Source organism: Emydura macquarii, unplaced genomic scaffold, assembly GCF_026122565.2.
Source record: "Emydura macquarii macquarii isolate MOO-44397 ecotype Brisbane River unplaced genomic scaffold, CSIRO-AGI_Emac_v2 contig_3231, whole genome shotgun sequence".
Lineage (NCBI taxonomy): Eukaryota > Metazoa > Chordata > Testudines > Chelidae > Emydura > Emydura macquarii.
In genome coordinates this window covers 434,326-542,857 of record NW_027133368.1, presented here as the reverse complement: position 1 = coordinate 542,857, position 108,532 = coordinate 434,326, and the positions used below count along the sequence as shown (strand labels likewise).

Sequence of the window (108,532 nt, the reverse complement as noted above, 5' to 3'; positions counted from 1 at the left end):
AGAACTGTGATATACTCACCAGAGTCAGTGACACTGGGTTTGTCGTGGCTAGTGAAATTTCTAAGTCTCCGAAGCTGCTTGTGTGAGTGTGTGTTAAAACGCCATATGGTGAGGGTTTCATTGTGGTCAGCTGTGACAAACTGCAGTCACAGCAACTGTGTGCCTCTACCGCGCCCAATATACCAGCAGCCAGTCCTTAGGGAAAGCCCTTGAAACTCCTTCCATTTGCTGCCTGGAATATCGTGTTGATGCGGTTAAGAGGTTAGTCCCTCTTTTGTTACATAGCCATGGTCTGGTTGTGAAGAAGGAAATGTTCAGCATGGAACATCCCTCAGCTGTTGAGAGTGATTCAAAAAACCTTTAAGTAGCAAAGCTCCTTCTGCTCTGAGTGAAGAGCAAACAGAGCGACAAGCGGCAGGTCTTATTTAGACACAAACGTTGTGCAATATCCAAACAACGAAAAGGATGGGAAAAGCCTGGCAAAAATCTCTGTCAGCCTTGTCTGATGTTTGCCAGTGATAACAGGGTCTGGACAGCTGACACCATGTCTACAGTGGGAGCAGTTTGCTGATGTAGCTATCCCAGTACACTCTACTGGCAAAGCACTCCTGCTAGGCAAGCCATTTATACTGGTAAAACTGCTTTTTTTTAGTAGAGCTAATTCTAGCCCCGCAGGTGAAACGAACTCTATCTGTCTATCTATCTATCTTGCTGGTATAGCTGGTATAGCTATAGAACTATAGACTTCTGCCTGCACAGCTCAGTTGCTCAGGGATCACGCCTCTTCATACCTCTGACCAACACAGCAGAAGTCTATAGTGTAGACCTAGCCTGAGGTCTTTTCATCCTCCCCAGGGTCTGGTCTGTTAGATGACACTTGTAGAGCACACATGGGGAGTTTTCATGTGTCTCTTTTGCCACCCTGTGATGCAGGCAGGCCAGATGCCATCTCTTGCCAGAGCTCCAGGCCAATTCACTTGTGTATTAGTATAGATCAAAGTGGCTGTTAAATGTGTAAGAGTGTATTTGGTTTTTAGAGTTCACAAAACTAGTGGGATGTTCCTTGAGTTGTTTTCACTTAGCTGTATCCCATTATAAAGCAGCAGCAAACATTTACATTGTGTATTTCCCCTGTAACTCGATACCCTATCAAATGAGAAAGAAGCCTTGTGGAATGCTAATGAGGGATTTTATTTCCAAGCAAATGGCCATTGTGTGTAATGACCTGAGGTCAAAGACTCAAAGTGCATTCCTCACTAACCACCATCAACAGAAAAGCCCATGTGGGTAGAGACACTGTCAGCTCGTTTTCTGTGAGAAGGAGTTACAAATATGGATTCAAAGAAAGATCCTGAATCTCTGGACTGTTTGGACTCTTACAGGGTAATGTACCAGATGCAAAGCGGAGATCCCGAGACTATCTGGGTACCCTGAAAAGACTTTTGGTAAGCTGGCAGTTTATTATGTCACTGCCACCATTTGCAGTTACAAACTCTGACTCACTGGTGCATAAATTTTACCAGCTTTCATCGCTCAGAAACTCGCATTTCCTTTTCTGAGCTAATAAACTTTTAGTTAGTCTACTAGAGATTTGGCTACCCATGTTGTCTTTGGTGTCAGATCTAGAATACCAGTTGATCTGGGGTAATTGATCTGGTGACTGGTGACCAATTGATTTGGTGACTGGTCTCTTGGGCTGGGAGCAACCTGATATGGTGTGATTTTTGGTTTAAGTGACCTTTTAGCACAGTGCAGTTTGTCTGCATGGCAAGTAGATGGGTGTTGAAGGGGGCTGTCTGTGACTCCATGGTGAGTCTGGTATAGCGACCCAAGAGTTCACCTTTGGCACTGGCTTGGTGAAATCTATAGAACATGCCACCAGTTTGGGGCATCTGCCCTGTTTTCTGACATTCTGCCCTGAGTTCGGCACTCACAGTTGTGATTCACTCCGGACAGTGTGACAATGTGAAGGGGCAGTGAACTTATAGATCAGTTTAAGAAAGAGAGTCCCATGAGTAAGGGGCAGGCTGGGGGAGGAGGGACAGGGAGTGTGGAGACAGGTGTAGGAGAAGGAGATAAATGGATGAGTGAGCATAGCAGGACTGGCAGACAGAGCCGAATTAACCCATAGGCTAATAAGACTATAGCTTTAGGCCTTCCTATTTTTAGGCCCAACTGTAGGCCCACCATTTCATACTGAGGTAACAGCTAAGCAACGGTGGCAGGGCCGTCAACATTTTTTTGTCTCATTAGATATTACTTTGTACAAATTAATCCATCAAGATTGTGAATTCAACTTATGGTGGTTGTGATTTTGTCTTTGTGGGCTAAGTAAGTGTTTGTGGGCCCAACCAATATTGAACTTTGCACACAGTAGGCCTACACTGGACAATAGAAACCATGTTCAAGAAAGGAGGATGGCAGAAGTTGTAGGAGGCTAAAGAAAGACGTCGAAGACAAGCGATAGTGCTGAAAGTTACTCCTTTTCTCCTAACATATTTTCCTCCTACTCAAGGAAGGTCTACATGTCCGGCAAAATTCGGCGGCAGTCAACAGGAGTTACGCAAGCTACTCTGTATATGGCTGTGTTTGTCACTAATGATCACTAACTGTAGCGGAGAACACGCCTCTCTTCTAACAAGGGTCAAAAATGTTCTCCGATCCACCATGATTCAAGAACATCTCAGTGCTCTCTCCCTCTTGAACATTGAGAAAGAAATCGTCAGCTCTTTGAAATACGGTGACAACATTCATGACTTTGCCACAGCTAAAGCTAGGGGAAAAAATTGTTTAGAGAATTGAATAGAATAAACTTGATGGTTTTACGTAAATAAATAATATGTAAATATGTATGTAAATAAATATTTGATTATTTCATAATTTGTTTTTGTAATATGTAATTCATACTTAGACCTTTCCTTCCCATTAGCCTTAGGTCTCTCATAACCTTAATCTGGTCCTGCTCACAGAGCAGTGTGAGTGTAGATAATGTGAAGAGATACAGAGCAGGTATGTAGGCATGGCCGAGGTGGTGAAAGGCTCCAAAGGTGGAGACAAGAACTTGAAACTTGATGTGGAGGAAGAGAAGGCGACCATGGGCCAGTGGAGGAATCTGAAGATGAGAGGTTGACGTTAGCCAAACAGTGGGAAGGAAAGGTAGTTTAGCCAAGGACAAGAGGGATGAAGAAACCAGGCAGCAGAGCTGGTAAAAAAAACAACCAAAAACAAATAAACAAACGACCTAGAAAACGTGTTTCACAATAAATTTGTAAAAATCTACATTTTTCAATGAAAAAAATGTAGAAATGATTTTTATTATTCTTTTCAAAAAATGTTGAAAAGTTTTGATAGGAAAAAGACATCTTTGTTGGGTCTTTTTAAACTCAAATGGATGAACAAAAAAATCCAAACAACATTTTTTTGTTTGATTTGCTTTGGTCAAAAATTGATTTTTCATTGAAAACATTTGTCACATTGAATAATTTCAACTGGCTCTACCAGATAGATTCAGCAGTGTGGAAAACTGAATCAAACTGATGTGGGATTGAGAGTAATAAATGCTGTGAGGGGAAGGTTTCATGTTGGGTTTTTGGTTGAAACAGGGAGGAAGAGAGAGAAGAAGAACATAAGATCGGCCATACTGAGTCATACCAATGGTCCATCCAGCCCAGTATCCTGTCTTCCAACAGTGGCCAATCCCGGGTGCTTCAGAGGGAATGAACAGAACAGGGCAATTATTGAGTGATCCATCCCCTTCTGTCCAGTCCCAACCTCTGACAGTCAGAGGTTTATGGATGCCAAGAGCATGGGATTGCACTCCTGGCTAATGGTCACTGATGGGCCTATCTTCTATGAACTTTCTAATTCTTTTTTGAATCCCGTTATCACTTTAGCCTTCACCAAATCTCCTGGCAATGAGTTCCACAAATTGACGGTGCATTGTGTGAAGAAATACTTTCTCCACATCATTCATGATGTTGTAGACCTTTATCACATCCCTCCAACCACCACTGTTACTATCCCAGTGTCCAAACAAGACTAATTTTTCAGAAAGATAGATTGGTTTCATTTAGTTCCAGGTGGTGGTGTGTAGATCATTTTTCCATCCATTCTTATGGTGCAACTGGAGTCTGTCTTGGGACCAGGGAATCACTGACTGGAGTGTTTCTTAAACCTTGGGACCAACTCCACGCCCTTCACATTAGGACGCACAATGCTGTAGGCCTCCGCCACTTTCATGGTTGCAAACCTGTCAGACAAAAAGGGAAGGAACCATTTCTCACTTCTTTGTTTACTTACTTTTGTGAACTTTGAGTTAGTTTCCTTCATACCCAGCTCTGCCCTTTAGTTTCCCGGCCTACCAGGCACCCAGAGGGGCCAAGTCGATCCAATATCACACATGGACCAAACCACTTTGCCTTTGGGAAAGGGTGGTCGGGAGCTTGATCCTGGATTATGACTTCAGATCCCACTTGATGCTCAGTGAGGACTTCCGCCTCATCTAGGGTGACCATGTTTACCAAAGTAAAAATGGGACATTGCATGAGTTGCCTGGCACCATCTGTCACCCGGGGCTGACCATCTGAGCCCCTCGCTGCATGGGACTGGAGCTGACCACCCATGCCACCCTGTGTGGACTGCCTGAGCCCCGCACCACCTGGGACTGGGGATGGAGTTGACCACCCGAGTCCCACACCACCCTGGGCTGACTGTCGAAGCCCTGCACCACCCAGCACGAGCTCCGCCACCCAGCGCCTCATGTCACCATTTGCCCCCACTCCCCCCGAATGTTCCTCCATGCCCCCTTAGGGCGGGTGCAACTCACTTTTTTGGCAAAACCGAGCATTTGTTCCATTTGCTCTTGCCAACTGATGGTCAGAGCAAATGGGACAAATACCTATTTTTGCCAAAAAATAAAAGTCGAGACATCCGGGACAGGGCTTAAAAAGGGGACTGTCCTGGCCAAAACGGGACATAAGGTCACCCTAGCCTCATCAGCTGACACACTCTCCTTTCCATGTTCTTGTTACAAGTGTTTCCCCAACCCCCTAATCTGAACCAGGTGAGTCACACCAGTAAATTCCCTAAATTTTCCTTTCTTTTGTCCTTCTGACAAAAGCCCTGTCATAGTTATGGCTGCCCTTCTGTCTAGTCACATTTCCTTTACCCCCACCCCTCACAATGGATTTTGCCAGAGGGCATTCCCAGTCCTCCTGTGCAGCGGTCTGGAAGCCCCATTGGGAATTTACCAGGTGAGGTTTCTCACTGGGCTTCCCCCTCCCCCCCAACCCTTCCTCAGACTCGAAGGCTTTTAATCTCTTCACTTTCTCTTTCTCAAGCTGTCACATCTCATTGCACACATCTCATTGCACCCCAGATTTTTTGATTGGTTTGTTTACTTTGCAGGAACCAATCCCTGGTGCAACGTGCGCGGGCCATGACTTGATTTGCTCTTCACCTTATTTTTTACATTCTTTGTCCCTTGTTATCTTGTTCCCAGTAAATTGTTCCTTCAGTGGTGTCCCTCTTATCTTAGTTGGCTCAGACATTCTCTCTTAGCTTATTGATCTATTTACTTATCTTATTTAGCACAAACCTTCTGTTTTCAACCTAATCATTTATTTCCTTCCTCAATCCTATCTTCCAAAAAATGAAGCCTCCCTCCTTCCATGTGTTAATTACTCAGCTACACCTATTAGGAGCTGGCCCGTCAATTCCCCTTCTTATAACGCACAGCTGCTCCCCGCTAACTGTTCACAGAGACCCACAGGCACAGAGGGGCACGCTCCAGTCCTCTGCCGCAGGACTACAGGAGGAAGATATGGGCATAATAGAAGACACCTAAAACCTGACCATATGATGCCAACAACACACACCACAGAGCATCAAATCAGGAGCATCACATGAGCAGCAAGTGGTACCTGAACTAGACAAGGACCACTCAGAATGGACACCAACATCTCCCAAGATACGGGTGGCATCAGAAGGCAAAGTCACGTGAAGTGGACAGCAGGGGCGCATGCCGGCGTGAGACCTGCCTGAGAACTGTCTACATCAGCTCCAGGCAGAGGCAGAGTGAGCCAATGGTAAAGACGGAGCTCCAACCCGTGAAGTGTGAACCAGCCCTGACCCGCCCGGAGACAGATTTACCAGCAAGTAATAGGCAGGGCTGTCATAGGTTACCCGGGCCTCAGGCCTGGTGTTGTTGAGGTCAGTGTGTGTTTGAGATGTTATTGACTGGGAGGGGATTTGAGGAATGAAGAAAAGGAGATGTGCTGCACTGTGGGCCTGTCTGTCTAAAACGAGTCACATGTACTCACCATGGGGCCCTCTCCCCCACCTCTCATTGAGGAGCCTTTGTCCTACCAATCTCCATTCCAGATGAGGACCATCCCCATGCCATCCGAGGGGACTGCAGGTTCAGAGCTGCAGTGACATCCACGTGGCCAGGCACTCAGAAACCCATCGGTGTCAGAGGGGCCATCAGCCCTCCAGCCACTGCCTGATCTGCAGACCCAGTGCAAATGGGTGCAAAGGGGTTGTGACCCGTCCGTGCCTAGTGTAGCCACCTGCAAAAGCCAAGGTCAAGGCAGGCTGTAAAAGGAGAGCAGATTCCCCCAGCACTGGTGGGTGACACTGACGTCAGACTTCCCAACCAGCCACAAACAGTGCTTCTGATTCCCCACACTGGTCATCAAGAAGCCAAAATTAAAACATACACAGCCCCCTTTACTGCATTTCACTCTCCGGCTCCCAATCAGCCACTAGGTCCAGTAAAAAGACCAGTTATTTAAACTCTATGCTCTTTACCAAAAAGGTTTCTCCTGACCCCAAAGGGTCAACCACATCACCAGATCAGTATAAGTTCAGATCTTACCCAAAATATCACACTGCCAGCCAATCCTTTAGTAACTAAAACTAAAGATTTATTATAAAAGGAAAGAAACAAACTATAAGAGAAATGTTAAAGGATTAAATGAATCAGACACATACAAATGATTTGAAAGTCCATATATATAAGGTTTCCAGTAGAATTGTGGAGTTTGCAGGCTTGTATAGTCCCTCTGGTGTACATCCAGTACCTGGATGGGTCTCAGTCCTTTGTTTCACAGCTTCAGTTGTAGATGAGTTGATCCAGAGATAGGCTGGAGACTGAAGACAGAAGATAGACTAAAGACAAAATGGATCTCATGCAGCTGCCTTTTATGTCCTTTGGTCTTGGCCTTGCTGCTTGTGGAATTTTACAGGAATAAACTGGAGTCCAGAGTCACATGAGTAAGTCCTGGTGACTCATCAGGTATATTCCTGGCTTCTCCCCCTGGGCCCATTCTATTTGTGAATTTCTTAATGGGCCATTAAGTAGGCTATTGTTCTGCAGCCATCCTGTCTGGGGTGTGACCCAGACACAGCACAATTTGAAATACAGATATAGCAACCACATCCATAACTTCCATTAAACGTGTAAGACATGAACATAAACATCATCATCTTACTGAGCACATTATAGCCTTTCTAACAGACCTGACACAGCATATTTCATATGAATTACTATGATTTTGCCATACTGATGTCAAACAATATACTAAATCCAGCCAGCGTGACAGGGGTCCCTATGTGTATGTCTACACTGCATTCTGAAACCGGATTTCTGGGACTCAGGCTTGTGGCGTCAATTATTCCAAGCCTGTGCAAAGTGTCCACACTGCATTATAAACCTGGGTTTCCACTTGCTGGATCCAGGTCAAAGCCATGCTAACACGTCCATACTACACTACCCAGACCTTCTGATTTGGGTCTGCGGCTTAAGCTGGGTCCACGCTGCAAAATGACATGGCTTGGACCCAAGTCACAGTGGATTGATGGCTCTGACCCACCCACCTAGCAGGATCCTAGCACCCAGATCCTGAGTGCTGGCTGACCTGAGTCAGAATGAGTTGTGTGTGGACAGAAGGGGGGCTTGGGATTAAAGGTGAGTCAGAGCCTGGACTTAGTGTGCAGTGGGGGAGAGGAGCTTCCATCGGGCCACAGCAGCTTGGAGTGATCATTGAACAGCTTTGCACAGGGATTCCTTTGTGCCATGACTAGTCACTTTCATCCACGAGCCAAACCCACCAGCTGGGCAAATTGGCTTGTCAATGGAAAAGCCGATGTATAGCAGCTGGGATCTGGGATAGAGTAGCTGACCACCCAAAAGAAGAGCTAATTTAATTGAAGATCCAGAAACAGTTGATTGCCCGAGAGAAGCCTGCCAGAAAATCAATCCGTGCATAGTTTCTCATATTGCTCATTTTTTGTACTGATCTGATGAATCTTTAGTGCACTTTGCACTGTAAGGGCTGGATTTCCCCAAAGTGATGCAGCTCTAAACTGCGGTGGTGGTTTGCATTAAAGGAAAACAGGAACAATCAGAAATGGCACCCACAGAGTATTTTCAATGCTGCCTGTCTCAGGAAGAGTGTGCCCAGAAATAAACTCAGCATGGAGATTTCAAAGGGGCTTCCCCAGTTCTTGCAGTGCCTGAGATGATACCAACCACAGCCTCTCTCATATGGTACCTATCACCGCCTCCCTCCAACGGTACCAATTACAGCCTCTCTCCAAAAGTACCCATCACAGCCTCCTTCTGATGGTACCCATCACAGCCTCTCAAGATGGCCATCTTGAACCTGGACCCTGCATCCACTCATTGGCCCAGCAGTAGACGCACGCAGACCAGCCATCACTAGGGAGCAGTCTGTACCTGGCTGGACATGGCACCTGAAACACCCCCTAAGCTCACATTTGGCCCACCCCCATGGCCAGACAGCGTGCAGGGGGTGGGGGGTGCCCCACTGGACCATGTTTAGAGCACAGTCTGGGGCTGGGTTAAAACTTTCGATTGAAACTTTTTTGTTTTGATGGGAAATGGCTTTTCTTAAAACTTTTCTTAAAACTTGCAGCTCACACTCTTTGTAGCTTCCATAGGCCAAGCGTCACTGCAGCGCTGAGCCTGCAGCCCCCCTCAGACGGCACCGGAGCAGTCTTCATCTGGGATGGAGAGTGGGGAGGGCAAAGGCAGCTCTGCACAGACAGGCAGTGACCGAGATCAGGGCCCCGTCGCGCTGGGTGCTGCACGCGGTGACCGAGATCAGGGCGCCGGGCGCTGCACAAACACACAGTGACTGAGATCAGGGCCCCGTCACGCTGCGCGCTGCCCAGACACATGGTGACTGAGATCAGGCATGCCAAGCGCTGCAGAGACACACAATAACCTCGGAGCATTCACACTGTAAGGGAGAATGGTAGCCTCTGACTCAGCCAGCAGGCACTTGAGACTCGGTTACTCCATTGTGCCTTCAGACTGACAGCGGTGGGTTCTTCAGCTCCAAAGCGCCAGCACCCAGCCCTGAACTGAAGGAACACTTTTTTTTTTTTTTCCTTGCTGTTTATTTTATTTGATTTGCTCTTTAGCTTTCTCTGCTGCAACAAAAGGGAGAAGGACTGGAGTCTGTCTGCTCAGCTTCCTGTCTGCTCACAGGAACCCCAAGATCTGCCCCCTTTGGAAGGGGTCTTTGTCAGCAGCTGGTTACAGGGCAAGAGGGGCTGTAATTTCAAATGCTACAGTTGAGATATAAACATTCAGCCGTTCGGGTACGTCACTCATACAAAAGAAATACTGAGGCCGGTTAGTGGAAAGCAAGTATAACTGCGAGTGTTGATTGCCCCTCATTGAACGCTAAATTCAGGATAGTCCTTCAGCAAATCTGATCCACAAAACAAAGGTCTTTCTGCATCACTTTTCCATTGTGCTCTGCGGGTTGCATCACCTCAAGCAAAGACAAATCTCTCTCCCACCACCCGTATCCTCCACAGCCAAGTATTCTCTGTCAACCTCCTGAAACACGCACACAAATCAGTTAGCCAGGCTCGGTTTTTATTTACCAAGCACGTTTCTTACGGGAGCACTTAAGAGCCAACCCAGATTGAGGCCTCACTGTGCTAGATGCTGTACAAAGATAGAGCAGTCACCGGTCCCCTCTCTTGCTGGTTGAGCGTCTCCTGCCGCTGCTCATTTAGATAGTTTTGTTATGTCGATGGAGAGCTCTGAGTTCAGAGTACCCTGAAATACAAAGTGAACACGCTGCAGATATAGCATAAGCTCTTCTAGCACAGCAGACATGACATAAGCTCACCTAACCTTTCTACAAACAATAACAGAGCCCCTCTTCTTGTGCCTAGCAAAGCATCAGCAACCTCCTGAAATGTTCTAGTCCAAATACCAATTATTCAGGACCATCGGTGTCATTAAGGATCGTGCTGAGTACTGCACAAAGAGAGAGGAAGGACATTGCAGTGGTTAGGGCAGTAGTCTAGGACTTGTACGATCTAGGTTCAAATCATTGCTCAGTCACTTAGCCTCTCTCTGCCTCAGTTTCCCCGTCAGTACAACAGGAATAATTACACTGCCCTTCCCCACAGAGGTGTTGTAAAGATAAATCCATTTAAAGTTGTGATGTGCTCTAGGGTATTATGGACCCATATAAGTAACTAAGATAGCCAGTCTCAGTTCTATGGTTTTGACCCTGCGAAGATTTTGAGTTCAGAGGGACTGCTTATATTTTGATGAGCCTAACTCAAAATGCCTTCCAGCTCCTGATCGCACAACGGCACTTGTCCCCTGGTGTTCCAACATGCTTGAGAGCTATAACAGCAACAGGATTTGCTGCTCTTCAACTTTACAACGTTGTGACAAGTCAGCATGAGACAAGCAGCAGAGAACCTCCCGGCAGAACGCACCAGCTCCTGATATAAAGCGGGTATAAATCGGTGTTGCGCCCGTGACTTCAGACGAACTGTGTTGATTCACACCAGCTGGGAATCTGGCCCATTGATATATTTGCTTTTACTTCCATTTCTTTATTTAGATTTAGATGAACCATAAAAAGGCACCTATCTAGCCAGTGCCTTTGATTTACATTAAGTAAGGCACAGGGGAGGCAGTGTGGCCTAATGGATAGAGGACAGGATTTAGGAGATTCTATTCCCAGCTCTGTTGCTAGCCTGGTGGGTGACCCTGGGCCAGTCACATCCCCTCCCTGTGCTTCAGTTTCCGCATCTGTAAAATGGGGATAATGATCCTGCCCTCCTACGTAAAGTGAGTTGAGATCCGCTGATACAATGTGCTATCGAAGAGGGAGGTTTTATTGTTATTAAAAATATCAACTGACAAAGACAGCAGCTTCCCCAAACCAGACCCAGGGAGATAAATATACCACACGCCCTGCCTGTGCTCTCAGAACAGCCATCCCTCAGCACAACCTTCCCATCCCAAAAGATGAGAAAAAAGAGCTGGGATCTGCAGCATGGCGGGTAAAAGGACAGGTCTTTTGGGAAGCCTGGGTAATCTGCCCTGGCCGAGGCCATGATCATTAAGATATTCAGCTAGAGCCCTTTCTAACCAAATGCCACCAAATATGAACACGATCAAATTTCCCCGAAGTTTCCAGGGTTTTTAGAAAAGTCCAAATGTTAGTCATATGGGGAATTCTTGGGTCTCACAAGACTGACACCCCCAGTTGAGTTCTTATGTTAGAGCCAGATGGGACCTTTCTGACCCAGTAGTCTGAGCTCCTGCATCACACCAACCGGAGAATTTCACCTTGAGCGTCCTTCATTAAGTGCAATAACTTGTGGTGCTGGAGTGTACATTTTAGAGAGAGACACCCAACCTCAATGGAAAGCCTCCAAGGTCACGGAGAATCCAGCCCATCCCTTGGTGACTTGTGCTCACGGGGGTTAATTCTCCTCACTGTGAAAAATGTGCACCTTAGTTTGAATTTCTCTAACTTCTCCCCGCCCCGGCATTATGCCCTGCTCGATTAAAGAGCCCCCTGCTATCAGAAATCTTTCCCCCACCCACGTAGACACCTACAGCCTGTGGTCAAGTCACCTTTTAACCTTCTCTTCAATAAGCTAAATGAGTGGTTTTCAAACTGTGGTCCGGGGGAGCCGCAGACCAGGTCTAAGATTTCCAAAGGGTCCCGCACCTCCGTTTGCAACTTTTTAGGGGTCCGCAAAGGAAGAAAGGTGGAGAATCACTGAGCTAACCAGACTGAGCTGCTGAAGTCTCTGGGAGTGAGGATGGTTCTCCAGGCCCCCAATCCTTCGGGTAGCGCTTTTCTGAACCCTGACCCATTTGGCCAACATCCTCCGCTCTTGGAAGTGAAGTTTTTCACACTTGCTACACTTGTGGTGCCCCGGTCTCTGGTTCTGTCCTGTGACCAGGGCAAAGAGTGCCAGGGAAGGCTGGGGGGGGGGGCTTTGGTATTGTAGGAGGAACCATGTTGGCCCCCAAAGCGTCTCTCTCCACCTCCCTGTAGAGCTCTGCCTACAGCCTCCCACAGCCCCTTGCTGCTACACTTCGAAAGGGACGTTTTCGTGCCCAATTTCTTCGGGGGGGGGGGGGGGGGATGGTGCGATTTCATCGGCTGTTACCACCAGAGGGCTCTGGATGTGGCCGCGGTAGGGGAAGCTGCTTCTCTGCCTCTCTCTCTGCTCATTGCATCCGGGGTTGCACTTCCCAGGTCGTATGGTGGGTGCTTTGCTGCATCCATAGTGACCCGGGAGCCCCGGCCGAGCTGCTGCTCCCCACCCAGCGGGCTCTGTGCCGGGGAGAGACTAGCCCAGGGCGGACTTTCTCCGGCGCCTGGAACCAGCCCCGGCTCTGCCGACCCCAGCTCCCGAGCCGGAGGCTGCAGGTGAGGGGAGCCCCGGGGAACGTGCCGGGGCCGGGCAGGAAAGTGACTCTGCCCCCACGGCCCCTCCTCGCCCCATCTCTGCTCCTGGGGCTCTGCGGGTCACGGAGCTCCTGCCCCCCCCCGGACACAGCCGGGCTTTGCTGCCCTTAGCGCCGGCAGGGGCTGATCCAGCCCCGGGAAGGGGCCAGGGAGCGAGTCTCCCGGCCGGAGGGGAGGAGGGGGCAGGAGGAGGCTGGCAGGGGCAGAGGGGCGATGAGCGGGGAGGGAGGTTCCCGGCTCCCGGCCCTGCCCAGCCCCAGTCACTGCAGCCCCGGGGCAGATTGACTGTCCGGGCCCAGGTGAGGAGCGGAGCGAGGAGAAGCCGGTTCCTGCCCCTGCCTGGTCCCGGCGCTGCTGGGAACGTGCTGCCCCGGGGCAGTGCCGGGGGATCCCGCAGAGCCGCCCCGGGATTCTGCCCTGGGGTCAGGGACTGACGGGGCGTTAACCTCTCGGGAGTTTAGTCCTGGTGGGAGGGGCCGGGGCTGTGCTGGAATAAAGTGACCCAGGGGTTTTCCCAGCATCTAGTGCCTCTGTCTGCAGGGAAAGGAGCTGGGGGAATCGGGGTGTGAAATGGACCAAAACCCCTCCCGAAATCATCCCCATTACCCAGCTCCCCCAGGCTTCAGTGGAGGGGTGCCAGAATCCCAGCTTGCACCCAGATCTGAACTGCAGTGAATCTGGGGCTGGGGGGTTCAGATTTGTTGCTTCTGTATGGAGCCAATTTTCTGCCTCCCCAGGACTGGCTTTACATGGCAGCCATTGCCTCTTAGGAGCCTCCCCTTTCTCCTGCAGTTCTAGCTGCCTACCTCCACAGCCTCCTGCTGCATCCCAAGTGCCAGCCCTCGGCCCTGCCATATGCACCAGTGCCTGAGCTGCTGCCACGGATCCACGGGATCAGCGCTGTGCCCCAGCGTCTGAACAGCATCCCCTTCAGTGGGCCCGACCCCCAAGGGGTCCCATTCTTCTGCAAGGGGAGCCCACGTGGCCTTACCGCTCCTGGAGGGAGACCCTGGGCTCCAGCCCTCCTGCTTCACCCCGTGTGCTCTGCCTGGCGAGTCCAATGGGGCAGAGACCCACCTGCCCTGCAAGGACCAGTGCAGCTGAGCCAGGAGTTACAGCGACACCCAGCACCTTGCAGAGCAGAGCAGAGTTTATTCATCAGCTGGGACCCAGTTTGGTGAAGCCCTGAGATTAGCAGGGAGAAGCAAAGGTTACGGCATCATCTGTCCCAGTCAAACCAGAGCAATCCACCAGCCAGGCTGTGCTGAATCCCATTTTCAGGCTCTGCCTCTCTCTGGCTTCCATAGTCAATCTCAGCAGAGAGCTTCTCCCAGCGCCCACACTCAATGCCCTGCTGGTCACCTCCGAGTCCTGTGTTCTCCAGGCAGGGCCATGCTGTGCGGCTGGGGAAAGCACCTTCCCCTGGGTGGCTGGTTGCGGGGGTGTCAGTGTGCTGTCCACTGGGGTTTTTCCGTTGTCGTCTGACATTTTCCATTGCTGTGGTCGGTCTTTTAATGACTCCTTCTGTCCACGCAGACAGCTCAGTGACATACCCACGCGCACCTGAGTCTTGTGGTCCACCCTGAGAGGAAACTTAATTCCCTCCCCGCCACTGGGCAGCAATGCAAAGTGCAGAGGGAAACCGAGTCGCAAACATCTTACAGAAAATCCCCACTTGGTCACAGTCAGTGTGTGCATTCCCCCATTGCCACATCCCAGCATAGCAGCTGGGGCTGATTTGCCCCCGTGTGAGACAAACGCTGCGCAAAGGATCAGACGAGGGGAAGCGGAGGAGGCAGCAGTTTGGCAGAGAGGGGTTGGTGTGGTTGTGAGGATCGCTCCTCGCAGAGGGGAGCTGTGATTGAGCTGGGCGGGGGATCGTGGCTGGGGCAGCACGTTCTGACTGGGGGTCTCTGGCTGTTTCAGGAGCCAGTGACCTGTGAAGGAGGTGGCTGAGTGTTTCACCCAGGGGCAGATTTCATCACAGGGCCCACTGCAGCGACACCATGCAGGAGAACTATGAAAACGTCATCTCGCTGGGTAAGGATCCCTCCCTCACTGCTTTCCAGGAGGTATGGGAAGTGCCTGAGTCGGCTTCTGCTCAGGCTCCTGGGACGTCAGGGGGATCCGCCCCATTGTCCCCAGAATCTGGGTGGGAGAGACGCTCCGCATGTCCCTCCCCGTGAGGACCGGAAACAAAGGAAAGGGTAGAGCAGCCATAGCCCGTACGGCAACAACCAAATAGCGGTGCATTTGTGCGGATATTGGTGGCTGAGAACGTTCGAGCATCGCGTGAGCCTGGCTTTCCTCTCCCACCCCCTGGTTTAACTGCACTTGACATCATAGAATCATAAAACCATAGAGTTAGACGGGACCCCAAGGGTCATCTAGCCTAACCCCCTGCCAAGATGAGGGATTTGTTGTGTCTAAACCCTCCAGGACAGGGGGCTATCCAGCCTCCTTTCGAACACCTCCAGTGAGGGAGCATCCACAGCCTCCCTACACAGCCTGTGGCGTTGTCCTACTGTTCTTACAGTTGGGAAGTTTTTCCTGAGATTTAATCTAAATCTGCTGTGCTGGAGTTTGACCCCATTGCCTCTTGTCCTGCCGTCTGTGGCAAGAGAGAAGAACTTTTCTCTCTCTCATTTTTATAGCAGCCTTTCAACTATTTGAAGACTGTTATCATGTCCCCCCACATCCATGACTGCTGTCCTATCACAGGGTCTGATCTGTGCCCCCAGCTTCTCACCAGTCCCCTAGGGGTGACCCAGTTAGTGGTGACCTGAACAAGGGCAGGGCTATGGCCTCCAACGCTCCCAGGTTGAGCCGTCGGCACCAGCGATTCCTGTCTCTCTCTGGCTTCCTGCAGGGAATCCCACTGAGCCACGCTCCTTCAGGAGGCCTGTCCTTTGCCCTGCTCCCAGGGAGTATTTACAGCAGCCTTTGCAAGCCAAGGGAACCATTAGTCCCCTGGCTACCAAATCTGGATGTCCTTAGGGCTGTAGAGAGAGCTGTGTGCATCCTGACCAAATCCAGTGTCATAATGAGCCAGCCAAGCTGTGATAGACCCCATCCCTGGCTTCTGTTGGTTGGTCAGTGGTTGGGGCATCTCTCTGTCTTGCTGGACCCTCTGTTGATTTGTCCCGCTCTTTACTGACTGTACTCATTCCCCCCAGCCAGGGAGGTGATACGCACACGCCTGCTGCGCCGTTCCTGGAGTACTATTAACCCTTTTGCACCCAGTGGGTAGTGATGCGACGTACAGTGGGAAATTGAGGCAGGCCTAGTCTTGATAAAAAATATTACAGAAAATTCCCACTTGGGCAGCTTCCTCTCTCGCTCACCCTTGGGGAAATCAGGAGTAAGCCCACTGAAGCCAGGTCCTCCTCTGATGTAAATCAGCATCGTACCTGGCGCTTCAGTGGAGCTGTTGTGAGTCACACCAGCTGGGCGTCTGAAGTTGCATCTGTGTAGCCCCAGACCTGCCTAGGAGCAGCACGACACTTGTCCTGGAGAGGCTGTGATGTAGGCCAAGAACTCCTGTCATCCCTGTGCAGAGGAGCTGACGCACAAAATGGCGGCTGCCCTGGCTCAGGCCTCTAACTGGCCCAGCTGCTTTTCATTAAACCTTCCTTCTCGACAGGGGCTGAGAGCCAGGGGCCTCCTGGAAGACTGTGGCTGTCTGTGACCTTACCCCGGATGCCAACAGTCCCTTTCTCAGCTGCAGATTTTAAACTGTCCAGGTTTAGCAGCTGGAATTTTATGCCGGTGTGAGCAGGCGGAGGGGCTCATTTCAAATACTGCCCAGGGCTTTTTGTACCTACCGCATTATGTTTTATACTACAGAGGCTCAAAATCAGGGCCCTGTCATGGCAGGTGATGCACAGACACACAGAGAGAGGTAGTCTCCTTCCTGAAAAGCTAAATAGACAATTATCATGTGGGGAAACTGAAGCACCAAGCAACAAGGCAGTTTACAGAAGGGGTCAGATGCAGAGCTGGAAATGAGACTCTGCTTTCCTGAATGCCAGGCAAACGCCTTTAAACGTAAGGCTAGCTTGCCTCTCCTCGTCTGCCTTATAAAATCAGGTACTATTTAAAAAAAAAAAAAAAACCACGGGGTTGTTCAATCAGAAGGGGTAGTGGATAGGATTCGGGTGGTATCCCTTGAGATCACAGAGTTTAGGGCTAAATGGGACCATCAAATCACCTCCTCTGATCTCCCCTATATCACAGGTTGCCAAAACCACCCGGCACCCCCACACTAAACCCAGTAACTGAAATGAGACCAGAGTCAATAAGACCATTGATTATTTTTGACAATAATTCCCAAGGATGGATTTCTTTGCTGTTCTCTCCAAGCAGTCCGGCTCTGCTCCCGTGATGTTGCCTGGGCCATCCAATTAAGTGACCTCTTCTCCATGTGTGCAGGGAAGGAGGGAGGTGCAGACAGCCTCAGAGACATATTTCCCCGGCTCCCTGCTGTATGATCTCTCAGCTGCCTCACTTACCAGCCTACAATTTTCATTCCCCCCCCTCACCCTTCCGTGGCTGCAAGAAGGACTCCAGCTCTGTTTCCCTTACTGTACCCCAATTCACTGTCCCTTGCTGTGAAAACTGGAGAGCAAGAGGCAGCTGCTGACAGGTCCTGGCAGGGGAGGGAAGCGGAAAACAGTATCCAGCTGCAGCCAGATGCTGAACTCCAAGCCATCTTGGCAAAAATACCATATTCACGGCCACAGAATCCAGGAGTCCAGATGGCCCCGATTCAGATGCGTGAAGTAACTGAGAGCTCATTTGCTTCCGTCTCTCTGCAAATTCCGAGGGCAACGCTACATCGGTCTGCACTGTCGCGTTTCCGAGGTGCTCTCGCAACTATAAGAAACTAAACACTTATTTTTTATTTCAATGAACGCTGAGATTCTGGAAGCCCAATTCTATGGTAAGGGGGTAAAGTAAAAACTACATCCTGATGAATTTAAGGTTGATAGCACATATCAATAATTTAGGATAAGATACATTACAAGGTTGTTATCCCAAAAACAAGCATTATAAATCCAGGAATTTCAGTTAAGGTTAAACTTAAAAGAAATCCTGCACATGCTTTGAGGTATGGAAATGCAAAGCTAAATCACCCAAACAACCTTAACTCTGCCCTTTTGCAACACCATGAAATACCCACATGCTTATGATGACTCCAGTTTAGTGTTTGTAAGCACTCACAAGTTATTTAAAGGGATACTGCTCAGTTCCTGTGCCCTACAGAAGAAGGGATAAGTAAAGGCAGCTAGCGAATGAAGGCCATTTTAGCAAACTGATGAACAGACTGAGTGGATCCGGTTCTGAGACTGTTTATTTTGGGAATGATGTTAGCCTGACATTACATTTTAGTAGTTGGAGATAGGAAGTAAAACCCTACCTCTTTAAAATCACTGGGTTAAAATTTAAGTTCCTAAATCACTTTTTAAACACCAAAATAAGGCCCGGATTCAGCCAGGTATTTAAGCCTGTGTCTGGTTCTCAGAACGTGAGTAGTTCCATTGCACTCTACTTGTGCTTAAAGTTCGGCACCTACTTAAGTGCTTTGCTGACCTGGGTCCTAAAAGCTGGAACCGGTTTGTTCGGCTGAACTGAGGGCTCACAGCTCTGGGGTCGCCCATTGAAGTCAGGCACTGCGGGGCTGTCGTTGATTATTTTGATAGCTGTGGTTGCTGAGGGGGGTGGACCATTTAGTTGAACAGATCAGGAGCTGGATTAAATAAGGAAAAGGGGTGTCTATCGCTGTGTCCGGGGCCAAGATGCCCACGCTGCACTGCTCTTAAGTACGGCCACTTAACCTGATCCAGTGACTTTTCAGCATCCTGTAGATTTTTGCATGTTGAGCTATCTAGTTCTCGCCAGGCTGAGATCCTACCACACTGAGCTACCAAATCAGTTGTCTATAGCTTCCCCTATTTCCATGATACAGAAAGTTCAGAGTCTCACTTGATCACTGTTGATAAATACCTACCTGAGAAGGAGAATTCTGATAGCAGAGGGCTCCTTAAACCAGCAGACAAAGGCAGGAGGCGATCTAGTGGCTGGAAGCTGAGAACAGATAAGTCCAAATGGAAAATAAGGGACATGTTTTCAGCAGCGAGGGGAATTAACCATTGCAACCAGTGACATAGGGACTGTAGTAGAGTCCCTACTTCTTGGACTCTGTAAATGAAGCATGGCTGTCTGTTAATGGGGACTCTGAAGACTCATATTCAGTTCCCTGCTCTCCTATAGATTTTTCCTAGGGATTTATTCTCTCTCTGCCTTAGTTTCCCATTTGTACAATGGGGATAATAGCAGGGTGTTATCTCACAGGAGTGTTGGGAGGATAAAAGCAGTAAAGCCTGAGGGGTGCTCAGATATTCTGATAATGGGCTATGTAATTACCTTGGCTCTTTCAAAATAAAATGTCTAGCTCAACCACAAGATATGGGCTGGATGCAGGAATCACTGGGAGAGGTTCTCTAGCCTGTGTGATGCAGGAGTCAGATTAAATGAGCATAATGGTCTCTTCTGGCCTTAAAATCATTGATTTTTAAAAAAAAATTAATCTGTCTAATCTAATCACCTGTCTCTATCTCCTCTGCTTATGTCATCTATTTACCTGGGTTTGGGTTTTCACTGTGGTATCTAAGCACGTCTGATGTCTGACTGTGCGTCTGACACCTGTCCAATCCGTGTTTCCCTTAGCGGAGGAGATTGCGATCAGCTGGCCCCGGATAACCGCTTTCGCCGAGTCACACAGGAGGAGAGGATTGGTCTCTGGTAAGCCACTGTGGGTGGGGCAGAAACCCGCCAGTGCATTCTTCACACCACAGAAATGCTCATCAGGGTAAATCGGGGGCGGTCCATGGAGATCACGCCTCATTCACACACCGGGAATCAGCATCAATGAGCCCAGTGGGTTACTCCTGATTTATACACAGACCCCTATAGGCTACCTTCACTTTCCTTCTCCTCAGCGGAGTTTGCTGATGCCCCGGCTCCCTTTCAGGTATAGAGATGGAGTCGGAGCAGGGCCAGCTGGAACCAGCTCAGGTCCAGAACTCCACCGTGGCTGGCCCCAGCGAAGGAGGGATGACCCCCGACCTGCGTCGGCAGCTGGGCCTCATCCTGCAAACCGCCGGACGGAGCCAGGTGGAGAAGATGCTGCGGGAGCTGGTCAGGGAGCAGAGCCAGGAGGGCAAGCGCAAGGCCCGCAAGAAAGCCACAAGGAATGCCAAGGACGGAGGTGAGTGTCACAGGGGAGGGCGGGAGGGAGGTGTCTGGGGTGTGGGGAGCAGCAAGGCTGTGTGTGGGGGCGTTTGTATGTAATGTGTTTTTACGCTCTAGTGGCTGGGCCGACAGAGAAAATAAGGGATCTACTACTACTATAGCTGGGGGAGCTCCCCTTTAGCTCATTTGCACAAGGCCCGTGTTTGTGGAACAGACGGACCTGGGTTCCCAACTCTGTTCCTCCAGCATTGAGATGTGTGTGATTATTAAGTGCTGTAGCCAAGTCCCTGTTTTAAGGACAGATCACGAGCCTGAGTGCTTTGGTGTAGCTCCCTTGACTTCAGTGGATCTGTGCTGATTTAAACCCGCTGAAGATCTGGCCAGAGTTTTGTCTCTGTCTGTAAAATCTCCGTCCTAATCAAGTCAGATGAGCTTGAACATTGGTAGGTGAGTGGGGAAAATTTGAAGGCAATTGATCAAGGGATTTCTGAGATATGGTGCTCTCAAATGAGCCCACGTGGCAAAAAATTAAGCTGTGTCCAAACAGAAAAGTGGCACTGGCGAACTTAAATCGGTTTTCAAACTGGTTTAATTAAACCGATGTGAACTCCTATGCCAATGCTCTTTGGGCTTGTGTGTAAATGGCGTTGTTCTGGAATAGCTTTAAATTCACAGCATCCAAGGCCAGAAGGGACGTGTCATGACCAGGACCAGGGTGGTCCAGCCTCGTGGTGGGAACAATAGTCAGGCTGAGTCAGGTACTGGGAGGTCAGAATCTGAGACGGACCAAACAGCAAACTGAAAGTCAGGCATAAGGCATCAGGCCAGGTCGGGTTACCAGGAAATTGGGGTCAGGCACCAGGTTACAGATAGCAATCGAGTAATGAAGTCAAGGATAAACTGGGGTCAGAAGCCACAATCTAAATCTAAGGACTGTTGCAAGCAGGGTCTGGAGCAGAGAAGGGCAGGCAATCTGTTGTCGCTCAGACAGCTCTCCTCCATGGCTTCCTGGTTTGAGTACTGGTATCGGCCAGTCAGGAGGCTGTGAGGGGCCACCACTCCCATTCTGCTGGGCAGTACTTCCTGCCATGCCCAGCCTCACGAGGTCCTCCGGGAGCCCAGCCTAAGCCTCCCATGTGATTCGGAGGCATCAGCATCCCAAAATCTTCACAGTCCTTTTTCCAGCCCTAGGTTATAACGGGACCACTGTGGTCATCTAGTCTGACCTTCTGTGTAACACAGGCTGGAGAGCTTCCCCAAAACAATTCCCAGAGCGGATTTTTTAGACAAACATCCGGCCAAATTGTCAGTGGTGGAGAACCCATCACGACATTTGATGAATTGGTCCAATGGTTAATTACCGTCCCTATTAAAAATTGACACCTGATTTGTAGTCTGAATAGTCCAGCTTCATTTCCCAGTCTTTGGATCGCATTCTGCCTTTCTCTGCTAGACTGGAGAGTCCGTTCTCAAATATTTGTTCCCCGTGTTGGTAGATCACATCCCACCTTAACCCAAATTAATTTTCAAGAGTAGACAAGCCCTTATTTTCATTTCAGAGTGGCTTATTGGGGTTTAATTTAAACTGATTGTGAATCAAATAAAGATTAACTGGTCTGCCCAGAGGTTTGCACCGGCTTAACTAAATTGGTTTAAATTTACACCTTAAGTTAAATCAGTGGAACTCTCTCATCCCTAGTATGTGGTGGTGGCAAGCTATAAACTAAGGTGAGTCAGGAAGGTGATTGTGAGAGATTTTGGGGGGATGAGGGGAGGGGCAGAGAAGCAAGGGGGGGATTTGGGGAATGAGGAGATTTGGGGGCATGTTATTTAAGGAGACTTGGGGAGTTGTGAGGGGAGGGACAGGGGAACAAGGGGGATTTGTGACCATTTGGGGGGTATGAGGGGCGGGGCAGGGGAACAACAGGAGATTTGGGGTGGATGGGGTAGGGGCACAAAAGGGGGTTTGAGGAGAGTTGAGCAGGGGAGACCAGAGGGAGTGGGGGGGGGGAGGGTTGAGAGGTTACTGACGTGAGGGGGGAATTATTTTATTGGTAGAATTTACATATTTGAGAAGGAGCTGGGAAGAAATGGACGTTTGAGCGGAAGGAGAAGGAAGAAGCTGGTGGCTTTGATGGTGACAGGATTCTAGTACGTTAATCGAATATGCAGATCAGTTCATGACATAGTTTGCATGATGTCTCCCGCTGTCCCGACTGACAGGCTGGCTGCGGGCGGGCCAGGCAGCACGCAGGACTGGGGGTCAGGATTCCTGGATTCTGGCAGAGGGAGGGAAGTGTGGAGGAAGAGGTGTGGGTATAGAGAGAATAGACCAGCACATAGGTTTGGCGTAGCCTCTCTAAAAGGCTGTGTGACAGGGGCGCGAATTGCAGAGGGCACCAAAATACTGCGCTCTGACTGCTCTGGGCTCATGTGAACTAACTGGTACCTAGTCTGCGGTAACGTTGTCCTTTCTGAAACATCAATGCACGGGAGGCGCCTTCTGGTTTGCACCAGGAGAGCCAACCTGGGGCAGTTGGAACGCCTCGCTTTGATGCGCTCTGCCATTCACATCCCTGGAGTCTGCACTGCGGTGCTGTGTAGACAAGCCCTGAGTCCAGGGTGTGTGGAGTAAGACACCCAGGTTCTATTCCCAGCTCTGCTTGAAGTGATCTTGTGCAGACTCAGTTTTTCTAGCTGTAAAATGGGGGGAATGATTGTTACCTCCCCTGGGGTTAAGGTTGCCCTTGGTCAATAAGAGCTCTGAAGCAAGCAGAAATATTAACAGCAGTCAATGACTGACCTCCTAGCCCAGGACCTCTCCCCATAGTTTACAGGCTCCCCTTTAAAGTCGCTTCTCTCTCTCTAGTGGGTCATTCACACCTCCAGTAATCATGGCTCAGAGCTTTGTAGCAGGATTTGGGGGGCTTGTTCTTTGTGCCGCGCTTCTCTTTTGTCTCCACCTCTGCGCAAAGAAGCGTGATGTGAAAGGTGACATTTGACAAACAGGTGGTTGTGGGGGAGCGCTGTCTCTCACGGACCCCTTGGCCAAGTGACTCCAAATTTGTCACAGACTCTGCCCCTGCCCCTGAGCTGGCGTGCCAGTTTTCACGCTGACCGCAGCGTCCATCTGGATTTTAGAGCGGTCTGAAAATTCGTTTTGAATCGAAACCTTGTTGCAGCCATCTTTCACTGTCACCGGAGCATCCAAGTGCCTTTTCTCACCGTCACTCCAAAGCCACTTAGCCTGGAAACTCCACATTTGTGTCAAACCCTTCTGAAAGATGGAAGGTTTGGTTCTCTGGGTGGTCTTGACTAGGGCAATGGGTGGTATGAAGCGAGATGGGGGCAGGGGCTGGGTTTAGGCGGTCCTGAAGGTCAGGAGAAGGCGAGGGGATCAGCGGCGGGCGGGCGCCGTCACAGCTCAAGGCAAGACGAGATGGGAACGAACAGGCTGCGGTAGTCTGACGTGCAGAATAAATGAAGGCAGAACGGGTGATTCTCCCATCAACCCGCCCAGTTGTGTCTTCATCTCACCCAGGTCAGGCTTGTCCCCAACCACTGTTGTATCATCCTGGCAGACGTCACTCACAAGTTCCCACCCACCCTAACTGACCCCCAGCAGTAGCCCCCTCCCCCTGAGAATTCGGATGGATGCTGGAGGCAGATTCGGTCCCCTCTTCTCTCTCCACTGGGGAAGGGCTTAGGGGGAGTCAGCTCCTGATTTTTCAATCTCCCCGACAGCTCCCCGGGCGAATTCCCCCTTGGCTGATCTCCCTTCCCCTCCGTGCAGGCAATGACTTGTGTCTGGATTCTCCAGCAGGTGACGGGGCAGTGAGTGAGAACGAGGAAGACCACCCCCCGCAGGAAGGCTCTGAGAAGGCGGAGTCACCCGAGGCGTTACCAGGGAAAGCCGAGGGCCCGGATCAGGGTAAAGCCAGCGGGAGCCAGTGCCGGTCGGAAGAGCAGCAACAGCAGCAGAAGAGCCCCGCGACGGGCAAGCAAGAGGGCAAAGCCGCTCGCCGGGCCGGCCTCAAGAAGGGGAAAGAGTCCACGTCGTCGCAGCCGCCTCCGCCGCAGCGGGGGCCGGGCGTCTGCACCGAGTGCGGGAAGGGCTGCGGCCGCTTAGCGCAGCGGGTCCAGACGCCGGAGAAGCCGCACCAGTGCGGGGAGTGCGGGCGCTGCTTCCGCCAGCGCTCCGTCCTGGCCAAGCACCAGAAGATCCACACGGGCGAGAAGCCCTACCGCTGCGGCGACTGCGGCAAGTGCTTCAGCCGCGGCTCCAACCTGACGCAGCACCAGCGCATCCACACCGGCGAGCGCCCCTTCCACTGCGCCGACTGCAGCAAGAGCTTCATCCAGAAGTCGGACCTGGAGCGGCACCAGCGCGTCCACACCGGCGAGCGCCCCTACCAGTGCGGCCAATGCGGGAAGTGCTTCAGCGTCAGCTCCCACCTGGACCGGCACCGGCGCACCCACCTGGGGGAGCAGCGCCGCCCCCACAGCTGCGGAGGAGGCAAGGCCTGCGGAGGAGGCAAGGGCTGCGGCGGCGGCGGCCTGGCGGCCCGGCACCGGGCCTGCCAGGCCGAGGAGGACGAGGCAGAGGCGGCGGCGGCGGCGGCGGCCGCCCACCAGTGTCCCGAGTGCGGGAAGTGCTTTGCCCAGCGGGCCTCGCTGTCCAAGCACCGCAAGACCCACAGCGGGGAGCGGCCCTACCAGTGCGGCGACTGTGGCAAGCGCTTCAGCCGCAGCTCCAACCTGACGCAGCACCAGCGCATCCACACCGGCGAGCGCCCCTTCCAGTGCGCCGACTGCGGCAAGAGCTTCATCCAGCGCTCCGACCTGGAGCGGCACCAGCGCGTCCACACCGGCGAGCGCCCCTACACCTGCCCCGACTGCGGCAAGAGCTTCAGCGTCAGCTCCCACCTGGACCGGCACCAGAAGATCCACGCGGCCGAGCAGGCCTCCTACCGCTGCCCCGAGCACCTCAAGGGCTTCCTGGCCGCCCACCAGCACGGCAAACTCTTCAAGTGCTCCGACTGCGGGCGCTGCTTCGGCCAGAGCGCAGCGCTGATCAAGCACCAGCGGGTCCACGCCGGCGAGAGGCCCCACCAGTGCACGGACTGCGGGAAGAGCTACATGGCCTGCGGCACCGGCTCTAAAGCCCAGGCGGCGGCCGGGGGGAAGCCGCACAAATGCACCGACTGCGGGAAGAGCCTGGGCAGCATCTCGTCCCCGGTGCTGCACCCCCGGCTGCGCGCCCAGCAGTGCATGGACTGCGGGAAGAGCCTGGTGGCGGGCAAGCCCCCCCCGCCGCCGGCCGAGAAGCCGTTCAAGTGCACGGACTGCGGGAAGGGCTTCGGGCAGCGCTCGGCGCTGGTGAAGCACCAGCGCATCCACACGGGCGAGAAGCCCTACGCCTGCTCCGACTGCGGCAAGAGCTTCATCCAGAAGTCGGACCTGACCATCCACCGGCGCATGCACACCGGGGAGAAGCCCTACCGCTGCCCCGAGTGCGGGAAGTGCTTCAGCGTCAGCTCCAACCTCATCACGCACCAGCGCACCCACCTGGGCGAGAAGCCCTACCAGTGCTCCGAGTGCGGCAAGAGCTTCATCCAGCGCTCGGAGCTCACCATCCACCAGCGCGTCCACACCGGCGAGAAGCCCTACAAGTGCCCCGAGTGCGGGAAGTGCTTCAGCCGCAGCTCCCACCTCAACCGGCACCAGCGCACCCACGCCGGCGACAAGCCCTCGCTGCTCTCCGCCGCCAAGGCCCCCGCCGCTGCTACCGGCAACCCCCTCCAGGCCTCTTCCGCCTTCTCCTCTGCCTCCTTCTCCTCCCCGCTGGGCGCCTCCTCCGCCCCCATCCCCGCCCTGCCCTCCTTCCCCTCCTCCCCCTCGCCCATCTCCATCCCCTCCCTCTCCAACAACCCACTGGATCTGCCCTGGGCCCTGTCCTTCCCGTCCCGCGCCTTCCCCCACCCTTCTTTCCCCGCCCCTGCTCCGTCTGGGGCCCCGGCCTCATCACTGATAAACTAACTGCCCCTCACAGCCTCTCTGTTCCCCCTCGCACCTCCTAATTCTCGCCTATCTCCCGCCTCACTCCCTATGAATCTTGCCTCTTCCCCCGCTATTCCCCCCAACGACCTCCTAGCACCCCATAACCTCAACTCCCTCTTCTGGTACTCCATGAATCTCGCCTTTCTCTCCAACTCCCCCGTTGTCCCCACTTCCCCCATCACCCAGTGTTGCCAACGCTCTTGCAGTTTCATCATGAGTCTTGTGATATTTGGCATTTTCCCTAAAGCCCCAGCTCCTGGAGTCAGGGGATTTTCATGAGACTCTCAGCTTTCCAATTTCTAATCCTTGTAGTTGCAGAGAAAAGTGAAAAATGTGACCCCTAGAGGCTCAATACCAGAAGATGAATAATCAGAATGCTGAATTTAGTATTTTTAAGCCAACCTCCTGATGGCATTGGGTCCCAGCTCCTGCTTTTTGAAGATCTGGGGCTGGTGATACTGTGATGGGGATGGGGCTATGAAGCTGGTCTGGTCTTTCTCCTTTCCCCAGTCCCCCTCTCCTTTGGCGTTCCCACAATCCACTTCCTCTCTCCGTACCATCCCTTTGGCCTTTCCCTGGACTCTTCTGGCTCCTCCCCTTTCCCCTTCCATGTCCCCTTCTGTGACCCCAATATCTGTACCGGTGGCCCTTCCGGTTCAGCCACACCACATCCTCATTCAGCCGTGCGGCACTGGATCAAATCCCCCTCCCTGGCTCATCACCAGCTTTGACCCCTGTCTTGACAAGGTGTTTGGTGAGCATTCCCCATCTCTGACCCTCTCGGTCTTCGCCCTCTGTGATCCCCACAGAGTCCAACGGCTACAGATCATGGTGCTGTTATAAAAGGAATCTTAGGAAACACAGGCTGGAATGGAAAGGCAGCTAGGCTGAGACTGGATGCATCCTGTGCTGAGAGCAGAAGCAAAGTCCCATGCTCTTCTGGTGAGTGGAATGAACAAATAAATCCCTGCCCTGCAGGGGTTCAGGTGTCCAGAGACACAATGGCCCATCAAGCTGAGTTTTTGATTGTGTGGGCTACTGATGGGCTGGCATCTCCGGACCTGTAGGCCAAGCAGAGATGTGAAGGAAGGTTAGAGTTAGAGCTGGTCAAAATTTGTCACGTTCTGATGAAAAATGATGTTGGCATTTGGAATTTTGATGAAAAAGAAAAGAGAAGAAATTAATTTGCCAACATTCATGGTGAATTTCCCCCTTTTTGGACATCTCTAGAGCATGACAAACATTGTCTTGAATTTCAAAAATTCTGGGCACGTTTTTGAAACGTTTCCTCCCCTTCCACCCTGTTTTTTGAGAGGCTTTAGTTAGGATCATCACTGGGAAGTTAGGGAACAGTTCTCACTCACCCTAATTTCAGGTGGCTAATCCCATATTTCTGCTTCCATCTTGGATCAATTACTGTCTCTGACGGCTCTTGCGACTTTCTTTCCAAGTCTGTTTCGACTGACCTTTTAAAAAAATTTTTTTTGTAACCTTGTAAATAGCCCGGTGATAGTTTTAGACTCTGTAAATATTTTTTTAAGATCTATTTTCCTGTTACTCGTAGAGGAGAATGCTGTGTTTTAAACACCTGCTGTACTATAATGAAAAGAGAGGGGGGCTGGGAAGATCGATCTTGACTTGGCCACCCTCCCAACACACTACCTGATACCCAAAGAGAGATTTCCCCTTCGGCCCTGGACTATTTAAGATACTAACGAGTCAGTTTGGTAGCAGCAGATACTTGAGGCTACTTAAATCCCTATTTAGGCTGGCATAGCCAAAGGCCTGATTCCCACTGAAATGGCCAAGTGTCCAGTGTCTCCCAAAGCACCCACGCATTTGGCAACCCCTCTCATGTATTCCCCCATCCCAGCTGGAATTTCATGCACCCCCCACAAGTGTTTGTCTTCAGCTCTTTTTTTCTGCCACGTGGGAGCAGGCCAGGTATCTCCCTTGGACTGGGTCCCAGCGGGGAAGGAACGCATGGGAAAAGCAGAAGGCAGCAGCAGTGAGCCTGGCTGGTAGGGATGGAACATGAGGGGGTTCCCTACGAGCCCCATGATCTCCAGACCGCAGCCCTGACACTCTAGCATCCATTCCTCCCGGCGCCCACCCAGTCACCCCAGCAATCCCGGCACCTTTCAGACAGGACCGAGACACTCTCTCCAGCACTCAACAGCCCACCCATCTGCCTGCAGCTGCCATGACTTGTGCAGCCCCACATCCTGCCCCATCATTGCTGGGGGGCACAGTGGTGCTGGCCAGGAGCTGCAGTTTTTGATGACATGCAAAATGTTTGCAAGCATGCAAATTAACTCATTAGCGAGCCAAGGTGGGCGAGGTAATATCTTTTAGGGGACTAATTTCTGTTGGTGAGAGAGACAAGCTGTCAAGCTACATTGAGCTTTTCTTCAGGTCTGGGAAACTTAGCCCTGGTCTACACTACAGAATTACTTTGATATAACTATGTCACTCAGGGATAATCCACACCCCGGAGCAACATAATTATACCGACCAGACAAACTCTATGCTCTCGAACTCACACAGGAAAATGATAAAAGACAAAAACTCTCTGTCATCTATGGGTGAACATTTTTCACAAAGCAGTCGCTCCATAGCTGATCTCGGTCTTTGTCCTCAAAGGAAACCTGCACAACACTTTCAAAAGAAATTTTAAATTCATAACTTTGCTAGACACTAAAAATCATGGTCTTAATAAAGACACTGGGTTTTTATTTTATTTCAACAATCTGTAATCTACAAACCCCCTTTTTTGTCCTGTGACTATGGGGGTGTTAACAGGCTACTTCCCCTTCAATGTTCTCTTAAAATAAGTGCTAACTACTTATGCCGAACTGTCTGTTCCATCTTGTGTTTACGCTGAGCCCTGCTCCACACTACAGAATTACTTAGGCATAACTATGGCGTTCAGGGACGTGAATAATCCACACCCCTGAGCGACATAGTTCTATTGACCTGAGCGCCAGTGTAGACATTGCTGTGTTGGTGGAGAGCTCTCGCAGAGGTGGATTAGCTATGCTGGCGAGCTCTCTTCTGTCAGCCTAGAGCGTCTTCATCAAATCGCAACAGTGGCTCTGATGCAGAATTTTAAATGCAGACTTTCCCCGAGTACCTTTCCCAGACCTGAAGAAGAGCTCCGTGTGACTCGAAAGCTTGTCTCTTCCACCGACAGATGTTTGTCCAATAAAAGATATTCCCTCACCCACCTTGTCTTTCTAACATCCTGGGATCAACACAGCTACACCAATCACTGCATTCATCATTCAATCTTTTGAAAACTCCAACCTAAACGGGTGCCCTAATTTTTCAGAGGTGCTGTGTGCCTGGTCCATGACTGGGGCCTCAAACATTACACCCATACAGATGATAGTAAGTAATAATAATAATACTGCTGTTTCTCCTTGACACTGATAGTCTTTATGGCTGCCCAGTGCTCCTGAGAATCAGGCAGCTTTCATTTAGATGCCTTCATATGGATTTAGGGACCATATCTCCAACTGGTGTACACGAGTGTCGTATCATTGACCTGAAGGCAGTGAAAAACTCCAGCTGAAAATTCTGTTTTATTATAGAGGTTTTTATACCACTCTCATCACCACAGCATCTGAGTGCCTTCCAGTAGTGCATTAAACATCTGTCTAACCTCTGACTGACAGTTTAGGCATGGAGGTCTAACAATTTGGGCCTAAATCTATGGTTTTTAACCCTCCCATAAAAAGATTCAGAAAACTGTGCTATGTGGCTGACTAGAGAACCAGGCTTTGGTTAGAATCTTGTGTTGTTTTGAGATGATCCTAGCTTTTTTTTTTTGTGGGTCATGAAAGAGAAGGAAAATGAAATTTGGAATTCCCAAGCACTTACCAATTTGGGTTTTGGCTTGCAGCGTCTGTTTCTGTTCCCTGACAAAATGGGACTAGGCGCTTCAATGTACAAACACCCCACAGCCCAATAAAAAAACAACCCTCCCATGAAGTGTATGAATGGGTTTGCATCATCAGCATGGGAAACTTGGAATGAGAATGCAAGTGTCAGCTGTTCTGAAGTTCTGTTAGAATATTCAGAGCTACTTGGTTCAGAAAGTTCCTTGTTCTTATAGAAACAGACACTTGAAGTGACAGAAGAAATTTTGTATTGTTTTTGGTTTGAAGTTTGATTTCAGGCATAGAGTCAGGAATCACACAGTCAATTAAGCTAATTAAATGACAAAAACTAAACATAGATGTTAAATTATTTGCAGCCTTTAATTTTGTACTAGTATCTTAGGTGCCATGATGATTGGATGCTTTGAAGACAGACTCTTAGACCTGTTACGTAGAAAGATAGGTGGAGCAGACACATGACGTGTGGAATGATGTGGGATATCAAGAAAGAACTGTATCAGGTTTTTTTGGTGGGAGAACAGCGTGTGGTATTGCATCTGGAACTGGAGATGTTACACATGGAGTGGAGCCATTGAGGACCAGAGGCATATCAACGCCAGGAGGAACATAACATTGACACGGAGTGAGATCTGGGGAGCTGGCATTGTCAGGAGGATCCACAGGACTGTCTCAGTCATGAGCAGAGAGACCATTCCAGCAGCTGTTGGTCTTTCACCAGAGGGTGATGGTGACAGATGAAGAATAACCTTCATGGTTTTAAACAGTTATTCTGTAAATGCACTGCTGAAGGATGCTTGATCTGGGTTGGGTTTGTTCTGTGCCTTTGAGAAAATTTGTGAACAGTTGAAATTGAAAGAAGAAACAGGAGTTTTTTACCTGCCACTGCTGTTTCTGGGGGAAGTGAATCAGGCTGCTACTACAAAGAGTGCTTGTTCTACAATGAGAGCTGTTCTCTGGGTGATGGAAGCATGATATGGCTGCGTCTTCCTGCTCAGTAAAGGGGCTGGTACAAATTGCCTGCAGGGTTTCCATGCCAGTGACTTTGAGAAGCCAATGAAGGCGTCTAGAAAAACTGTGAGATGTACCTCTTCATGGACAGCTTCTGAGGGCATGGTCACGGGGATCTGAAAGCCGAACCCAGTTGGAAAGGCCGATGGACTGGTAGATCGGTACCGTACCTGCCAAGGTCTCCGTGGTACAGTCAGTCCTTGAGAACCCCAGCCAGTTTCTATGAATTGCTGGTGCTTCCCTTGGGAATGATAAATGTTCCAGCCGTGTTTAAAAGGACGGCCAATAAAGCGTTACCGGGGCTGAATGGGAATACGTTTGTATGTAGCGAGACGTGTTAGATATTCTCAAACCATGGACGAACTCTGTCTATGAGGCTGCTATTGACAGAAACTGACCTGTTGCTGGAGGTATAAATGGGGCATGATGGGGGTTCTAAAGTGGTGAGCCTGCTGGAGTGGGGGTACCAAAAACAGGCCCACTACAAAGGCGGCTTTTCGGGGACTGGGGGTTACTGCTGCAGTACCATTGGGAGAACCAGACACAAAACAGCCTGGACTGAATGGCCTCCACTCAAAGGAGACGGAAGGCTGTACTGAGAGTATCACTGGAAACGTAAGGGGTGTGTTTTCAGCTATGATGGCCTGCGTCTGCTCTCGCTGAAATCAACGGTAAAACTAGGGAGATGGGTCAACAGCACTTGCCGTTGAAAATCCCACCCTCTATTGCCATGCCCTGAAGGGTCAACCCATCCCGCAGCTGGGTCAACTCTCTTCAACCCGTAGGAGAAAGGATAGGGCAGAAATAGAGATGTGATCCAGAAGAGCAAAGAAAAATATCCAGGGTTTGGATAGATTTATAAAGGTCAGGAATAGTTGAGAGGGGAGATGGCATGATGGAGGCAACAAAGGGCACAGTTCATGCCATCCCCATAACACAGCAACCACCTGGTGGAATTGAAAAAGCCACCTATTTAAAGATGATCAAAGAAAAAAAGTAGTTGCTCCCTGTGCGTAATTAACCTGTGGAACTCATTTCCACTAGATATTACAGTGGCAATGGGCTGAGGAGTAAGTGTTTTGTAAAAAGTTTACTCATTAATAGGCTACATTTTCCAAAGTGGCTTAAGACGCCTTTTAAAGTGGTCTGGTTTTCAGAAAGGTGCGGAGCACCCATTCTCTGAAGAGCAGGCCTCTGAAAGGTGTCTCGAGTCATATTTCCAAAAATGGAGACGTCCAAAATCCCGAGTCACTTTAGAAATGTCAGGTCTGCTACGGGTAATGAGCTCTGCCGGTCCACTACCTAGGCTCAAAATGTGGGTGTGTTATAATGCTCCTGCTACCGGGCATGAGCCAGTCACTGACTGATACAGGAGAGGAACAAAATCCCCCCTGCAGCAGGGAACTGTATAAATGCACCTTCCTCTTCAGCAGCTGATGCTGGCCATTGTCAAAGACAGGATACAGGGCAACCTGGAGTCTTGATCCAGTCTAGCAATTCGTCCATTCCCAGGGCCGGGGCAGGTTTTAATTCACTAAAGTGAATGGCAGAGATTGTGATACCTCTGTGTGCAGCGTTACTGGAATACTGTGTCCAGACCAAAAAAACCCTAGTCCTTTAGTTAAACTTTTTCAGCAGCGCTAATGTCAGACTACAAAAGGTGGGCCTGGTAGAATTGCTATTTCAAGATGATACAGACACGTCACACGCCGATGAGTTGCCTCGAAAACGGGGCTGAATGCAGCTCAAGGTTGTTGCCAACTCTTGCGATTTTATCGTAAGTCTTGTGACAATTTGATGTTTTACTTTAAGCCCCAGCCTCTGGAGGCAGGTGATTAGGGGAGAATCTGAGCTTTCATTTCAAACAAACAGTTTCGAGCCCTCATGGTTGCAGAGAAAAACTTGCAAATGGGACCCAAGCACGACCCTAAAAACTCATAAAGTTAATTAAAAACCCCTACATTTAGTATTTAAAGGGAAAAAAAAAAAACCCTCTTGATTTTTAAGCCAGTCTGATCATTTTGGATCTTGACTCTTGATTTCTTAACATCTTGGGATTGGCAGTGCTGTGTAAACATGTCCTGGGGGATGGGAAACCTAAGCCAGTTGGGCCATGAAAAGGGAGAGATGAAAATGGATGGGCAGGTGACAAATATTTCTGGCCACATGCTCTGCCAAGGAAGTGCACTCTTCCCGTTCTCTTGAGGGGAATAAAGAGGCAGCTAAAGTGTGGTTCTAATTTGGGATAAATTGACTGCAAAATTGTATCAGGTTTATTGTCTCTCAGCGACTCCACTTCAAACCCTCTTGGAGGAGAAGTAGAAAGATCCTGCTTTTGCCAGCCCTGCAAACTCAGCCTGGGACTGTAGAGCTGGGCTCTTTCTGTATCATCAACACTGACACTGAGTCCGCAACTGGAGTCAGCTCTGGAGATGATGCACGAGCTAGACTAGAAGCCAGCTCCTTCTCTGTGCGGTGGGGAGACAGCAGCTTGTCTGGAGGAGACTGGGCGCAGGGCCGGGAATGGGGCAGCCCTGAGTTCCAGTCCTCACTCTGCTGGAGAATGGTGTGGAGTTAGTCATTGTTGCCTTTTTAGTGCCTCGGTTTCCTCATCTGTAAACTGGGGGTAATAACAGTGCTTCCCACCCACCTTGCATTGGCGCTGTGAGGGTGAATTGCGTAACGTCTGCTCTGCGCTTTGAGCAGGTAAATCACTGTATCCCTGCTGAGTCGTGTTATGACCGGGAGAACATACTCAATATCAAACTATTAAGAAGGGTCCTGTTTAAACTCTGTCTAACCCTTCTTATCGTAGCATCTCACGCGCCCCTGTGAGCTAGGGAAGGATTAACCAGCTGGATCTGAGGCACAGAGACACTACAGGGCAGACACACTATGTTACCCCCCTCTAGCTATCCCAGCAGAGCCCCCGTACCGGAGATCCAGCTGTTTTCCTGGTATAGTTAAACCACCTTCCCAAAGGACATCAGCTATACCAGCCAAAGGGCTCTCTGACCAGTACAAACTGTGGCTACATGCTGGATGAGGATGTGATTTTGTCACATGCCCAACTAACAAAGCTGTGCTGGAAAAGACTTTGTCGCATAGACCTGGCCTAAGTGATTTATCTGAGGTCACACAGAAAGGCTGTGGCAGAAGAGGGACTTAAACTGAGAGCTCATGAGTTCTAAACCAGTGCCCTAACCACTAGGCCAGCCTTCCTTCCTGAAAAGTTGCTCTGCAGAGAGAAACCACTCGGAGGTTTGTCTGGGCAGCATCTTGGCTGAAAGAATATCCTGGCTGAGGGTTTGTCTATGAGGAGAAATGACCAGCGTAGCTATCACGCAATAACTATTGTGCGACAGCTATTCGAGAATAACACTCCCGTGTGGACACGCTATTCTGAAATGAAAAGCGACTTTACGCTGGAATCAGCACTCCGTGTAATTCTCCCGAAAGAAAAACCCATTTTGGAACAGACTGTCCACCTAGGGGAGATAGGATGGAATAGCTAAATTATCCCGGAATAGCTATGCCAGGAAGTCTCTCCCATGCAGACAAGGCCTTAGGAGCTACCCTAATTTCTTTCACGTCTCCCTCCTAGACAGCCGGGGCAGGATAGGCTGCGTATTAGACTGGGTGAGCTACCAGGGATGATGGTATCTCCAGGACACGGGTCCTAAATGCGGAGCTCGTTAAGAAGCAAACTAGTTTCATTTTGATATTCCTGTATTTTACTTATGTGTCTGCTCTTTGGAGTGTTTTTCTGAGTGTTGCTGTTTGTTTTCTAAGCCTGTTTCCATTTTGCTATTCTTTTGTACCCTCTGTAAATAGCCCGGCCGGTAGTGTTAGACCCTGTAAATAAATAAACTCTACCTTTTTATCTGTTTGTCCCCAACCTGGTGGAGGCTGCTTCATTTGAACCCCTTGTGCCATGTAACAGACCTAACGGAGACATCGTTGAGCCCTGGAGAAGCTAAGGCAGTTCCTGCTCTATCAAGACTTGTCAAGACTAGAGGAATTTGCACTGTTGTGACAACAGTGATGCACTGGGGAGCTCGCTGGTTCAATGAGAGCCGCTCTCTGTCCTTTGAAAATATGGGTCTAGGTGACTCAGAGCAAATCAGTGATAGAGAAAGCCAGGATTCCTCATCGCCTTCCCCCAGCTCTATTAACTAGCTCCCATTCCTCCCCCGATCCCAGCAATAGACCCTAGGAGTCCTGACTCCTAGCCCCCATTGCTCTACCCACTAGACTCCACTCCCATCCCAGAGCCAGACCTCAGAAGTGCTGATTCCCAGCCCTGCTGCTCTAACCCATGGTTAGACCCTCTGAATTGGCTACTGTTGGGAGACAGGATACAGGGCTAGATGGATCATTGGTCTGACCCAGCATGGCCGCTCTTACGTTCTGACCCCACTCCCATCCCAGAGCCTGGGACAGTACTCAGCAGTCCTGACTCCTAGCCCCCATTGCTCTACCCACTAGACCCCACTTCCTTTCCAGAGCCAGGGATAAGACCCCAGGAGTCCTGACTCCTCGCTCCCTCGCTGTAACCCACTAGGCCCCACTGCCCTCCCAAAGTTGGGAATAGAACTCCGGAGTCCTGGCTCCCAGGTTGGCATTTTCTTCTAACCATACAGCCTCCCCACACAGAAATCCCCCCAAGCAGGGCTCACCCCACTCTTGTTTGCTCTTAACGCATCTACCCAAACATCCAGCCTTGGGCTCCCCTGTGCTGGAAACTCTTGGCTGTGTCTGATTCAGGAAATCCTCCTTTTGCCCCATGGATGGACAAAGAGGGAGGGACCCTTTGCTTTTCAAACACACCGGCACTTTATCCGTCTCCAGGGCTGGGGGTAAGCCCTTCGCCGCAGGGGATGGGAAGTCCTGTTTGCCATCCGAGCTGCTGGGTGCCCCATCTAGGGGACATGACTGAGAATATCTCACTGCAAGAGCTGCACACACCGCCTCCTAGTGAGAAATTGGTAATCAGCTGCGGGCTGCCTTTGGGAAGGCGTTCTGGTTGCTGCCGGCCTGCCTCCAAGACAAGGCTGTGTGTGCTGTCTGCCTGGAGCATTAAGAGCTGATCATTTTAGACATTGGCCACATCTGCTGCTCCGGCATCAGCCGGTGCTGGGGGGAGTGGGAGACAAATGTCCCCTGCCCCTCAGTGCAGAGAAATTGCTCAGCAGAGACACCAGAGGCCCAACAGGCAGGCAGCAAATACAAAAGAGCTGGTGAAACAATAGTCATCAGCGAAAGAACCTGAGGGGAGAGTGTAAGAGAGAGACACAGGGAGTGTTTGAAGCTGTTCTCCGAGGAGGTTCAAGAAGCCCCCATCAGCATCGTCTGCAGGGATCCTGGGATCACAGGGCTTGCACCGCAGCCCCCAGCAGGAGTTTGCCCAGGACCACAGAGTGGTAAGGAATGACCCGTTGTGTGGCGCTTCCAGTGTGTGACTTCAACCGGATCTCCGGAGGGCCTGACCCTGCCTGGGCCGCAGTTACAGTGATGCCTTGTTGTGCAGTGCGGCCTGGCAGCTCCGTTACAAAAACAAGCACACGCAGGATCTGTGTGCAGATGTACGGGCCGAGTCCCCACTTGTTCCCCGTGCTATAAATCAGGAGTGGGGCTGCTTCCCCTCTCATTCGCCCCAGTGTAAACCAAAGGGAGCTGGATCTGCAAGCTGAAACAAACCTTTTCCGTTTGAAACAAAACACAAGTTGTTCGAATTTTTGTGTGTGTGTGTGGATTATTTTAAACGGAAACATTTGAAACAAACCCGAAGTGTGCATTGTGTTTCAAACTGGGTTTTTCATTTAAAAAAAAATGGCCACAACAAATTTCAAACTAAAATGAAAAATTTTTTCATTGCATTTGAAATTCTTGGTGAACGGGCATTTGGAGTTTTGGACCAGTCCTAGCATTTAATTACATCAGTGGCCTTTTATGATGGAGACAAGGTCGTGGCTCCCTTGATGAAGGCTTTGAGCTGTTGGGTTCTTGAATCTATACAGAATCTCCTTGAAGACTGGAGCCATCGGGGAGTTCTTGGGCATCTCCTCCAACAGAACGATCAGAGGACAACTCGGCAAGAGCCTCCAAGAGTAATCCACCGGCTCCTGTGGAGATTTCCATTGGAAGAGGTGATCCATGCCTATGTACGTATCACCATTAGCGCTGCAATACTGCTAACCCCAAGCATTCAAAACTCATGAGCCAGGTCCCCCCAAAATCATGAAATTGGCTTAAAGACCAAGACATTTGCAAAATAATAAATGTTGGGTTCTGTTTATTTGCCTGTAATGGTTGTGCTGCGAAGCCTTTTTTCTGGCCCCTACACAGCACGAAACTCACTGCTTTCCTAAAGATTTAGCTGCTCAGCTGGTCACATGACATCTTCAGGGAGGATGTGAATGGGAAAGGGGCTTAAAAAAACACCAAATGTCATGAGACTTGTGATAAAAATTGAGCCTTGGCAAGATGAAGTGGTTGGAAGTTTATATGAAAAACTTTTGGGAATGCAGCTCAGGTCTTTCCCAGTCAGCAGAAAAATTGTGAAGGTTAAAGGCGACACCAGACAAATACGCTTTGCCAAACTCTAGAAATTTACCAGTTGCAATCTTGACACTGGAAAAATCAGGCTTTGGTTCTCTTTATCATATTTCTTAGGTCTGATCACATCATTTTTGTATGGGTTTTACTACTTCGGTTAGGAGTATGATTTTTTCTAGTTATATCAGCACAACCCTTAGTGTGGACACAGTTATACTGGTACTGCTATATCCTCTTCAAATACAAGAATAAACTACTGATTTAACTGTTTCCACACTGGGGAATCCCAACTGTACATAAAAAATGATGGGGTCTAAATTAGCTGTTACCACTCCAGAAAAATCTTGGAGTCATTGTGGATAGGTCTCTGAAAGCATCCACTCAGTGTGCAGCCACAGTCAAAAAGGCTTCTGAGCTGGGAGTGGACGACAGGGGATGGATCACTCGATGATTGCCTGTTTTGTTCATTCCCTCTGAAGCACCTGGCATTGGCTACTGTCAGAAGACAGGATACTGGGCTAGTTGGACCATTGGTCTGAGCCAGTATGGCTGGTCTTATGTTCATATTAACAAACCCTAGGACTGATAACACACATACAATGGGATCTCCCATCTTTTACTCTCTTTCCTCTAGAGAATCTGCCATTTGAACAAGGGAAGCGACAAGGTAAAATTCTGGGACCTGATGAGCTAAATGAAAAAAATATTGGGCTGAATCCTCAGCCGCTAGAAATTGGGCTCGCGCCATTGAAACTAATGGAGAAATGTCAGTTCACACCAGTTGGGGATTTTGGCCCATTAACCCCAATGAAACCATGGCCCATTGACCCCGGCCGGGGATCTGGCCCTTTATGTGAAAGATGAAGATGAAATAAAACTACAATTTTTACTACATGCGCAGTTAGATTTCCCGTGACCGATCTTCCCACCTTCAGATCTCAAAGATGGAGATCAAAGAAATAAAATGAAAATCATCAGTCTAATAAATATTTTATGTTCCCGCTCACAGCTCACTGCAAAGATGGGTAAAATAAATGCTGCCCCCTCACCTCCCCGAAGCAATTGGCTTAGGCTCTCTGCAGACACAGACAGAGTTGCTGCATCAGTTACGCTCATGTCACATTTCCCAACATTTGACCCCGACCATGAGGGCTTAAAACGACAGCTGAGATTCTGGTGCAGTCATCCAGCTCTGGGAGCGAGCAGAGAGCACCTAGACTTTAGCATGGCTCTTGGCTGCACCTGTGAATAACACTATGACTAAGGCAGGAATCTGTGGTTCTGATTCTCTCTCTGTCTCTCCTGAAGATTTGACTCTGATTTCTAAGACATCAGCTTTTCTAAATCTTCCTGTTGGACGTGTGTGTATGGAGGGACAGCGCAGAAGTGACCTAGACATTCTCCCAAACTCTTGAGGAGTTGCAGGGCAGATGTGAGCATCTGGTGCCTGCTGGCTCTGGAACCTCATTCGCTGTGTAGCGAGTCCAGCACAAAGTCTTGACGTTCCTTAAAGAGGCTCTCTGGAGGTCTCATTTCATAGTCACTTTCAGATCCTCAGCTCTCAGGCACCAACCCTGTAGTCTGATCTGTGCAAAAGCCGAGCTCCGACTGCAGGGTCAGGCCCTAATTTGTGTATCGCCAACCCCAAGTTCATTTGAAATGTTTCAGGAGGTTTTCATTTTCTATCTACACCCACCATGCAGATTTCGATCTGTTGTCTTTTCAACTGTTATAAAAAAACATTTTTTTTTAAATTCACTTTCCTTCAGTGGGGAGCAAAAAAGAGCCGTCACAATTATTTCCATTACAATTTTTCTACTCTAGATTTAACTTGGTGTGAATTTTTTTTTGATGGTAAATGTCACTGCAGGGATGCTGTGTCCAATTCTGGGGTCCGCCCACACTGCAGAAAGGCGGTGACTAATTGGGAAAGGTTTAAAGAAGAGCTCTGAGGGTGACGCGAGGTCTAGAAAACCTTGCCTTTCTGTGAGACCCTAAAGTAACTTTGATTATCCAGGAGAATGCTGAGATTTGACTGTTTTCATCACAGCCCATAGGGAGAGATTTCTGATACCAGAGAGCTCTTTAATCTATCAGGCAAAGGTAAGATGAGATCCAATGGCTGGAAATTGGAGCTACATAAATTCAGACGGGAAGATTTTTCATGGTGATTAGGGGAATTAGCTCATGGAACAAGTGACCCAGGTACGTGGTGAATTCTCCATCACTTGGATTCTTTTAATCAAGGTGGCCTGTCTTTTTCTACGAGATCTGATCTAGCTCCACCAGATATTCTGGGCTGGAGGCAGGAATCCCTGGGGGAGGGTATCCGCCCTGTGTGCTTCAGGAGGTCAGACTCGATGGTCGTTACGGTGACTTATGGCCTTCAAATCTAGTTCTGTGCTGTACCCGCCAGGGTGGAGGGGAGTCTAAGGTGACTTTAAGCCATTCTTGTGCCTTCTATCTCTGGGGTCATTTAGGCAGGTCAGGAGGCCTGATTCCCCCTACTTATATCACAACATGCCGCCCCAACCCTCAGCCCCACCCCCAGCATGCCCTGGGTGTGGGAGGGGATTCTCAGAAGGCAGCTGGCGGCTGTCTCCCTCAGTTCCTGCACCGGAGGGAATTCTCCTTGGTATGTCCATTGCCCCAGCTTTCAAGGCCAGACGGGACCATCCCATCTGACCACCAGTATAGCGCAGGCCAGAGAATTACACCAAAACAGTTTCTCTAGCCAGATCCATAACCCCTGGCTGAGTTGGAGCGGATCTCATCCAGTTTCAGACTGAGGAGCATGTTTTGAAGTAAATAAATTAAGGAGGTTGGGCTCCAATTTGACCCACCAACATCCTGTCAGCATTTTAAGACATGATTCAGGATGAGAAATTTAGGGGATTTCTTCTAAATGCCCTGTCTTTGAGCTCTTGAATAGGAAGATCAAAAAGGCCACGGGGGGGGGAACTGTATAAGAATAAATAATTCTGCCATCTTCTGGGTGATTTCAAAGTATATTAAAATAGGCGCGTGGGTAAAATACTTCCAAATTCATCCCAAGCAGGAAGGGGAAATGGAGTGAAATATTCCCTGTGGGTGGACAGAGCCATTCTAGTGAGGAATGCCAGGAGAATGAGCCTTTAATCTGGATTCACTTTAGAATCCAGGTTTATAGACCGCACATCCATGCCAACTGTCCACATAGGCAGAGGCTGCTTTGGAGCATCTTCCTTCATAAAAATGAAGAGCTAGATTTTGTGGCAAAAGGGATTCTCTTGAAATAGACCATCCCCCACTCGAAACTAGTGCTGGGGATTATTCTGAAAACAAACCCACTCGGCACACACGTAAGCAGAGTCTGAGTGAGCTCTCCCCTGACATCTAGGGAGGCCCTAGGGGAAAGACGCGGAGAGCAGACTGTACTTGCATGGAGACACCTACTCTGCCTAGGTGCTCGGCAGACAAAACTGCTTTGACTGAGTGATCAGTTTTGGCCGGTGCTGGGTTACAAATCACTTTTGTACTGAACGCGGGGGTAAGGAAAGGTTGTTATCCTGACTGTGGGAGCAAAGGGCTGCAGAACTGTGCTTAGGCTGCTGTAGTTGAGGGGATCACCCTCAACTGAACCTCACTTGCTAAGCAGAGGGTAGAGACACCAGATCCCACAGAAGCTGAGCGGTGGTGTGGGCAGATTTTCTTCCATGATGTTCCGGATTCTGCCTCAAGAGTCCTAGACACATTTTGATTGTCCCCTCTCCAGTGTCTAAAGGCAGAGCTGATTAGATTCAGTTCAGAGTCCCTGCTTCTGTTCAGGGGTTCCTAGGGCTGCAGTCACTGAGGAGAAGGTCTAGGGGCTCAGCCTTAATCCTGGGGTGGGAACAGTGTGGCAATGAAAGACAATGACGGAGCAGCAGTACAGAGGTTCCCCCTGCAACCCAGTGAAATCCAGGGCCAGTTTTAGGGGCAGGCTACCCAAGCGACCACCTGGGGTGCCGAACTTGGGGTGCTGTTTTTGTTGTTAGCGACAAAAGGGAAAAAAGAATGACTGAAGTAAAACGGTCAGCCATTCCGTATGTGGGTTCCTTTTTCCATCCAGTGGTGGGGCTCAGTTCAATGTCTTGATGTTAAGTACTTTTCAGTTATTCTTAAAATCAAAAAGTTTCTCTAAGCTTAGAGGAAACTGATTTTTGTATTTGTTCACATATGGCATGAATAAATACAGATTTACAGATCCTAGCATGCACATGTCTTGTCTTATATGACAGGGATGAATCATGTGTGCAAATCGTGCATCAAAGTCATGAAATGGGCTATAAATGCAATCAAAAATAAGGTATTCAAAAGTTTAACAACTGGAGGGGGTGGCGCCCAAGACACTTCTCGCTTGGGGGGCCATTTGGTCTAGGGCCGGCCCTGCTGGGTTCCTTTTCCCTGTTAATAAAAGTTCTCTGTTGTCACACACAGACTCAGTGCTTGCGAGAGGGGAAGTATTGCCCGTTAGGGCTGCCCAGAGGTGGTGTTTCATTTTCCCAGGTTAGCAGCTGGGGGCTTAAGCCAGTTGTGTTGTATTGTCACAAGGATACCCTAGATATTGAACCTGTTATCCAGCCCTAGTTGCTGCCGACTCCACCTGACAGAAGCGTTACACGTGTGCTCTGGAGAAAGTTAGTGAGCACCTGTTGCTTCAGAAGACAGGCAGCTCTCCGGAGCAAAGACTCTCGGGCCCAGAGGAGTTAGGAGCCTGACTATCTTTGAGGAGCTGGGCCTCAGTTAATACAGTGGAGGTGGCTGGCTTTGACAATTGATGAAGGAAAAATGGCACTGACTTCAACAGGTGAAGTTTAAATTGTATTTTATTGGCAGTTTCACAGAAACAGAGAAAAAACCCATCAAATGTCGTAGGGCAAACATTTTAACAAGGCTAGCGTTTTCACAACATTTTTGTCCCCTTTTTTATTTGCAGCAAAATTTGAAATTCGGTGCTGGCCTTTTGGAAACTTATAAAACATTTCAACATTTAAAAAGATGGCCATCAGCTCTGGTTAAAACAAACAGAATCTACCGGGGAAGCTTTGGCACTGAGTTACAAAATAACACCAGGGCTCTGTAGTCCGAAAACTGTGGAGAAAAGCCTAAAAATTGAACCTCTAAAGGTTTGAAAACAGTAAAGCAAAGAAAAAGAAGCTCCCATTTATTAGTTTTGCAATGGTGTGATTTGTAAGTATAGTTCATGATTTGGGGGCCTTACTCATCGTTTTTTAAGCTGGCGACTCTCAAACTAGGCCAACAATGATTGTAACTGATGTGTGCCAGGATGGCCAGCGAGAGCGTGAGTAGTTTTGTTCGGTGTTCGTACAGCATCTGTTGCAACGAGGTCCTGGGCCGCATTTGGGGCTGCTCGGTGCTAGACATTATTAATGTTAATAAAAGTAATAAACAATAAATAATCCATCATCCCAGATCCTCAGCACTCGTAGGAGAAATGGGACCCTTGGAGCGGGAGCTAATGCCACTGACTAAAATCGTCTGAAAAGAGGAAGGGGTCTCCCTGAGCGTATCAGCTTTGGTAAAACGTAAGAATGGCCATACTGGGTCAGACCAATGGTCCATCTGGCCCAGGATTCTGTCTTCCAACAGTGGCCAGTGCTGGTATTTAAAGTCCCCTCAGGGACCTGACTCCATTTTTATTTATTTGGCTGGGTCTGGGTCCTCTTGAGAGCTCGCCCCCTCTCCCCCCACACGCACACTTTAAGCACTGATCTCAGCTAGGAGAGCCCAGGAACGCAGCGCATTTCTCACTGATGATGCAGAGTCAGAGATCAGAGCTCAATTGCACAGCAGGAAAAGAGGATCCCTGCCCAGGGGTGCTCGAACAAGGGGTGCCTGGGGGAGCAGCCGCACCCCCTGGCTTGAAGCGGCTTCCTTCATATACAGGGATTACCGTTTTGTTCAATGGCTTTCAGGGCCCCCAATATAAAAATGACTGAACCAAGGCCCCTGCCCCTGCCCCAACCCGCTCTGATCTGTGCACACTTCCATGGCGCAGGAGGACATTGGGCGGGCCTGCATTTAACCCTGGGCGCCCTGGTGGGGACCCAGAGGGATGGGCTGCCCCATCTAGGGCCCACAGGCGAGCTCGGGAACCGAGCAGCCGCCTGATGAGCCCCCACCAAGCAGCAGCCGAGGAGGGGAGGATGAGCTGTTGCCACTAGAGGACAGCCAGGGGCTGATGATGTTCAATGTTTTCAAGGAGGGGAAACCGGTTCCTCCTGCTGCCTGTTTAATAGCTAGTGCTTCCTCTTCCGCCGGGAGCCCGGGCTGAGCCGCTGCTGCTCCCCGGCGGGGTCTGTGCCGGGCAGAGACCTGCCCTGAGCCCCTCTGTGCCCAGCCGAGCTGCGACCTGGAACCAGCCCCGGCTCCGCCGACCCCAGCTCCCGAGCCGGAGGCTGCAGGTGAGGGGAGCCCCGGGGAACGGGCCGGGGCCGGGCAGGAAAGTGACTCTGCCCCCACGGCCCCTCCTCGCCCCATCTCTGCTCCCGGGGCTCTGCGGGTCCCGGAGCTGCTGCCCCCCCGGACACAGCCGGGCTCTGCTGCCCTTAGCGCCTGCAGGGGCCGAGCCAGCCCCGGGAAGGGGCCAGGGAGCGAGTCTCCCGGCCGGAGGGGAGGAGGGGGCAGGAGGAGGCAGGGGGAGGCTGGCGGGGGCAGAGGGGCGATGAGCGGGGAGGGAGGTTCCCGGCTCCCGGCCCTGCCCAGCCCCAGTCACTGCAGCCCCGGGGCAGATTGACTGTCCGGGCCCAGGTGAGGAGCGGAGCGAGGAGAAGCCGGTTCCTGCCCCTGCCTGGTCCCCGCGCTGCTGGGAACGAGCTGTCCCGGGGCGGTGCCGGGGGATCCCGCAGAGCCGCCCCTGGGATTCTGCCCTTTTCCTGCCCTGGGGTCAGAGACTCTGGGGCTGCGGGGTTAACAATGTCTTGGTGGATTTAGTCCTGGTCTGTGTGTGGAGGAGATGGCGGGGGGGTCTGTGCTGGAATAAAGTGACCCAGGGTTTTCCCAGCATCCAGCTCCTCTGTCTGCAGGGAAAGGACCTGAGGGAATCGGGGTGTGACATGACCCAAGGCCCCTCCTGAAACCTGCCCACTCCCTGTTCTGAGCGGCAGAATAACATCCACGCCTCGTGGGTGAAGTCTTGGGAAGGGGATGCTGACGGGGGCCCATCCAGGAGCCTGAGCACGGAAGCGGGTAAAGCCGGCTATGACGGACGTGTCCAACATGGAGCTAATATTCCAGCCCCCCACCGCCACCACCACCCACCCCAGCGGCCTAGCACCAGTGTCCCAGTAGCTCTGGGAACGCCCCATCCCAGAAGGGGGATGGCAGATTGTCTGCACCTCACTAGGATGTCTGTGCCTGAGCCTCCAGGCCTGGCTGAGGCTCTGCCAGCTCCACAGCCGGCCAAAGCGATGGGGGTTCTGGGGGTGGCGGTGAAGAGCACTAGCTGCAGCTGCCTCTTCCTCATGGGCGGCAGAAACCCCCCGGGATTGAAGGGGAGGAATGGGTGGGCCAGGCTGAGGGGTTAGGTGGCTGGTGAAGCTGATGAGCGCTCGCCATTCGCAGATCTCCAAGTGCTTCACAAAGAAGGTCAAGATCATTATCCTTCCTTTACAGATGGGGAAACTGAGGCACAGAGCGGAGGAATGACTGGAGCCAGGACTAGAACACTGCTGTCCGGAGTCCTGGGTCCGGGAGCCGTCCGCTGGGCCACGCTGCTTTTCTGAGCGCTCTCGGTTAGGTAGCGCGGGAAGGTGAGGCAGCGGGGCCTGTGAGTGAGCAGGTGGGTTTGGGGCTGGGGCAGCAGGTTCTGAGTGGGGTTCTCTGGCTGTTCTAGGGGCCAGGGACAGTCGAGGAGGTGACTGCGTAACCCACCATGGAGCCATGTGTCCTGCTGGACCCTCACCAGAAGGCCCTGTACAGGGATGTCATGCAAGAGAGCTACGACACCCTGATGTCCCTGGGTAAGCATTCCTGTCCCCTCGAGCGTTTGCACATGGGAGGGTCTCGGAAGCACTGCATAGGGTCTAGGTCCTTTAGATTTCAGGGGAATCAGCCCCACAGTCCCCAGAAGCCAGCCTGAGATTCTCCCCTCTCGAGCCCCTGCTGTTGGACTTCTGGGCAGCAGAGCTGCGGGTCTGATTCACAGGGGACCAGGGGCAAGGAAGAGCCACCAGGACACTCTTGTCTTATGAGAGGAGAGTGGAAGAGCTTGGCTTGTTCAACCTAGCAAGACGCAGGCTGGGGGGGCTGAGATCCGGCGAGGCGGGGAGACCTGCTAACCCTACAGGACACAAGAACAAATGGGGATAAACTGGCCGGGAGTAAACTGAGGCTGGAAATTGGCAGGTCTCCACCCATCAGAGGAGGAAGGTTGGGGAACAGCTATTCTGAAGCTGCAGCTTGAAAGGGATGATCTGATGGGGCCATCTGAGATAGCTGGAGACTCAGTGAGCCAGTCAGTCCCTTCCAGCCCCATGGTCGTGTGTCTCTTGTCAGACACACGCAATCCCTGTCCACGGGGAGGGTCCAATCTCTAGGCGATGGTTAGGTGCTACCCTTGAGTCCCTGGTGTGTGGAGATCCCCTACTGGGGGCACCGCCCGTCCCCTTCACCCCACCAGCTTCCCCACAGTGTCTCTAAGTGATTCCATGCCAGCACGGAAAGGCGCTGGGGTTAAAAACCACGGCTTGTCCTTTCTGATGACCACTGGGGATGTTATTCTTATCTCAACGTCACACTGTTGCCAAGGCCAGTGGTTCAGAAATCCTGACTCGGGCCCCCAGAATCCTGAGCTTGGCTTTAAAATCCTGAGATTAAAAAAATTAAAATGTTGGGCTTATTTTCTTCGCCTTCTGGTTTCTGAGCTGTTAGGGTCATGCTCAGGGTCACATTTTCAAGCTTGTCTCTGCAACTGCCTGTTGCGTTCCTGGCATACACACAAAGAAGGGAGGTAGAAACATAACACACTCTAGCTGGAAGCAACACAACTTGGTTGCTTAGATTCCAGAACTCAAACACACAAGAACCAAAACCAGAGAGAGAGAAAACAGGCTTCTCTCTAAGGCTCAGCGGCAAAGTTCACCCCACCTCGCTGTAGGCTGGATCTTTGCAGATTGACTACTGCTAGAGCCTGGTCACATGCTTCTCTACAGAGCCTGCTAGCCTGCCAGAAGGACCAGAAACCCCCCTGAGAGTTGAAAGCAATACCCTCTCCTGGGCTAGAAATTTACATCTTTAACATATTTTTTTTAAGTGAACACTGAGATTCTTGCACAATCTCATGATTCCAGCAGCTGGGGCTTGAAGTCAAACCTTGAATAGTGCGAGACTCGTGATACGATCACAAGTGCTGGCGACGCAGTAGCTTAGTGGGTGCCTGGGGCTCTGCAGACTCAGCCCTGGCCACAGGGACAGGACTGGGCTGGTCAAAGGAGCCTGTTGGAGTGAGCAACCCTGCTGGCATTCAGTCAGGGAATAGGGAAACCCCAGCTGTGTGGGGCTCATGGGCGTGGGGCTCTGTCCCCCTCTAGTGGCTGGGCTAAATAAATCCACTGGGATAGATGTGGGTTCTCTCCATGTGCATCTTGTCACATTAAGGGGGTGGGGGAACATAGGAGCCCCTTGCAGCCTGGATAGTCTTCCAGGGAGGGGCTGTGGGTTGCAGTGATCACAGCCCCACAGGCAGAGGGGGAGGAAGTGGGGCCGCCGCCTAATGAGTTCTGATCCCCTTTCTCTGGGTCCCCCTTGCAGAATTCCCCTTCCTGAAAGCGGAGGCGATCTCCCGGCTGGAAAAAGGGGGAAAGCCCCGCGTCCCTGGTCGCAGAGGCTCCAAGGAGAGGGAGATCACAACAGTGACTGGCACAGGTGAGGGATCGGCAACGCCGACCTGGCAATAAACAGCTGGGGTCCCACCGAGGCCCCATCAGTGCCCCTGACTCTGCGGCCGCTCACTCAGTCAGGACTGTGCCCAGCGGGTGTCACAGCCTCCTGGCGGGTGTCGCTCACGGCTTCCCACCTGGCCTGACGACACCCAGCAGCGGCACCCTCCCTGCTGAGGGCTCGGATGGGGTGTGGCGGCAGAATTGGTCCCCTCCCCTGCGTGAAAATGTGGGGGATTCAGCCCTTGATTTTCCAATCTCCCCGGCAGCTGTTTTAGTTTGTTTCCCTGCTTTCTGAGGTTCCTTCCGCCCAGCACAGGGAACGGATTCAAGGCAGGAAGTGTGTCTGACTGGATAGAGCACTAGACAGGGACCCAGGAGACCTGGGATGTATTCCTGGCTTGGCCATTGGCCTGCTGGGTGAGCGTGAGCAAGTCAGGCCCCTGCTGTGTGCCTCAGTTTCCCCATCTGGCCAATGGGGGTTTGGTAAAGTGCTTTGAGCCTGAGCCATGGAGGAGCCAGTGGGGGATATTCTCTCTCTGTCCCAGCAGGTGATGGGAAGGTGAGCGAGAACGAAGAGGAAAATCCCCTGCAGGAAGGTGCTGAACCAGCTGAATCGCCGGGGATGCTGCCAGGAGGATCTGCAGGGGCCGTTTCCCAGGGGCTGGCTGGGAAGAGGCTGGGAGGGGCGGGGAGGAGACGGAGCAAACCCACTCCCCAGGGGGCCGGTCTGGAGAAGCTGCAGGACATCACGGCTCACCAGCGGACGCCGGAGGGCCAGAAGCCCTACCGGTGCGAAGACTGCGGCAAGAGCTTCATCTGGAGCTCCCACCTGGAGCGGCACCGGCGAATCCACACGGGCGAGCGGCCCTACGCCTGCCCCGAGTGCGGCGAACGCTTCACCCAGAGCTCCCACCTCCGGCAGCACCAGCTGGCCCATGGCGGCGAGCGCCCCTACAAGTGCGGTGACTGCGGCAAGCGCTTCGGTGACCCATTGGCCCTGGCCGCCCACCGGCGCGGCCACCTGGAGGACAAGCCCTACCGCTGCGCCCAGTGTGGCAAAGGCTTCGCCTGGAGCTCCCATCTGGAGCGGCACCGGCGCATCCACACGGGCGAGCGGCCCTACCGGTGCGGGGACTGCGGGGAGGCCTTTGCCCAGAGCGCCCACCTCACCAAGCATCGCCGGACCCACACCGGCGAGCGCCCCTACCGCTGCCTACACTGCGGGAAGGGCTTCGGGGACAGCTCTGATCTCACGCGGCACAAACGGACCCACACGGCCGGGGGCGGCAGGATGCGCCGATGCCCCGGCCGCAAGCAGAGCCGGGCCACACACGGGAAAGCTCAGCTGGAGGGGAAATGCGGTCGCCGTAGCCAGGGCCCTGGGGAGAGCTCGGTGACACCCCTCCGGGAGCAGGGTTCCCAGGGCTGCCACTGCAGGCTGGGCTCCAAGACCCGGAGAGTCCAGCAGGAGGGGGCGTGCGGCTGCCCAAAAGAGAGCTCGGAGGCGATCCAGTGCCATGAGCAGCCGCAGGATGTGCAGGTCCCAGGACCCCAGCCTGAGCGGAAATCCTACCCCTGCGGGCACTGCGGGAAGATCTTCGCCTGGAGTTCCCACCTGGAGCGGCACCGGCGCATCCACACGGGCGAGCGGCCCTACCGGTGCGGGGAATGCGGGGAGGCCTTTGCCCAGAGCGCCCACCTCACCAAGCACCGCCGGACCCACACCGGGGAGCGCCCCTACCGCTGCCAACACTGCGGGAAGGGCTTCATCGAGAGCTCGGACCTGGCCCGGCACCGGCGCACCCACACCGGGGAGAAGCCCTACAGGTGTGAGCAGTGCGGGAAAGGCTTCAGCGTCCGCTCGGCCCTGGCCAAGCACCGCAGGAGGCATGCGGGGGGCATGCTGTGAGCAGTCACTACTGAGAGCGCGCCCCAGGCTGCCCCCATCCCCTCCTCAGGGAAAGGAGAGAAGAACCCATCACTTCCACTTAACATCACCCCTGTGGGAGAAAACCCCGGGATGGCCAGACCCCTGGGACGGCCCAATGTTCTCACTGGTATACCAGAGATCCCCAGTGCGGCCCGATTTCCCCTCCGCCAGAGACCCCTGGAGCAACCCAATGGTCTCCCCGCCAGAGACCCGGCTCCTGGAGCGGGTCAGAACTCAGAATTTCTGTGCCCTGGTAAATCCCCCAGGCAGCCGACAGGAGCTGCCCAGGAGTGTTGGGTGCAACCTTCCCTGAGCTGTGACGGGCCGTGAGTGACACCCCAGCAGGGTTGAGTTCTCACTGGGAATCAGCTTGACCCGACCCAGAGGGCAGCCCTAGGCCAGATGAGTCCATCCCTGGATCCAGGCCGACCCGCATCACCGAGGCCAGGGGGAGATGAGATTCCTGACCTGCAGCAGGGTCCCGCTCCCCATCCACCACAGTGTCCTGGGTGGGGACAACAGAGACTTAGACACAGACTGCCTCTGTCCAGCTCCCTGCCACACACCGGGGCATAAATACCTCAGCTGGGATCAGAGACGCTGACGCTGCTGGACCCTGTCCCCGGCTGTGAGAGGGGTTCCTGGTAGCTTAGGGGTTAACATCGTCGCACACACAGTGCCACTGTCATGTGGCTCCTTCACTCCAGTTACAGGGATCCCGCTCAGCTCCAATCGATGGTCTCTCTGCCAGGGATTTCTGGGATGGCCTCTCAACCAGAGACCCCCTCCCCGGGGCGACCCAATGGCCTCGCGCCTCTGAAAACCTCACACTGGAAAGCACGCTGCCAGCATGTGCCCTAAAAGTGACTCTGCAAACATGGCCATTTCATCACCCCACAGCGCCCCCCGATCAACTGGGCCCCAAGCAATAAGATCTTTTTTCTCACTGCCAGCCCTGGAATGGGAGAGCTGCACCTGGCTCTTTTCTTCTCACGCCTCATCGCCAGGAATAAAAGGGTTCATGGGGCAAATTCTTGCTTGTGCAGCTCCTGGCGCCCTCACCCTCTGTGACCAGCATGAGATAGAAGGGTACTGTCCTATCCCATGGAACTGAGGGGAGCTGAGACCTGGTCTGCACTTAAAAATTAGATCGACCTAGCTACGTTGCCCGAGGGCCATAGTTAGGTCGACCTGCCCCCCGGTGGCGACACCGCCAGGTCGATGGAAGAGTTTTCCACCCACCTTGCTACCATCTCTCGGAGCAGTGGATTTACTGCATCAATGGAAACCCCGCTTCCGTCAGTGTGCGCTGCAGTGCTCAGCGCCATAGACTGGGTAGACGTGGCCGCAGAGGCCATTTTGTCACAGTTGCCCATGGTGTAATGGGCTCAGATGCATGGCCGGCAGCTGAGAGGCCGCTGCAGGGCAAATGGGAGATAGAGGCAGGGAGCACTGAAGCCCCGGCTCTGGTATGCGCAGGGAGCAGGGCCGTGGGACAAAGGAAAGGAGCCGTTCCTGTGGGGCACGTTCTCAGATTGCAATCACAAGTAAAAATTTGCTACCAGGCGTGAGTGGCCATCGTGAATCTCCTCTCTCTCCACCACCTGTCTGCACGGCTGGGGCTCATTTACACCAAGGTGACTGAGAGGGGAATCCGCCCCAGTGACTCCAGTGGGTTACTCCTGATTAACACCAGGCCAAGCCAGAGGGGAATCACCCCCTTTAAACTTTATTAGAAGAACGTGTAGAGTTAAAAAGGAAGGATCAGGCGCTACGCTGGTTGACCCTAAAAGAAAGTGGTAAATCTCCACCCCCTGGGGGTCGGGCCTCACGTGTTTCAAAGCCAGGCTGGTCCAAATTTTAATTTTTCATTACATTCCAGGAATGAAATGATTTTCATGGAAAATCTTTCATTTTTTTTTAAAGGATGAAAACATCTGAAATTCAGAACATTTTCCTCTCCAATTCAAGGATTTTGTTGTTCAAAGGGTTGTTTGTGTGTGTGTCTTTTTCCACTTTCTCTTGCTTTTTAACTATCCCCTTTTTTTCCCCTCTAGATGAGGAGTGAGAATAAAATGAAAGAAAGTTGTAGGTGGAAAAACCGCTTTGTCTTACTTTTTTCCACTGGAAAATTAAAGAAAATAAAACCAAGAAAACCAAGAAAATGTAGACGCAAAAAAAATGAAAAATTTGGAAAATTTGGAAAAATTTGGAAATTAACCCATCATACAATTTTGGGTTAAAAAAAAAGGGTTTTCTGTTTTGGTCAGAAAGCCATTGATCCTCACAATTTTTTTGAAAAAAACCCTCAACTCTGGTTTTTAAAGGGCTACAAGTGAGGGGGTGAAACTTTCGGAGAGGGTCACCATGACAATTACCCTTCTAGGACCCCAAAGTTAGGTGACATCATCCCTGCCTGATCTCCTGCCTTTGAACAGGAAGGCTAGATTGCTATAAATGCCTATTGGGGATCTTGCCAGCTAGATTTTTATGGTGCATCTGTCAGTGGTGTCTGGGCACGAGAGTGGCGTGCAGAATGGTTAGAGAACTGCCAGATCTACTGTAATTGTGTAATTTCTGGCAATTACATCACCACGGGGACAATAGGGAGCTGGGGGGACGGGAGCCAGGATGAAACTCAGGGGTTGGACAGCAGACCCGGGGTGTGGGATTGGGGGAGATCAGACCTGGGCCTGCGTAGGCAGCAGTAGTGAGACTCTTGTCCGCACTATGGGCCACTACAGAGCGAGGTGTCACTCCAGCCCCATACTCTGCCCAGCCCCACAGCTCCCCTGCCAGGATGGGGCCTGGTGTCAGAGCCGGAGCGGGGCCCATAGGCCAACACCCTGCCTGTCTGCCACCCGCTGGCTCAGAGGGCTTCATCCCCCCACGGGGCCCCCCTTCCCTCCGGCCACGTGAGCTGGGACGGGGGGCATTATGAGGCGAGGCCCCGCTGCCGTGGCAACCGTCTCCACAGCCAGACACGGACCCTGAGAGGCGGCGCGGGCACGGAGGGAGGCGGGTGCCCGGGGGGAGCCCCTGGCATCCGCCAGTGCAGCACAGGGGCAGCCAGCTGTGGGGCATGGGGAGCCAGGGTCAGTCCCGATCCTGCACAGGGCAGGAAGGGTCCTCGAAGGCAGGGTGAGCCACCCTGGGGCAGCCAGCCCCTTAGCCCCCACCTCTCCCTGCCCTCTGCATCTGTCTCAAGGGCCCTGCCAGCCCCCGATCCCCCATGTTCCTCCCTGCTCCTGGATCTGACCCATGGGGCAGCCACCCCTCTATCCCCCACCTCTCCCTATCCCCCAGGTCTGACCTGTGGGGCAGCCAGCCCTCTATCCCCCAGGTCTGACCCATGGGGCAGCCAGGCCCCTATCCCCCACCTCTCCCTGTCCCCCAGATCTGACCCATGGGGCAACCAGTCCCCTATCCCCCACCTCTCCCTATCCCCCAGGTCTGACCCACAGGGCTAGCAGCCCCCTATCCCCCACCTTTTCCTGCTCTCCCCCCGATGAGATCCATGGCGCAGCCAGCTCCCTCGCCCCCCACCTCTCCCTGCCCCCCCAGATCTGACCCATGGGGCCCAGCCAGTCCAGTATCCCCTGCCCTGTGTCAGACCCACACACACATCATGGGGATGGGGTCACCCTCAGTTGGGTGGTCCCAGGCCGTGGGCACCTCGGAGAGTGGGTCAGGCGTGGGGCCCTGGCTGTCTATGGCAGCAGGGGTATCCCCCAAGCTGGGCAGTGCTGATACCCCTTTCCCCCCCAGCATGGCCATGGCCCCCCCGGCTGAGCTACTGCAGGGCCAGGCAGGCCCAGAGGTCTGGCGTAAGGAGGCCAAGGCCACGGTACGGGCGGCGCAGCAGCTGCGGGGGCGCTGCTGGCGGGAGGCAGTGGGACAGTGGCGCCCGCCGCGTCCCCCGGGCCAGCCCCCGGAGACGCCCTACGAGCGCGGCCTGCGGCTGCAGGGCTGGCGCTTCAAGCTGGACGTGACAGCGGCCGGCGAGACGCAGGAGAAGCCGCCCGAGGGGCCGGGCGTCACCCTGTGGAAGAGCAAAATGAAGCCCCCACCCTGGGTGAGCCAACTGCCCCTGCCCTACTTCCGGGACCTCTGTGCCAGCCAGAGCAACGGGCTGGCCGCCCGCTACGCCGACGCCGTGCGCCTGGTGGTCAGCCGGCTGCGCCAGGCGCTCACGGAGCTCAACGAGCAGGTCAAGCGCCTCAACCTGGCGCGCCAACGCCTCGACGCCGCCCTGGCCAAGGTGCGCACCGCGCTGCTCACCAACCGGCAGAGCACCCTCGTGCGGGGGCACCGGCCCCTGGCTGAGCAGGTGAGAGACCTGCCCATATCCCCTGCGCCCTGTGTCCCCCGCGCCCCACATCCCCTGTGGCCCATGGCCCCCCTGCCTTCTATCCTCCTGCACCTGTATCCCACCATGCCTTGTATCCCTCATGCCCTGTGACCCCCCCTGTACCCCGTATTCCTCCAGCATGGCCTGGTGCGGGCACCAGCCCCCCACTGAGCGGGTGAGATCTGGCCCGTATCCTGACGCACCCTATATCTCCGCACAGCCCTTATTTCCCCCAGCACGGCCAGGTGCAGACACCGGCCCCCCAGTGATGATGAAATGAGAGCCCCCTGCCTCATATCCCACCATGCCCCATTCCCCCATGCCCTATATCCTGCCCTGGATCACTCCTCTGCCCTGTATCCCTGCCCTCTGCCCCATATCCCCACCACACCACATCCCCCCAGATGCAGACACTGGCCTCATACCAAGCAGGTGAGAATCCCCCATTCCTCACCCCATATCCCCCTGCACCCCATCACTCCCCAGCATGGCCAGGTGTGGGCACTGACCCTCCACCCACCGAGCAAGTGAGAGCGCCCTGTGCCCCATATCAGCCCCACAGTGAGCCAGGGAAAGCCCCCCTGCACCCTGTATCCCCCCATATCCCATATTCCCCCATACCTCATGCATATCCCCCCTGTGCCTCATCACTTCCCAGCATGGCCAGGTGTGGGCACCGAGAAGAGCCCCCTCTATCCTTCCTGTGCCCCCAAATACCCCCTGCGCCCTACAACCCCCATCAACGTCCAGCATGGCCAGGCATGGAGACCAGTCCCCCACCGAACAAGCGACAACACCCCCATATTCCACCCTGCACTCTCTTGTGCCCATCATCCCCAGCACAGGCACCAGCACCTGCCCCCCCACAGAGCAGGTGAGAGCCCGATGGGCCCCACATCTCTCCCACACACCCCATCCCCACCACACCCACAGCACAGCACCCCACTCAGCAGATGAGATCCCCCCAATGTTCCCCATCCTCCACATACCCCGTATCCCTCCCACACACCCCATCCCCCCCAGCATGGCCAGCCACGGGCACCGGCACCCCACTGAGCAGGTGATCCCCCCACCCCTATCCACCCCCTGCCCCATATGCCCACCGCACACACCCAGCCCCTCTCACGGCCCAGATCCCCCAGCGCAGCCAGGCAGGCACCACCCCTGCAGTGGCTGGTGTTGCCGGGGGCTAAGCGTTCACGCCGCCCCCATCTCTGCCCGTGTCCCCCCCCCCGGTGCAGGCCCCAGACCAAGCGGACGCGCTGCTGCGGTGGGAGCACAAGTTGCTGCAGAGGCTGAAGGTGGAGCTGGAAGAGGACATGGCCATGTCGGAGGCGCACCACAAGGTGGGGCCCAGGCCTAGCCGGCAACTGCAGGGCACCGGGGCGGGTGCTGGGCGCTGTTCTGTTGGCCTGGCAGGCGCAGTGTGTGTGTGTGTGTGTGGGGGGGGGGATCAGTGGGGCACTGCCCCATCAGTCTGGCAGAGGGTGGGCCGGTGGATGTGTGGGGAGGGGGAGAGGGTGCAGTCACTCCCAGCATGCCCCCCTGGGGGCTGGGGTGGCATCCCAGCTCCTTCCTCCGCAGCGTCCCCTGCCAATGGGCACTCGGGTCCCGCGATGCGCTCAGTGCTCCGGCTGGCGCCACCCGTCCCGGGCACCGGGGAGCCCAGCAACCCAGAGCCCAATGCCCTGGGGCAGAGGAGCTGGGGGGCTGGAGCGGCTGGAGGCCGGGCCCCGTTTCTGCGGGCTGCCAACTGCCCTTAGCCACTAGGTCGAGGGCCTGAGTCCTGCCACCTTCCCTGGTGGCTGGCAGGGAGTCCACCCCTTCTCTGGGTCGCAGCCCGGGGATCCTGCCACCCCCTGGGGCGACTTCCTGCCATAGCCTGGTCACGGCCTCTCCCCCAGCCTTCCCTGGGCCCCCGGTTTGCCACTCCCCAGCCTCGCCCGTTCACCCCTCTCGCAGGGCGGCCCTGGCATCCCCCAGAAAATCCCACCCCAAAGGGACCAGCTCAGCCCAACCTGTGCCCCCTCGGGCCATCACCTGCCCCGTTCCTTGCCGTGCTCTCTGTCTGCCAGTCCCCAGCCTGCCCTATCGCCAGGGCTCCTCATCCCCCCAGCCTGCTCTACCCCAGGGATTGCCCCATGTCCTGCCTGCCAGGCCTCCCTGACCAGGGCCAACCCCTGGGCTTCCCCCTTGCCCTGCTCCCCCCTTCCCAATGTCACGCCAAGAGAAGCACTACAGAGATTTGCCCCTCTGCCCGCAGCTGTCTCTGTTCTGGGCATGCACTGGCGTGCTCTCTGGCAGGCGCTGGGTGGGTGGCAGGGGTGAGGAGGATATGGGGGGGTGTGTGAGTGGTGTAGGGGGGGCACACTGACCCCTGCTCCCCGTGCCAGGCGCTGAGCGGATGCCGGCAAACCCTGGGGGCGCTGTGCCAGGAGCGGGGGCAGGTGCTGGAGCTGCTGGGGCAGCCGCTGCGCATGGTGCTGCTGGAGGCTGGGCGCGACTCCTGGCTCAGCCTGAGCCGGCCCTCATCCCCCTTCGTGGTGAGGAACCCCACGCCGGAGCCCAACCCGGTCGGGCCCTACACGCCAGGTACAGCCCGGCCCACCTGCCCCAGCCCAGGGACCCCCTCACAGCCCCCTCCATCCCTGTGTACTCCCAGGGACCCCCACTCCACTCACCCCCCCATCCCACCCCTCACACCTGCAGTATGTACCCCCAGGGACCTCCAGTCCACTCAGCCCCTCAACAGCCCCCCTCAACCCATGTGTACCCCCACTGCCCCCACTCACAAGCCCAGCCTCATCAGGTCTTACATGCCAGGTACGGCCTGCCCCGCCCCAACCCAGGAACCCCCTCACAGCCCCCCTTCGGTCTTTCCCAGGGACCCCCCTCAGATCTCTTCCTTAGACCCCCAGTGTGTACCCTGAGGACCCTCACTCAGCCCCCAGCCCCCCATAAGCCCCCAGTGTGATCCCCCCCTCACCCCTTTGCTCCACGCCCTGGCCCCGCTGGCCCATGCATGGTGTTGGGGTCACTGCCCCGGGAGTTGGCGCCCCAGGGTGAGGGTAGGGGTCTGCCCGTGCCACAGAGGGTGGGCTGGGGGGCACTGGGGGCGTCTCTGACCCCGTGTCTCCCCCAGAGTGCGCGGCGGCCATCGAGGAAGCGCGGCGCCTGACCCTGCGCTCCAAGGAGGTGCTGGCCACGCTCAGAGCGGCCACGGCCCAGGCCACGGCCGCACGCCACGAGGCCCAGGCTGCCATTGACGGCAGCCTGCAGCGCAAGATGGACGAGACCCTGGCGCTCAAGGTACTGGGGGCTGCACCCCTGCCCCTCATGCACTGCCCCCCATGGAACCCCTACCCCTGCCCTCCACATGCTGCCCCACACGGAACCCCTACTCCTGCCTCTGAGCCCCACATGCTGCCCCACACAGAACCGCTACCTCTGCCTCTGCCCCCCACATACAGCCCCCCATGGAACCATGCCCCCTGCCCCAGACATTGCTCCCCATGGAACCCCACCCCTAACCCTGCCCCCTGTCCTCCACATGCTGCCCCCACATGCTGCCCACCCCTAACCCTGCCCCACACATTGCCCCCCACCCCTCCTCTGAAAAACTGCCCCCCCACAAGATGCCCCCACATCTAACCCTGCCCCCGCCTCCCGCATGCTGCCCTCATGGAATCACACCCCCTACCCCTGCCTTGCACACACTGCCCCCCATGGAACCCCATCCCCCAAACCTTGCCCCCACTCCCCACACGCTGCCAAAAACCCTCCCAAAACCTACCCCCAGCAGACCAGACTCCGGGCAGAGACCTGCCCACGCTGCAGGGACCAGGGCACCTGAGCCCAGGTTTATCTCAGCTGCCCACAGCATGGCCTGTCCTCAGAGCGGCAGAGACAACTGCAGGCTACAGCCTAGGCCGTCCTGGCCACCCCTGAGTCCCACCAAGCGGGCGTGAACCCCGTATTCAGGCTGGGGCTGGTTCTGCCTCCCATTGGGGTCCCGGCTTGTGCCAGCAGCCATGATCCCCCCCCCACCTTCCAGGGCTTTGGTCTCTGGCTGGGATCTGTGCCCAGCTTCCCCATGTAGAGGCGGAGGGCTCCAGATCCCTCTGGGGCGCTGGCCGCTAGGTGCAATGGCCGGGCGATTGGCCTTTCCTTGTCTTCGTGGATTCTCCATTGATATGGGGTGGGCTTCGGCCAGGCCTTTGCCAGTGACGCGTCCCGGCTCAGCCAGCCAGGCGAGATCTGTACCTACGTCTGGCAGCCTGCCCTGAGAGCAATCTGTGCCACCTGCCCCTGCGAGCCCCGCACAAGAGAGGGGAAACTGAGGCACGCATAGGCATCATAAAAATATTACAGAAAGTTCCCACTTCGTCACGCCCACCCACTGCTCCCCTACCCGGCCCTCTCCCCAGAGTCCCGAGGGCCCCATAGAGCTCATTTCCCCCCACGTCAGGGGCTCAGTGCCCAGCTCCAATGGGGTTGGCTGAGGGGTTTTCCCCCCGGTGCCTCCAGACTAACGGAACTTTCTACATGGATGGGGGAGCCCCTGTCTCATGCTCCCCCCAACCCCAGCCCTATACCAGACCCACAGCCTCTGCCCCATGGTCCCCCCGTCCCCAGCCCTATACCAGACCCACGGCCCCAGACCCACACTGCTGGGACAGGGGATGACACCCCAAAGAACTGATTGTTCCCCACCCCCATAGGGAGGCCACAGATGGAGGTGCAGGCCCCACACACAGGCTCCCGTTTGGGCCCCGTAGCCGGGAGTTGGGTGGTGGGGTGACCCGTCCCTATTGGGACCCAGCCTGTCCCCTCCCCTCACACTGTGCTCCCTCCCTGTCCAGGAGCGTCTCTACATGACGTTGGGCGGGATGCGCAGCACCCTGAACCGCTGCCAGCGCTTCCACGGAGAGATGGGCATCACCCAGGGCATGACCATGGTGAGTGGGGGGCAGGGCTGAGGGGGATCATCTGGGGGGAAGGCGGGCGTGACACTTTGCTGGGGGTGGGGTCGGGGGAGAAGGGACCAACTGGGACACCTGGAGGATGGGCAGGGCAAGATGAGACCGATTGGGGGGGATGGGAGACCCCTAACTGGGAGGGGGCTCCCCTGGGTGAGACTGCCCTGCTCTGACCCCTGCTACATTGTTCCAGGGCCCCGAATCCAGCAAGTACCTGGAGGCACGGGAGAAGCTGACCCGGCCCCTGGTGCGGGTGTATCAGCGCCATGTGGGCACCCAGCTGCCGGAGGCCGAGATCCTCACCCAGGTAAGTGCCAGGGGCCGCGCCCACTGGGACGGCTGTAGGCAGTGGCAGCGTTGCCCTTCTGGGGGTACCTTACCCAGTTGTGGTGGCTGTAAAGTGGTGACGGTGTTGTTGGATGGGGGAACCTTGTATGGCTGAGACGGCCATAGGGGCTGAGGGTTTCTGGACAGGAGTACCTCATCCGGGTGTAGGGGCTGATGGCATTGCTAGACGGGGTGGTACGTTGCCCAGCTGAGATAGCTATAGGTGGTAATGGTGTTTCTGGGTAAGGGAACCTTGCCCGGCTAAGGTGGCTTTTGGGGTGATGCTGTTGCTAGGTGGGGTACCAGGCCCAGCATAGTGGGTGATGGTGTTGTTGGGAGGGGGTGCCTTGCCCAGTTGTAGGGGTTGATGGTGTTGCTGGATGGGGCTCCCTTGCCCGGCTGTAGGGGGTGACGGTGTTGCTGGATGGGGCTCCCTTGCCTGTCTGTAGGGGGTGACGGTGTTGCTGGATGGGGCTCCCTTGCCCGGCTGTAGGGGTTGACGGTGTTGCTGGATGGGGCTCTCTTGTCCGGCTGTAGGGGTTGACGGTGTTGCTGGATGGGGCTCCCTTGCCCGGCTGTAGGGGTTGACGGTGTTGCTGGATGGGGCTCCCTTGCCCGGCTGTAGGGGTTGACGGTGTTGCTGGATGGGGCTCCCTTGCCCGGCTGTAGGGGGTTGACGGTGTTGCTGGAGGAGGGGCGGCTTCGCCTGACTGCTAGGGGTGAGGTACCGGTAGGCGGGGGTACTCCCCTGGCTCAGGAGGAGACGGAGTTCCCTGTCCCCCCCCCACCAGGGCAGCGTGCAGCTGGAGCGCTCCATGCAGAAAGCGGCGGCCAACGTGCAGCAGATGCAGGCCACCCAGCGGCACCTGCACGCCTCCATCCGCGACAAGCAGACGGGCTACGACGTGGACGCCAACCTGCAGCGCCTGCGCCGCCGCCGCATGCATCCCCGCAGCAGCCTGGGGGAGGCCAGTCAGCTGCTCTGTTCCTAGGGGACCAGGCTGGGGCCCTCCTCCCCAGCCAGAGCATGAGAATAAACGCCCCCAAGACCTTGGACCTGCCCCAGAATGTTGCCCCACCAGGGGAGGGGGGGGGGAGGAATTCGGGGCCTGGAGTGGGGCAGGCTGGGGAGGCTGGTGGGGTGGGAGGACCAGAGGGCACAGGGGAGGTCAGGGGAGGTGTCGTGGAGCCGCAGGATGCGCGCTACCCCCCAGCTTTTAAACAGTTCCTCAATGGGCCAGGCCCCAGGGTCCCACTCTTCTGCAAAGGGAGGCCATGCAGCCTCACCGCCTCCTGGAAGGAGCCCCTGGCCTCCAGCCCTCCGATATCACACCGTGAGCTCTGCCCAGCGACTCCTGGCAGAGACCTGCCAGCTCTGCAGGGTCCAGTGATTTGGGGGGTGTCAGTCGTTCAGTCCTCGGGACTCCGGCTGGCTTTCCAGATCCTCCATTGATCCAGGATCGTTCAGCCAGTCCTCTAATGACCCAGTCACTCCACCCCAGGCAGCCAGGTAACTCACACACCCCACGTCACCTGAGCTGTCCGGGGCAGGTTTTTTGACCCTTCTGCACCCTCTGGGTAGCACTGCAAAGTACAGAGGGAAACTGAGGCACGCATAGGCATCGTAAAAATATTACAGAAAATTCCTGCTTCGTCACAGTGGGGCCAGGGAATGAGGGTTGGGGAGCATAGGGGAGACAGGATGGGAAGAGATCTGGGAGGGAATGGGGGACAGGGGAGTCCAGGTGGGATGGAACTTGGGGGGCCACTAGGAAGTCTGGATAGAGTGGGGGCAGAGGGGGGCCAGGAAGCACTGTGGTGTGGAGGCTGGATGGGGTGAGGGTTGGGGGGAACAGGGAAGGTCAGGCAGGTGGGGGGCAGGGGGCACTGTGGAGGCCATGTGGGTGAGGCTTGGGGGGCACTGTGAAGTCTGAGTAAGGTGGGGATTGGGGGGTAGGGGCCAGTGGGGAGACTAGGTGGGATGGATGTTGGGGGGCAAAGGGGGAGGCCTGGCAGAGTGGGGGCTGGGAGGGGCAGAGGAACTGGGGAGCCTGGAGGGGGTGTGGGTTGGAGGGCACAGGGGAAGCCAGGAGAGATGGAAAGTTGGGGGGCACTGGGACAGGTGAGGTGGAGGTTAAGGGGGACATGGGCAAGGTGGGGGTGGGGAAGACACCAGCAAGCCTCTGTCAGGCTGTGGGGAGCCAACCCCTTTCCTCCTTCCAAGCCATAGCTCTGTGCAGCTTGGAGGAGCTGTCCTGGCGTCTCTCAGCCAAGTGCTGGCTGGACACCGAGTGGCTCAGCCAGGGCGCTCCCAGCCCCATGCTGCCCCCAGCGACTGGCATTGACCTGGTCGGCAGCTCCCTCCCCCAGAGCTGGGCCAGCCACGCAGGACTCCCAGTGGGGCCATCACTGACACACACATGTGGGCACCTCCCAGGAGGGGGAGAATCCCCCTTTCTGTGGCCATTTCTCCCAGCGTTTCCCCACTTCCCTGCTAACTGGGGGGGACGGGGGGTCTGCCATGCTGGACAGAATCCCAAGGAGTTTCCAGGCCGAGGCGTACTGCTGGCTTAGGCATGTCGCTTGACATTTCCATGCCCCATTGCAGACTCAGCATGAAAAGTCCTTCTCCTTGGAGAGCTTATTTTGCCTGGGCAACTGGTATAAACTATAATGGCAGAAGCCCTCACGCCGGTCTAAGCTGCATCTCCATCAGGAGGGCTTTCTAGTATAACTATCCTGGTGCACGTGCCTAGCCGAAATGAAGAGCGGAGCGCGTTCCCTTCCCTGGATTTGGAAGGCAGTGTGGCCTAGTGGATACAGCTCTGCCTGGGACTAAGAACCAGCAGCGGCTCATGATGTCTGTGTCAGGTGAGGCAGCAATCACCAAATGGTTATTTCCACCCCTGCCCAGTGTATGATTTAATAGCCATGATAAGGTTGTTTTGAAATGCAAGGAAAAGAATCTAAATTAATCCGTTTACCAAGAAAGAAAAAGAGCAATTCCAAGGGAACAAAAATACTTTTAATGCCCAGATGTTTTTGCATGAATTTAAATGCTGGGCTTAAATTAAAGTCCGAACCATAATTCGACATCATTCAGCCAAATTTCATGTGCCTGTTTTCATGCATAGACTGCAGTTGCTCCGTGACGATAATATACCACCAGCAATTAAAAAGAGGAAAAAAACACACTGGCACTTTAAACAATATATAACTTACAACACAGCTTCTAAAAAAATGTTTATAATCAGCTGGCAAGTCAGAACCGGAAAATCCCGCCTTCTTTAGTGGACAATTCGCTGTAAAACAAAAATACAACAGCGCAGAGTCTTTCCCTCAAAGCAAACAAGGCAGTTCGGCATGGCATGACGTGGGCATGGTAAAGAGCCATGGGAATGTGGCAGTGTTTTGAGGTGAGGAGCTATATCGAGATCTGAGCCACACGCACCACTGCTTTCTTTGAACTGTCGGGCGTGGCGTTTCGCTACTGGCAAGAGGAAGTTGGGACAGATTTCAGCCAAATCACAAGCGCTTCTCGTGGATTTATGTTCCCTTACTGAATATAGACAACAACACTGTCCTTAAATCATAGAATCATAGAATATTAGAGTTGGAAGGGACCTCAGGAGGTCATCTAGTCCAACCCCCTGCTCAAAGCAGGACTAAATCTGTATGTGTACAAATGTATTGTGTGGCTTTGGGGGATCCTTGGTTAGGCTGTGCCTCCCGTGCCTGGGCTCATGATGCATGATGACTCAAGATACCTGGGTCCTATCCCCAGCTCCAGCCTGCTGAGTGACCGTGGGAAGGTCTCAGCCTCTTTGTGCCTCAGTTTCCCCATATGTAAAGGCAGAATAACAATCTTGCCCTCCTGGGTAAAGCGCTCTGAGATCTGCCGCTGGAAAACGCTACGTGTGAGTATCAGTTACAGCTTGGGCACTGAGGGCCAGAGATCGACTCCACAGCAGGTCACTCAGGTATCTTCGTGCCCTTGGTCAGCCCTGTGTGTGCCCCCGGCCCCAGGGAGCCGTTCTCCCCACTTCAGCACCAGGGTGCTTTATACGCTGTCTCTGGGTGGGCCAGGCCCGCCCCGCAGCCCCTGGCTCTGTTGCTGTCCCCAGTCTGGGAGATCCCAACCCCAACCCCATGTCTTGTGGGGACACCATCCCCAGGCTCTGGGAGGACCCCTAGGCCCTGAGGGCTCCCCAGTCCCTGTATCTGGGGGACCTCTGCCCAAGGGGGGACCCCCAGCCCCTGCCTCTGGGGTGGCACCCAGATCCAGCCCCTGTCCCCGATGGAGGGATAAGCCTGGGCCCAGGAACGAATCCAACAGCTGCTTCCCACCCACCAACACACACGTGGACAAGGCAATATAGGGCAGCTCTGCCTCTGCCCTGCCCTCACTAGACATGCCGTTGTTCGCCTCACATCTGCCAATGCGCAAGCGCAGCAGCGCGCCCCCAGCAAGGAGGACGGCAGTGGGCTCTGGGCTTCGTGCTTCCTCAGTGCGCACGCGCAAGAGAAGTGGGAGCAGGAGGGAGGAGGGACATTGCGCAGGCGGTCATCCGAGCGGCCATTTTGAAACGAAATGGGGAGCCGTGCGCATGCGTAATAGTGGGGGCCCACGGAAGCCGCAGCGTCCAACCGTAGCAGTGCGCATGCGTAGGCAATATCGCCAAAAGAATGGAGGGGAAGATTTTACGCATGCGTACAACAGGTTAGTGGGCAAAGCCCTGGGCGGAAGGGAGCCTTCGGCATCCCTCTCTGCGCCTGCGTACCGCCTCCGGATTCAGAGTGCCGCATGCGCAGTTCGCCGCCGGAAGCTCTTTTGCCCGTGGACCATAAGAGCCCGGGAGACCCCGTGTATAATTCTCTTTCCTGGGCCGGACGCCGCCGGAGTGCGGACTAGCTGCTGCCATGTGAGTGCGGGGGGGAGGGGATGGAACACTGAGGTGCGAATGGAACCCGGGGGGAGGGAGCCGCGCGTGGGGCGGACAGTGGAACTCCGCGCGTGGGGCGGGAGCGGGATGGAGCGCGCCCCCGTGGCGGAGGGGATCCGGTAGGTCCTACTGTAAACACCCCGCACGGGCTCGTGCGCCCTTGGCTCCCGCTGCCCGCGTGGCAGATTCTTCCAGGGGCATCGCTTTGGCCATCCCCTCCCCCCGGGGGTTGGGGGGGCAGCTTGGGGGGGTTGCAGGCAGGGGCCCTCCTATGGGGGCCACTGGCGATCGTACACCGCTGTGGGGCTGGCTGGTGAGGCGTGGGGGTGTCACTTTCTCATGGGAACTGGGGGGCTTGGGAGCCCTGAGGGGATGGTCCATGGGATTGGGGTGCTCCACATATGAGTGGGGTACATGGGGGTGCTCCATTGCCTGACCCTCTTTTCTCTTCCCCCCCCCCCCCCACCACAGCATGACTGACTGGGAGACGGCACCCGCGGTGGCCGAGACCCCCGACATCAAGCTCTTCGGGAAATGGAGCACGGATGACGTCCAGATCAATGACATCTCCCTGCAGGTCTGGAGAGCCCCCGTGGGGCAGGATGCATGGGTCCCCCCTTCTAGATGCAGCGGGAGGTGTTGGGGGCAGGAGGGGACAAAACTGGGTGATTGGGCAACAAAATAGCAGATGAAATCCAATGTGAATAAATGCAAAGTAATCTACACCGGAAAACGTAATCCCAACTACACACACACAACAATCGGATCTAAATTAGCTGTTACCACTCAAGAAAGAAATCTTGGAGTCACTGAGGTTAGTTCCCTGAAAACATCCACTCAATGTGCAGCGGCAGCCAAAGCTTACAGAATGTGAGGCACCATTAGGAAAGGGATAGCTGCTAATAAGACAGAAAATATACTGCCTTTTCATAAATCCATGCTATGCCCACATCTTGAATCTTGTGTGCAGATCTGATCTCCCCATCTCAAAAACCTATATTGGAATTGGACAGAAAAGGGCAACCAAAATGATCAGGAGTATGGAACAGCTTCCATGTGAGGAGAGATTAATAAGACTGGGCCTTTTCAGCTTTGAAAAAAAGACTAAGGGGATATGATAAAGGTCTATAAAATCATGACTGATGTGTATAAAGTATATAAGGAAGTGTTGTTTACTCCTCCTAGCACAAGAACTAGGAGTCACCAAATGAAATTAATAGGTAGCAGATTTAAGACAAACAAAAGGAAGTATTTATTTCACACAGTGCACAAACAACCTGTGGAACTCCTTGCCAGAGGATGTTGTGAAGGCCAAGACATAAGTTCCTGGAGGATAGATCCATCAATGGCTGTTAGCCAAGATGGGCAGGGATGCAAAACCATGCTCTGAAGTGGGAATGGATGACAGGCTGGATCACTTGATGATGCCCTGTTCTCTCCATTCCCTCTGAAGCATTTGGCATTGGCTGCTGTCGGAAGATGGGATACTGGGCTGGATGGACCATTGGTCTGGCCGCTTTTATGAGGGGCTGCAGGGAGTGAGGCGGGACGCCTGGGTCCCCCACCCAGCTTGTAGCTCACACCCTCTGTGCACCGCTGGGTGGGCTGTAGTGGGCAGGGCAGGACGCCTGGGTCCTCCAATCCTTTACTGTCAGGCCGTGGCTTTCCCTGTCCGTTTGGGGTTGGGGCATCTCCCTTTTCCCCAGGCCCTACCTGAACTGGTGTCTTTCCCTGGCCCAGGACTACATCGCAGTGAAGGAGAAGTACGCCAAGTACCTGCCCCACAGCGCTGGGCGCTATGCGGCCAAGCGTTTCCGCAAGGCGCAGTGCCCCATCGTGGAACGCCTCACCAACTCCATGATGATGCACGGCCGCAACAACGGCAAGAAGCTCATGACCGTGCGCATCGTCAAGCACGCCTTCGAGATCATCCACCTGCTCACCGGGGAGGTGGGCCATTGCCGGGGGGCTGAGCCGGAAGGCATAGTGTGGGGGGAGGGAGGCGGGTGTCTTGGCATGGTTAGTGGAGAGTGTGTTATGGGAGGTGTTGGGGGTGCTGGGTGCTGTGTATGTGATCTCAGCTGTGGGGCTGGGGAGGGGGTTGATGTGAAATCTCTCTTCTGGCTGACCTGTCCGTGTGGCTGTCTGTACAGAACCCCCTGCAGGTCCTGGTCAATGCCATCATCAACAGTGGGCCCAGGGAGGACTCGACCCGTATCGGCCGTGCCGGAACCGTCAGGAGACAGGCCGTGGACGTGTCCCCTCTGCGCCGTGTCAACCAGGTAATGCCCCAGCACCTGGCGCCCCTCCCCGGCCGTGCACGTGCTCTAGGGTGGGTGCGTATGTGGCGCTTCCCTCCCAGAGAGCGGCTCCCCTGCCCCATACGTCTGTCCCCTCCCCTGTGTGTGTGTGGGCTGGGCCCTGCTCCCCGCTGGCTCTGGGCACTTGGTAACCCCCTCTCTGCCCCCCCCTCTCCCCAGGCCATCTGGTTGTTGTGCACCGGGGCCCGCGAAGCCGCCTTCCGCAACATCAAGACCATCGCCGAGTGCTTGGCCGACGAACTCATCAACGCTGCCAAGGTGAGAGGCCCACGCCGGGAGTGGGGGGGGGGGGGGTGCTTGGCTCGGTGCCAGGGCTCCCTGCCTGTGCCCGGTCCGTCGTGCTGGGAGACGCCCCCATCGTCTGCGCCGAGTGGATGGGCGAGCACAGCGTTCCCAGGCCGCGTTCTCCCCAGCTTGATGTTGCCCCGTGTCTGGAGTCTGAGACCAGGCACGTGGCCCCGCATCGGTGCTGGGGTGCGCCTGTCGGTTGGGGGGCGGCCGTGCCTGGGGACAGTCCCACCCGTGCAGCCCCGCACAAGGACACAGTCAAGGGGTTTCCGTGGCACGGTGCTTATTCCCCTCCGGTGTGGGTGTACATGGGCCCCTACCCTCGCTGTGTGACTGTGCCCCGGCGGCTGTGCGGATCACTACACCCGACGGGCAGGTGGGGGCTGGGGGTGGTGGGTGAGGCTGCGTGGGGGGGGGAGATTTTCTCCAGCTGTGAGAGTTCACCTGTGGCCCTAGCAGTAAAGGGCTGCAGGACAGATCCTGTCACAAGGCCCCCCACCACCACCACTAGCCCTCTTTCCTCATCTGCCCCCAGCAATTGGCATCAGCCTCTGACTGTGTAGCCTGTGTGTGAGCTTGGCTGCTCCGTGGCTCCCTCCCCTGGAGCCGGGCTGGCCACCCAGCAGTCCTAGGGTGTGTGGGGGGAGCCAGGATAGTCCGCTTGTCCCCTCTGAGGTGCAGGGCTGTGTGTCGTTGGGGGGGGGAGGGGGTTGCTCCTGTCTCCTGGGGGTGCTGAGCTGGCCCGTGGGGGTGGTTCCACCAGGTGAGGGTCTCATGGTCTCTTCCCCCTCCCAGGGCTCTTCCAACTCCTACGCCATCAAGAAGAAGGACGAGCTGGAGCGTGTGGCCAAGTCGAACCGTTAAAGCTGGGGGAGCCGCTCCAATAAACTGAGTCCACTCACCCACTGCGTGTCTTCTCTGAGCTGCCGGCCCCGACGGGGGGGGGGGGGGGGGGTGTGTGGCCCCCAGCTGGAGGCAGTGATTCAGATTCTGTTGAGGGGCGAGAGCTGCTGCTGCCCCGGCCTTCCCTGCCCTCTCGGGGGCCCTACTGTGTTAGCTGCCCCCCCCCCCCCCAAGCCAGGCCGGGGGCTCTTGGTGGGAGAGGTGGGGGGTGGCAATGCCTCTCCTTGGGGATGGCAGGGTGGGGGCCTGGAGCTAGCTGGGGGTGGGGGTAGGGTGCTGCTGTGTTCTGGGTGTGGAGGGATCCGTGGGGGGGCCTGTGCCCCTGCTATCAGGTGAGGCCTGGTCACCTCTGCCCCCCCAGGGGGGAGTAAGGAGAGACCCCCCCCCCCCAGCGGTCACAGCCAGACCCTCATTTAGCCTGCTGTGCAGTAATTGTGGGAGGCAGCTGCTATGGGGTGGGATGGGGGAAAAGTAGGGCCCCCTCTTCCTGGAGGTGGGGGGCTGGGGCCTGGCCCAGGCTGCTGCAGGGTTTTGCTGCAGGTGGGGGCTCAGCCTCCAGCCCAACTTCCCTCCCTCCCGCTCTCGCATGGCTTGGGGCCAGGTCACGTCCCGCAGGGTATTTTCCAGAGGGGAAGAGCAGTCAAGTGGATCAAGGGTCATAGGAAGCAAATCTGTGGGGTGGGGATGTCTTCTGGGTGCCTGGTGGGGGGAGGAAGGTGAGAGGGAGAGGATAAAACACAGCAAGTGGCATTGCCATGGTCTGTGAGCCCCTGTCTCCCGTGGGGCTGGCACTCACGTGGCAGCACCTCACCCCTGGAGTCCAGCCTGCCTGGAGGAAGAGGGTGAAAATGCAGCTCAGCTGCCCTGGAATCACCCCACCCCCCCCCATGGGCAATGGGGGCAGCCCTAGTTCTCAGCCCCCCAGCCCTGAGTTGAGTGGGACTCCCCTGCTTACGCTGTGGGGGGAGGATATGCATGCTGATCTCCAGCCCAGGGCTTGGGGTGCTATGTCTGGTTTGGGGTGCAGGGCCCCCCCTTACAGCAAGGGGCTCACGGTCATCAGGTTGTGGGGGGAGCGGGATGGGGAATGTGAAGCTGTTTTGTGTGACGTGGGCAACCGGTTCCTCCAGCCTAGGGAGGTCTGGCACTGGCCCAGCTAGCCCGACTGGTCAGGCAGGCTTGGAAGCCCCAGGTTGTGGGGCGGCCAGAACCAGCTGGATCCCTGAGGCTGTCGGGTTGAGCCGGTTTGCTGGGCTGGGTGCCTACCCCCACGGCCCCGTTGTGGGGCAGAGGCCGCAGATTCATTGCCCTAACTGTGCTGCAGCTCAGAGCCCTGGGTCCTGGCCTGCTCCTGCCTCCCATGGACCATCTGAGGCTGGTGTGTCTGGCTCCCCGCATCCAGCCCCACTGCCTGCCCCACACACCTGCCTTTTGTCCTGATTTCACAGCTCATGTCAGGGCCTAGGGTGGCAACTTGGGCAGGGCCCCCTCCAAGCCCTGCTATATGGCACAGCTACGCCTCAGGGCATGGCTGGGTGAGAGCCACCCCATATCCACCCCTTGCCCCCCTTCCAGCCCCATAGACACCTCTTTGTCCCTTCCCATGGTCCTGGTCGCCCCTCTCTGTACACACCCTCCCTCCCCGTCCAACCACGCTCATCCCACTGCAGTCCCCCAGCCGTGGAGCTGGCCCCAGGGGGTAGCAGATGCCCTCTCAGCTCATGGGTGGGGCCCGTGGCTTCAAATGAGGGGCAACCTGGCCAATCCTTGGGTGAGCCCCTCCAGGGAAGGACTTGGATTCGCTTCCCGGGACTGGTCACAGTGCCCCAGCGTGGCACAAGGGGGCGTTGTTCTGGGGGTGGGGCAGGACTCAGTACCCTGTACCCCAGAAAGCAGGGTAGGGCTCAGCGGCGCAGGGGGCTCTGCAGTGGGTGCCGTGGGGCAGGGAACAATGGGGCTCAGCAGGGGGTGCTGTAGTGCAGGGAGCAGGTGGGGGGGGGGTTCGGCCAGGGGGCACCGTGGTGCAGGGAGCAGTGGGGTGGCCCGTGCAGGGAGCAGGCGTGGGGCTCAGCCGGGGGGGGGGGGCGCTCTGGGTGGGGGTGGGGGTGAAGGGTTAACCCTGGCAGAGCCGGTTGCCGGTCGCATTCCTGGCCGATAGCCAGAGGGAGGGAATGTGGTGGCACCGGCTGGTCGCCCTGGCCGCACCCAGCCTCAGCTGAACTGGGCGGGCTGGGCTGGCGGGGCGGGCACCACTAAGAGAAATGCTCACTGCAGGGGGCAGATTTCAAAGCCCGGGCACAGCAGCTGGGGCCGGCAGTACCAGGAGCCGGGAGGAGCAAACGGGTAGCCCCTGGCGCACCTGCTGCCGTGACAGCCCCGGCGCACAGCCAGGCCTGGAGCAGGTGAGACTGACCCTGCGGGGCCGGAGCCAGGGCTGGGCTAGCCGGGGGCTCTGGGTCAGAATTGGGGGGGGAGGGAACTGGCAGAATTGGGGAGAGATGGGGGGCTATGGGTCGGGATTGAGGGGCACTGCACTGGCAGAACCGGGCCCAGGGCTGGGCTAGGAAGGGGGCTGCAGATTAGGATCAAGGGGCACCGGCAGAGCTGGGGGGGAGCCCCGGGCTGGGCTAGCAGGGGGCTGTGGGTCGGGATTGAGGGGCACCGGCAGAGCTGGCCTAGCAGGGGGCTGTGGGTCGGGATTGAGGGGCACCGGCAGAGCGGGGCTAGCAGGGGGCTGTGGGTCGGGATTGAGGGGCACCGACAGAGCTGGGCGGGGGAGCCCAGGGCTGGGCTAGCGGGGGGCTGCGGGTCAAATTCAGAGGCACTGGCAGGGCTACTGGTTGGGATTGAGGGGCACCGCGGGCCTGGGGAAGGATGGGGGCTGGCAGTGATGTGCTTTGGGGTGCGCATCCCACCTGCCTCCCGTTTCCTCCCCCCCCCCCGCATCCCGCTGGCTGGGGGTGTCTGTGGAGCCCTATCTGTTGGGCTTCAGATTAGCCGGGGAGTGGCCCGCTAGCCTCTCCCTGTGTAATCGGGGGCGGCGGGGGCCTCTCCCAGCCTGGCCAGGCCACAGGCCGCGTTATCTCCTCCGGGTAAATATTGTCCTTCCCTCCCCAGAGACGTCAGCAGCGGCGGCCGGGCCAGTGGGACGTGCCTGGCGGCTGGCAGCACCCGGGCCCCGGGCCCCTGCTCGCTGCGCTTCCACCCTCACCGTCCGGAGGAGCCCAACCTCGCCATGGTGCCAGGGGAGCTGGGGCAGGGGACGGGGGGGGCCCGGGGCGCTGAGCTGGTGCAAGGAGAGCCCCCAGGCGCCGAACTGGCACAGGGGGGGCTCCAGGGCGTCGAGCTGGCGCAAGGGGAGCCCCAGGGCGCTGAGCTGGCAGAGGCGGGGTCCTGGGGCGCTGAGGAGGAGGAAGACGAGGCCTCCATGGACTGTGTGATCTGCTTCTCACCCTACGACCGGCTGTTCAAGGTGCCCAAGGCTCTGGCCTGCGGGCACACCTTCTGCCTGGAGTGCCTGGCGCGCATCAACGTCTCCTCGGAGCAGGTCAACGCCGTCAGCTGCCCCGTCTGCCGGGAGCTCACCCGCCTGCCCCCCCGCAAGGGCCTGCCCGGACTGCCCACCCACCAGGAGCTGCTGGACCGGCTGCCCCTCGCGCCCGCCGGCCCCGGCAGCTCCGTGCGCTTCAGCCGGCGCCGGGGGCTGCTCTACGTGCCGGGCTGGGGGACCCGGAAAGGCCGGGCGCCGGCGTTGCCCAAGCCGGGCACCGCGCTCAGCACCGTCAGCCTGAGCGTGGATGTGGGGCGACCGGCGCCGCGGAGCCTGGGCCGGGGACCGCAGGGGCTGGGCTGTTCCAGCTGGCCCTTCGCGGTGGCCGTGGCCATCGCCGTGGCCGTCACCGTGGGGCTGGTGATCTGCGGCGTCTACATCTTCTTCCTGCTGCCGGGGTCGTACGGGTTGGGCCCGGGGCTGATCCTGGTGCCGGGCAACGGCACCAGGCCCAACGGCACGACTGCACCGGCGCCGCCCCGAGACAGACGGACCCTGGCGCCGCACCGGGAAGCTCCCCCACCCCCCACACACCCCATGAAGCCTCCTGGGAACTGATATGGGGCCCAGCCCCCCTCCACCAAGCCCTGAACCCCCACTGAGGACATGGGGGGGCTGGACCACAAGCAGATGCCATCACAGGGGCACCTCCCCCCCCCGCTTCTTCCAGCTGTCCCCCCCCCCCCCCCGGACCATCTCCCCCCTCCAGCTTTTGGGGCTCTGGCTGGGGTGTGGGGGACTGAAGCTGTGCGCCCTGTGGAGACTTTGCCTTACATGGGGCCATTGAGGGGTTAATGGCCCTGCTCGCTGCTGCTAAAGGGAATCAATGCTGGGGATCCCCCCTTCACCCCACATGCCCTCCCGCCCGCTCCCCGTTTCTCCCGCCCCTCCTTCCACCCCCTTCATTAAATGATTTTATTTTTCACAGGCGAAGGCTCTTGAGGGTCTGTGAAAGCAAAAGGGGGAACCAAGCCACAAAGGGTTTGAGACTGACCCTGAGCAGGGAGTGGTGCCTAGTGGTTGTGGCGGGGAGGGGCTGGGAGCCAGGACTCCTGGGTTCTCTCTGGCACTGGGAGGGGAGTGGGGTCCAGTAGGGTAGATGGGGGGGACTGAGAGCCAGGATTTCTGGGGTGTTTTCCTGGCTCCGGGAGGGGAGTGGGGTTGAGTGGTTAGAGCAGGTGCTGAGAACAGCTTGCGCTCGAGTCCATCTCCCACCCTTGGGTCCCAGCACAGGGCGGGTTAATGGTGATTTCTCTTCCTCCCCCTAAGGGCCTCTGCTCTGGGAGCTTTCCTGCTTTGGGCTGTTTCCTGGGTGCTGGGGCCTGTACAGGGCTCCACCCCCAGGCCTGAACAACTGGCCTCCTGAACTCAGCTGGGGATATGGGGTGGGGTGGGCAAGCCTAGCATCTGGAGTGCTGGCCTGCACCCCACCAGGTACCCTGGTTCCAGTCCTCCACTGCTCTAACCACTAGACCCCACTCTCGGATCCAGGAGTAGATCCCAGGAGTCCTGGTGCCCAGCCCCCCCACTGCTCTAACCACTAGACCCCACTCCCGGAGCCAGGGATAGAACCCAGGAGTCCTGCATTAGCCCTAAGTGCACCCTGAGCTATTCTTCCCCAGAGTGCTGCAGTCAGTGCTGGCAAGTCCCAGGCTTGGACTCCTGGGTTCATTCCCTGGCTCGCTCTCTCAGTTGCCAAGCCAGGCCCCCATACTGTGGCCTCCCCTGGCCCCCTACTGCCCTGGGCACGGGGCTGGGTCATTGTGGGTGGGTCCTGAGCCGTATCCCGCATCTGCTTGGGGTGGGGGTGGGGAGGTAGGCAGTGCCTAGCTCTGGGGCTCGGGAGTTGGGTGGGGGCTGTCTTTATGGGATTTTGGGGGGGTTGCTGTCCCTCAGGCTTGGGGCTTCCTGTGTAGAGACCTAGCTCTATGGGGCTTTGGGGGTGACTGTCCCTCAGCTGGGGGTCCCTGGCTCAGGGAGTCACTTGCTGGGGCAGGGTCCCTGGGGCTGAGGGGGTCCCTGGGGTGGGGAGTCACTTGCTAGGGTGGGGTCTCTGGGGCTGGGTCCCTGGGGTGGGGAGTCACTTGCTAGGGTGGGGTCTCTGGGGCGAGGAGGTCTCTGGGGCTGGGGTTCCCTGGCTCCAGGGATCTCTCTGTCCTAGACTTTTAAGGTCAGAAGGGACCACCCGTGATCATTGAGTCTGAGCCTCCTGCACATGGCATGCCAGAGACCCCAACCTGCCCACGCTCTGGGGATCCTCCCCCAACCCCTCTCACGAGCCTGGGACATGGACCCCACACAATGTATGAGGCTGGGGAGCCAGCTGGCCCTGCCCTGTAGCTGCCCTGGGGCATGAAGCCCTCCCCACTCAGCCCCTGGTGTGGCTGCATCTTAGGGCGAGACAGGGAAGGACGACTCCCCTCCCACCCCCCCCAATGTGCACACCCAGGCCCTGGCCCCACTGGCTGAGGGCGAGGGGGACCACGACCCTCAGAACCGCAGGGAGAGGCCCAGGCTGGCCACCTCTAAGCCAGCAGGGCAGCTCCTGCCAGGCCCTGCCCCACGGCAGGACAGCTGAGCTCAGCCTGTGCACACACTGCGCTGTGTGTGGGTGTGGGGCGGCGTGTGCACACACTGTGCTGGGAGTGCGTGCTCTGCTGTGTGAGCACGAGTGCTGTGCTGTGTGTGCTCACACTGCGCTGTGCACATGGGCAGTGCGCCGTTGTGGACATACTTTGCTCTGCCTGTCCGGTGTGTGTTGTTACAGTGTGCATTATGCTGTTTGGGAGCCATGTGTGTTGTCCCATCGGTACCGTGTGTGTGGTGCTGTGTGTTCTCACACCGGGCTGCTCCCGCAGAGCAGCTGGGCGGTGCCGCGCCTAACACGTACCAGTGCTCCGCGGTACACTTGCTCCCCATGTGGGTCTGCTCTCCACCGATGAGGGGGTGGATGCGACACCTGCTGCCCCTGGGGCTGGCAGCTCCCTGCTGGCCTGTGCCCATCCTGCCCCTCTCCGATGGGGGCTGTCTGAAGACTGATGGGATCTGCCTGGGGAACGCTGCCCTGTCCGCCCAGTGACCCTGGGACCAGCTCAGGAGAGCCAGGGGGACACCCTGGGTGTGGCCCCTGGGCTCTGGACCTGCAGGGCGCCTCGTGGCCGGCTGGAGTGTGCCCCGTCCAAGCCCCAGTGCCCACAACCCCAGGAGAAGCAGAGGGCTGAACGGCCCTCAGGCGTGGCTGTGGCAGTGCTGCTGGGGAAATGGCTGTACCCCTACAGTCTGACTGCGGGCTGGCCCCACCCTGCCTTCGTCAAGGCAGGGCTGGGATAACAATGTCCCCTTTGCCCTGCCCCTCAGGCAGCTGTTTCCCCCCTCCGAGGGTCCGGTATAGCCAGAACAATCAGACCTGACTCTGTGCGCAAGCTATTCTGGTCTGCATGGCCGTTCTTATGGGTAACCAGGGCTGGTTGTCCCCTACAGCCAGGATAATGCTGAATGAGAACATCCACTGCCGCCTGTGCTAGACCGGCTGACTGTACTTGAACGTCATTAGCTCGTTCTGGGTACAGCACTCCCACTGTACCTGGGAGTTGCTAGGGCCGATGTTACACCGTGATCTGATTCAGGGCCTCCGGATGCAGCTGTGTGCTCCAGGTGAGATGTACACAGATTAATTTTGCACATAAACAATGCAACTGCACACGAGAATAACCAGATCAAGTTGTTCACTAAAGTGCAACTGAGAAACCAGACCCGGTTGTACACTACAGTCTGACAGTACATTACAGTAACCAGACCCGACTGCATTACACTTTGATAGTACAAGAAATAACCAGACCCAGGTGTGTGCTACAGTCTGATTGTACATACAAGTAACCAGATCTGGTTGTGTGCTACAGTCAGAGTGTACTCACATGGAACCAGACCCAGCTATGCACTAGTTTAAACGTACAAGTAACCAGGTCTGGTTTTGCACTACAGTCTCACTGTACTTATAAGGACCCAGACCCAGCTGTGCACTACAGTCTGACTGTACTTACAAGTAAACCAGACCTGGTTTCACACTACAGTCTGACAGTACATTACAGTAATCTGACCCAGCTGTGCACTACAGTTTGATTGTACATACAAGTCACCAGATCCGGTTGCGTGTTACAGTCTGATTGTACTTACATGTAACCAAACCTAGTTCTAGGCTACAATAACACTGTACATATGAATAACTAAATCCGGTTGTGCACTACACCTTGACTGTATGTCCCAGTAACTAGATCCGGCTGTGCATGACTGTATGTTGGGGGCCACCGGGTCTGACTGTATGCTACAGTGAGACTGCACGCTTGGCCTGCGTGCTCAAGGGTTAACTTTCCCTTCACAATTCACCCTGCCCCCCCCCCATCATCTTGGTTACAAGCAGCCGCCCCCTCCCGCCTGACACTGCCCCAGCTAGAGACACTTGGGATAGATCAGGCGAGGTGCATATTTTTCTGTGCGCCCTGGACGTCACTTGGCACCCGGATCCTGGATGGGGGAAGGGGAGATGGACGGATACAGAGAGATTTTACAAAGCTAAGACGTGATTAAAAAAAAAAAAGAGAGAGCCCTCCTTTAGCTCCACCCCTTCCCGGGCCCTGCCCCCTTCCCAGGCCCCGCCCCCTCGGCGGTCACTTGTAGAGCAGGTGTACACGGCTGCCATCACAGTTGCTGCGGCCCAGCTTGTCGGCCTGTTCGGAGACAAGGCAGCGCACCAGGGGCAGGCTGGGCTGGTAGAGAGTGGGCACAGGCCCCGCCGCGTTGGTGAAGTGGTTGTCGGCGGCGCAGCCGTCCCGCGAGGTGGGGTTGGAGGGGCGGCGCCGCGAACGCAGCTGCTGCCGGTCCTGGAGCTGCTGGCGGAGCTCCGAGACACGCTCCTCCTTCTGCCAGAAAGAGAGGGAAGGTGTGAACGAGTGTAACGCCTCCCCCACCCTCTAGTGCGTGACGACACTCCTTCCCTCCCACCCCCCGGAGTCCCCAGCTTCAGAGGGAGGTGGAGTAGAGGGACCCCGCCAGTGTAAGGGTCTGGTGTCTCACCCCCACTGTATACCCTGCACCCCATAATCACAGGGATTCATATGGGAGTGCCCTGTGGGGTCCCCTCTGCCCCGCTGCACCCCCAAAAGACAAGGGATGGAAAATCAACCCTCACCTCTGCAATGATCTTCTCCAGCTCCCTGTTCTCCTTCTCCAGCAGCCGGGATTTCTCTTCCTCGTTGTTGTTGGTGGATGAGCCTGTTTTCATGGTGTCCTGCTGCTCCGACTGCCACTCGCCCCGGGTGATGAGACGTCGCATCTGCAACAAGCATCCCCGCCGACTGTCAGGGACAAAACTACACCGGGACCACTGACTCCCAACTAACCCTGCCAACTGTCAGAGACAAGACTACACCTGGAGCACTGACTCCCAACTACCTCATCAGAAACAATGCTACACCCAGAGTGCGGACTCCCAGCGACACCCCCTGGCTGCCTGTCAAGAGACAACACCCCAATGCTACATCTGCAGTACCAACCTTCATCTGCCCCCTGACTGTCAGAGACAACAGTACACCAGAAGCACCAACTACCAACTGCTCCACTGACTCTCAGAGACAACCACCCCAATACTACACCCAGAAAAGATCTCCTGAAATCACCACTACTCTCTCTCACTTTGCTGACTGTTGGGCAAGAAACAACAACCCAGTAGTGCCCCTGACACAGAGACCCCAGACCTCCAGCTACCCTCTCAACTGACTGAGCCATAGAAAACACCCCAATGCTATAATACCTCCAACTACTCCCCTCCTACTGCCGCCTGTAAGAGATAACACCACAATGCTAACTCCAGACCAAAGATTCTGAGTCCCCCGGGCCACCCCTGTTCCAACAGTCAGACAGGGGGACAACAGCCCAGCACTTTCCCGGTACAGAGATCCTGACCTTGGGCACAAAGAGCACCACCAGGGTGATGTAAGAGGAGAAGACAACGGCCAGCGAGGCAAAGGCAAAGGCGGCGTCCTGTTGGCTGTTCAGGATCATGGTGACGGGGGCGGTGATCAGACACAGCACCTGCAGCACAGGCAGAACCAGGCAGTCGGGGTCACTGCACGGGAAGAGGGTGACAGAGAGACCTACCCCGACCCCCCACCCCCGCTCCATGCAGCCGGTTCCATGCCCCCCAACACCCCACATGCCTGCAGCCCAACGCAGGGGGTACCCAACGCACACGTCCTGTCATAGCCCAGAGGGGGACTTTGGGGTGGCAGTGGGGGTTGGGGTAGAGTCGGACGTTGGGGTGCAGTGGGGCACGCTCACCGCCACGCTGCAGGGGGGCCATGGCCGTGACCCGGTGGGACATGCTGGGGGCTTGGGGTGCAGTGGGTGACGGGCCGCCTGGGCGCACTCACCGCTACGTTGTAGATGGCCATTCCCACGGCCCGGTGGTCGTTGATCTTCTCGGTGGAGACGCTCTTGGTCTCATAGGCCAGGAAGATGCCCAGAAGCAGCAGCAGCCCCTTAAACCCATAGAAAATCCCTGCGTGGGGCAGGAGAAGACGGGTCAGATCGGGGCAAGGCTGTCAGGGGACAGAAGACAGGATGGGGACACGAGGGATGGGGGGGGTCAGAGGGAGGGAGGTGGATGGGAGGGTGGAGAAGGGGCAGGACAAGAGCGGCCCATGCCCCAGGGGGTAAGCGGCTGTGGGCCAATATCCCAGGATCACAGGAAGACATGGGGGTCGAGGTGGGGACTCAGAAATCAGCCTCCTTCCCCGGCCGCGGGGCCACCCAGACGCTGCCCCCCACCCCGAGCCAGGGCCCCTCCCCCACAGACACTGCCCATCCCCCACCTGAGCCTGGGTCTCTCCCTCCAGACTCTGCCCCCCCCCCCCCCCACAGCCAGGACCCCTCCCCATAGACATTGCCTGTCCCCCCTCCCCTCCCACTGCCCCGCCGGCCCCTGCCCACCCAGCCAGGTGTTCATCTTGGTGGAGCTGCAGTGCTCCAGCTGGGGCAGGATGGAGACGTCGATGTCGGTTTTCGGTTCCTCTTTGGTGAATTCCTGCGGGGACGGACGGCAGGAAGGTGAGCGCTGGGCCGGGGGGGGCAGGGCGAACCCCTCCCCCCCCCGGCTCGGGGACCCTGGCGACCCCCAACTGGGGCCCCCGGGGCCATGAGCTTCCCCGTCAGGGCTGTACCTCGATGGTGCGATGCAGCGGGTCGACGATTTGCCAGACGGCCAGCAGCACCACGTCCAGCCCCACCAGCAGCCCCACCGTGGCGTACAGCTTCCAGGGCTCCAGGGTCTGCGAACCACGCAGCGTTAGAGCCGGCCCCCCCAGCGCCCCCCGCCCACCCGTGCCCCCCAGCGCCGCGCCCTACCCCGCTCCACCGCGGCCCCTACCCCCCAACCCCAGTATGCTCCCCAATGACCCCCCACCAGACCCCCCAGCGCCCTCCCCTGCTCCACCACAGCCCCTAGCCCCACCATGCCCCCAGTCCCTCCCCTACCGTGCGCCCCCCATCCTGCCCGGCTCCACAGCGGCCCCTAGCCCCCAGCCCCACCATGCACCCAGTCTCCCCCCCACCCCACACCCTGCCCTGCTTCACAGGGGCCCCCCCAGCCCGCACCCTGCAGCCCGGTGCCCCCGCACCTTGCGTCTCTCCTTCTTCTCCTCTTTCTTGGTGAAGACGGTGTGCACCCACCAGATCTTAGTGAACATGCTGCCGTAGGCCACGCTGAAACCCAACCCCAGCAACCAGAGCCGGGCCTGCCAGGGAGCACAGGGCCAGGGTGAGAGCGCCCCCTGCTGGGCCCCCCATCTTCAGCCTGCCCCGTTCACCTCCTGCTGGGCCCCCCATCTTCAGCCCTGTCCCCTTTGCCCCCTGCTGGGCCCCCCATCTTCAGCCCTGCCCTCTCATCCTCTGCTGGGCCCCCCATCTTCAGCCTGCCCCCCCGGCCCCCGCCATCTTCAGCCCTCAACTCCCCCGCCCTGCCCCCTGGTGGGCCACCCCACCTTCAGCCCTGCTACCCACAGCCTTGCCCCCTGCCCTGCCCCTGGTTAGGCTGCCCCCCATTTTCTCCCCCCACCCTGCCCCCTGCTGCTCCCCCCAAGCTTTTGCCCTTCCCCTCCTGCCAGCCCCTCAACTCTAGCCCTTCCCCCTGCTTCCCTCGCCTCCCCATTCTCAGTCCTGGGCCCTCCCTGCCCTGCTGCCCCCCCAGCCCTAGTCCCCCAGTGCCGGGTGCCCTGCCCCACCTGGCAGACAAAGGGGAAGAGCCCGGCCCCGATGTGGTAGCCGTCCAGGCCCAGGGGGAAGACAGCGGCCAGCGCCAGCGTGCAGCCCACGGCTGTCATGTTGTTCAGATAGGGCTGGGAGTTCTGGATGTACCTGCAGGGCAGACACAGCCATCACTTGGGGGGTGCCCCATGGCCCAGCTCCTGTCCCCAAGCTCCCAGAGACCAGCCCCTCCTCACACACCCTGGATCCCAGCCCCACGCCACCCATAGACCAGCCCCCCAAGTCCCATTGATAAGCCCTCACACACATAACAGTGATCACAGCCCCACACACCCCAGAGACCCATCCCCACACACCCCACATCCCAGCCCCAAGCCACCCCGAGATCAGCCACCCCAACAACCCAGAACTCAACCCCACATACCCCAGATCTCAATCCTACACCACAGAGACCAGTCCCCCATATATCCCAGATCCCAGCCCCATACACCCCAAAAACCAGCCCCATGTCCCCCAGATTCCAGCCCCTCACAAGACCTGGATCTCAGCCCCACACATCCCCAAAGACCAGCCTCCCACATGTCCCAGATCCCAGCTCCACCCCCCGCCCCCTGAGATGGAGCAAGGGGGAGGGCTAGAGTTTGGGGGGCTTGGCTCTGTGGAAGTTGGGCTGAGATGCAGGGGGTGGGGGTCTGGTCTCTGGAAGGGAAGGGGGATGGAGTCCACACATGCATTCCAGGCCCTGGGAGCTCGATCCCCCTCTCCCTCCAGGGACCAGGACCCCCATCCCTGCATCTCAGCCCTACATCCACAGAGCCGAGCTCCCCCATTGCCCACCTCAGCCCCACTCCCGCCCCAGATCCCACTTTCCTTCTCTGTTGGTGCAGGATGTATGCAGAGGGGAAGGACCCTGACCCGATGGGTCTGTTGTGGGGGCACAGACGGGACTCGGGAGGGGTGACATTATAGGCAGTGGTGTGTGTGTGTGTGTGTGTGTGTTAGTTCAGGGTGTATTAACTATGGGGAAGGTTTGCCCATCCGGGGGGATAGCTGTGGGGGAGGTGTTAGTGGCGGGTGTTAGCAGTGGCGGAGCAGCTGTGGGGGAGGGGGAGCTGTGGGGCAGGAGGAGCCGTGGGGGGCACTGACCGGATGTGCCCATTGTAGATGTTGAAGGCCAGGCAGAAGATGCCCAGCAGGATGCCAGGCCGGGGGAATCGGGGGGGATGGGGGGGAGCTGTGGGGCAGGTGGAGCCGTGGGGCAGGGGAGGCGTGGGGGGCACTGACCGGACGTGCCCGTTGTAGATGTTGAAGGCCAGGCAGACGATGGCCAGCAGGATGCCAGGCCGGGGGAATCGGGGCGGGAGGGAGCCGTGGGGCAGGGGAGGCGTGGGGGGCACTGACCGGACGTGCCCGTTGTAGATGTTGAAGGCCAGGCAGACGATGGCCAGCAGGATGCCAGGCCGGGGGATGGGGGGAAGGAGGGGAGCTGTGGGGCAGGTGCAGATGTGGGGCAGGGGAGGCGTGGGGGGCACTGACCGGACGTGCCCGTTGTAGATGTTGAAGGCCAGGCAGACGATGGCCAGCAGGATGCCCAGGCTGGCCAGCACCGACACCGAAATGAAGAGCTTCTGCGACAGGAAGCGGAAGGTGGTGATAACCTTGGTGTAGTCGGCCGGGGGATCGCCCCCTGCAGCAGAGAGCACAGTGATGGGGGGGGGGGGGGGGAGGCTGAGCCCAGCATGGAACACCCCCCATCTCCTCCCCAGCCCTGGAGGAGGGGCAGGCTCCCCAGTGACCCACACACATCCCCAAAGCTCCCAGCACCCAGACAAGCTCCCAAATCTGCAGGGACCTATGTCTGCCCCCAAACGCCGGGGAGCAATTCCCACAATCCCCAGCAGCAGTGGGGCCAGACCCCCCAGCAAAGGGAACTCGAGGGTTCCCACGATCCCCGGCGGCGGGCAGGGCCAGAGAACCTGATGACCAGAATCCCACGGGTGCAGTTCCCACGATCCCTTGCAGGGCCCCAGGCGGCCCCTCGCTCACCGATCCACTTGTCATTGTTGTACCAGGACAGGTTGTCCTTGGTGCTGTCATAGTAGCCGATCTTCTTGTAGACGCCGCCTGCCGGGAGACGGGGAGGAGTCAAACCAGGAGGAGGCGCTCCACAGGCACAGATCCCCCCATCCCAGCCTCCTGCCTCCAGGGCTGGGTGAGGGGCTCTGGGCGTGGCTGTAGTGGGGGCTGGATGGCAGAGAACACAGGTGTGATAGGAGCGTGGGGGGCAGGAGAGTGGAGAGCACAAGGCTGTCTGGTCACTCTGGAGCCAGGGGTTGTTGTGTGGTGTGTTTCGGGATTGTAGTGCCATGCCGTGGCTAGGAGCAGCATTGTGTTGGGAGTCCTGGTGTACGGTGGTGTGTTTGGGGATTGTTGTGTGGTGTGGTGTGCATTGGGTGGAAGTGTGATGTGCATGGGAAAGTGCTGTTGTGTTGGGTGATTGTGGTGTGCTGCGTATTGTGTGTGTGGTTCATATGTTGCTGTGTGGTGCACCGGATGGGGCTGTGGTGTGCTGCTGTCTGGTATAAGCAGAGGTGTGGTATTGTCTGGGGTGGGTTTGTTGTGTGTGTAGTGCTGTTACATGCAACATGTGGTGTTGCACTGTGCAGTGTGGAGGCTTGCTGTGCTGTGTGGTGCACTGAATGAAGTTGTGGTGTGGTGTCTGGTATGAAGGGTTGTTGTGTTGGGAAGGGTAGTTGTGCTGTGTGGTGCAGGGGTTGTTGAACTGTTGCTTGATGTGGGGGTTGCTGTGTGGCGTGGGGGTTGTTGAGCTGTTGCAGGGTGCAGGGGTTGTCGAGCTGTTGTGTGGTGTGGGGGTTGCAGAACTGTTGCATGGTGATGGGGTTGTTGCGTGGTGCTGCTGTGTGGTGCAGGGGTTGTTGAGCTGTCGTGTGGTATGGTGGTTGTTGAGCTGTTGCGCAGTGAGGAGGCTGTTGTATGGTGTGGGAGTTCTTGAGCTGTAGTGGGCGTTGTTGAGCTGTTGCGTGGTGCGGGGGTTGTCAAGCTGTTGTACGGTGCGGGGGTTGTTGTACAGTGCTGCTGTGCGCTGCTGTCACTCACCCTGCAGCTGCTCGATGAGGGTCCAGGCCATGCGGGAGCCGCTGGCGTCAAACACCACGTGGCCCTGGGCAGGGAGATACACACAGATGGGTGTCACCCCTCCATCCCCGCCCCTGCCGGGCGCTCCTTGCTGGCAGCAGCAGTAGGGCAGTCACCCTCTGCAGAACACCCCACAGGCGCTCACCGGCCGGGGACAGCTGTGCCGAGCTGGCAGCATTGGGCTGGGCGCGCAGTGCTGCGGGGCTGGGGAACCTGGGGGCTGGGACGCTGGCCTCCTGGCGCGGAGCTCAGTGCCCACGGTGGAAAGCCTGAGACTGGGCTGAGCCTGGGCCCTACAGGCTGGGGGAGTAGGCTAGGGTCTTGCTGTGGTCACACACACCACGGGGAAGGGCCTGCTGGGGCTGGTGGGCTAAAGAGAGTGCAGGGGGGTTAGGGATAGGGGTACAGGGAAGGGGGTCATGGAGTTGGGTTAGGGTTATGGGAGTGGGGGGCATTAAGATCGGGGGTGCAGGGTCAGGGTTGGGGGATGCAGGGTCAGTCACCCACACGCCCTTGAAGGCGGAGGAGGTAAGGGTGCGGTAGATCTGGTTCGTTATGGGATGGGCGTTAGGGTTAGGGGATGAAGGATGGGGGTTGGGGCACAGGGTGAGAGTTAGGGGGTGCAGGATGGGAGCTAGGGGTGCAGGGTCAGGGGTTAGGGGGCGCAGGGTCGGGGATGGGGGCGCAGGGGTCACTCACCGACACCCCCTCGAAGGCGGAGGAGTTGAGGGCGCGGTAGATCTCATCGGTGATGTTCTTGTTGTTGTAGTTGAAGTCCTCCAGGCGCAGCCCCTTCTTCACCAGCTCGGCCGAGGTCTTGTTGAGTGCCAGGGCCAGCGCCCAGATGGCGTCGTAGGCCAGTGGCGCCTCCTGGAACCCGCCCGTCTCCTCCGGGTTCTTGCCCAGTCGCTTCTGCAGCTTCTCAATAAACTCCTGCGAGGTCTGCAGGGCCGGGGGGTGGGGTCAGTGAGCCAGGGGGTGGAGAGGGAGGGCAGAGCCATGGGACGCCCGTTGTCCTCTCCCTGCCTCTCTTCATCAGTCACCTGGGCCTCCCAGGTCTTCCTGCCCCACACTGATCCCCAGTCCCACTGCCCCCCCAAAAATCTCTGCTCCCCCTGGTGTTCCTGGTCTCCCCAGCTCCTGTGCCCTCATGTCCTGTTTGGCCCCCTCACCCCTCAGGTCCCTCACGCCCCCCAACTAACCCCTCCCAGGCTTTGTGCTGCCCGGCTTCCCCCAGGCCTCCCCGCTCTCCCTGCCCTCACCATGTTGGAGATGCTGCGCGTGTTCTCGGGGTTCAGCATGACGATCTCGGTGGTGACGTGCCCCTCCACGGCCTCCGCCATCTCCGCCTCCGTGCAGTTGATGGCGGGGTCCTTGATGCGGAACCAGTTGTCGGCGTACCAGCCGATCAGGAACCACACGTACCGCTTGCCGTACAGCTTCTCCTTGTACACCTGCACGGGGAGCACCATTGAAAGACCCTGCTGAGACCAGCCAACAACTCCATCCCTCCCCACACACCACCATCCCTCCTTATGCCCCACGCTGTCCCTCTGTACATCCCCAGATGCCCCCATCCACCCACCCACTCACCCATGCAACCATCCCCATACTCCCCCCTCCATCCATCCTCTTACGCCCCGCTCTATCCCTTCATACATCCCCATATGCTCCCCTTCACTCACCCATCCGTCCCCACACGCCCTGCTCCATCCCTCCCCGCACGCCCTGTTCCAACTCTCCCCACACGCCACCATCCCTCCTTACACCCCGCTCTGTCCCTCTGTACATCCCCATATGCTCCCATCCATCCACCCACCCATGCAACCATCCCCATACGCCTCGCTCCGTCCATCCATCCCATATGGCCCACTCCATCCATCCATCTATCTCCATATGCCCCCCATTCATCCATCCCCACACGCCACCATACATCTATCCAGCCACCCATCCCCGTACACTCCGCTCCATTCATCCATCCATCTGCCCACCCACTCACCCATTCGTCCCCATATGTCCTGCTCCATCCCTCCCTCCCTCCCCATACGCCCCGCTCCATTCATCTCCATATGCCACCATCCCTTCATCCCTCTTCAAACGCCCTTCTCTGTCCCTCCATACATCCCCATATGCCCCCTTCTATCCATCCACCCACCCACCCACCCAACCATGCAACCATCTCCATACACCCTGCTCCATCCCTCCCTCCCCATACGCCCCGCTCCATCCCTCCCTCCTTCCCCCTGCGCCCCGCTCCATCCCTCCCTCCCTCCCCATACGCCCCACTCCATCCCTACCCTCCCTCCCCATATGCCCTGCTCCATCCCTCCCTCCCTCCCTCTCCATATGTCCCGCTCCCTCCCTCCCTCCCCATTCACCCCGCTCCATCCCTCCCTCCTTCCCCATGTGCCCCGCTCCCTCCCTCCCTCCTTCCCCATGCCCGCCCCTCCCTCCTTCCCCATGCCCCCGCTCCCTCCCTCCCCCCCATACACCCCGCTCCATCCCTCCCTCCCTCCCCATACACCCCGCTCCATCCCTCCCTCCCTCCCCATACACCCCGCTCCATCCCTCCCTCCTCCTCATACGCCCCGCTCCATCCATCCACCCATCCATCCCTCCCTCATATAGCTAAGCTCCATACTTCTATGTTTGGTCCCTGTTCACACAGCGCCCCCACCCCTCCCTCAGGCCTTGTCCACACACACAGGCTGTCTGGCTGTCTCTCTCCAGTTGTACTGTCCATAACTCCCCTATGTGGACACAGCTACACCGCGATGAAGTTGGTCTGACTGTTCCCAGAATCCCGGCCGGGGAGGAGAACAGGGCACTTGCACACCCGTACAGCGGGGCCCAGGTGAAGGCTGTGACTGACCCATTGCCAGATGATCCCCACAGGGACACAGTTACACACAGGCACTGAGGCCGGGCAGAGCAGGCCTGGGTCCCTGCAGCAGACACGTGTAGGTCGTGGCAGTGGAAGTGGCACAGACTAGGTTCAGGCTGTGGGTGGCACTGGGGGGGGGGGCCGTGGGGCTCAGCCCCACATCACCAGAGAGCCAGGGAGACACCAGGGTGAGCCCTGGAGACATTTGGGGAGCTGGGGGGCGGGTGTGCAAGGGAGATGGGGGAGAGATCTGCCTGAATTGGCTCAGCTCTCTCCTGTGTGTGTGGGGGGGTGTCTCCCAGCAGCTATCGGGCACACAATGGGGTGGGGTGGGGGGGGGACGAAGCTGAGTCTGGGACCTGTTCCAGCATCTGCCCAGGGAAGAGGGGACCCATGGCTTGGACCGCACACAGCCCAGCCATTCTGGCACTGACCTCTAGGGGAACAGAGGGGACAGGACCCCGGTGTCTGGGACTAGGGGAGGTAGTTGTCCTTGCTCCTCTGCTCCCCCAGCTCCTCTCCAAAGCAAGGGGCCTGCCCTCATGGCTGCCCCCAGCATTGAGCCCACTCCCCCTCAGGTCTTACCTCACAGAAGACCTTGCGCGCCTCAGTCTCATAGAAGAGTCCCACGATGATTCGGGCATCCTGGCGCTGTGGGGACACAGCCATCGGGAGGGGGAGGGGAGATGGTCACGACCCACGTCAACCAGGGGGGACAGGGTTACACATCTCAACACCCCCACACAGCCCCACACCCCCATGTACCCTCCAACAGCCCACTGCTGCCCATACTCCATTAGCTCACGCCCCCCCATTCCACTCACCACCACATAAGGGGTTGCACATTTGCATACATTTACATACATTTGCATGGTTCCAAGCATTCCCCACCCCCACGTGAGACTGTGCTCATGGCCAGTGGGGGGGGGGGGGAACCCCACCTCAAATGGCCTGAATGAGGTTGTGGGGAGATGGAGGGTGCCCCATGGGTGCTTGGGTCCTGGAAAACCTGGAGGCACTCTGGGTCCCTGACCACCCCCGGATCCCCCAGATCTCAAGGGAGCCCCACTGTGTATTGAGGGAGGGGGTCGTGTCGGGGCAAATCAGCAGCAGATGGACGGATGGAGCATGAGAACAGGACAGATGGATGGACAAAATGCTTAGCTGGGAGTGGTATTTACGGGCAGAGCCGGACAGCTACAGGCATGAATGCCAGCTGGGAGGGGCCTGGGGACCCCAGGAGAGGTGGGGAACATACACGGTGGGGCAGGTTTCCAGGGAGAGCCCCCTCCTGGCCAGCCCAGCCCAGGCACTTACCTGCCATTGGCCCATCCTCCCCCTGACCTGATCCCCCCAGCCCTCCAACTCCAGGCCCCCAGACACCTGACAGCTCAGCCTTGGATATCCCTAGGTCCCTCCTCTCCCAGCTCCACCCTCCCACCCAGCCCCAGGACCCCCCAGCCTCTGCTCTGGGGGTCTCTTACCTTGAGGCTGCGGACGGGCGCGGCGGGGTCGGAGAAGAAGCTCTGGCGGAAGGTGATTTCGATGCCAGCCTCCTTCACCCGCTGGTCCAGGTCATCCAAGGTCTGGGGTGGGGGAGGAGGCAGAGAAAGAGCAGACTGGGTCAGGGAGGCCAAGGCGGTTAGTGGGGCAACCACACAAGGGGTAGCAGGGAGTGCTGGGGTGCGACAGGAGCAGGGAACGCAGAGCTATGGGGGTCAGAAGGGGGCAGGGGGCACCGGGAGGGGACTGCAGGGGATGGGGGCGATGTGCAGGTCACGGTGGTGTGGGGATTGGGGGTCAGGGGTGCTGTGGGAGTCAGGAGGTACTGGGCCAGGGGCCCGAGGTGACTACAGGGGTCAGAGGATGGGGCACTGCAGAGGTCAGGGGTCCTGGGCACCGTGGGGGTCAGGGAGGATGCGGGATGTGGGGGTCAGGATCCCGGAAGAGGTCAGGGCGCCACGACTGTACCGAGGTGAAGACCTCCGTGGTCTGCTGGATGGTGGCGATCTTGGTCCAGCCCCACTTCTTGAAGAGCTGGACACGCGTGGGGTTGTGCAGCGTGGCCGAGGGGTGGGTGCGGAAGAACGTGGGGAAGCGCTGGCGATTGGAGAGCGCTGGGGAGCTGGAGCCGTACGACAGCTGGGGGGGAGAGCTGGCTCAGGGTGGGCACCCCGTCACACACACAGTACCCCGACACCCAGACCCCCACCCCAACACCTCCCAAAACATGCCCCCAACACACCCACATCCACCCCGCCACCCCCATAATACCCCAACACCCAGCCCTCCACCCCAACATCCCCACTCCACCCAACACACCCACCCACAACATACAACACACACACACACACACACACACAATACAGATGACACCTCAACTGCCACACACAATACCCCAACATACACCACTCCCCAACACACTACTTCCTGTGACGAAGTGGGAATGTTTCACCATGTTTTGTATGAATATGATGTGTGCCTCAGTTTCCCCTATTTGCTGCACAGTGAACGAGGTGGGTGGACAAGATTGTTTACTCTTTGCAGAGATCCAGGGGTGACTGACTCCTGGCTGTCTGGGCCCTGGTCCCATGCCACGAAGTCTCCCAGAAAACAACTGCCCAGATATTTCGGGTGCCTAGAAACTACCGACCATGGATGACTCACCCCTCCTCAGGAAGCCAGCCAGGTGTGACCAGCTGGAGAACAAAGGGACTAGAGGAGACCCAGGTGACAACGTTTGCCCAAGAACAAGGACAAAGAAGGGGCGCGGGGGTTGTTGAGCGTGGGTTGGTTGCGGGAAGCAGCAGAAGCTTCTGGACTGGGCAGAAGTAGGGATAAGAGGAGAGCTCTGGACTCGGACTGGTCCAAGCTGTTCTCTGCTAACCCAGGACTTTCCACGCGGTCTTCCAGACCTCTTAGAAACGCTGCTGCTTTTGCAATGCTGGTGGAGAGTCACTCCAAAGTAAGGAAGCTGGGGTGCGTTGCTCCCCTGGGGGCTGGGAGTCTCCCTCTGGGGTCCAATCCAGGTGGACTCGGTGAAGGAAGCTCATGGACAGACGCAGGGGTACTGGAGGTGCTGAGGTTTGGTCCTAGGAGGCGGTGAAGTCCAGGGGCTTACCCCAGGGAGAGACAGTGACCCTAAGTGGGTCGGTGCACTAAAGGGGTCCTCCCAGGCACTGTTCCAGAGCCGTCCGAGAGCACCACACCTGAGGATCCGTGACAATTCCCCTCTCCGTTCCCAGCTACACACAGACTAATCCTGCCAGCCCTCGCCCCGCCTATACCCACGCCACCCTGTAACCCTCACCCCCCGTAACCTCACCTAGCCCCTCCACATCCCAGAGACACACCCAACTCCAACCCCCCAGCGCCCCGGCCCCTCTCACCACGATGAGGTTCCACATGCGGGCGGCCTCGGCCACTAGGGTGGAGACGCTGCTGCAGCCGGGCATCAGGATGATCTTGATGGGGTCATTGTAGAGCAGCTCGTACAGGTACTTGGTGGCCTGGCCGGGGTCACACTGTGGGGGACAGACCTGCCATCACACCCATGGCACACCCCACCCCGGCTCTAACCCCACACCACACCACTCCCAGAGCCACGATAGAACCCAGGAGTCCTGGCTCCCAGCCCCTCCCTGCTCTAACCCCACATCGCTCCTAGCGCTAAGATAGAACCCAGGAGTCCTGGTTCCCAGCCCCCCCTGCTCTAACCCCACATCGCTCCCAGAGCCACGATAGAACCCAGGAGTCCTGGCTCCCAGCCCCCCCTGCTCTGAACCCACATCGCTCCCAGAGCCACAATAGAACCCAGGAGTCCCGGTTCCCAGCCCCCCCTGCTCTAACCCCACATTGCTCCCAGTGCTAGGATAGAACCCAGGAGTCCTGGCTCCCAACCCCCCCTGCTCTAACCACAAACCCCTCCCAGAGCCAAGGATGGAACCCAGGAGTCCTGGCTTCCTGCCCACTGCCCCCCCTCCCCAAGGTCACAGCCCATCCTCCCTATCCTGGCTGGACACCAAGAGGGGCCCATGAATTATTCAGGGCATGGCAGCTGGGGGAGAGAAGATCAGTTTCCATGACAACCCCATCAGCAGGAGAAGCAGCTTCTGCTGCCATAGCAACCTGTCAGCCACCGGGAGCAGGGGACATGGGGAGGGGACAGCTGGGGAGCTGGGGGGAGAGATGGGGACACGCAGAGAGATCAGAGAGAAAAGGAGGTTGGGATAGACAGACAGATGTGTATGGGGACAGATGAATAGACAGACAGACGGGTGCCTATAGAGAATGAAGCTGTTGGGGAAGTCAGGTCTTGCTATCAATTTCATGCATTTAAAGGAGGAAAGAGTTTTAGTTTCTTGGAAATTTTTGACCAAATTTCATTGAAAAAGTCCCCATTTTTTCTCCCTCTTTATTTTCTGCTGGAAATGAGGAGGGAAAGGGAGCAAAAGGCAAGCGCTTCGTCCAAACCCCAACAAGATCCCACCTTTCCAAGTGTTGTCAAACCGCAGGAGAATAGCAGCAACAACAACCCCCCCTCCCACAGGAATATTCTGCAGACTTTTCCACTCCAACCCGTTGGGTGGTGACAGACAGACACACAGAGGAGCATGGTTGGGGGGGAGGAGGGGGAGGATGGTGTGCAGCATGGGAGCCCTGGCTACCACTCTAACCCATTAGACTCCTCCCCCCTTCTAGAGATGCAGATAGAACCCAGGAGTCCTGACTGTCAGCCCCCCCAGTCTAGCCCATTAGAATCCATGCCCCTCTGAGAGGTGGGACTAGAACTCAGGAGTCCAGGCTCCCAGCCCTCCCCTACCCCTACCTAGACACTAGACCCATTATCCTCACCCCCCAAGTGGGGATAGAACCCATGTCCTGAGTTCTTGTCCCCACTGTTCTAACCCACTAGGCCCCACAACTGTCCTAGATAGAACCCAGGAGTCCGGGCTCCCATTCTCCCCCCCCCCCCCTCCCCCTCACTCTAGCCCACCAGATCCCATTCAGCTCCTAACGGCTGTGCGGTCTCAGTGAAGAAGGGACTAGAAGAGAGAATTAGCGCGTGAGAGATGGAGTGAGCAGGCATGAGTGTGCCAGGGGCAGAGCGAGTGACTCGGAGCGCCCCAGGGAATCAGGGAGTGGGCGTGCGAGAGAAGGGCTGAGCACCGGGGGGCACAAAAAGCCAATGAGTGTGCAACTGGTTGGGTGTGCAAATGGATGCGTGTGCAAGGGTCGGAGTGAGGGGAACAGAGCAAACCGGCTGGGGCAGATCTCAGGATGTGAGACACACAGCCCAGGGGAGCGTGCGAGGGCCAGGCGGGCGTGTGAGACACACAGCCCAGGGGAGCATACATCTGTCCGTGTGTCCCCTCCAGCCATTCTCCTCCCCAGTGCAGCTTCCTCCCCAGGGCCACCTCTCTCCTGGTGGTGCCACCCAAGCCCTGCTCACCTTGCTGCTGGTGCCCCGTGTGTCCAGCCCCTGTGCCCCCCAGCTCATCTTGCTGTCAGTGCGGCCCCCCACATGCCCAGCCCTGTGCACCTTGCTGCTAGTGCCCACCATGCCCAGCTCCACTGGTGCCCCCCTGGCTCCCAGTGCTGTCTATGCCCCCCATGCCCAACCCTGTACCCGTCTGTGCACCCCATGACTAGCTCTCCACCCCATCGGTGCCCACAAACCCCTAGTTGCTCCCTGTGCCCAGCTCCATTGGTGCCCCCATGCCCAGCCCCCCGGGCCTTCCGTGTCCCCATACCCAGCCCCGGTGCCACCTGGGCCCCCCCTGCATCTCCTGCTGGTGCCCAGCCCTGTGCCCCCATTGGTGCCCTTTGTGCCCAGCCCCTCATCATTGCCCCCCATGGCCGCCATTGGTGCCCCCCCATGTCCAGCCCCATGCCCGCTCTTGGTGCCCCCTTGGTCCCCAGCCCCCTGTGCTGTTGGTGCCCCCATTCTGTCGGTGGCCTCCATACCCAGCCCCGAGCCTGCATCGGTGCCCACTGTGCCAACCCTGCATCTCCCGCTGGTGCCCAGCCCCGTGCCCCAAATCAGTGCCCTCTGTTCCAGCCCCACATCTCCCGCCCTTGCCCCCCATCAGTGCCCTCTGTGCCAGCCCCACATCTCCCATCCTTGCCCCCCATCGGTGCCCTCTATGCCAGCCCCACATCCCCCCTCCCTGCCTCCCGCTGGTGCCCTCTGTGCCAGCCCCACATCTCCTGCCCTTGCCCCCCATCGGTGCCCTCTGTGCCAGCCCCACATCCCCAGCCCCCCATCAGTGCCCTCTGTTCCAGGCCCACATCTCCTGCCCTTGGCCCCCATCAGTGCCCCCTATGCCAGCCCCACATCCCCCGCCCGTGCCCCCCGCCGTGCCCCCCGTGCCCGCCCGCGCCCCCCGCCGGCCCAGCGCTCACCTTGCTGTCGTGGTGGATGAGGCGCAGCTCGTGGTCGGGCAGGATGTCCCGGCGGCGGTTCACGTCCTCCAGCGCCATGCGCACGGCGGGCAGACAGGCCTGGCCCCCCGGCCAGCCGCCGCTCATGGGGAAGAGCGCCCCGACGTGCACCGCCCGCCTGCCTGCGGCCACCGGCCAGCCCGTCAGCAGCAGCAGCGGCAGCAGCAGCGCGGCGGGGCGCATGGCCGGGCCGGGCCGGGCCGCTCAGGGCAGGGGCGCGCGGGGGGCGGCGGCGGCGGCCCGGGGCCCGGCCATGACGCGCGGCTCGGCTCGGCTCTGCGGCTGGGGGACGGCGGCGGGCCGGGAGCGCGGCGAGAGCGGGCGGGGGGGATGCGCGGCGGGAGGGGGAGGAGCGAGGGGGGGGGGGATGCAGGGATGGAGGGGGGGATGGAAGGGGGAAGGATGGAAGGGATGGATGCAGGGATGGAGGGGGAGGAGCGACAGGGGGCGAGGGAGGGGGAAGGATGGAGGGGGGGGATACAGGGGATGGATGCAGGGATGGAGGGGGAGGAGCGAGGGGAGGGGAGAGAAGGATGGAGGGATGCAGGGTTTGGAGGGGGAGGAGGAAGGGGAGGGGACAAGATGCAGGGATGGAGGGGGGAGAAGTGGGGGAGGGGACCGCTGAGGAGCAAGGGAAGGATGGCGGGATGGGGAGGAGGTGGTGGGGGAGGAATGGAGGAAGCCGGGGGTGGGGGGTGGTAGGGGCGGGGCAGGGCGGGGCAGAGGTTCCCTCCCACCAGGCACTGGCATTTGGCGGCATTCACACCTAGTGGGGCCACGGGCCCAGGGCAGGGGGGCATCCCCGTGGGGAGGGAGAGAGGGACAGTGGGGGACACCCCCCAGATCAACCTGCTCTAAGAGCATCACCCTCCCTCCGCACCCGTGCCAGGCTCACGCTCCGAGCCCAGCTAACAACTGAAGTCTGCTCACAGATGGGCCCTGGGGCTGGGGGGCAGGGACGCTTGGCGGGAGGCAGGACATGGGGTGCAGCGCCCCCCAAAGACACGTGGCAGGAGCTCCCTGGCCATGGGGGAGGGCAGGTGAGTGGCAGGGAGGGGGTTCTCATGGGCAGGACCTGATGGCACAGGGTGCTGGGCCCTACCCAGCTCCTGGGAACGCAGGGGCCAGGGCCGGATGGAGCAGCAGGGGGTGCTCTCCGCACAGGCAGGGTGTGTTCACCCAGGCATCACCATCCCCCTTCATGCATCCTCAGCTGGCTCAGAGGACAGGTGGGTGGCTAGAGCAATGGGGGGTGGGGGGAAGAGGGAGATGGATGGATGGATAGAGACAGGAGAATGAAGGGGTGAAGAGGTAGCGTGTTGGACAAATAGCCAGGGAAATGGATGGGCCAAGAGATGACTGGAAGGATGGATGGAGGGAAGGACAGATGGATGGATGCAGGGATGAGCAGGTGGTTAGAGAGACACAAGGATGGACAGACAGGCGGATGGATACATTGACAGATGGATAGAGAGTAAGAAACAGAGTGAAAGATGGATGGATGAAAGGAGAATGGGATGGAGGGACATAGGTGAGTGAAAGGATGCACAGAGCAGAGGGATACATGGATAGCTGGTGTGGCGAAGTGGGAACGTTCTTAATGAAAACTGTGCGTGCCTCAGTTTCCCCTGTGTATTCAAGTATTTAGGTGTTGGGTTAAGGGCGTGTGATCTTTGTAGTGACCACTAGAGGGCAGGTGTGGCTGACTCTAGCTGCCTGCGCACAGCCAATGGCTGGAGCCCATCCCTTTGCCAGGTGTTGGAGTGGTCAGGTCAGGTGACTTCCTTAGGGGGTATGGGGGGGATCTGGCTGGAAGACTGGGTCAGTCGGTCCCGTGCGGGGCAGCCCAGGGGGCAGGGCCCAGGAATGGGGGCTCTGGCGCTCCCCAAGATGGGCTTGGTTGTAACTTCTTGATTCATCTGCTACCAAGTTCTGCTCTCTGCCGTGTCCCTGAGGACTAATAAACCCTTCTCGCTTCTGCACTGGCTGGGAATCGCTTCTGACTGCGAGGAGGGGTGCACGGCCCCTTTGGGGGCGTGCGGGAGCTCCCCAGGCGTCCCATCCGGAGGGGTGCTCACTGCGGGGAGCTCATGGTGGAACAGGGGTGCTGAACGCTCCAAAGGCAGACCCAGGAGGCCCTAGCGGGAGTGTCCTGACTGACTTCACCCTGAGTGCTTGTAGGGTGTGGGAATCCAGCACAGTTGGGAAAAGGGATTTATTTACAGGCTATGAACATCCTGAGATCAGGGTCCCCTGGTGCTGGGCACTGCACTTAGAGCATTCCCTGCCCCATCGAGCCCAGTCTAAATAGGCCAGGAAAAGACTATTATTCCCCTCTACAGATGGGGAAACTGAGGCACTGGCAGGGGAAGCAACTTTCTTCCACGGGGGGCCTGTGGCAGGGCTGAAAATTGAACCCAGGTGTCCTGAGCCGGCTGCCAGACTTCAGGAGAGTCCCTCTGGTACCAGAGGCATTTGGCTGCGGGGTTCGGGCCTGGCTCAGAATCGCGCCGGCGGGGTCGGTTGGCTCGGCCCTTAGGATGGGGTGGGGGAAGGGAATGTGGGACTGATCTCCCCTAATCGAACAGCAGGATCCTGGCCCCTATGGCCCCATGAGTCCAACCCTGTGCCCTGGGCAGCGAGCGTGTATGGGGAGGGAGTGCGAAGCAGGAGCCTCTCTGCTCTGGAACCTGTCGGGGTCATCAATCTCTCGGGGGCGCCCTGTGGGTGGGAGGTGGGGGGCCCAGCTCCCGGATCTGCAGCTGGCTGGGGTATCCAAGGAGAGGGCCGTAAACGCCCCAAGGGTGGGGGAAATGCCCCTTGATTTCTGAGGATGTTAGAGGAAATGCTTGTCCCCTGCAGGGTGCCCAGGCTCTGCCCCACAGTGGTGCGGGCATCAGCTCCTGCCAGACATGACCCCCTCACATCCCGGTGGAGCAGAACCTGCCCTGCCCCCTTGCCTTGAGTCAGCACTGCCAGGCTCAGAGCCCCGGGGGCGCCTGGCATGGCCAGCACGGGAGCCGCCCACCGAGCTGATGGGCATGGCTGAGGACGGGCAGAGCTCAGTACCCTTCCCGGGGAAGGGGAGGGGATGGGGAGACGGAGGGAGGGGACCCTGCTGAGAGCCACTCACCTGTGGAGATGGGGCGTCGCACTGTGGGGGGGGAGGAGAAGGAGAAAGAGGGGGCTGAGACTGATGGGGGAGATGCCCCAGGCACCCACCCCCACCCCAGACATGGCCCAATAGACCCAGCCCCCCCACAGACCCTGCCCCAGAGACACCCCCCATGGACCCTGGCCCACCACACGAACCCTGCCCCACACAGCCCACTCCCCAGACCCACACACATGGACCCAGCCCCCCCGCCCCCTCCGAGCCATGGACCCTGCTCCACTCGCCCCAGACATGCCCCCTAGGGAGCCCCCTCTGCTCACCTCCCCCTGCGCCCTGACTCACGTTCGCAGATGGGTTTGGGGAAGCTCCAGCGCCCCATCTTGGTGCAGTTGCTGCGGGCGCTGCCCACCAGGCGGAAGCCGGGGTTGCAGTGGTACTCCACCCAGGTGCCCTCCACCGGCACCCGCTCCATGCCGCGCGCCACCGCCTGCCCGTTCTCCAGGCTCAGGTGCATCTTGGGGCAGGTCCGCACTGTGGGGAAAGGGGGGATGGTCAGAGCCAAAGCGCTGTCCCCCAAGGCGCACAGCTCTGGGGCCAGATCGGAGCCAGCACCCCATAGAGGGGAAAGGTCCCATCTCCCATTTCCCACGCCCACCCGCCCCAGCCAGCCAGTCTCCCACCCTGGGGCTGGATTAGAGACAGCGCCCCCTTGAGGGGAAAGGTTCCATCTCCCATTTCCCACGCCCACCCTCCCCCACAGCCAGCCAGTCTCCCACCCTGGGGCTGGATTAGAGACAGCGCCCCCTTGAGGGGAAAGGTCCCATGTCCTATTCCTACGCCCCTCCTCCTGAGTCAGATAATCCACCGCCCTGGGGCTGGATTAGAGCCAGCACCCCATAGAGGGGAAAGGTCCCATCTCCCATTTCCCACGCCCAACCCCCCCAGCCAGCCAGTCTCCCACCCTGGGGCTGGATTAGAGACAGAGCCCCCTTGAGGGGAAAGGTCCCATGTCCTATTCCTACGCACCTCCTCCTGAGTCAGATAATCCACCGCCCTGGGGCTGGATTAGAGCCAGCGCCCCCTAGACTGGACAGGCTCCAAGCCTCATTTCCCGCCCCCGTGAGCCAGCCAATCTCCCCATCCTGGGGCCGGATCGGAGCTGGTGCCCTGAGGGTGGAAAGGCCCCGTGTCCCGTTCCCCAGTGTGCGTGCGGGAGCCCGGGGTGACTCACGGCAGCGGCTGGCATGACCCATCTCTGTCCAGGTCCCGTTGGGCAGACACTTGCGCACCTTGGGCCCCACGATCTCGCGGTCGGGCCGGCACACGTACTCGATCTCATAGTCGAAGGGCAGGAAGTGCACGGTTTGCACCTGGTCTGGGGTGAGGCCCCGGTACCGGATCCCCCCATCCCGCGGCGGGTGGATGATCTCGCAGCCTGGGGGGCGCAGAGCAGGGCACCGTCAGGCGGGGGGCGTCCGGCTGAGCTGGGGGGACAGGAGTGGGGTGGGTAGGGGAAGCGCAAGTGTGTGTGGGGGGGGGGCAGGGCATCCTTGCAGGTATGTCCTTTGTGTACTTGTGTTGTGCTCCCCATGCTTGTGTCTGTGTGTGGATCCCCAAGTGCGTGTGTGGCTTCCATGTATGTATATCCTGCCGTGTTTGTCTATGCGTGTGTGTGTGTGAGAGAGAGGAGAAAGCTTTATGTGTCTCTCCTCTGCGGGTGTCTTATTCCCCCACACTTGTGTGGATCTCACATCATGTTGTCCGTGTGTGTGTGTGTCTCCCAAGTTTGCGTGTGTTTCTGTTTATCTGCCAAGTATGTGCCAGGGAGAAACAGCCTGTGTGTGTGTGTATCCTCTTTGTGTGTGATTCTCTCTCCTCTGTGGGTGTGCGCTGAATTCCCCATGTTTTTGTATGTGATTCTCCCCTTTTCATGTCTGACGGACAGAGCCTCTGTGTGTGTGTGTGTGTGTGTGTGTGTGTGCCCATGTGTGTGCATGTCCTCTCTTTGGGTCTGTGTGTGTACCTCCCATGTCCATCTCTGTGTGTGTTTGTGCATCTCCTCTCTTTAGGTCTGTGTGCGTATCTCCCATGTCCATGTGCATCTATGCATGCGCGTGCACAGAGAAGAAGTGTGTAGGGGGCCAGTGTGTGCATGGGGTGCCCAGAGCTGTGTGTCTGCGTGTGCACTGGGGCACACGTGTGTATGTGAAAGTCTGTTGTGGTCTCCTTTGGGACGGACCACTTCCAGCACCAGAGGTGCCTGGTGTGACTTATACGGTTTTGGGGGCGGGGAGAGCGGAGAAGCCCGCTGGGGCAGGCCCAACATGCGAGGCTGGGGGGCTGGAGGGGGAGAGGGTCCCATGTACCTGTTGTGCTGTTCAGACCCAACGCTCTGGCACCGGGAACTGGAATTAGCACCACACTCAGCAGCAGCAGCAGCATCTGGCAAGGGGGGAGGAAATAGGCAGTGAGAACCAGGCTGGAGGAGTGGATACAGCCTGCCACCCACATGATTACCCAGAGGGAGAGCTGTCACAGGGTCACGACAGGCAAGAACCCAGGAGTCCTGGCTCCCCAAGACTTTACTCCTGCTCTAACCACTAGACATCACTACACTCCCAGAGCCAGGATAGAACCCAGGAGTCCAACCCGGGTTGCTGGAAGATAATAGGGCAATTATCGAGTGATCTGTCCCCTGTCATCCTGTCCCAGCTTCTGGGACACCCAGAGCAGGGGGCTGCCTCCCTGACCACCTAGGATAATAGCCATTGATGGACCTATCCCCCATGAACTTATCTGATTCTTTTTTAACCCTGTTATAGTTTTGGCCTTCACAACATCCCCTGGCAACGAGTTCCACAGGCTGACCGTCCGTTGTGTGAAGAAGTATTTCTTTTTGTTTGTTTTAAACCTGCTGCCTATTAATTTCATAGGGTGACACCTGCTTCTTGTGTTAGGTGAAGGGGTAAATAACACGTCCTTATTCATTTTCTCCACACCATTCATGATTTGATAGACCTCAGTCATATATACTATATCCACTGGATCCCTCTTGTCCAAATGTTTGTTGACCCCCTCAAAGAATTCTAGTAGATTGGTGAGGCATGATTTACCTTAGTCATCTCTTTTGTACACTGAACAGTCCCTGTCTTTTTAATCTCTCCTCAAATGGAAGCTGTTCCCTACCCCTAATCATTTTTTTTGCCTTTCTCTGTACTTTTTCCAATTCTAATATAACTTTTCTGAGATGGGGTGACCAGAACTACACACAGTATTCAAGGTGTGGACATACCATGGGTTTATATGAGGGCAGTATGATATTTTCTGTCTTATTATCTATCCCTTTTCTAATGGTTCCTAATGTTCTGTTAGCTTTTTTGGCTGCCGCTGGACATTGAGAGGATGGTTTCAGAGAACTATCCACAATGACGCCGAGATCTCTTGCTGGAGTGCTCAGAGCTAATTTAGAGCCCATCATTTTATATGTATAGTTGGGGTTATGTTTTCCAATGTGCATTACTTTGCATTTATCAACATTGAACGTCATCTGCCGTTTTGTTTCCCAGTCACCCAGTTTAGTGAGATCCCTTTGTAACTCTTCACAGTCTGCTTTAAATGTAACTATCTTGAGTAATTTTGTATCTGCAAACTTTACTGCCTCACTCTTTACCCCTTTTTCTAGATCACTTATGACTATGTTAAACAGTACTGGTCCTAGTACAGATCCTTGGGGCACATCGCTATTTACCTCTCCATTCTGAAAATGGACCATTTGCTCCCACCATTTGTTTCCTATGTTTTAACCAGTTACTGATCCAGGAGAGGACCTTCCCTCTTGTCACATGACTGCTTAACTTTGCTTAAGAGCCTTTGGTAAGGGACCTTGTCAAAAGCTTTCTGAAAATCTAAGTACACCATATCCACTGGACCACCCTTGTCCACATGTTTATTGACCTCCCTCAAAGAATTCTAGTAGATTGGTGAGGCATGATTTCCCTTTACGAAAGCCGTACAAATCGTGACCATCTGTGTGTCTGATAATTCTGTTCTTCACTACAGTTTCAACAAATTTGCCTGGTACTGAAAGTAGGTTTACTGGCCTGTAATTGCTAGAATTGCTTCTGGAGCCTTTTAAAAATACCACAGTTAGATCAGACCAGAAGTCCTGGCTCCCAGCCCCCCTGCTCTAACAATTACAGCTCATTCCTAGGACTTAAAAAAGGTCTGAATGATGCAGTAAGTGCCACAGAGGGAAAGACTAAAGATTCTGGACATACCAGCAGAGTCAGAGAACAAGCTCTGGAAGATCCTGGGTATATGCCTGTATTCCTGGTCCCCAGCACCCCCATGTGGCCATTACATGGGAACCACTGCTCCCCCACCCATCTGGACCCCCAGTGCCTCCCTGTGGTCATTACAGGGGAATAGCTGCTCCCATCCCTGAGCCTATTGTATCCCATCCGCGCCCATGATGTCGGTTAGTGATTTGGATCTAGTGGGTGAGAAAAGGGGTGTCTCAGAGCCAGGCCTCCTGGGTTCCAAGTCTGGCTCTTTGGAGGGGACTGGGACCAGTGGTTTGAGAGAGTGGGTACTTTATGGAGCTCCCCAAGGCCTGTGGCAGTGATAATGCGTGATACTCCCCCTCCTGGCGCAAACAGAGACAGCAGCGCTCACTGGGAGCATCAGCGACAGACAGACACACACACAGAGTGCATGGCTCATCTTGTCCAGTAGGGGGGAGCAGAAACCAACAAAGACAAGCCCATGCCAAAGATAGGGCTGTGATATATCTTCTGCCAGCAGAGAGGGGAACACAGGGGGACACATACACATCACAGGATTCATTCCTTCCAGCAGAAGGCAGCTGGGACACACACACACACACACACACACAGAGCAGCAGCACTCATCTTCTCCAGCAGGGGGCAGAAATTAGTCTCTCTCTCTCTCTCTCTCTCTCTCTCTCACACACACACACACACACAGAGGAAAGCCCATCTCCTCCAGCACAGGGCAGCACACAGGGACGCACACAAAATTGCAGGTTTAAGCCCTTCCAGCAGGAGGCGGGAGGAGGAACACACACACACACACACACACACACATTAAGTACAGATCATTGACTCCTACAGGGGGCTGCAGGCTGACACACAAACCATGCACAGCAGAGCTAGGGACACCTTGTTTGTTAGCTGTCCTTTGCTAATGGGGCAGGCAGACACACACACACACACCGAGCAGGGCCCATCTTGTTCAGTAGGGACAGAAGGAATGTGCACTGCAAACACATCTACACATCTACACACACACACACACACACACACACATATACACACTCACACATACACACACATACTCAGACAGATACAGAGAAACAAAGAGCTGAGCTTGACAGGCAGGATGCACACACAATGCCTGACTCATCTCGTTCAGCCGGGGGCAGCAGGAACTTACACAGACAAACCCATGACAGAGATAGGGCTGTGATATACCCTCTGCCAGCAGAGGGCAGCAGCCTCACTTTCTGCTCTCTCTCTCACACACACACAGGGCTCATTCTGCAGCAGGGAGACACATGGACACACAGAGCAGGCCCACCTTGACCAGGAGGGGACACGCACACACAGGACAGGACATACGTTGTCCAACAAGGGGCAGCGGGAGTGTATACACACAGAACAGAGCTCATCTAGTACAGGATGGGGCAGGAGGGACACACACACACACTGGCTACAGTTCCTTACCTCCAACAGGGGTGCATAAACACACACACACACAGAGCTCATCCACTCCAGCAGGGATCAGCAGGAACACACACAAACACACACCTGCAGCAGGAGGCAACACACACACACAGAAATGCAGGTTTGATCCCTTCCAGTTGGGGACAGGAGGCCCCTGCCTCCTTGCATACACACAGAGCAGGGCTTATCTCATCTACAACTGGGGGGAGCAGACACACACACAGGGAGCAGAACACATCTCACCCCACTGGAGGTAGCAGGGACACGTACACACACACACACACACACACACACACACACGCACGCAGTGCAGAACTCATTTTGCCCAGCAGGGAGCAGCAGGGGCACAGTGGGGGCCAACCCAATCCCCCTTACCTTATGGCAGGCGTGTGGGGAGCGGCTCCGGTTCTCCCTCTCAGCCTGGGGCTGGGTCTGTGATCGACACCTGGCACCTGCCTCCTGGCCTTGAAAGCTGGAAACACAAACACCCCTCTTAGAAACAACCTGAGCCCCCCAAAACAGCTGCGCCTACCCCTGTAACTCTGGCCGCATGGCCTCCTTCAGGGCTGTGTGCAGAGCGAGCAATGTGGGTTCATTATCCTTGTGTGGGATCAGCCCAGGCACCTGGGCATCTTGACCCTGGATCTCCTGCCTGCTGTCTGCACTAGGGGAGCCTCACGCACCCTGACACAAGGCCCAGCCACTCGCTGGACCCCAAACCGCCCTCCCATATGAGCAAGGGGTCCAGCCGCACTGGCTCCTAGACGATGGAGCAGCTGTGGAGAAGGCTCCGGAGCTGACTGTGTGGCAGGGGGAGCCCAGCTTTTCCTACTGGGTGTAATGAGCCTGCGGAACTCACTGCCACAGGATGTGGCAGAGACCGGGGGCTGAGCGAGACTCCACAGGTGACAGGCCCTTTCCTCGGAGGGGAACACGCGGCATGACTGGTGTGAACCCACACAGCATCCAGGGAAAGGTGCTGAAACTCCTGCTTTGGGTCTGGAGCCAACCTCTAGCTACAGGAGTCCAGCAGGAGCCCCAGTGTGGGGGCAGGTTACCCACATTTGTTGTGGTGGGTTCTTAGGCCAACGGGCGTCTGGGGGGGAAACATTTAGCCAGCTCGAAGGAGAACTACGTCTGCCCTTCGCTCCCGAGGGCGTGGGCTCCCACCTGGCAGGCGACCCGCTGGCCTGCAGAAATGGGGCCCCCTGGAGAGCTGGGGGGCAATCCAGAGTCAACCCATAGTCAGTCTCTCTCTCCAACACAGAAGACACTGGACACCCCTTACACCACACAAACCTTATACACACCCCAGGCACCCACACAGCGCAGGCCAAAGTGAGGTAAGGACGAGTTTCTGCCCCGTCAGCTCCCAGCAGCTCAGCAAACTCTGTGTAGGGGAGCAAACGGTTGCATGGAGATGCCCAGCCTGGTCGGAGGTCAGAGGGGATCTGGGCCTGAGAGCCAACCAGTCACGCTGTCCTGGGACACAAAGGCTTGGACTGGGCTGAGCTTCAGTCAACCGGCTCCTCTGCTGAATTGCCAATGGGAACCGAGTGCCACCAGCCGCTGCCTGAGGCTGCAGAGAGCCTGAGAGGGGGGAGCTGTCCCGTGCACCTAGAGCTCACGTTGACTCTGAAACCTACTGACAACCACTTGGAACAGTGTTGTCATTGGCTGTTTCACTGCTGATCACAGGGTGGGGGGAAGAGGGCTGTAGTATAAAGATCTCTACGACCTGCTTGGAGTGGGTTCTCTCTCTGGCGCTTGGGGTGGATAGGAGATGCCACCCTGGAGTCCAGGGGCACCTGGAACCTACTGAGCAGGGGACTGCTCAGCCCCGAGGCCAGATGATGGGCTGGGGCCTGGGAGGGGTCGGTGTGAGGCAGGACAATCACCACCCTGTGCCCTCAGTGCCATGGCCCCCTCCACCGCCTGTTCCTGCCCCGTGCCCAGGGCAGCTGCAAGACTTGAGGGAGCAGGGCCTCTACAAGGTGGACATGTCAGCCACGGGCTGAGGGGAGCCACCCTCGCTGTGCAGGGCCCCACCACTAGGGGGCAGAATAATTCACAGCCACCGTACAAAGTACACCCCCCCATGCACCACACACCCCAATACACCACACATCCCATAATAACGCAAACACCATAAACCACACACACACACCCCAGGCATCACATACACCCATACACAACACATCCCATACACACACCCATACACAACACCCCTTGCACAACACACCACACTCCATGCACTACATTGAGACACCATAAACAACACACTCCATACACCATACACACCCCAGGCACCACACACACACCATGCACAACACACACAAATACCCCATACACCACACCCCCATATATCACACACCCCATACACACAAACCCCATACAATACACCATATGCCACATACACACACCCCTACGCAATACACCATACACAACACACATGTTGTATGCATCACACACACATTGTACATCTTCCCACCCAATTGTTACGCACACAAATACACACTGTACACACTACCCAAATCCCCCACACGATTCACACACTTTGCATGCATCCCACACACAGACACAAACCACACCTACCACAACCACCCTACACCCCTCCCTGTTGCAGCCTGCACTCTCCCTCACAGTCATAAAGCTACATACCCCTCCAAACACACAAACACACTTATCCTGAGCTAGACAGTTACACACACACAATACACACTCTGTCACACGCTACACTCACTGTGACAGCTGTACACAATGTACACCCCAAACCATCGAGCTCCACGCACAAGCCTCTCACAGACACACAATATCCACCTCTCCCTGCCACACACACACACACACACACACACACACACACACAGTGACAGACACATAACGCAACCTACACACACTGCTCCTATCACACATGCACTCACACAGCTACACATACATATACACACACATTAGCACACCACACACACAGAGCTACACACACACAAACGCACATGAGCACACCACACCCAGCACTACACATGCACATACACACGTAAGCACACCACACACACAGAGCTACACACACACACATGAACACACCACACACACAAAGAGCTACACACATGAGCACACACAGAGCCACACACACACACATACACACATGAGCACACCACACACACAGAGCTGCACACACACACTCACATGAGCACACCACACACACACACACACACGTGAGCACACCACAGACATACAGCTACACACACACACACACTCACATGAGCACACCACGCACACAGAGCTGCACGCACACACAAACTATACACACACACACACACACAGAGCTATGCACACAAACACAGAAGTAGCCTACATAATGCACCCTTCCCCCACCAGTCTGGGCCTTGCATAGACACATGCTGGGGGGGGATGTCAGCCTGGGGGGTGGGATGTGATGGGTGCTGGGACCCTGGCACCTACCCCTACACTGGGGAAGGCCTGTTTCCCTAGTACCCTGCCCAGCCTGGCCCCAGGCTCCCCCCAGGCCCAGTGGGAGGGCAGCCAGGGCCTGGGGAGGGGACCCCGGATGGGCGGAAGCAGCAAAGGGGGCACCAGGGATGGCAGGAGGATGCGGGGGGCTGAGGGCACGGGTTGGTGGGGGGAACTGAGGAGGGCGGGGGCTGGGAACTTGAGTCCCAGATAAACTGGGGCAGAAGTAATTGGAGCTCATGAATCTTTTATTGGACTGAATAATTCCTGACACTGCTGGGAAAGGCTGAATCCGAACCCTGGCACGGTAGCAGGGGATGGTGCTGCGGGTTGGGATTGGGGGCACCTGCAGAGCTGGGGAGGGGGAGCTCAGCCCAGGGCTGGGCTTGCAGGGGGCTGTGGGTCGGGATTGAGGGGCACCTGCAGAGCTGGGGAGGGGGAGCCTAGGACTGGGCTAGCAGTTGGCTGTGGGTCAGGATTGAGGGGCACCAGAAGAGCTGGGGGATGCCCTTCCCCCCATGCTGGCTGCTTCCTCCCAGCCCCAGTGGGGTAATTAGCCCAGGCACTAATCAGAGTTGACAACAATCCCTAAACCGGTTGCCTAGTTACTGGCTCAGCCAGCCCCAGGCCTGAGCACAGGACACAGGCTCCTCCCCCAGCCGCTGGCCCCTCCCCCAACACCTGCCTGGATTCCCACACCCCTACAAATCCCGGGTGCTGGAGTCCCACCCGGGCGCAGGCAGGGCACTGCTGCGGGGAAGCTCGCAGCGTGGAGCCCTCTCAGGTCACTGCTGGGGGGAAGCCTGCAGCGCGGAGCCCCCGGCACGGCCCTGTTCTCTCTCTGCTGCCCCGCTGCACCTGCCCTTGAGGGCACTGGGTGAGCTGAGACATCCACTGCGGGATATTTATAGAGACCCGGGAATCAGCACTTTGGAAATGAATAAATAACTCACCAGGACTCAGTGTCTCCATCACTCGAGCACGGCCCGCCCCCACCCAAGGAGCAGATCTGTACCCACCCACCCGCTCTGCTGGTGCCTCTCAATCCCAGCCTGCAGCCCCCTGCCACCCCAGCCCTGGGCTCCCCCTCCAGCTCTACCGGTGCCCCTCAATCTTGACCCACAGCCCCCTGTTAACCCAGCCCTGGGCTGTTCACAGCATTGTTCTACTGGTACCACCAGCATGGGGAGAGCAAAGGCCATGGGGGGGGGGCAGGACTTGGGGATTGGGGAGGGATCCCACCAGCAGGGGAGGCGGGCGGTGTGGGGAGTGCAGGGTGGAGGTTGGGGAGGGATCCTGGCAGCGGGGGAGGTGGGCGGTGTGGGGAGCGCAGGCCAGGGCGGGGATCAGGGAGGGATCCCGGCAGCGGGGGAGGTGGGCGGTGTGGGGAGCGCAGGCTGGGGGATGGGGAGTGATCCCAGCAGAGGGGAGGTGAGCAGCCTGGGGTGTGTGTGGGGGGGGGGGGGAGGTGGTGCATACAGGGGGGAGGGGACCAGGGACAGAACCCAGCCGTGGGGATGGCCCAAACATCACCCAGCACCCCATGGTCTGTTCTCCCCACACTGCCCCAGAGCTGGGGTCCCTCCTGGACCCGCTGTCCGTGCCCCCAGGCCCAGGCCCCACCCAGTGGAGCTGGCAGCATCTGGGGGCTGGCACCAGGGTGGATCCAACCCCTGCCTGGCACTGCCGCCTGGCGCATGGACATGGGAGGGGCATGACCCCTGCAGCCCTGGCACCATCCCACCCCCTTATGGGCCCCACCAGACAAGCCTCTGGGGCCAGTTCCCCCCCACGCCCACCCTGGCCCTGCCTCATCCCCTCCTCCCCCCACCTGGGGTCTCCCCCACCCCAGCTCCCTCCTTGGGCCTGGTTCACCACTCCAGGTCCCCTCCCTCCCATGTCTCCCCCACCGGCCTGGCTGCCTTCCCCATGGCCTCCTCCCTCCTTCCACCCGTCCCCCCACCAGAGCCTGGCCCCCCCATTATCTCCTGCTCTCCCCCACCTCCTCTGCCCTTCCCCCTCAGCTCCTCCACCCAGGTGCCCCCCCCCCCCCCCGAGCCCCATTCCACCCCAGCGGAGCCGGCGCGCTCCCCTCCCTCCCGGTGGGAGCTTTCCCCTTCCCCCGCTGCCCTGGGGGGGGAACACCCGGCAAGGAGCCGCCCCCCCCCCAGTTCCCTGCCGGCCGTCAGGATGCGGGGAGCGCGGCCGGCGCGTCCCTACCTCGGCTCGGGGCCGGCTGGAGCGATGGAGGCGCAGCTGGTGCCCGAGGGAGGCGGCGCGGTCCTGGGGAGGGATCCGGGCGGAGAGGGAGGATCCCGGGGCTGGGGGGATCCGGCGAGGGAGGGATCCGGGGACCGGAGGGATCCGGGGACGGGGCGCTCCCGGGGGGCGCAAGGATCCGGCCAAGCGGGGCGCTCCGGGGCGCAGGGGAGCTGCTGGGCGCGGCGCTCTCGCCGCCCTGCGGAGCGGGGCAGGGGCCGGGCCGGGAGGGCGGAGGCGGTGCCGGCTCGGTGGGTCGCTCGGTCCCTCCCCAGCCCGCGCCGGGCGCCTGCTCTCTCCGGCGGGGGAGGCGGCGGGAGGGGAGGGAAGTGTGGGGGGGGGGGGGAAGGCGGGAGCCTGCCTCTCTCCCTGCCCAGACACCCGGCCCGGCCCGGCTCGGGGTGTGTGTGTGTGGGGGGGGGACCCGCTGCAGGAGGTCACCGCGCCCGCTGCGCCGGGGAGCCGCAACCCGGCCACCTCCGGTCGGCCCGGCGCTGCGGCCGAGAGCTAGCCATGGTGCTGGAGAGCCGGGGCGGGGGGCAGGGAGGGGCGGAGGGGGAGGGAGCGAGGATGGACAGCAGGGGTGGGGGAGGGAATGGGGGCAGGGAGTGGGGGAGGGGGAGGAGTGGGGGAAGCAATGGGCAGAGAGTGAGGGGGGGTGGGCGAGACAATGGGGGCAGGGGTGAAGATGGAAGGTGGGGGTGGGGGAGGGGGGGAAGGGGGAGAGGTGGGGGTGGGGGAGGCAATGGGGGCAGTGAGGGGGGGAGACAATGGGGGCATGGAGGGGGAGATGGAAGGTGGGGGTGGGGGAGGCAATGAGGCAGGGAGTGGGGGAGGGGGAGGGGGAGAGGGGGCAATGGGGCAGGGAGTGGGGGAGGGGTGGGGGAGTGAGGATGGAGGGCAGGGGTAGGGGGGAGTGGGGGGGGCGAGAGGCAATGGCAGCAGGCAGTGAGTGGAGGGGGCTATTGGGGGAGGGTTTGTTGTGGTGATGCAGGTGGTTGTGGTGCTGGTGGGGGAGGGGTGGCTGTGTGTGTGGGGGGGGGACTAGTGGGGCTGAGCCCCTGACACAATGACTCCCCCCACCTGTTCAACACCCCCTACATACATACAGCCCCTTCCTGCCACGCATCCACACACACCCAAGCCTGTCCATCCCCCTGCCCTGCCTATGTGCCCAGCCAGCCCAGGCTCAGCCCCCTTCCTGTCCCCACACGACACCGTCTGCCCACCTCACCCAGCCGGGGTGAGCGCTGCCCAGGACCATGCCCCCAGCCCCCCCGACACACACACTGAGAGACACTGGCACTGCCCACACACGACACACACACACACACACGGAGCTGGGCGCACACCATGCACAAAGTCACGCACACAGTCACACACACACCACACACTGAGAGACACCCACCCCATCACACCACGCCTCCACACACAGAAACACACAGCCCATCACACCATGCACACAGTCACACACACGCACCACACACTGTCACATGCAGACACTCACAGGGTCACCCACGTGCGTGCACACCCACATCCACACACCGCATTTCACACACACAACCCTGTCACACATGCTCATACACCATCACTCACACACACACTCAGGCATGCATACACACATCCCATCACACATGCATGCACACACACACATTACCCCACTCACACCGTGTCACACACGCACCAGCACACACATACAGACACAAACCACCACATGCAGAAACACACACGTACCATCTCCCATCCTGCACACACAGTCCCCTCCCCCTCCCAAAACACACATATATACACACTGACTATAGCGCATCACTTCCAACATGGGGTGACAGGCACTTTCACACCCACAGCAGATGGGGGGGACACATAGGGGCTGTGTGTGTCTTCACCCCCTGAGGCCTATATGTGCCCTATGTGCCTGTCTGTGTCTGTGAGTCTGTCTGTGCCTCTGTCTGTGTCTGTGTGTTCATCTGGGACTGTGTGTCCATCTGTGGCTGTCCCTGTGAGTGTGTCTGTGTGTCCGTCTGTGTCTTTCTGTCTGTGTCTGTCCGTCTGTGTCTGTGCATCTGTCTGTCTATGTCTGTGCCTCCATCTGTGTCTGTGAGTCTGCGTCTGTGTGTCCGTCTGTGTCTGCTCGTC

The 108,532-nt window shown here is 56.9% G+C and overlaps 6 protein-coding genes across 6 annotated transcripts; 5 read left to right on the top strand and 1 right to left on the bottom strand.

The window, feature by feature from the left end:
• The first annotated feature begins 12,598 nt into the window (after positions 1–12,598).
• On the top strand, positions 12,599–33,456 carry LOC137142526 (zinc finger protein 665-like). The gene is made up of 5 exons (XM_067531933.1): positions 12,599–12,737; positions 14,703–14,816; positions 19,506–19,580; positions 19,810–20,046; positions 23,851–33,456. The coding sequence occupies exons 2-5, from the start codon at positions 14,783–14,785 to the stop codon at positions 26,067–26,069; spliced, it is 2,565 nt and encodes an 854-aa protein (XP_067388034.1). The 5' UTR covers positions 12,599–12,737; positions 14,703–14,782; the 3' UTR covers positions 26,070–33,456.
• A 10,410-nt stretch (positions 33,457–43,866) lies between these two features.
• Positions 43,867–51,683, top strand: LOC137142535 (zinc finger protein 436-like). Its single transcript, XM_067531949.1, has 6 exons — positions 43,867–44,004; positions 44,626–44,788; positions 45,215–45,351; positions 45,435–45,561; positions 47,351–47,464; positions 48,030–51,683. Exons 4-6 carry the CDS (start codon positions 45,474–45,476, stop codon positions 49,388–49,390), a joined length of 1,563 nt encoding a protein of 520 aa, XP_067388050.1. The 5' UTR covers positions 43,867–44,004; positions 44,626–44,788; positions 45,215–45,351; positions 45,435–45,473; the 3' UTR covers positions 49,391–51,683.
• A 1,497-nt stretch (positions 51,684–53,180) lies between these two features.
• On the top strand, positions 53,181–60,107 carry TEKTL1 (tektin like 1). Its single transcript, XM_067531973.1, has 7 exons — positions 53,181–53,741; positions 55,004–55,108; positions 56,156–56,354; positions 56,905–57,071; positions 58,625–58,720; positions 58,935–59,048; positions 59,860–60,107. The coding sequence occupies exons 1-7, from the start codon at positions 53,181–53,183 to the stop codon at positions 60,058–60,060; spliced, it is 1,443 nt and encodes a 480-aa protein (XP_067388074.1). The 3' UTR covers positions 60,061–60,107.
• Positions 60,108–63,929: 3,822 nt separating this feature from the next.
• RPS5 (ribosomal protein S5) lies at positions 63,930–67,521 on the top strand. Its single transcript, XM_067531964.1, has 6 exons — positions 63,930–63,990; positions 64,483–64,588; positions 65,752–65,961; positions 66,165–66,293; positions 66,492–66,590; positions 67,416–67,521. The coding sequence occupies exons 2-6, from the start codon at positions 64,484–64,486 to the stop codon at positions 67,482–67,484; spliced, it is 612 nt and encodes a 203-aa protein (XP_067388065.1). The 5' UTR covers positions 63,930–63,990; position 64,483; the 3' UTR covers positions 67,485–67,521.
• Positions 67,522–69,050: 1,529 nt separating this feature from the next.
• On the top strand, positions 69,051–71,724 carry RNF225 (ring finger protein 225). The gene is made up of 2 exons (XM_067531972.1): positions 69,051–69,058; positions 70,641–71,724. Exons 1-2 carry the CDS (start codon positions 69,051–69,053, stop codon positions 71,629–71,631), a joined length of 999 nt encoding a protein of 332 aa, XP_067388073.1. The 3' UTR covers positions 71,632–71,724.
• Positions 71,725–74,781: 3,057 nt separating this feature from the next.
• GABBR1 (gamma-aminobutyric acid type B receptor subunit 1) lies at positions 74,782–96,309 on the bottom strand. The gene is made up of 21 exons (XM_067531934.1): positions 96,160–96,309; positions 95,271–95,459; positions 94,947–94,967; positions 91,775–91,935; positions 88,759–88,893; positions 87,341–87,511; positions 86,854–86,955; positions 85,955–86,020; positions 83,748–83,939; positions 83,185–83,427; positions 82,447–82,510; positions 81,376–81,453; positions 80,866–81,016; positions 79,347–79,479; positions 78,744–78,860; positions 78,288–78,395; positions 78,058–78,151; positions 77,499–77,626; positions 77,032–77,160; positions 76,259–76,402; positions 74,782–75,989 (listed from the first exon to the last, which is right to left on the bottom strand). Exons 1-21 carry the CDS (start codon positions 96,179–96,181, stop codon positions 75,738–75,740), a joined length of 2,700 nt encoding a protein of 899 aa, XP_067388035.1. The 5' UTR covers positions 96,182–96,309; the 3' UTR covers positions 74,782–75,737.
• Positions 96,310–108,532: the final 12,223 nt, after the last annotated feature.

Coding starts and splice junctions, on each gene's coding strand:
- TEKTL1 (XM_067531973.1), top strand. CDS start 53,181: ATGGCCATGGCCCCCCCGGCTGAGCTACTGCAGGGCCAGGCAGGCCCA. Junction 55,109..56,155: donor TGTCGGAGGCGCACCACAAG/GTGGGGCCCAGG, acceptor TCCCCGTGCCAG/GCGCTGAGCGGATGCCGGCA. Junction 56,355..56,904: donor GGTCGGGCCCTACACGCCAG/GTACAGCCCGGC, acceptor TGTCTCCCCCAG/AGTGCGCGGCGGCCATCGAG.
- LOC137142526 (XM_067531933.1), top strand. CDS start 14,783: ATGCAGGAGAACTATGAAAACGTCATCTCGCTGG. Junction 14,817..19,505: donor TGAAAACGTCATCTCGCTGG/GTAAGGATCCCT, acceptor TGTTTCCCTTAG/CGGAGGAGATTGCGATCAGC. Junction 20,047..23,850: donor AAGGAATGCCAAGGACGGAG/GTGAGTGTCACA, acceptor TGGATTCTCCAG/CAGGTGACGGGGCAGTGAGT.
- RPS5 (XM_067531964.1), top strand. CDS start 64,484: ATGACTGACTGGGAGACGGCACCCGCGGTGGCCGAGACCCCCGACATC. Junction 64,589..65,751: donor TCAATGACATCTCCCTGCAG/GTCTGGAGAGCC, acceptor TCCCTGGCCCAG/GACTACATCGCAGTGAAGGA. Junction 66,294..66,491: donor CTCTGCGCCGTGTCAACCAG/GTAATGCCCCAG, acceptor CCCTCTCCCCAG/GCCATCTGGTTGTTGTGCAC.
- GABBR1 (XM_067531934.1), bottom strand. CDS start 96,181: ATGGGTCATGCCAGCCGCTGCC. Junction 83,428..83,747: donor CGCGCAGCATCTCCAACATG/GTGAGGGCAGGG, acceptor CCGGCCCTGCAG/ACCTCGCAGGAGTTTATTGA. Junction 77,627..78,057: donor CAAGATGAACACCTGGCTGG/GTGGGCAGGGGC, acceptor TGCCCCACGCAG/GGATTTTCTATGGGTTTAAG.
- LOC137142535 (XM_067531949.1), top strand. CDS start 45,474: ATGGAGCCATGTGTCCTGCTGGACCCTCACCAGAAGGCCCTGTACAGG. Junction 45,562..47,350: donor CGACACCCTGATGTCCCTGG/GTAAGCATTCCT, acceptor TCCCCCTTGCAG/AATTCCCCTTCCTGAAAGCG. Junction 47,465..48,029: donor CACAACAGTGACTGGCACAG/GTGAGGGATCGG, acceptor CTGTCCCAGCAG/GTGATGGGAAGGTGAGCGAG.